The 144,179-nt window shown below is 44.7% G+C and overlaps 1 protein-coding gene across 2 annotated transcripts; it reads right to left on the reverse strand.

Annotated features, from left to right (window-relative positions):
* Positions 1-56,048: 56,048 nt before the first annotated feature.
* ptgs1 (prostaglandin-endoperoxide synthase 1) lies at positions 56,049-114,431 on the reverse strand. 2 transcript variants are annotated; one of them, XM_084307274.1, is made up of 11 exons: positions 114,299-114,431; positions 114,097-114,173; positions 99,239-99,355; positions 86,081-86,221; positions 71,487-71,630; positions 71,188-71,369; positions 69,797-69,880; positions 69,204-69,450; positions 66,967-67,253; positions 60,729-60,876; positions 56,049-57,358 (listed from the first exon to the last, which is right to left on the reverse strand). In XM_084307274.1, exons 2-11 carry the CDS (start codon positions 114,167-114,169, stop codon positions 57,009-57,011), a joined length of 1,773 nt encoding a protein of 590 aa, XP_084163400.1. In that variant the 5' UTR covers positions 114,170-114,173; positions 114,299-114,431; the 3' UTR covers positions 56,049-57,008. The 2 variants fall into 2 exon arrangements, with proteins under 2 accessions (XP_084163400.1, XP_084163401.1); XM_084307275.1 differs by lacking the exon at positions 99,239-99,355.
* Between the last annotated feature and the right edge of the window lie 29,748 nt (positions 114,432-144,179).

Raw genomic sequence — 144,179 nt, forward strand, 5'->3', positions numbered from 1 at the left:
GCTACAGAAACTACTGACTGAAGACATAATGCATCACAACAGAGGAGGCTGCAGAAACTACTGACTGAAGACATAATGCATCACAACAGAGGAGGCTGCAAAAACTACTGACTGAAGACATAATGCATCACAACAGAGGAGGCTACAGAAACTACTGACTGAAGACATAATGCATCACAACAGAGGAGGCTACAGAAACTACTGACTGAAGACATAATGCATCACAACAGAGGAGGCTACAGAAACTACTGACTGAAGACATAATGCATCACAACAGAGGAGGCTACATAAACTACTGACTGAAGACATAATGCATCACAACAGAGGAGGCTGCAGAAACTACTGACTGAAGACATAATGCATCACAACAGAGGAGGCTGCAGAAACTACTGACTGAAGACATAATGCATCACAACAGAGGAGGCTACAGAAACTACTGACTGAAGACATAATGCATAACAACAGAGGAGGCTACAGAAACTACTGACTGAAGACATAATGCATCACAACAGAGGAGGCTGCAGAAACTACTGACTGAAGACATAATGCATCACAACAGAGGAGGCTGCGGAAACTACTGACTGAAGACATAATGCATCACAACAGAGGACGCTACAGAAACTACTGACTGAAGACATAATGCATCACAACAGAGGAGGCTACAGAAACTACTGACTGAAGACATAATGCATCACAACAGAGGAGGCTGCAAAAACTACTGACTGAAGACATAATGCATCACAACAGAGGAGGCTGCAGAAACTACTGACTGAAGACATAATGCATCACAACAGAGGAGGCTGCGGAAACTACTGACTGAAGACATAATGCATCACAACAGAGGAGGCTGCAGAAACTACTGACTGAAGACATAATGCATCACAACAGAGGAGGCTACATAAACTACTGACTGAAGACATAATGCATCACAACAGAGGAGGCTGCAGAAACTACTGACTGAAGACATAATGCATCACAACAGAGGAGGCTGCAGAAACTACTGACTGAAGACATAATGCATCACAACAGAGGAGGCTACAGAAACTACTGACTGAAGACATAATGCATAACAACAGAGGAGGCTACAGAAACTACTGACTGAAGACATAATGCATCACAACAGAGGAGGCTGCAGAAACTACTGACTGAAGACATAATGCATCACAACAGAGGAGGCTGCGGAAACTACTGACTGAAGACATAATGCATCACAACAGAGGACGCTACAGAAACTACTGACTGAAGACATAATGCATCACAACAGAGGAGGCTACAGAAACTACTGACTGAAGACATAATGCATCACAACAGAGGAGGCTGCAAAAACTACTGACTGAAGACATAATGCATCACAACAGAGGAGGCTACAGAAACTACTGACTGAAGACATAATGCATCACAACAGAGGAGGCTACAGAAACTACTGACTGAAGACATAATGCATCACAACAGAGGAGGCTACAGAAACTACTGACTGAAGACATAATGCATCACAACAGAGGAGGCTACATAAACTACTGACTGAAGACATAATGCATAACAACAGAGGAGGCTGCAGAAACTACTGACTGAAGACATAATGCATCACAACAGAGGAGGCTGCAGAAACTACTGACTGAAGACATAATGCATCACAACAGAGGAGGCTGCAGAAACTACTGACTGAAGACATAATGCATCACAACAGAGGAGGCTGCAGAAACTACTGACTGAAGACATAATGCATCACAACAGAGGAGGCTGCGGAAACTACTGACTGAAGACATAATGCATAACAACAGAGGAGGCTACAGAAACTACTGACTGAAGACATAATGCATCACAACAGAGGAGGCTGCGGTCAGGTGGCGTAGCGGAGATTGCTTCGTCACCAACCCCGGAGACGCTAGGATTCGCCTGTTCGAATCCAGCTCACAGCTCCGGGGTTGTCACCAGCTTGGCTGGCCGTTCACACTAATACAATTGGCAGTATTAGAGGGTGGGAGAAGCTGGCGGGGTGGGTCCGGGTCGTTGTTAACAGCGACTCCTACAGTTCGGTCGGGGCACCTGCTAAGCGCGGATAGGATCTTAGTGGGATAGTGTGATCCTTCCACACACTACGCCCTCTCAGTGAGAATCCGCGCTGCCAGGTGAAAAGAAGCGGTTGATTGACTAGATGTGTGTCGGAGGAAGCACGTGATAGCCTCCACTCTCCCAGACCGACTGTGGGGGATAAGTGCGCAGCGACCAGGAAGGGGATTGGGAATTAGCATAACGACTAACATTGGGATGGGAGAAAATCGTAGGAAAAAGGAGGGAGAAAAAGATTAAAAAAAAAAAAAAACAGAGGAGGCTACAGAAACTACTGACTGAAGACATAATGCATCACAACAGAGGAGGCTGCAGAAACTACTGACTGAAGACATAATGCATCACAACAGAGGAGGCTGCAAAAACTACTGACTGAAGACATAATGCATCACAACAGAGGAGGCTACAGAAACTACTGACTGAAGACATAATGCATCACAACAGAGGAGGCTACAGAAACTACTGACTGAAGACATAATGCATCACAACAGAGGAGGCTACAGAAACTACTGACTGAAGACATAATGCATCACAACAGAGGAGGCTACATAAACTGACTGAAGACATAATGCATCACAACAGAGGAGGCTGGAGAAACTACTGACTGAAGACATAATGCATCACAACAGAGGAGGCTGCAGAAACTACTGACTGAAGACATAATGCATCACAACAGAGGAGGCTACAGAAACTACTGACTGAAGACATAATGCATAACAACAGAGGAGGTTACAGAAACTACTGACTGAAGACATAATGCATCACAACAGAGGAGGCTGCAGAAACTACTGACTGAAGACATAATGCATCACAACAGAGGAGGCTGCGGAAACTACTGACTGAAGACATAATGCATCACAACAGAGGAGGCTGCGGAAACTACTGACTGAAGACATAATGCATCACAACAGAGGACGCTACAGAAACTACTGACTGAAGACATAATGCATCACAACAGAGGAGGCTACAGAAACTACTGACTGAAGACATAATGCATCACAACAGAGGAGGCTGCAAAAACTACTGACTGAAGACATAATGCATCACAACAGAGGAGGCTACAGAAACTACTGACTGAAGACATAATGCATCACAACAGAGGAGGCTACAGAAACTACTGACTGAAGACATAATGCATCACAACAGAGGAGGCTACTGAAACTACTGACTGAAGACATAATGCATCACAACAAAGGAGGCTACATAAACTACTGACTGAAGACATAATGCATCACAACAGAGGAGGCTGCAGAAACTACTGACTGAAGACATAATGCGTCACAACAGAGGAGGCTGCAGAAACTACTGACTGAAGACATAATGCATCACAACAGAGGAGGCTACAGAAACTACTGACTGAAGACATAATGCATCACAACAGAGGAGGCTGCAGAAACTACTGACTGAAGACATAATGCATCACAACAGAGGAGGCTACAGAAACTACTGACTGAAGACATAATGCATCACAACAGAGGAGGCTGCAGAAACTACTGACTGAAGACATAATGCATCACAACAGAAGAGGCTACAGAAACTACTGACTGAAGACATAATGCATCACAACAGAGGAGGCTGCAGAAACTACTGACTGAAGACATAATGCATCACAACAGAGGAGGCTACAGAAACTACTGACTGAAGACATAATGCATCACAACAGAGGAGGCTGCAGAAACTACTGACTGAAGACATAATGCATCACAACAGAGGAGGCTGCGGAAACTACTGACTGAAGACATAATGCATCACAACAGAGGACGCTACAGAAACTACTGACTGAAGACATAATGCATCACAACAGAGGAGGCTACAGAAACTACTGACTGAAGACATAATGCATCACAACAGAGGAGGCTGCAAAAACTACTGACTGAAGACATAATGCATCACAACAGAGGAGGCTACAGAAACTACTGACTGAAGACATAATGCATCACAACAGAGGAGGCTACAGAAACTACTGACTGAAGACATAATGCATCACAACAGAGGAGGCTACTGAAACTACTGACTGAAGACATAATGCATCACAACAAAGGAGGCTACATAAACTACTGACTGAAGACATAATGCATCACAACAGAGGAGGCTGCAGAAACTACTGACTGAAGACATAATGCGTCACAACAGAGGAGGCTGCAGAAACTACTGACTGAAGACATAATGCATCACAACAGAGGAGGCTACAGAAACTACTGACTGAAGACATAATGCATCACAACAGAGGAGGCTGCAGAAACTACTGACTGAAGACATAATGCATCACAACAGAGGAGGCTACAGAAACTACTGACTGAAGACATAATGCATCACAACAGAGGAGGCTGCAGAAACTACTGACTGAAGACATAATGCATCACAACAGAAGAGGCTACAGAAACTACTGACTGAAGACATAATGCATCACAACAGAGGAGGCTGCAGAAACTACTGACTGAAGACATAATGCATCACAACAGAGGAGGCTACAGAAACTACTGACTGAAGACATAATGCATCACAACAGAGGAGGCTGCAGAAACTACTGACTGAAGACATAATGCATCACAACAGAGGAGGCTGCGGAAACTACTGACTGAAGACATAATGCATCACAACAGAGGAGGCTGCAGAAACTACTGACTGAAGACATAATGCATAACAACAGATGAGGCCACAGAAACTACTGACTGAAGACATAATGCATCACAACAGAGGAGGCTGCAGAAACTACTGACTGAAGACATAATGCATCACAACAGAGGAGACTACAGAAACTACTGACTGAAGACATAATGCATCACAACAGAGGAGGCTGCAGAAACTACTGACTGAAGACATAATGCATCACAACAGAGGAGGCTGCGGAAACTACTGACTGAAGACATAATGCATCACAACAGAGGACGCTACAGAAACTACTGACTGAAGACATAATGCATCACAACAGAGGAGGCTGCAGAAACTACTGACTGAAGACATAATGCATCACAACAGAGGAGGCTGCAGAAACTACTGACTGAAGACATAATGCATCACAACAGAGGAGGCTGCAGAAACTACTGACTGAAGACATAATGCATCACAACAGAGGAGGCTGCAGAAACTACTGACTGAAGACATAATGCATCACAACAGAGGAGGCTGCAGAAACTACTGACTGAAGACATAATGCATCACAACAGAGGAGGCTACAGAAACTACTGACTGAAGACATAATGCATCACAACAGAGGAGGCTGCGGAAACTACTGACTGAAGACATAATGCATCACAACAGAAGAGGCTGCAGAAACTACTGACTGAAGACATAATGCATCACAACAGAGGAGGCTGCAGAAACTACTGACTGAAGACATAATGCATCACAACAGAGGAGGCTACAGAAACTACTGACTGAAGACATAATGCATCACAACAGAGGAGGCTACAGAAACTACTGACTGAAGACATAATGCATCACAACAGAGGAGGCTGCAGAAACTACTGACTGAAGACATAATGCATCACAACAGAGGAGGCTTCAGAAACTACTGACTGAAGACATAATGCATCACAACAGAGGAGGCTGCATAAACTACTGACTGAAGACATAATGCATCACAACAGAAGAGGCTGCAGAAACTACTGACTGAAGACATAATGCATCACAACAGAGGAGGCTGCAGAAACTACTGACTGAAGACATAATGCATCACAACAGAGGAGGCTGCGGAAACTACTGACTGAAGACATAATGCATCACAACAGAGGAGGCTGCAGAAACTACTGACTGAAGACATAATGCATCACAACAGAGGAGGCTACAGAAACTACTGACTGAAGACATAATGCATCACAACAGAGGAGGCTGCAGAAACTACTGACTGAAGACATAATGCATCACAACAGAGGAGGCTACAGAAACTACTGACTGAAGACATAATGCATCACAACAGAAGAGGCTGCAGAAACTACTGACTGAAGACATAATGCATCACAACAGAGGAGGCTGCAGAAACTACTGACTGAAGACATAATGCATCACAACAGAGGAGGCTTCAGAAACTACTGACTGAAGACATAATGCATCACAACAGAGGAGGCTGCAGAAACTACTGACTGAAGACATAATGCATCACAACAGAAGAGGCTGCAGAAACTACTGACTGAAGACATAATGCATCACAACAGAGGAGGCTGCAGAAACTACTGACTGAAGACATAATGCATCACAACAGAGGAGGCTGCGGAAACTACTGACTGAAGACATAATGCATCACAACAGAGGAGGCTGCGGAAACTACTGACTGAAGACATAATGCATCACAACAGAGGAGGCTACAGAAACTACTGACTGAAGACATAATGCATCACAACAGAGGAGGCTACAGAAACTACTGACTGAAGACATAATGCATCACAACAGAGGAGGCTACAGAAACTACTGACTGAAGACATAATGCATCACAACAGAGGAGGCTACAGAAACTACTGACTGAAGACATAATGCATCACAACAGAGGAGGCTGCAGAAACTACTGACTGAAGACATAATGCATCACAACAGAGGAGGCTACAGAAACTACTGACTGAAGACATAATGCATCACAACAGAGGAGGCTACAGAAACTACTGACTGAAGACATAATGCATCACAACAGAGGAGGCTGCAGAAACTACTGACTGAAGACATAATGCATCACAACAGAGGAGGCTTCAGAAACTACTGACTGAAGACATAATGCATCACAACAGAGGAGGCTGCAGAAACTACTGACTGAAGACATAATGCATCACAACAGAAGAGGCTGCAGAAACTACTGACTGAAGACATAATGCATCACAACAGAGGAGGCTGCGGAAACTACTGACTGAAGACATAATGCATCACAACAGAGGAGGCTGCAGAAACTACTGACTGAAGACATAATGCATCACAACAGAGGAGGCTGCGGAAACTACTGACTGAAGACATAATGCATCACAACAGAGGAGGCTGCAGAAACTACTGACTGAAGACATAATGCATCACAACAGAAGAGGCTGCAGAAACTACTGACTGAAGACATAATGCATCACAACAGAGGAGGCTGCATAAACTACTGACTGAAGACATAATGCATCACAACAGAGGAGGCTGCGGAAACTACTGACTGAAGACATAATGCATCACAACAGAGGAGGCTGCAGAAACTACTGACTGAAGACATAATGCATCACAACAGAGGAGGCTGCGGAAATTACTGACTGAAGACATAATGCATCACAACAGAAGAGGCTGCAGAAACTACTGACTGAAGACATAATGCATCACAACAGAGGAGGCTGCGGTCAGGTGGCGTAGCGGAGATTGCGTTCGTCACCAACCCCGGTGACGCTAGGATTCGCCTGTTCGAATCCAGCTCACAGCTCCGGGGTTGTCACCAGCTTGGCTGGCCGTTCACACTAATACAATTGGCAGTATTAGAGGGTGGGAGAAGCTGGCGGGGTGGGTCCGGGTCGTTGTAAACAGCGACTCCTACAGTTCGGTCGGGGCGCCTGCTAAGCGCGGATAGGATCTAAGTGGGATAGTGTGATCCTGCCAGGTGAAAAGAAGCGGTTGATTGACTAGACGTGTGTCGGAGGAAGCATGTGATAGCCTCCACTCTCCCAGACCGACTGTGGGGGATAAGTGCGCAGCGACCAGGAAGGGGATTGGGAATTGGCATAACGACTAACATTGGGATGGGAGAAAATCGGAGGAAAAGGGAGGGAGAAAAAGATAAAAAAAAAAAAAAAAAACAGAGGAGGCTACAGAAACTACTGACTGAAGACATAATGCATCACAACAGAGGAGGCTGCAGAAACTACTGACTGAAGACATAATGCATCACAACAGAGGAGGCTGCAGAAACTACTGACTGAAGACATAATGCATCACAACAGAGGAGGCTGCAGAAACTACTGACTGAAGACATAATGCATCACAACAGAAGAGGCTGCAGAAACTACTGACTGAAGACATAATGCATCACAACAGAGGAGGCTGCGAAAACTACTGACTGAAGACATAATGCATAACAACAGAGGAGGCTACAGAAACTACTGACTGAAGACATAATGCATCACAACAGAGGAGGCTGCAGAAACTACTGACTGAAGACATAATGCATCACAACAGAGGAGGCTGCAGAAACTACTGACTGAAGACATAATGCATCACAACAGAGGAGGCTGCAGAAACTACTGACTGAAGACATAATGCATCACAACAGAGGAGGCTGCAGAAACTACTGACTGAAGACATAATGCATCACAACAGAGGAGGCTGCAGAAACTACTGACTGAAGACATAATGCATCACAACAGAGGAGGCTGCAGAAACTACTGACTGAAGACATAATGCATCGCAACAACTTGGGGAAATCCAGGCATCATAGCAGCATGGGGGAAGGGAGGTACAGGTACATGGTAATAGTAAAACACCAATATTGTTAGTACTTCAACTACTGATAGTACTACTACTGCTACAACTACTAGCACTGTTAGTACTTCAACTGATAGTACTACTACTGCTACAACTACTGTTAGTAACTACACCTTCTACCTGCTAGTCCTTCAACTACACCTTCTACTGGCACCACTGCTACCAGTCCTGTTGCTATAACACATATCAGTTGACAGAACAGATAGTCATTCTCTCCATACTAAATCTCTCCGTAGCACTCTGTGGTCTCACTCTCTCTCTCTGCACAACAAAAACACACATGAATTATTTCCCATCAATTAGATTGAATCCCATCAGCATTATTGTTCTTCGCTTTGCGAGCTTCTTGAGATCGAAACAAACAAACAATCGGACACAGACAGATTCCCCTCAGAATGAGCTGAGCAGCATGTCACCTTCAGACAGCGTGATCTGAGTCTTTACAGCCACGCTCAGGCTCATGAAAGCTCTGTGGTCAGACAGCCTTTTCTTTCAGAGGCTGCTAACTGATCTTCACAGTACAAAGCTCTGTGCTCTTTTCATGTCATTGAGTGGAGCCACGGCCTCAGCCTATAGAGTGGCCCCATTCAGGGCACTGAAGAGGACAAAGCTGAGCTGCGATAGGAATGATACGAGGAGGCGGGGAGGGATGGGTGGAGTGCAAGAGAGAGAGAGAGGGGGGGGGAGAGAGATAGAGGGGTGGGGGGAGGGGGAGAGAGAGAGGGGAGAGATAGAGAGAGGGGGAGAGGGAGAGAGACAGAGACAGAGACAGAGAGAGAGAGAGAGAGAGAGACAGAGACAGAGAGAGAGAGAGAGAGAGAGAGAGAGAGAGAGAGAGAGAGAGAGAGAGAGAGAGAGAGAGAGAGAGAGAGAGAGAGAGAAAGAGGGATGGCAGTGTTCAATTCAACCACTGGAAGCCGCTCCAGAATGAACCTGTGCTGCAGCTCACTTCCAGAAGCTGACAGCGTTGGAGTCTAGTGGGTAACAGATAGAGAAAACCCTGCTGGACTTGATGTCTTTGCCCATGTGTTTCTGTCTGGTACCATGGACCAGGCTGTGTGGCCCACCTCCCCGGGAGCTCTGCTGTAGGATGCAGGGCTCCATCTCCACCCGGGCTCTCCCTCACATGGCCTCCCGCCTGCTGGTGCTGACCCTCTCCTGCCTGCTGAGTGCCCAGCCGGCCCTGTCTCAGCTGGGTGAGTAGACCCGGCTGAAGCCCTGTGTGCCTAGATATCTCCTTCTGCCAAAGAACATTCTCCTTGGGCTGACTGGTATAGATGGAGGCTTGTGTTTGAACTTTGTCGGTTGATGTTACCAGGATGTGTGTTGTTGCAGTTTCAGTGCACAGCATGCTCTCGTGATAGTGTGTGCATTCTGCATTGTATTGAAATAGGTATCGGTATAGGTATATAATCTATGCATAGAAGCGAAGCAAAAAAAAAAGAAAGTGATGCAACTACTGCAAATTATAGTATTCCACTTCCAAAATCGTTTGTGCACATAATGTGATACCATATTTACATAACATTCTAACCAATACATAACATGACATCCCAGTGGTGTGTACAAGCCTTGATGACAGATGGTTTTTGTGTCCGTTGATTATCCATATTACTATTGATGCTGTGCATGCAAATTTCTACACCTCGTGTGTGATGTGACAAAAGGCTTTGGTGGTGGGGAGGGGAGGGGAGGGTAAGGGAGGGGTAGGGAGGGGTAGGGGTGGGGAGGGATCCCAGGGCAGCCTCAGCAGTAACCTAGCAACATGAAGCTTCACGCAGCACTGAGGGAAAACAGGGTGTGATCTGATTGAAGTTGGTGCTACTGAGACGGATGATCACACGTGGTTTAGAACAATCATGCATTTACTCATCAGCATAATAAGATCATTCTCCCATACGGAGAGAACTGGGTATTCTCTGGACCAGTCCAGATCCATTTGGTGACCACAATTGTTGCTGAAACTGAAAGACTCTCACTTACTCAGCTTGGGCCCTAGCTGACGGAGTTAAGGGGAGGGACAACCACTGAATAGGAAAACAAGAATTCCTTTTATCTTATCCGAATGAAATTGTACACGTTGAATTTGGATACAAAATACGAAATAGACAATATTTTGTATTGTGCCTTTTATATATTTTGTTATTAACCCTACCCAAATGAGCAAATGTTTAATAAAAAATTCACTCAGTGCATTAAGTCAGAGTTAATTTTTCTCTTTCAATGTGATGGATAACTAAATAATTAGTCATTTACAGAGGTTTTTTATTTTTATTTTGTTTCTATCACAAGATATTCAAAATATACTATGTACAGGGTGAACATTTTCACTTCCACATAAAATACACCATAAAATGGGAATGACAGAAGATATATAAATATATAAAAAAAGCCTATGTAAATAACCAGCTATTTATGTTAGGAATCACCATATCAGATTTGATAGCAGTGCCTACCTTGTAAGGGCAAACATTTCATTTTGAGAAAATGTTTGTTCAGGAACGTTAGCTTGGTTTACATTATGCAGCTCGTAAAAAAAGGAAAATTGAAAACATAATATTTGTTGCTTTTGAGGATTGTTTGATATGTTTTATGAAACTACAGTAGGCCTACTGTACATTTACTGTAATCATTATAATATATAATTATTCTATTGTTATCATAAATTAGGCACTGTGAACCAAATGTAAGCCTAGAATTAGTTTGTTAACACAATTGAGGGCCCTGCCTTTGTAAACGACAGCAATGAAATAGTAACTTTTCAGCTAGCTTTCTAGCTTCAAACAGTGTTCCAGGGATTGGTCTTCCTGTGGTCCAGACATACAAATATAACATTAAAAACATTATCCAGCACACAAATATCTAAAAAAAACATTACATAAAACTGTATTTAAAAATCACAATATCCTTAACATCCACAGTATTATAAGAATATTAGCTGCTTGCTTCACCCCGTGTTCCAGGGATGTGTTCTGGTCAACTGGATATCGGTCCAAACCCAGTTGTTCAGGTTAATGCTTCTCTGATGCAGTGCACGCGTGGGCCGTTCCCACAGTGGGATCCTGGAATTCCCCACCAAAACCTGTAGTGTAAAATTAAATTGTATTATGAATGAATGAATGAATGAATGAATGAATGAATGAATGAATGAATGAATGAATGAATGAATGAATGAATGAATGAACGAACGAACGAACGAATGAATGAATGAATGAATTAACACTTTATTTAACAGATTGCAGAATGGGTACAATACAGTACGGCTCAATACACACAATTGTTAAGGGGATGCAGATCAGAGAAAGACGTTTGTTTGTCTTGTTTACATCAGGGTCCCCCATTTTCAATTCATAGTGAGTTGAAGCGAGATACAATTTTATCAATCAAATAAATTATATCAATCAGCTCCTTGCTCTGAGTTTGTTTGAATCTGATAGACACACAAGACTGCATCATGTAACTGCTTGTTGTGCAGTGAATAGTGTGTACTCCCAACAACATGGCTTGTTTCTCGTCTCTCCTTTTCCGCCATGCAGTGTTCTCCACTCGGCCAGAAGATGGGGCTGGCGTGCTGGGAACGCCCCTCACTCTGCACTGTGCAGTGTCTGACTCCCGGCAGCAGAGGGTGCTGTCTGTTAGATGGGAGAGAGCCAGGGGAGACTCAGCAGCAGCGCTCGGCAGCACCCTGCACTATATCTATGCCCTGCACCCCGTGGACATCCACCAGCTGGCCAACGGGTCCCTCTTCTTCCCCCGGCTGAGAGAGAGACATCTGGGGAGATATGTCTGCAGTGCCGGTGCCGGAGCTGACCGCATCAGCGCTGCTGTACAAGTAGAACAAGCTGGTTTGTAGTTTGTTTAACCCTTTCACTACCACACACTACCAAAGGGTTAACCCTTTCACTGCGACAAGACAGAAGGTTAACCCTTTCCACTGCCACACGACAAAGGGTTAACTTAACCCCAGAGGTGCGTTCCTCATATCAACACTGGTTGCACGCACGCTAATGACGCCACGTGCACGTGCGCTCATGCGCATAAATGTTACCTCGCGCACATGTATAATAATTTAATAATAAACTTTATTTGTATAGCCTTTCATACAGAAACTGCAGCTCAAAGTGCTTCACAACAGAAAAAAGACAGGCATAAAATGAGCACATAAAGTGCAGACATATAAAATCAGTTTTTTTACATTAGGATCTCATCTAACATCCCAACAGGCCACCTTGTTTATGGTTTGATTCAGTTTTAAATAGACAATAATCAAAAGAAAAAGAGTAAGATAAAATAGACAGAGTAAAATAGTGCAATAGTGCAGTGCAATACAATTGTTGAATAGAATTAAAAATATATATATATTTTACAGTGCAATAAAATATGTAGCCTTCAATATATAAAGAAATTATATTGTCAACAGATATGGTGGAAAAAACAAACAATGTTTTAAATGTAATTGTAGTTACATTGTTAATTTAGTTGGTATTTAATTTTCTAGTTTAAGTTAATTCAATTAAAGAAATAGTTTTACACACACAAACTTAAAATAATCAGACAACTTGTGTGTACGTGAACTTATTTTGAGAAGGGGGGGGGGGGATTACACAACATCACTTAGATTTTTTCAAGTTTCTTTAAAGGTGACATGTACTATAAATGTCATTTTTCAGTCTCTAGCATTGTATTATAGTAATAGGAGTTCGTATCAATGTGTTTTAGTGTCTAAATACCATATTGGCGGATTGCTCTGATTCAGCTCAGCCCCTTTCCTCCTCCAGTAAATCAGGCCATTTTGATTTGAACGTCTGAGTCACGTCATTCGGACGCTGGGTAGCGCACAGTGATGCGATTGGCTCTGTGGTTGGAGCTAATGCCCGCTCACTTCCTCATACTGCGGGGCAGATTGAAACCCGACACCTCTGCATACTCTGGAGGGAGAGAGAGAGAGGGAGAGAGAGAGGGAGAGAGAGGGAGAGACAGAGAGAGAGGGAAACAGAGAGAGAGAGGGAGGGAGCACTTGGGGGGGGGGGGGGGGTGGACCTGCCGCGCCACATGGGAAAGGGGAGGAAGGGAGCCCCCCCCCCCCCCGTTTTCGAGAGGGTCCCACCTCTCTCTGTCTCCCTCTCTTTCTCTCTCTGTCTCTCCCTCTCTCTCCCTCTCTATCTCTCTCTCTCTCCCTCCAGAGTATGCAGAGGTGTCGGGTTTCAATCTGCCCCGCAGGGAGAGAAAAAACGAAAGGAAGAGACGGCCTGTCTTTTTTCTCTCTCTCTCTCTCTCTCTCTCTCTCTCTCTCTCTCTCTCTCTCTCTCTCTCTCTCTCTCTCTCTCTCTCTCTCTCTCTCTCTCGCACCCCCCCTCTCTCTCTCTCTCTCTCTCTCTATCTCTCTCTGCCTACCAGTCGCAGACTGTGTGGACTGACTGTCACTCAAAGTGCTTATGGGCGGAGCCAGGTCATAACAGCCTGAAATCTTGGAGCTGAAAAATTATGGTTTTGAGTACTTGATTAGAAATATAAAACAATGAATTTTTTTGAAAAAAAACGTACAGATGTCTTCAATAGACTAACAGGAATTGTGTAAAGTTAAATAGTGCTAGGAATAGCAGTACATAGCCCCTTTAATAGTTGTCATAGTAAAATACAGAATACTTTTCCATGAAATGCTTTTTTTCTGTATGAGCTCCTGCGAGTGTGGTAGATAAAAAGTATAAAATAAAATAAAGTCAAGAGTACATAAACAAAAAGTTTTCAGTCAATCAATATACATATATACAATACAGAGTACAAAAAAATAGTAACAGCGAGGTACAATGCAGCAATGGGATCAGGTACAATTTAGGGTAAGGTGCAATGAGGTATGAATTGCATCAAGCATACCCCCACCAATTGGTACAGGGCCTGTATTTTGGTTTTGCTGTCTTCGTTCTCTTGTTCTCTGCTGAGTGATGGGCTCTCAGCCAAGTTGTCACGTATGTTGTTGGATCCCTAAGAGACAGCAGCATAGCAGCTCTTACTGTTCCATTGTGTGTGATCTCGTAGGTAGTCCATTCTGGTATCAATCGTATACCATGGCCTTTGAAGACAGAGAGATTCGTAATGGCTGAGCACACTTTGCAGCCCAACTTCCCATCTTTACAAGCAAGCCACGGGTAGTTGACCTGTCTCTCTCTCTTTCCACATCTTGTCTGACCATAGGTGAGGAAACAGTGAAAATGTAGTGGAATCAGGTGCAACAATTCCATCTCCCTGCTGAAAAAACAAACAAAGAGAGAAAAACACATAAACACATTCCCAGCATATGAAAGACTGAATGAATGAATGAAATGAATGAAAATCCGTTTAAAATCCGTATCACGTTATAACATAAAAGTTTCACGTTATAATGTGATAACTTCTTGTTTTAACATAAAACGTTTCACGTTATAACGTGATAACTTCTTGTTATAACATAAAGGTTTTACGTTATAACGTGATCACTTCTTGTTTTAACATAAAACGTTTCACGTTATAACGTGATAACTTCTTATCACGTTATAACATAAAGGTTTCACGTTATAACGTGATAACTTCTTGTTTTAACATAAAACGTTTCACGTTATAACATAAAGGTTTCACGTTATAACGTGATAACTTCTTGTTTTAAGTTATCACGTTATAACGTGAAACGTTTTATGTTAAAACAAGAAGTTATCACGTTATAACGTGAAACCTTTATGTTATAACGTGATACGGATATTTTTATTCTGGTGTGGCAGCAATACGCTTCCGTAGTACGGACATACAAATATAACATTAAAAACATTATCCCGCACACAAATATCTAAAAAGCATCACATAAAACTGTATAAAAAAATCATAATATCCTTAACATCCACAGTATTATACGATACAATATTACACATATTGCAAAATACACCATTACAAAATGCATATTATAAAATACAAAATGACATATCCCAAAATTCAAATCAGTATACAAAAAATCAGTATACAAAAAATCTGTATTAAAATCAGTATAGAATCAGTTTATTATTGTCCTTGCTTGATGTACTTCTTAAATCTGTATTTACTTGATGTGAGATTTTGTGGAAGCCTGTTCCAGTATGTTAGAGCTCTATACATTACTGTTGATTGGTAGGCCTTTCTCAGTGCAATCCATGCTGTTCCTCATGCTAACATCTGTCTGTACAAAGCTGACTGAGGCTCACTGAACTCTACTTTGTGTTGCACTGTGAGTCTCAGCCAGCTTGTACAGACAGGAGATTGACCCCATTGACTTTGCATTGGTTTGTGGTTAATTATCCGGAGCTATTATGAGGAACAGCATGGATTGAGCTGAGAAAGGACTCTACAACATCACTGGAGTGGTAAGTAAGAAATAGAGGAAAAAGTACAATACCTTTTATTTCACTATAAAGTTTGCCTTGTCCCATATGAATCAATCAATATTAACAAATAAACTGCAGTTTCCATTTACAGTGAATTGAGCCAAACCATATTCAGAGAGCAACCGTAGCAGCCTCCCAGCGTGCCATGTGCCAGCAAGCCTGGATGCTGTTGTGGCTAATTGATAGTGTTTTAAATAACAAATGCTTATGTGTCAAAACTGTTTGGGATGTGCAGATTTGTGACGCGTTTACCACAAATATTTGAATGTTTTCTAGGCTTGGAGGCGGTTTTTTTCAGTCCCCAGGCCCAGACAGCCTGGGAGGGAGAGGGCGTGTTCCTGCAGTGTGTGTCGGGGGACAGCTCCCCTCCAGCGCGCATCACCTGGCTCAAAGATGGAGCCCTGCTCACAACAGGCAGGCAGATTCAGGTGTGTGTGTTTCTTTTTTCTTTCTTCTTTTTTTTGGAAGGGGGGGGGTTATGGATTCTGAATTCAAGGGCCCCCGGGCACCAAGGCCCCCCCCCCCCCCCATCACTATGACTCAAACCTCACCTTTGGGCCCTTGGGGGCCAAGTCTGATAGGCCTGTGCGGCAATTCAGCCATGGGGCGGTTAACTGTGAATGTGGACTTTCCTATACTTCATATACTTTTGTAGATCACTTATACACTTGTTTACAAGAAAGACTGGAGGATATTACACACATCAACACTCGCACCTAGGAGCTGTAGCCATGACCCTGTGCTGTTTGCTCACAGCTCCACTGGAGCAGTCGGCTGGTTAACTGCCTTCCTCAAAGACCACCCTGTGGAAGAGGACATACTGTACCTATACAGATGGCACGGTGGTGTAGTGGTTAACACTGTCGCCTCACAGCTAGAAGGTCCTGGGTTTGATTCCCGCTTGGGGACCAGGTTGCCGTGTTGCCAGGTACCCAGGTGGGGTATCTCCCGGGCCTTTCTGTGTGGAGTTTGCATGTTCTCCCCGTGCTCGCAAGGGTTTCCCCTCCCGATAACATAAACTCAATGGAAAAACATGCACAACAGATCGCTAACGCTGTCGCGTCCCTGACGAAGACGGACAGGAGCACTTGGATTGGTCCCCCCTCTTTTTTGTCTACTCCCGGCTGCCCTTGGGGAGAAAGACGATGGCGACTCAGTGCATGTGTGTGTGTGTTCCTGTGGGTTGCCCATCTCGCATGTGTGTATTAATCTGCATGACAAATAAAGACTTCTTTCTTTCTTTCTATCTATACGCAATATTATGAGGCAAATAAATTGTGTGTGTTTGTGTCATGTGTGCATGAACGGGTGAAAGAGCAAAATACCAGCACTCTCATACATAAGTGCAATATGATATCATCAAGCATATCGTCCGAGAGTCCAAAATAGTGTCTGGTGTGTCCATCCAGGGTCAGTACGGGGGCGGTGACCAGAGGAAGACCTCAGGCAGCCTCCATCTGTCCAACCTGACGCTGGAGGACGAGGGGACGTACGTTTGTCTCACACACAACGATCTACTGAGCCAGGAGAGCAAAGCAGCTCGGCTCACAGTGCTGGGTGAGTAGTCCCTCTCTCACAGTGCTGGGTGAGTAGTCTCTCTCGCAGTGCTGGGTAGTCTCTCTCACAGTGCTGGGTGGGTAGTCTCTCTCTCACAGTGCTGGGTGAGTAGTCCCTCTCTCACAGTGCTGGGTGAGTAGTCTCTCTCACAGTGCTGGGTAGTCTCTCTCACAGTGCTGGGTGGGTAGTCTCTCTCTCACAGTGCTGGGTGAGTAGTCTCTCTCTCACAGTGCTGGGTGAGTAGTAGGGATGGGTACCTTTCACATTTGAACCGATACCGGTACCGGTACCTGTGAATCGATACCGGTACCCAACGGTACCTTTTTTCGGTACTTTAGTCTCAAGAAATTTAATTTACCTACCTCAGTCGTGAAAAAAAAATCCAAACTTCAAATAACTACAATTTCGACGGTTTTCGGCTTGCCATTGCTCCGACTGCTTTGTTGTTGAATCAAGTCAAATCCTAGGTAAGCATATATTGTGCGTGTGAACGTTGACATGAAAAGAAAAAAGTTAAAAAAAAAAAGTTAAAAAAAAATTCCCCCGGTATCTCACTTGATTCGATACTCAGTAGTACCGACGTGTTTCGGTTCGGTACCTCAAAAGTACCGAATTCGGTACCAATCCCTAGTGAGTAGTCTCTCTCTCTCACAGTGCTGGGTGAGTAGTCCCTCTCTCACAGTGCTGGGTGAGTAGTCTCTCTCTCTCACAGTGCTGGGTGAGTAGTCCCTCTCACAGTGCTGGGTGAGTAGTCCCTCTCACAGTGCTGGGTGAGTAGTCCCTCTCACAGTGCTGGGTGAGTAGTCCCTCTCACAGTGCTGGGTGAGTAGTCCCTCTCACAGTGCTGGGTGAGTAGTCCCTCTCACAGTGCTGGGTGAGTAGTCCCTCTCACAGTGCTGGGTGAGTAGTCCCTCTCACAGTGCTGGGTGAGTAGTCTCTCTCTCACAGTGCTGGGTGAGTAGTCCCTCTCACAGTGCTGGGTGAGTAGTCCCTCTCTCACAGTGCTGGGTGAGTAGTCCCTCTCTCACAGTGCTGGGTGAGTAGTCTCTCTCTCACAGTGCTGGGTGAGTAGTCTCTCTCTCACAGTGCTGGGTGAGTAGTCTCTCTCTCACAGTGCTGGGTGAGTAGTCCCTCTCACAGTGCTGGGTGAGTAGTCCCTCTCTCACAGCTCTGGGTGAGTAGTCTCTCTCTCACAGTGCTGGGTGAGTAGTCTCTCTCTCTCACAGTGCTGGGTGAGTAGTCTCTCTCTCACAGTGCTGGGTGAGTAGTCCCTCTCTCTCACAGTGCTCGGTGAGTAGTCTCTCTCTCACAGTGCTGGGTGAGTAGTCTCTCTCTCTCACAGTGCTGGGTGAGTAGTCTCTCTCTCACAGTGCTGGGTGAGTAGTCTCTCTCTCTCACAGTGCTGGATGAGTAGTCCCTCTCTCACAGTGCTGGATGAGTAGTCTCTCTCTCACAGTGCTGGGTGAGTAGTCTCTCTCTCACAGTGCTGGGTGAGTAGTCTCTCTCTCACAGTGCTGGGTGAGTAGTCTCTCTCTCTCACAGTGCTGGGTGAGTAGTCTCTCTCTCACAGTGCTGGGTGAGTAGTCTCTCTCTCTCACAGTGTTGGGTGAGTAGTCTCTCTCTCACAGTGCTGGGTGAGTAGTCTCTCTCTCTCTCTCACAGTGCTGGGTGAGTAGTCTCTCTCTCTCACAGTGCTGGATGAGTAGTCTCTCTCTCACAGTGCTGGATGAGTAGTCTCTCTGTCACAGTGCTGGGTGAGTAGTCCCTCTCACAGTGCTGGGTGAGTAGTCTCTCTCTCTCTCTCTCTCTCTCTCACAGTGCTGGATGAGTAGTCTCTCTCTCACAGTGCTGGGTGAGTAGTCTCTCTCTCACAGTGCTGGGTGAGTAGTCCCTCTCTCACAGTGCTGGATGAGTAGTCCCTCTCTCACAGTGCTGGGTGAGTAGTCTCTCTCTCACAGTGCCTTGTAGTCTCTCTCTCACAGTGCCTTGTAGTCCCTCTCTCACAGTGCATTGTAGTCTCTCTCTCTCTCTCTCTCTCTCTCTCACAGTGCCTTGTAGTCTCTCTCTCACAGTGTTGGGTGAGCAGTCTCTTTCACAGTGCATTGTAGTCTCTTGCCCTTGTCTATTTAGCGATACACACATTTTCAGATTCGAAAGGAATTACAATTTTGAGGTCACGTTTTAATTCCATTTTTTATTCTGTGTGTAGGCTATGTATTCATACGATAGGGCTCTAATTATATATTTGAATATTTTATGTTTATTGTTATTCGCAGTTAAAATGTGCAGGAAAGGTAAAAAAAACCCAAGGGCTTATAAGCGACCTCCCCTCTTAAACCTATATAGGGTAACTACACAAAAAAAATGAATCCCCCCCCCCCCCCCACATTATGCACAAACACATGCGCATATCCCTCTCACATACACACAGATACATACAATACAGCATTATACAACTATTATAATGTTGAGAAAAAAATATTTAAAAGACTTTACACAAATACACATGTATAGACTACAGGATCTGTAGTTCTTTTTTAAGCTTACTTTTAAATATATTTAAAGTGGAACATGTTTCTATTAGATTTTGTATATCATTCCACATCACTGCACCTTGATAAACAAATGAGAATTTGGCAACAGAGGTCCTACAGAAAGGAATGTAGAGGAAGTAAGTCTTTATTTCTTCTTGTGAGATGTGCATATTTATGTGAATATGTGAATATTTTATGTATACAGTATATCAGAAAAATACACATTTTATTTCAAAGTCATAAACAATTAACCAACATTATGGGAAATGTTCTTACCGTCTTCTCCAGCGTCAGACAAGAAGATGGATACCAATTTCTGGGAGAGGTGTTTTTGGTCAACAGCTAGGCTAGTGGTCCATGTTGAGGAGAGTGAGCAAATAAGGGCCAACACATCCCGGGCATGCCATTTCTTTAATAGGTTAATATGTTAACATGGTATAGCTGTATAGGCTTCCTATGGTCTGGCTGGTGGACCTTATAGTTAACCGGACCCACCTTCTCAACTATTTTGTACGGGCCCTGCCATTTCGCTAGGAATTTGCACTCCGTGGTCGGAACAAGTACAAGGACCCGGTCTCCCAAAAGAAACTCCCGGCCCGATCATAAATGTGCTTCTAGGCCTCTTGTAGGGCTGGGCGATATAACGATAACGATAAATATCGCGATATATTTTAATAATCGATATCGAATATCGAAATAAAAGAAAAATCGTTTATATATATTTTTTTTTTTTTTTTTTTTGTGTGACCTGCAACAGGGCAGTTTTAAAACCAGAGACAGTGGACAGACTTGTCTTTCTTGCCTGCAACTTAAAGTAATGGCTTTGCTTGTCCAAATGACAATACTGACCAAATTGAGATTTATTTCTCTCATTTATTTTGTTTGCTTTCTAATTTAAAATACAGTTTGAAACCGTCTGTACACAGTAGGCTATGTGTGCTAGCAGAACTAGACTCCAGTCACGAGTCACGGTGCACATGTGCGGTGGTTTGTCCACCAAAAAAGCGCCAAAAGATCGAAAATAAACTAGCAGAGCCAGAACTGTTCAACTCCCCTGGAGCCACAGCCAGCAGAGAAGCCGGTTTACTTTCGCTTTCAAACCAGCTGCAGCCTGAGAACTGGAGTGTGAGGGGATGTAACACTAAAGATGGCGGCAATGACAAAGAATTGCTGCAAAATAAACATACATCTGTTGTTTAAAAAAAATAAAAAATAAAAATGTATACTTATAACAATTTCGATAATTATCGATATAGAGAAATATGATAACATTATCATATCGTTATGGCGATATGATTTTTTTCCATATCGCCCAGCCCTAGCCTCTTGGGCCTGTTGCATATGCTCTCTTACCACCGGCCAGAGCGCTTTCATTCTGTCCCTCATCACCTGCACATGCTCTATGAGAGACCGGTGGGGCGACGGCTGTTCCTCCCAAATTTATTTTGCAATGTCCAGGAGACCCCGCGGCTTGCATGCGTAGAGCAGCTGAAACGGAGAGAAGCCAGTGGAAGCCTGTGGGACCTCACACACAGAGAACATCAGAAAGGGCAACAACTGATCCCAATTATTCCCATCCTTTTCCATCACTTTTCTCAGCATGCTTTTCAGCGTTGAGTTAAAACGTTCGCATAACCCGTCAGTCTGTGGATGGTAGACGGAGGTTCGCAGCTGTTTCACTTTCATCAGCTTGCACATTTCCTTTATGACTCGAGACATAAAGCACGATCAGTGAGAATGGGATCGGCAATCCCCACTCGACTAAACAAATGAAACGGTTCCCGTGCGATGATTTTGGCTTTTACAGTGCATAACGGGATGGCTTCGGGGTAACGTGCTGCGTAGTCTATGATCACCAGTATATATACTGGTGGCCTCGGGATGATTTGACTAGTGGGCCAACAACATCAAGGGCGATTCTAGAAAACGGTGTCTCAATGATGGGTAACGGAATGAGAGGATTTTTATAGTGTACCTTTGGCGCTGCGCGTTGACACTCAGGGCAGCTCCTACAGTAGTCCTCCACCACTCTCTTCATGCCTGGCCAATGGAAGCGCTCCTTTATGCGTTCCATGGTCTTGTCGACACCCAGGTGTGCTCCAAGGAGATGAGAATGCGCCAGCTGGAGTACAGTGGGGATGAAGTATTTTGGCACCAGCAAGAGCTCTTTAACCTCATAATTTTCTTTTACGACTTGGTATAGCAGTTGTCTCTTTATCGCAAAGTGTGGATATTATGACGGGTTACTCACCCCCTCCACTGGGTTTTCATCTACGGCCTTGAGGTGTGCACAGGCTCGCATTAAGTTTGGGTCCTCCAGCTGGGACGTTCCGAACTGACACGCCAGGTCTCTCCCCACCCCCTCTGCATGGGGGAACTCCGCAAAGGCGTCCTCTTCGCCGCTATCCGTTCCGGGGTCTGCTTGGGGCTCTGGCTCTGGTGCATCTTCACCCACATCCGACACAGTATCACTCCCCGTTGTTACATTCAGGGCACACACCTTCGATTGACGTAGTCCTTTCTTTTTCCTCGTTTTACCCGTAGAGGGTGGGGTTCGTGTGGAGATGACCGCTGACCACAGCTGACTATACAGCGGGCAGTCTCTGCCAATCAGCAGTGCGACAGGCAGGTTAGGAATCACGCTGGCCGTCATCGAGAAAATATCCTTGGTGGTTGTCAGAGTCCCAGGAGCGCTATTGTGTCCTTGTCATTGACCCGCACGTTTCCTTGTGGGCCCAACAGGACGTGCCATAATTACACACTTTACCACGGGGGTCTGAAGCTGAAGCCGATGTCATTATGGCTAGACACTGAAAATATGAGCCATCACTTTTTTTTATTAATTTTTTTATTATCTTTTTCCCCCTCCTTTTTCCGTTTTTCTCGCATCCCAATGTTAGTCGTTATGCCAATTCCCAATCCCCTTCCTGGTCGTTGCGCACTCTACCCCCCTACCGTCGGTCTGGGAGGGCGGAGACTATCACATGCTTCCTCCAACACATGTGTAGCCAGCCCACCGCTTCTTTTCACCTGGCAGCGCGGACTCTCACTGGGGGAGTGTAACGTGTGGAAGGGTCACACTACCTCCCCCAGATCCTTCCCTCGCTGTGCAGGCGCCCAGACCAAACTGTAGGAGTCTCTGTTTACAACGACCAGGACCCACCCCACCGGCTTTCCCACTCGCTGATACTGCCAATTGTGTCAGTATGGACGGCCGACCAAGCCGGAGGTACCGCAGCTGGATTCGATTCCCCCTGTCTCTGCGGTGGTAGACAGGCGCTTAGTCCGCTGCGCTACCCGGCCGCCCATGAGCCATCACTTTTAAAGAAATACAGGATGAACTCATTGCCAAGAAGAGGCTCTGGTGGTGTGTTTTCTGATACAGAGATAAGGTTAACCTGATTTTACTGAGATGTGCAAACCACAAGCAAACACTTCATATCTCGTTCTCACCTTTTCCCTTGTGCCAGTGATAAGCTGGAGCCTTGCTCACTCTGTACTAACTCTGAAACACCCAACTGTGTAACTGTGCTAGGTAGGCCATGACAACAGATCCTACTGTGTCACTGTGCTAGGTAGGCCATGACAACAGATCCTACTGTGTCACTGTGCTAGGTAGGCCATGACAACAGATCCTACTGTGTCACTGTGTTAGGTAGGCCATGACAACAGATCCTACTGTGTAACTGTGTTAGGTAGGCCATGACAACAGATCCTACTGTGTCACTGTGCTAGGTAGGCCATGACAACAGATCCTACTGTGTAACTGTGTTAGGTAGGCCATGACAACAGATCCTACTGTGTCACTGTGTTAGGTAGGCCATGACAACAGATCCTACTGTGTAACTGTGTTAGGTAGGCCATGACAACAGATCCTACTGTGTAACTGTGTTAGGTAGGCCATGACAACAGATCCTACTGTGTCACTGTGCTAGGTAGGCCATGACAACAGATCCTACTGTGTAACTGTGTTAGGTAGGCCATGACAACAGATCCTACTGTGTCACTGTGCTAGGTAGGCCATGACAACAGATCCTACTGTGTCACTGTGTTAGGTAGGCCATGACAACAGATCCTACTGTGTAACTGTGCTAGGTAGGCCATGACAACAGATCCTACTGTGTCACTGTGCTAGGTAGGCCATGACAACAGATCCTACTGTGTAACTGTGCTAGGTAGGCCATGACAACAGATCCTACTGTGTCACTGTGCTAGGTAGGCCATGACAACAGATCCTACTGTGTAACTGTGTTAGGTAGGCCATGACAACAGATCCTACTGTGTAACTGTGTTAGGTAGGCCATGACAACAGATCCTACTGTGTCACTGTGTTAGGTAGGCCATGACAACAGATCCTACTGTGTAACTGTGTTAGGTAGGCCATGACAACAGATCCTACTGTGTCACTGTGCTAGGTAGGCCATGACAACAGATCCTACTGTGTCACTGTGCTAGGTAGGCCATGACAACATATCCTACTGTGTAACTGTGTTAGGTAGGCCATGACAACAGATCCTACTGTGTCACTGTGTTAGGTAGGCCATGACAACAGATCCTACTGTGTCACTGTGCTAGGTAGGCCATGACAACATATCCTACTGTGTCACTGTGTTAGGTAGGCCATGACAACAGATCCTACTGTGTCACTGTGCTAGGTAGGCCATGACAACAGATCCTACTGTGTAACTGTGCTAGGTAGGCCATGACAACAGATCCTACTGTGTCACTGTGCTAGGTAGGCCATGACAACAGATCCTACTGTGTAACTGTGTTAGGTAGGCCATGACAACAGATCCTACTGTGTCACTGTGCTAGGTAGGCCATGACAACAGATCCTACTGTGTCACTGTGCTAGGTAGGCCATGACAACAGACACACCCTACTGTGTAACTGTGTTAGGTAGGCCATGACAACAGACACACCCTACTGTGTAACTGTGTTAGGTAGGCCATGACAACAGACACACCCTACTGTGTCACTTTGCTAGGTAGGCCATGACAACAGACACACCCTACTGTGTAACCAGTGGTGCAGTGGTGGTCCCACGCGGTACCACGCCGTCCCAGCAGTTTTCTGAGCAGAAGTACGCGCACGGATGTGCACACACATGCACGCACGCACACAAAAATGCGTTCACAACTTTCACTGGACTCGTCGCGCCGTGCGCCAAGTACCGGCACTTATCTGTCCTAGACTTTGCATAATAATAGGATACCAATAACATAACAAAGAACGAGAAGTGCAAAACCAAAATACAAGCCCTGTGGGGGTTTGCTTGATCTGTGGAGCTCTCACTATGTGACAAAATGGTCTTGACTGGAAGGATGAGGCATTAAGTTGTGCTTCAGAAGGAAACTGTCCTTCTGTAAACTAAGTTACATTGTTAATTTAGTTTGTATTTACTTTTCTAGTTTAAGTTAATTCAATTAAAGAAATTGTAACTACAATTACATTTAAAACATTGTTTGTTTTTCAACCATATCTGTTGACAATATAATTTCTTTATATATTGAGGGCTACATCCTGCTACCTTTTTCAGCTTCTCTATTTCAAGGCAATATTTACAAAAACTAAACTAAAACTAGTAATTTCCTATACTACATGTTTCCTATTTATGCATAATAATCATCTGTTCTGTGCGCACGCGAGGGAACATGTATGCGCGTGCACGTGGCGTCCAGGCAGTTCTGATATTACGACTGCACCCCTGTGTGTAACTGTGTTAGGTAGGCCATGACAACAGACACACCCTACTGTGTCACTGTGCTAGGTAGGCCATGACAACAGACACACCCTACTGTGTAACTGTGTTAGGTAGGCCATGACAACAGACACACCCTACTGTGTAACTGTGTTAGGTAGGCCATGACAACAGACACACCCTACTGTGTAACTGTGTTAGGTAGGCCATGACAACAGATCCTACTGTGTAACTGTGTTAGGTAGGCCATGCCAACAGACACACCCTACTGTGTCACTGTGCTAGGTAGGCCATGACAACAGACACACCCTACTGTGTAACTGTGTTAGGTAGGCCATGACAACAGACACACCCTACTGTGTCACTGTGCTAGGTAGGCCATGACAACAGACACACCCTACTGTGTAACTGTGTTAGGTAGGCCATGACAACAGACACACCCTACTGTGTAACTGTGTTAGGTAGGCCATGACAACAGACACACCCTACTGTGTAACAGTGTTAGGTAGGCCATGACAACAGACCCTACTGTGTAACTGTGTTAGGTAGGCCATGACCACAGAGAGACTTCAGCTAATCCAAAACTCTGCAGCCCGACTGCTAACTAGAACCAAAAGGAGAGAGCACATTAGTCCAGTCTTAGCTGCTTTACACTGGCTTCCTGTAACATTTAGAATTTACTTTAAGGTCCTTCTCCTTACATACAAAGCTCTAAATGGACAGGGACCTAGCTACATTGCCAACACTCTAATAAATTACACACCAGCAAGAACACTGCGATCATCAGCTGCTGGACTACTAGAGGCTCCCAGAAGCAGTCAAAAGAGGATCGGTAATGCAGCCTTTATCAACTATGCCCCAAAACTATGGAACAAACTACCCCAAAACATCAGGGAAGCCAACTCGCTAGACATCTTTAAAAGACAGCTTAAAACAGCTTAATCTCTTTGCTCAGGCATTTCACTGATAGATATCTGCTACCACCTAGTGGCAAGAGGAAACATCAGGGATATCCTGACACAACTTGTATTTACCTGCACTATTCTTACCCTGCCTACTCTTGTACACTGCCTATCAAATTCATGTGTCGGTTATTGCACTTTTTACTTCTTACTGATGACTATTTTTAAACTGAATCATTTTAAACTATTTTTATTATTTGCTAGATCCAAATGTGAAACACTGATTATTTGTATTACTGAATAGAGAGCCTATTAGGATGCTAGATCCTAATGTGAAACACTGTGATTTGCCATACCTTGCTATGCTCGCTCATGCCTGTATTTTTTATGTCCGTTCTATTTTATAATTTTTTGACTATTTTTAAACTGAATCATTTTAAACTATTTTTACTATTTGTGTTACTGAAAACTGTAAGCGGAGAGCCTATTGGGATGCTAGATCCTAATGTGAAACACTGTGATTTGCCATACCTTGCTACCTGTCTATCTTTTTATGCTCGCTTATGCCTGTATTTTTTACTGTTGTGAAGCACTTTGAACTGCAACCCCTGTATGAAAAGTGCTATACAAATACAGTTATTATTATGACAACAGACAGACCCTACTGTGTAACTGCCTCTCATCCCTCATCCCATTATCTCATCCCCGTCAGCCCCGCCGTCCGTGCAGCTGTGGCCCCGGGCGGTGACGGTGCCTGCGGGTGCTCCGGTGGCGCTGCAGTGCCAGGCGTGGGGACACCCTCCGCCCTCCATCAGCTGGTTCAAGCGGGGACACTCCACGCGGACCGGGGGCAAGGTCTCTCTCGGGTGCGTTCACGTAAACTGCACTTCTGCTTCTGTCGCCGTGCGTCACAAAGTGGCCGCACGGCCACGACGAGTAGGGAGACACAGATGATCAAAGGCAATTAATGATTTATTTAATCATCAATATAGACATAAAAGGAATCACTAACGAGTGGCGTGTGAAGTCAGTGACATCAGTAGTGTAAGTGAGTGCATGCATGGTAAAGTGTATAGGTGTAATGTTGTAGGATGCAAACAGAAATCAAAGGCATCAAATCAAACTAACGGCGTCCCAGGAGCCCAGCAACTGAGCTCATGAGTGTTTTAAAGGGAGCAGGGGAACACAGGGCCCAGGTGTTTCACTGAGTAGCGCTCCAGCTACGCCCACCTCCAGGACAACAATGGACACTGGACAGACAGAGTGGAAGGGGTCGTAACTAGGGATGCACCGATCCGATATTGATATCGGCCCCGTTATGACTAAAATAGCTGGATCGGGTATTTTCTTTAATAATAATATAATAATAAATAAAATAATAAATAACAATTCAGTACATTTATATCTGTGTTAATTTGTTACATTTTGTTTCACTAAGTTAGGAAAGTAATGTTTTAAGTCAAACCTGATGTTGCCTTGCACAAAAGAATGATCCCAGTCTCTTTCCACACAGTGAAGCATACAGTTTATTAATTGAACAATGGGTATCGGATTGGTACTCGGTATCAGCCGATACCCAAAGCCCAGGTATCGGTATCGGTATCGGGACTGAAAAAGTCGGATCGGTGTATCCCTAGTCGTAACAGTGTGTTTCATATTTTTCCTAGGTGAATGGAGGTACTGTATGTTGCATTCATGGAAACAAAATAATGTTTTAATGCCGGAAGGTGTGCGACCGATAAAATCCAACATGCAGTCCATTGAAGTAACATTCTGTCAATGATACACTCTGGAGCTTAGGAAAAGTCACAATAATGCCATCTGTCTCTTAACCTCTTGTCACGCTAACAAAACCATAGGAAGTGCTGTAAAAACACCATGTGACCACCAGCAGCATGTCTCTGTCACGCAGGGTGAGAAACGCCACCCTCCACTTCCTGTCGGTTAGGAGTTACGATGAGGGAAGCTACACGTGTGAGGCGTCCAACACCGCAGGCCGAGACCACAGCACCGCCACACTAAGAGTTGCTGGTAATGCTCACCCCTGTGTCTTCCTATAGAATACTGCCGTGGCAAGCGGTGTACCGTTATTTACCACACAGACATGTGGTAATAACAGTGCTGACAGAAGCTACCAGGCAACTCTGATGGGCAACATTGCTTGATCTTGTTGATGGGAAATATTAGATAATTTTTAAATTTTTTGTTCATCTTGTTTTGTTTCTGCATGATCTTCCCTCTTACACCACCTCCTCCAACCCCCACCCCTCTCTCCCTCCAACCCCCCTCCCCTCTCTCCCTCCAACCCCCCGCCCCTCTCTCCCTCCCCCCAAAAAGCCTTGTGTATCACTGCCCTCATACCGCTGAGCAAGTCAAACTATGTGTGAGAAGATGTCTTTTAGCTTTGCCTCAAACTCCTGATGTATAAATGATGATGAACATGTGATAATAATGTCTTTTGTGTCCCTCAGTGAGCCCCATCGTAGTGTCCTTCGCAGGACAGGTGAGCAGCCGCGTCGGGGCCTCGGTGGTTCTGCCGTGCAGGGCGGTGGGGGTCCTCCCCATAACATACACCTGGACCCAACGCAGGGGAGACACACACGCCTCCAACACCACCATCACCTCCGTCACCTCCGTCACCTCCAACAAGGAGATGCGCGTCGACGGTGAGCGCCGGTCCCCTCAGAACCTTACGGGATCTATTTATATCACAGATTGGTAGGATTGGTTGGCTAAAGCATCTGATAATCTGATGGTTCCCGGTTCGATTCCCGCTCCTCCCGGCAGCGTGTCGAAGTGTCCTTGAGCAAAACTCTTAACCGCTAACTGCACCCAATGAGCAGGTTGGCACCTTGCATGGTTGCCTCCGCCGTCGGTGTGTGAATGAATGGGTGTGTGAATGTGAGGCATAAGATGTAAAGCTCTTTAGGTAAAAAACGCTATAGAAATGTAGTCTGTTTACCATTTATACTGCAGTGGCTCTATTATACTGCAGCGGCTCTATTATACTGCAGTGGCTCTAGCTCAGGGGTTCCCAAACTTTTCAGGCCGCGACCCAAAAATAATGGGGTCAGAGAGCCGCGACCCCCACTATTATAGGAGGTAAACAAAATAAAAATAAATATTAAAAAAAAAATTATTTAATTTAAATTCTTTTTATGAATGGAAATGTATGGTTGAAACATGCACACGTTGAAACGCACACACACTAATAAGCATTGGAGGCTTTTAACCAGGGCCGGACTGGGGAAATCATTCAGGCCAGGAAATATAGTGCAAAATATAGCCCCAGTCAGTCCACTTTTTAAGCAGGGGGTCTTGGGGGTCCCCCACCAGGACATTTCTTGTTACAAAGACTTCATTTCCTGCATTCTGGTGCAGGACTTTTTTTATTTGTACCCTTTAAATGCCAGTGTTTGTGATGGCATCACAAATTATTGTTAAAAAACAGGCTAGCATAATGTATGATTATCAACAACACTGATTTTGATGGACTTTCAGTTTTTTTGTAATGTCAGATTGAAAATAATACAATCTTTTATTCCAGTGTGTGTGATAGCATATATTTGCAATATATCAAATGCAAAATAGATTTTTCTGGGGGGGATTATTACAGGCTAGCATGTGTCAATGATTAGCAACAACAGTTTTTTGTAAGGGTCCCGCCTCCACCAATCACATGCGGCTCCTTTTGTGTGTGTGTGAGAGCAAGAGAGAGAGAGAGAGAGAGAGAGAGAGAGAGAGAGATAGTTCTCCAACTTGTGTGAGTTGCAGTGATCTCCTGGTTGTTCCCCACCTAGGTTATCTAACTATTGCGCTGCTGCAACTAGAAACACTGTCCTGGCCTGCTTCTAAGTTCAGTGGCCTGACTAAAAAAAAATATATTTTTTTGGATTTGTATTTTACATTTTTTGGCAATCATCTGGCGACCACCCCCCCCCCCCCACCCCCCCCCACCCCCCGCGGCGGCGCGCGACCCTCCTTTGTGTCGCGACCCAGACTTTGGGAACCCCTGCTCTATTATACTGCAGCAGCTCTATTATACTGCAGCAGCAGGTTAGAGGAGCCGGCCGGTTTCATCTCCAGAGGGGAGGTTCATGAGTAACGCTCTCCCGTCCCCTCCCACAACAACTACCACTGAAGTGCCCTTAAGCAAGGCACTGTATCCCAAACTGGTCCAGTGGAGCTGCGCAATGGCCAAGAGTAGTACAGTGTGGTTGTATTGGGCAGTTCTCAGGTGTGTGTGTGTGTGTGTGTGTGTGTGTGTGTGTGTGTGTGTGTGTGTGTGTCTACATGTGTGTGTGTGTGTGTGTGTGTGTAACTCTACAAGTGTGTGCAATGTACTGCTACCTTGATAAATGGAGGTTGAAAAACAATAGTAAATAGACCTTTCAGCTATCATAACTTATGCACTGTATCTCCAGAGTGACATGGAGAATAGAGTCAGTCGTGTTCCTGTCTGGGATGTTTCGTGTTGATCTTTCTGCCTGTGTGCAGACGATGGCTCTCTGCATATCTCCAGTGTGCGCTGGTCTGATGGAGGGAAATACCTCTGCACTGCTGAGAACCAAGCTGGGAGGCACCAGAGAAGCACAGTGCTCATTATCACTGGTAACTACAAGCACTGTCTATCAACCATGCTCACTATCACTAACTACAAGCACTGTCTATCAACCATGCTCACTATCACTAACTACAAGCACTGTCTATCAACCATGCTCACTATCACTAACTACAAGCACTGTCTATCAACCATGCTCACTATCACTAACTACAAGCACTGTCTATCAACCATGCTCATTATCACTAACTACAAGCACTGTCTATCAACCATGCTCACTATCACTATAACTACAAGCACTGTCTATCAACCGTGCTCACTATCACTATAACTACAAGCACTGTCTATCAACCGTGCTCACTATCACTAACTACAAGCACTGTCTATCAACCATGCATACAGTATTCTTAAGAGTCTTAAGGCGAGCACAGAAAGACTCAGAAGAAGCTTCTATCCCCAGGCCATCAGGCTGCTCAACGAACAATAAACACTATGCAACAACCATCAAATGCACACAGCACACACATCCACATGCACACACTCACTTTAAACAAACAACTCACTGCAGCACCCACTTTACACACTTTAGAACACCTAAACACACTTTACACTTTATATTTATTGGTAAAGGATTTGCACTACAACTCGTACACCTTACTGTAAATTGTACCTAAATTGTACCTCATCCCATTTCTGCTCTGCACTATATAGTATTGTATATTAGTACATTGCATAGTATATTGTATATTGTATGGTAACTCAGTTACTTCTATTCTGCATCGAACATTGTACATATGTCTATACTGAACACTGTGACCTCTATTTTTACTTCTATTTTACATGCTATACTATTTTATTTCATACTTATCTTGTCTAACACAGTCTCTGGAGCGTAACAGTAAGAAGCATTTTGTATAAAAGTATTCTGTACTTCTGTATGACAACTATTAAAGAAACTTGAAGTATTATAACTATACAGTATATATTAACCATGCATACAGTATTATAACTATACAGTAGGGATGCTCGATATTGGCTTTTTTACCTATACCGATATTGTCCAACTCTTAATTTCCGATACCGATATCAACCGATATCACATTTTAATGCCGATATCGGCCGATAATATCGGTAGGCCGATAATATCGGACATCATTTCTATAGAAATGTAAAAAGAAAGAAAAAAATTGAAAACCGATACCGATATTTTCCGATATCACATTTTAATGCCGATATCGGCCGATAATATCGGTAGGCCGATAATATCGGACATCCCTACTATACAGTATATATTAACCATGCATTCAGTATTATAACTATACAGTATATATTAACCATGCATACAGTATTATAACTATACAGTATATATTAACCATGCATACAGTATTATAACTATACAGTATATATTAACCATGCATACAGTATTATAACTATACAGTATATATTAACCACGCATACAGTATTATAACCATACAGTATTATAACTATACAGTATCTATTAACCATGCATACAGTATTATAACTATACAGTATATATTAACCATGCATACAGTATTATAACTATACAGTATATATTAACCATGCATACAGTATTATAACTATACAGTATATATTAACCATGCATACAGTATTATAACATACAGTATATATATATTAACCATGCACACAGTATTATAAAATACAGTATCTATTAACCATGCACACAGTATTATAAAATACAGTATCTATTAACCATGCATACAGTATTATAACCATACTGTATTATAACTATACAGTATATATTAACCACGCATACAGTATTATAAGTAACCATACTGTATTATAACTATACAGTATCTATTAACCATGCATACAGTATTATAACCATACTGTATTATAACTATACAGTATATATTAACCATGCATACAGTATTATAACCAAACTTTATTATAACTATACAGTATCTATTAACCATGCATACAGTATTATAACCATACTGTATTATAACTATACAGTATATATTAACCATGCATACAGTATTATAACCAAACTGTATTATAACCATACAGTATCTATTAACCATTCCACTAACCATAGAGCTAATGAGGACAAAATAACACGACATAACACATGCACACACACACACACACACACACACACACACACACACACACACACACACACACACACACACACACACACGCACACACCACACACACAGGTAAAATACCTTATAATCACCTTGTATGTGCATTTTATTCACGATAGGTGTGAGGAATGTTGGCATACCACTGCTCCCCATACACACACACACACACACACACACACACACACACACACACACACACACACACACACACACACACACACACACACACACACACACACACACACACACACACACACACACACACACACACAAACCTACTTATCAGTTATTTATCACTCATCAGCACATTCACATGGCAGCAGAAGCACTTCCTTCATGCTGATTGCTATCTTCTCTATCCTAAGCTGAAGATGACCCAGATGATATTGGCAGGCAGACAAGACTGAATTTGTCTGCAGTGAGTAATAATGATGTTGTGAAAGTCTTCTGTGGTAATGTGCCGTTGTTAACAGTAGAACAGCTGTCGTCATAGTTACTCATAAACAGTCCAGGGATGTGTGGCTCATGTCCTGTGTTGTGAGTCCTTGCTTGGTGTGTCATTCTTACTTGAGTGGCTATTATGTGTTCCTTCTTCTGAATCTGAAAACCATGTTCCCACTTGGCAGAGTAACCACGTTGAGAAAGACCAGCTAAATGTCAAGTCCAACGAACAACATTCCTTGACGGCCAATCATCCACCTACGCGCAAACGTACGTGTTGTAATCACAAAACACATGTGTTCACACAGATAAGCGGATGATGCATCGACTGACTTCACGCTTCTTTGAATAAATGTCTTCTCTTTTCCAGGCCCTGCATCACACAAAGATCCTACCACCCATAGATCTGTTCCATTACCTACATCTTCAAGGGAAACCACGTTTGGACTGAAATGGTCACCAGTGTCACCTGACTATCATTCACAACCCCGCATGAATCAGCCAACGACCAATCCAACCCAGCCGATAGTAACACAGATGCAGCCTCCTCTTCTCTATCTGAACATCCATCCACTAGAGCACCTACCCCAGCCGCCACTGGCTACTGCTCCCTCTCTACTCTCACATATTCAGCCACTACCTACATATAGTCATCCGCCACTGATCAAAAGTCAGCTTTTTGTTACTTCCCCTCACTATCTACTCACTCAAAATCAGACCAAACAAACATTATCAGGAATTCAAGTTCACCATCAAGTCACTGACCCGCCAACACAACCTGATTTGTATTACTACCTCATGACGATGGAACCACTGACCCTGTCTCCTCCCGGTCAAACTGTAGCTCCTCCCACTCAGCTGACAACTTCTTATTTACAAACAGAGCTTTCATTGGCTATGCCCTCTGCCATGCAGGCCTCGGTCACCTGGTCTTCACCTTCACAAACCAGGCCTCAACTATCCCAAGCTCAGCCTGCATATAAAAAGACCCACTCGCAACCATCCCAAACTTATCCTCAACAACCCTTTACCCAAACTCCTGTTCCCCAATTCAAACTTCAGCCATCCCCAACCCAACACTATCCATATTCTGTACAACCTCAACCTTCTCCAAACCGAGGCCAACCTTCCAAAACTCAACAATTCCAATATGAGGAGGAACCTTCTCCAGCGCAGTCTCAACCAACTCAAACACCCACACTTTCTCAAACATCTACGCTTTCTCAACCATCCATGCTTTCTCAAACACCCACACTTTCTCAAACACCCACGCTTTCTCAATCATCCACACTTTCTCAATCATCCACACTTTCTCAAACACCCATGCTTTCTCAAACCTCCACGCTTTCTCAAACATCTACGCGTTCTCAAACACCCACACTTTCTCAAACATCTACGCGTTCTCAAACACCCACACTTTCTCAAACACCCACGCTTTCTCAAACACCCACGCTTTCTCAAACACCCACGCTTTCTCAAACATCTACGCTTTCTCAAACACCCACACTTTCTCAAACATCCACGCTTTCTCAAACATCCACGCTTTCTCAAACACCCACACTTTCTCAAACATCCACGCTTTCTCAAACACCCACGCTTTCTCAACCATCTACGCTTTCTCAAACACCCACGCTTTCTCAAACACCCACACTTTCTCAACCATCTACGCTTTCTCAAACACCCACACTTTCTCAAACACCCACGCTTTCTCAAACATCCACGGTTTCTCAAACACCCACGCTTTCTCAAACACCCACGCTTTCTCAAACACCCACGCTTTCTCAAACACCCACGCTTTCTCAAACATCCACGCTTTCTCAAACATCTACGCTTTCTCAAACACCCACGCTTTCTCAAACACCCACACTTTCTCAAACATCCATGCTTTCTCAAACACCCACGCTTTCTCAATCCACACTTTCTCAAACATCCACGCTTTCTCAAACATCTACGCTTTCTCAATCATCCACGCTTTCTCAAACACCCACGCTTTCTCAAACACCCACACTTTCTCAAACATCCACGCTTTCTCAATCATCCACTCTTTCTCAATCATCCACGCTTTCTCAAACATCCACGCTTTCTCAAACACCCACGCTTTCTCAAACCTCCACGCTTTCTCAAACATCCACGCTTTCTCAAACACCCATGCTTTCTCAAACACCCACGCTTTCTCAAACCTCCACGCTTTCTCAAACATCTACGCTTTCTCAAACACCCATGCTTTCTCAAACACCCACGCTTTCTCAAACCTCCACGCTTTCTCAAACATCTACGCTTTCTCAAACACCCATGCTTTCTCAAACCTCCACGCTTTCTCAAACATCTACGCTTTCTCAAACACCCATGCTTTCTCAAACACCCACGCTTTCTCAAACCTCCACGCTTTCTCAAACATCCACGCTTTCTCAAACACCCACACTTTCTCAACCATCTACGCGTTCTCAAACACCCACGCTTTCTCAAACACCCACGCTTTCTCAAACATCCACGCTTTCTCAAACACCCATGCTTTCTCAAACACCCACGCTTTCTCAAACCTCCACGCTTTCTCAAACATCTACGCTTTCTCAAACACCCATGCTTTCTCAAACACCCACGCTTTCTCAAACCTCCACGCTTTCTCAAACATCTACGCTTTCTCAAACACCCATGCTTTCTCAAACCTCCACGCTTTCTCAAACATCTACGCTTTCTCAAACACCCATGCTTTCTCAAACACCCACGCTTTCTCAAACCTCCACGCTTTCTCAAACATCCACGCTTTCTCAAACACCCACACTTTCTCAACCATCTACGCGTTCTCAAACACCCACGCTTTCTCAAACACCCACGCTTTCTCAAACACCCACACTTTCTCAAACATCCACGCTTTCTCAACCTCGTTCACCTTCAGAACAGCACCGCCCGCTTCACACACAACCTACGCCGCTACAAACGGAACCTCAGCCGACCCAAACCCAGTCTAGTATCCTCCCACCTTTGATCTTAACCATCCACCCTCCAGATCGGAGCTCCAGCCCCTCCGTCTCCACCTCAACCTCAGACCCCAAGATCCCTGGTGGCCGTGAGGTCACCACAGCCAATCGAACACATCAGAATGCTAGCCAGCAGCCCAACCCGGCCGAGCCGGCCAAATCACCCGACAACACCGAACCAACCGAGTGGCTTACGTGGAACACGTCTCAATCCCCTATGACCAGTGACGACTCCAGGTACTACTGTTACTGTAGTGGATGATGGAGAATGAAGCGTGTTTTATTTTCAACAACTATTATGTAGTTTTCAAGTATGTTTATGTACATGTTGGTAGACATACGAGAGCATTTCAGATGATCACTGTGATGGATCACGGTTTATGTGGGTTGGGTTTTAGTTTATTCCTGTGTGCTTTGGATGTACTTTAGGCTTTCTCTTGTGAGCTGTCAATCACCAGACACCAGTTATTTTTGGGTTTCTCTTGTGAGCTGTCAATCAACACCAGTTAATTGCCATGTGGCATGGCAGGTGTGTGGGCTTGATTGCCACCTGATGGTGTCAGGTGTGCAGTGCCTTTAAGTAGGCTTGGTTTTCTGTGTTCAGATGCTTGTTCATTTCATGATTTCCCTCAATAGTAGAGGAGTGTCTCAAGTTCATGTTCTAGTGTTTTCTCTGTATGTAGTGCTTTTGGTTTCTTGCTTGTTTTCAACTGTTAGGCAGTGGTGGTTACTTTTGGGTTTTGGGTTATTTTATACTGGTGGTTCTGCGATTCTAGTGGTTACCCCTCTGGGGTAACTTTAAGATTCCCCTTTTTTGTGTGTGTCTGCGTGTGTCCCACCCCCCCCCCCCCCCCCCCCCAATCCTGACAGATTACATAACTTTTCCCATAATTTTCACGAGCGTCTTCTCTGTGGATGATGTGTTGGTCTCTCTTGCACCAGAGTGACTCAGCAGTCTGTGGATGGTGTGTTGGTCTCTCTCAGAGTGACACAGCAGTATGTGGATGATGTGTTGGTCTCTCTCAGAGTGACTCAGCAGTCTGTGGATGATGTGTTGGTCTCTCTCAGAGTGACTCAGCAGTCTGTGGATGATGTGTTGGTCTCTCTCAGAGTGACTCAGCAGTCTGTGGATGATGTGTTGGTCTATCTCAGAGTGACTCAGCAGTCTGTGGATGATGTGTTGGTCTCTCTCAGAGTGACTCAGCAGTCTCCGGCATGGCTGCCGGTCCTGGAAAAGCACGACGTTCCCATCGTGGTGGGAGTGGCCGTGTCGCTGGCCTTCATCTTCATCACCATGGGCTTCTACTCGCTGGTCCAGAAGAACGAGGCTTTGCCCCGAGCAGGTCAGTCACCTTCATCGTCTCCTCCACTGGACACCATCATGGTGACAAATGAATCTCTCCATTAGTGACATCTGAAGTAGCGTATATTCGGAAACCATTGAAGTAGAATATAATAATAATAATAATTAATTTATTTTGTATATCGCTTTTCAATGACCCAAAGTCGCTGATGCAAAGAAACAAAGAAACAGAATCACAGGGAACAATATGAATACATAAAACCACGAGTAACAGACAACAAATACAGGAGCCAGTAGGGGAGACAGTCGGGAAGTAAGTAAAGGAAACCGAGGGGGGGGGGCAGAAGAGGAGAGAAGGTAGGGCAGGGGAAAAGGGGGTGGTGGGTTGGAGGAGGGTGGTTATGGGTGGGGAAGGTTTAATGCTAGGGAGAACAGGTAGGTTTTGAGTCAGGATTTGAAGGTGGAGAGTGAGGGAGAGTCTCTGATGGTCTGAGGGAGGGTGTTCCAGAGTCGGGGTGCAGCTTGTGAGAAAGCCCGATCACCAAAACCTTTTAATTTGGATGACGGTGAGGGAAGCAGTGGAAGAGGACCGGAGGGATCTGGTGGGGCGGTAAGGGAGAAGGAGGTCAGTCAGCAGGGGGGGGGGGGGGGGGGCTATGGAGGGTAATGGTGAGGAGTAATAATTTTAACTGTATGCGTTCCTTAATCGGGAGCCAGTGGAGAGAGTGGAGGACAGGAGTGATGTGGTCACGGGACCGGGTGTTCGTGAACAGGCGAGCAGCAGAGTTCTGGACCATCTGGAGTCTATGGAGGGAGCGGGAGGTGATGCCGGTGAGGAGGGAGTTGCAGTAGTCTAGGCGGGAGGAAATGAAGGCTTTCTGCTAATTGATTCTTACAAATTGCTTCTCCACAGCTCAGAGGAATGTCGGGGTCCCAGCACGACACTCTGACCGCCGAGCAGCTGGAAGAACATATGATAACAGGTGAATGTAGTAACTACATGAACTGTGAGCTTGTGTGCACACTGGGATGTTCATGTTTGGTCATTGTATTTGGTGAATGGTCCAGGTATATTCGGGCTGTTTCTGTTTTCCTTCGGTCGTGACGTGCTCTATCAGGGGCAGTGTTCATTTTGTCAACTAAATTGGTGACGAAAGATGTTCGTCAACGAAGGTTTTTTTCATGACGACAACGAGACGTGATGGCACGTTATTGAAGACCATGTAACTCTAACGAGACTAAATAGTTTATTAAATATCGTTGACCACAACTGAGGACACACAAATTTAATTTACAAAAACCAGGACGAAATTTCTCTTCATATATGTTGACTAAAACAAGACGAGACAAAATAATTATAACTTTTCTTAATGCCATCGTCCCGACAGAACAGTGTGACGGCTGACGGGAGCTCTGTGTTATTAGCATTAGCTGAAGAGCTATTTGAAAAGCTAGTTTTAGCTTAACGTTACCTTGGCTAAAGTTGGGACTATTAATAAACCAGCTGCAGACCTGCAAGCAAAGTACAGCAAGTTGGCAAAGGAGTATTCCAAGGTCAATCACTTTTTCACCAGTAACGTTACATTCTTTCCATCTAGCTCACGCTAACTGGCTAACCTAGCTCACGCTAATGTGGCTAACTGATCGACCTCTCCCACACAATTAATGACATGTTGCGGACAGCCATACCGGTGACAATGTTTAGCTTTTAGTGCCAAAAGATAAGAGTCTGAGGCGGAGTCTCAAAAGAGAATGTTGAATATTTATTGTGCATTAAAAATCACAACAGAGCCTCTGCTACTACAGTAGCTAACCTAAACGGAGCCTTCTGGATAGGAGGAAGTGCGCAACAACGTATAATGTCCGTGTGGAACCAATGTGCCAACAACCTTTCCGTGGGTGAAGCATATTTCTTTATTTCTTTATTTCAGATCCCCATTAGTCACTGCCTCAGCAGCGACTATTCTTCCTGGGGTCTGGATCCAAACATATAAAATTAAACAAGAATAATCAATAAAACAACCTAAAAACAAACCAAATATCAATAAAACACCAATAAAATATACAAACAATTATAGAACATTAAACCAATCAAAATCAGACATACAAACAAATATGTATGCCACATTTTCTAATATAGAACAATAACAAATAAATCAATCAATAAAACAACAAATATCAATAAAACAACAAACGAAGACATCTCAGAGAAAACTAAAACGTGCTCAAAAACAGCACAACATTCCATACACTCATACTCTAATACTCCTCATAACCACTAGATAAAGACTTTCCAAATCAACACATAACCCAACACAAGAACCCATTCATTAGACACAGATTAGACCCAACCAAAATCAAGCATAGAACTTTTAATGATACTAATACTAATCTATACAATCACCTGTTGTTGAATAAATACCATTACGTTCTAGTTATTACTAAAAAACAGTATATATAAAACAGTAGCTGTAAAAAAGAAAAGAAAAAAAATTGTATCATTTATATAATAATTAAAAAAAATTGTACATTCACTAAAAATAGACAAAAATGTCATCCGTTTTCGTCGACAAAATCTAGACTAAAACAAAAGACAAAATTGAGACAAAAACTGACTAAGACTAAAATGCTCAGACATTTAGTTGACTAAAACTGACTAAACGAAAAATAAATGAAGATGACTAAATATGATAAACGAAAAAGGAGCACTTGACACATGACTAAGACTAAAACTAAAATGAAAATAGCTGCCAAAATTAACACTGATCAGGGTGTGTGTCTTGGATGGGGATGTGGTGGGGATTGATGTGTGGGGTGTTTGGGGGACTGGCTGTTCCAGGAGGGGGGTTCACATGCCTTCAAGCAACACTGTACTTATTGTACTTATTTTATGCCTATTCTTATGTCTGCACGTTCTACGTTGTACTACTTTTATTGTCTTTTATACATATTCTTATGTCTGAACTTCATGTGTTGCTTTCATTCTGTCAACTGTATGCTAATCTTATGCCTATGTTCATTTTATTCTATTTGCTGTGGGGGACCCTGATGTAAACAAGACGAAAGTCTTTCTCTGGTCTGCATCCCCTTAACAATTGTGTGTATTGAGCTGTACTGTATTGTACCCATTCTGCAATCTGTTAATAAAGTTTTCAATCAATCAATCAATCAATCAATCAATCAATCAATCAAGCTGCAATCCATGTATGAAAGGTGCTATATAAATAAAGTTAAATAAAAACAAAAAACAACACTGCAGACATACCCCAGCGAAGGTAAGGAAAAACTCACAAAAAACCTAGCAATAGGAAAAAAGCAACACAGGCAGTGTGGAGGAGAGAAACCTTAGAAGGGCCGTTCAAGGGGGGGTCCCCCTTCTTGGATGTCGGTGATAGTAGTGTTGCTATGGATAATTGATGGGTGGAGAATAAAACAGGCAACCTAGTTGGTATGTATGAACATATACGTGTAATAAAACATGACTTCCATGCTGCCGAAGTTCCACAATATGACAGAAACACACGACAACGGGATCCGACATGTACTGCAGATGTACAGAGCCTTGTGTTTCTTGCCCAGGGCATTCGAAGATGACGAGCTGGTGGTGGTGGTTGAGCAGAGCCCGAACACGTCGGACACTCACGCCAGACCGCCGGGCCCCGGCCTGGTCACGGTCCAGATGGAAGCCACCTCTGGGGAGCTCCGGCGAAACCTGCAACCCGACCCGGAGGACCAAGCGATCAGGGTGGAGATGTGTCCCGAGCCGATCCTCGACACACAGGTCAGACGATACATACACACACACACATATACGCACGCACGCACGCACGCACGCACGCACGCACGCACGCACGCACGCACGCACGCACGCACACACACACACACACACACACACACACACACACACACACACACACACACACACACACACACACACACACACACACACACACACACACACACACACACACACACACACACACACACTAAGGCTGAGCCTGAACGTTCGAACGTTCGTTCGTTACCCTGGCATTCGGACTTTAATTAATGCGTTTGAACATTTGCAAAAAAAAATTTAAATCGTTTTTGGCTGGAACGTTTGGTGCACATGCAACGCGACCCGGGAGGTGGGGACGGTATAGCAGGTTACACACAACATAGCAGTGCTCAGAGCCGTGCGGCTCTGGCCAAAATAGCCACCGTTTGCAACAACCTAACTCTGAAGTACGATTTCAAACGAGTGGGAACTACTGGGATATGTCTTGGAAACAAAAGAACTGGAGATAAAACATTGTGGAGTAAACATTGTGCAACGCCTGGGTGAAGTGGCTGGAGCGGCTGGTTTGACCACGCAAAAGTGAAAGACGGCTCACTTGACCGCAGTGTATTGGCATACTCAACTAAAAGTGAGTGCGTTATATGATATTACCGGTATGTTTGACTGCTGTCTTTTCCCTTTATTTTCTTCTGAGTGCTTTGTTTACATGTTTACATGAACAGCCACCACTGTAAACAAATTTTCTTTCACCGATAGACTATGCAATGCCGCCCCTAGCCCCTTACGTGACTGCGATCTGCAAGCCAGGAACGTTCGAACGTTCGAACCCTAAAAACAGGGTTCGGGGACAGCCTTAACACACACACACACGCACACGCACATGCACACGCACACGCACACACACACACACAATAATAGTAACATCAAATAAAATACATAAAATGAGGTAAGATAAAAAAAATAAGTCAATTATTTACAGAAAGTGTCTTGTGTGTAGTGTATGTGCATGTGTGTTCAATAACAATAAGTAGTAGTAGTATGATACATTTAATTAAATATCAAAATGAGGTGAGGTAAAATAAAATAGTACATTTCTACAGAAAGCGTCTTGCGTAAAAGTGTATGCATCTTAAGGTGCAGGGTGCGTGTGTCTTATAATGTGTGTGTGTGTGTGTTCCATTTCAGATTGACTCAGTCCTAGAAGAGCACAGGGGACACCGTAGCGTGTCCCAGCCCAGCATCCAGCTGCAGTGTGTGGAGGAGTGGGCCAGTGCCGGAGGAGACGTCCCACTCCAGGACGCCCTTCCTCCTCCTCCGTCACCCTTGCTCTCTCGCTCGCCGTCCCCCTCCCCTCCACCCGCGCTGCGCTCCTCTCTGACCCTGCACACCACGGAGCCCCGCGTCGCTCCGCTCCACCACAGCCTCAGCATCTCCCGCAGCAGCTCCCCGCTCCTCCTCTCTCACCGCATCTCCCTGGGGCCCACCAGCGTCGCCGTGGACGTCCATTTTTACCCGGCGGCCTCCGCCGCGGTGGCGGTCGCTGCCAGCACTCGTATCAACTCCGTCTCCGGTGCCTCTTCTTCGGTGACGGGACCTCCGTTTAGTTCCCCGTCGGCTCGCAGTCATCTCGGTGGGGAGAACGACCTGTCGGCTCCCGGGATGCATCTGAATAAGTAGGTCTGCTCTTGGCTTGTATAGGTGTGGAGCCCCACTCCGGTTCTGGAAGTACTTTCTCTATAGACCTGTTCGCTGTTTACAAACATACCGTGTTCGAGCCAATCGGCAACACCAACTGAGTCACGTGACTAAGTTGCCCCCTACCTGCGCGAGCTGCTGTGCTAAAAGAAGTACAACAGGGATCTATGTAGCCCCTTACGTGACTGCGGTGTGCAAGCCTGGGGCTCTAGTGATCACGTGAGTCACTAGAGCCCCAGGCTTGCACACCGCAGTCACGTAAGGGGCTAGGATCTATGGAGAAACCATGGTACTCCCCTGACCAAAAGTATAATGGAGCTCTATGGAGAAACCATGACACTCCCCTGACCAAAAGTATAATGGAGCTCTATGGAGAAACCATGACACTCCCCTGACCAAAAGTATAATGGAGCTCTATGGAGAAACCATGACACTCCCCTGACCAAAAGTATAATGGAGCTCTATGGAGAAACCATGACACTCCCCTGACCAAAAGTATAATGGAGCTCTATGGAGAAACCATGGCACTCCCCCTGACCAAAAGTATAATGGAGCTCTATGGAGAAACCATGGCACTCCCCCTGACCAAAAGTATAATGGAGCTCTATGGAGAAACCATGGCACTCCCCCTGACCAAAAGTATAATGGAGCTCTATGGAGAAACCATGACACTCCCCTGACCAAAAGTATAATGGAGCTCTATGGAGAAACCATGGCACTCCCCTGACGTTTGTTTCAAACAAAAATGGCTGGATGTCATTTTTCCAAATCAGCATGGCTGTGAGTGTGAGTCTGTCACCTTTTACATATCTAGCTTTGGCATGGATTGATTGTTTAGATCGCTAGCATGGCTAACAAATGCAAATATATTGTAGTCCCCGTTGTTCTGATCAGGATTACGTTCCTTTTGGACCCTTGATGCGAGCGTACACCGAGTCTGACGTATACAGCGAACAGGTCTATGGCCATAACCTCTTGTGAAAATCAAGATTAGCCACAAGGATTTTAGCAACATGGAAACCCAAGGTTCTCTCGACTTTGCAAAGCATTAGCACATGTTTAATGTAATTTAATATAACACAGTAGTGACCTAGGGATTCAACCACGTTTAGGATCGCCGTTTCAACAATCACAGGAAACATGGACACAACTGCTTAACAATCTGAGAAAACGAAAGGTTATCCTATAACCTAGTTATATGAATACTGGCAGAGCGGCTCGCTCTTGCCATTATGAGATAACTCTTATCTCCTAGCACCTACTGTGCTCATGAACAAACTATTTGCACCCATGCACGTGACCAGGCCACGCCCCAGCGTCCTCCTATAAGACGCCGGACATGGTCACACTCTACCTTCCTCGGAAAAAAAAGTTTCCAACATTGAAAACCCAACCAAGGGACCTCAGGGCGCTGAGAGCGAGACGCTCTGCCAGTATTCATATAACTAGGTTATAGGATAACCTTTCATTATATTATCATACTGTCATCGCGTCTCGCTCTTGCCATTATGAGATATGGGGCAGAGTAGACACGTGACCCGACAAGTGTACCCCCTGAGGGCCCGTAAGCACCACTACCAGGGAGGAGGGGAGTCCCGTCCACCCGCCCGTCCTAACGAAGGGGGGGAGGCAGTCAACTCCACCAAAGTGTGAAAAAAGGGGAACCAGAAACCCTTAAAAGCGCACAGTACAGGTGGGACCACGTGTGACACAGCACCCCGTGACACACACCCCTGCTAGCCCACCGACTGGCGGGACGCAGGGGAGGTCCCAGACCTCAGAACCGCCTGGGAGACAGAACCCCCAGTCATGTCCATGAGGTCAAACTTAACGAAGGGACCCGGGGAGGACCAGGAGGCCGCAGCACAGATGTCCTCCACCGAGGCCCCCCCTAACAAGGCGGCAGAGGCCGCCACTCCACGAGTGGAGTGCGCCCTGACACCCCCAGGGGGGACCTGTCCAGCCAACGTGTAGCAAAGGACAATGCCCTCGCACAACCAATGTGACAGGCACTGCTTGGACAGTGCCTTACCTGCGCGAGGGCCACCATAACAAACAAATAGGGATGTCCGATATTATCGGCCGACCGATATTATCGGCCGATATCGGCAGTAAAATGTGATATCGGAAAATATCGGTATAAAAAAAAAAAAAAAAAAAAACAATAACAATATTGCATCCAGTGAAATTATTAGTTACCTGAAATTATTCAGTTTTTTTGGGGGGGAAACCCTGCATATATCGGTATCGGTTGATATCGGTATCGGAAATTAAGAGTTGGACAATATCGGAATATCGGTATCGGTAAAAAAGCCAATATCGAGCATCCCTACAAACAACAGTTGATCGGCAGCCCTGAGATCCTGCGTCCGACTGATGTAAACCCCCAAAGCACGGACAGGACACGACAGATGAAGGCTCGCCTCTAACCCACTAGTGTGAGGAGGCGGATGAAACGCCTGAATCACAATATCCCTGGAGCGAAAAGAGCTCCGGATATTCTTCGGCACGAAGACCTGATTAGGCCTCAGAGTCGCACCGCTATTGGCCCGAATAGACAGGCACTCAGGCCGCACCGAGAGAGCACACAGCCCACCCACGCGTTTAGTGGAGGTGATGGCCAAAAAGAATGCGGTCTTCAAGACAGCAGATCCAATGGTGCCTGCTCAAGAGGCTCAAACGGGGCCTCCGACAACCGGCCCAGGACCAGTTGGAGGTCCCACTCGGAGACAGAGAACGTTCCACAGGCTTGAGACGTGGAGCGCCAAGCAGGAACGTCCCACGAGAGGGTGGCTGAACAACGTTCCGCCCCCACACTCGACCATACGCCACTCCCCAGCGTAAGCCGCGGTAGAGGACGCGGTAGAGGGCGCGCGTACCGGATAGCGTTAACCACAGAATAGTCAAGACGCATCCCCACCAGATTCACACTCAGCAGCCAAGCCTAGAGGCTGCCCCAGAACAGGAAGGCAGAACAGAGTTCCGCGTGCCTGAGAGAGGGCCCGCGGTGACCACGGAACAGGCCACGGCGGGGCCACCAAGAGCTGAATCAGGGCCGGGGACCACACAGCTGAGCCCCGGCACGACCAGGACCAAGTCCCACGCTCCCGACGTACCCGCCCCAACAGCTGAGCTATCAGGTGTAAGGGGGAGAAAGCGTACAGAATCCCGGACGGCCACGGAATCGGTCCCAGACCTGCCCGACTATATCTGGACATAGTCCCCACTCGTCAGGGTGAGGACCGCCCTGCGACATCACACCTGCACCCACATTCACCCTGCCGGAGCCCGACCGCCGCCCGGTGCAGACGGGGGGAGCGCACTCCTCCCTGTCCGACAATATACGACGCTGACGTCGTGTTGTCCGTCCTGACCAAAAACCGCTTGCCCACCACAAGGTGGTCGAGCCGTTTGAGGACCAGAAGGACTGCCTTCAATCCCAACACATTGAATGTAGTGCAGACCGGGCAGCATGGCAGCTGCCCCCTACTGCGTTGGTCCGACACGTCCCCCCTCCATCCCATGAGGGAGGCGTCGGTGAAGACCGTGACGTGTGACAGCCTGCTGCCAAAGGGGACCCCGCAGGTGAGGGCACCAGACCCTCCCCAGAAGACAAGGTCCCCCAGTACTGACATGGGAACCTTCAGCCGCTTCCATATGTTTCACACCGGGTCCATTTCCATACTGGAAAAAACCACCTCTGCATCCTCCCCATGAAGAGGAGGCCAAGAGGGACCCCAGCAGCAGGCGCATCACGGACCACGCCGTAACCGTCCTAGGACGGAACCTCCTGAGCGCGCCGAGAACCCAACCACTTGCCCACACCACCTGCCTGGTATGCGACCTGGCGATCTACCCTGACCGGCCAAGGACCAGAACGTCGTCCAGGGCAGAATACAATTTGTAACCCCCGACGACGCAGAGGCCCCAGCGCGGTCTCCACGCACTTGGTGAAGATGCGGGGAGCCAGAGAGTAGCCGAACGGCAGCCTCTGGTACTCGTACGCCAAGCCCTGCAAAGGAAGCGTAGGTAAGCCCTAGGATGGAAGATCGGGATGCGAATACGCGTCCTACAGGTCTATGGAGGAGAACCAGGCCCCCACCTGACAGCGTCTAACAGGTGGGAGACGGTCAGCATTTTGAACCTTCCATGGGACAGGTCCAGTATGGGTCTGACACCCCCCCCCCCCGATTTCTCGGGCACCAGAGAATACCGGGGGGAAACGCCACGCATCGCGTCCTCCTTTGGGACCACGACGATGGCTTGCTTCGCCCACAGAGATTGGATCTTGTCGGCCAGAGCTGTCACTGCTGTTGACCCCGACAATAGGGTCTGTACCAAACCTGAAAACGGGTGGGGTTGTGTAAACACAAGTCCCCGCCTCAGCGTTCTCTCCATCCACCTCGACATATGGCACTGCTGTAGCCATATGTGATGATAATCCCAAGCGCACCCGCCGCCACTTGACGCTGGTCCGCCAGGAACCGTAGATAGGCGGCCCAGTCCCACCCGCTGTGCGTTGCCAACCCTGGACCCACCAACCGCGCGAGCAGGGTGTCTCACGGAGACGGGATATCGGACCCTGACACTACCAACGAGGCAATCGCACCCAAGGGGGGACCCTGACAGAAAGGGCCGGTTTGATACGGGGGAAGCTGACATCACACTGGGTGACAAAAGCTCCCCCACTGAACACCTCCCCGGCATGGATTGCTGAGGAACTGTTCTACAGCTGGACATGCAAGGCGTGAGGTCCCCACACTGCCCGATAGGGTGGGTTCCTACACACTGTAGCCCTGCAGTGATATTACTACCACCCAAATCACGTGCGCCTGCCTGACCACCGCCGGTCTTCCGGCCGTGGGAGGCACTAATGTGATACCCGGCCTGGCGGGGCTGGGGGAACTCGCACTGCGACCCCAAGGGCCTCAAGCTCCCACGCTGACAACCTTTGTTGTTGACAGACACAACACCAGGCTCCCACGCTGACAACGTGTGGCGTGGGAGCCGCTTGACAGCACAACATTCTCATGGACAGACCCAGGCCTAGCCAGCAACTGAGTGTCAGCCCCTGTCCCCATGAGAAGCAAAAACGTGGGGCAGCTTGCGCTTCATTGAAGGCACGCGGCCCGCAGCCAAAGGAAACAAATCAGAGCCCTTATCCCGCTGGTGTTGGGGGGGGGGGGGGGAGTGACCGGAGAGCGAGCTAGACACAGCTAGACGGCGACGTTTTTTTAGGGCGTGCTCATCTAATGTAGCCGATCCCTCGGCCGCCAAGGCTGTCGGCCTTGTGATCACCTGTTTTCTTTGTGTCCAGGGTACCTCAGGCGGGGGAAACACGGGCGCTGGTTGAGGGCCTCGCCACAGCCACTGGCGAGGCCGTGCCCTCACCTCTGGCTGCGCGGTGTGAGGCGGTGTGGGGCCTAGGTCAAATACCCCCCGCGCTCCTGCGGAAAGACCAAAGTCCCTCTGCGGAGAGGGGAGCCCTGAGGAGGGAAAAAACGTCCCTCCTCCTCAAGGGGAGACTGATCCAACCAAGATGTCTGTAAACAACCGTTGACAGCATCCTAGCCCTCCCTGCGGTTATAGCTTGCGGCTAGGTCAAAAGTTAATAACCTCAAAACCTTGCGCGATGTTTTGACGTCGGCTGGCCCTAAGGCCCCACCACCCGACACCATTTTTGACAGAAAAAACAACAATGTTGCTAGTCGCTGCTAATTCTATACCGCGGCGGTATAGGCTTTAACAGCCCACCAGCCACCTGCCGGGCCGACTCGTCTCATGGCGTCGGCTGGGCGGGACACCGTTCCACCATGTCAGAGGCAAAGGACTGATGCCACCTGCTTCATAAGCACGGAGCACCAGTGGTGGCTGCAGACAAAAGACTACTACTAGTGAAGCACTGCCTCACTAGTAGGCATGCAGCAACCTCCACTGTGGTGTGCACCCATGAAGGGGTAAATGAATAAATGAACGAAAACTCCACTAACACACTGCAGAATGGGCTAGCCCATACACACAAATGTTTTTTTTTTTTATCCACTTTCTCTCCCATTTTTTATATTTTCTCCCATCCCAATTTCGTATCATCCAATTCAACCCTCCCCTGTCACGAACGCTGTTTCTTGCCTCCCACAAGCCGGCTGCAATGTGGACTAAGTCATACATAGCACAAGTCCCCTCCGGTACTTGAGGTAACAGCAGTCGCATCTTTTCACCTGCGCAGCTCGATCTCTCAGTGGCGAGGAGTAACGCGTGGGAGGCTCACGCTGCCCCCGTCACTTCCTGATTCTACTGCGCAGGCGCACCAACCGACCTGTAGGAGTCGCTGTCCACAGCGCCCGATCCCCACCCATCAGTTTCCCACCCCCTAATACGGCCAATGTGTATTAGTACGGACGACCAGCTAAACTGAAAGCAAATGTGGAGCGTAGCCGCCCCCATACACACAAATGTTAAGGGGATGCAGACCAGAGAAAAACACCAGTCCCGCACACGATTCATAGATTCACAAAAAGCACACCAGCCCTAGGCCTCAGCCCATCCACCCATGAAAATGGTAAACAAGCCCCCGTCAAAACTCCCAACATTAGACACTGATTGACCGTCAGCATGAATGGTTAAGAGGAGGGAATACCTTTTAGTAAAGACAGCCCTTGGCGGGGAACAAGAACGGAGACCCAGCATTGTAGCATTAGCATTAGCATTAGCCGTGCGCATTAGGATAGCTGGGAAAACACCCAAAACAGAGTCATGATGACCATGTTTTCCCAAATATCCTGCCCCTCGCGCCAATACACGACTCGGCTGTCTCACGGGACAACAAGCAGTATCACAAATGCTAGCATTAATGCCTGGCAGCGCAGGCCCTACCTGTGCGTGACCTAGCCCGACAGCTAACCGCCGCGCGATGTCCCTCGATCCGCTGTCACGAGACGAGGAAACCCCAGGACAGGCCCGATGTGCCGAGAAGATTCCAGGGGCTGGTGAATCTCCGGCAAAAACCCAACATTGTGTAATTTCTCTCTGCATTTCATAACAACTAGTTCATGGAGTGCACTGTTCATTCACGCCTTCATCTCCTCCCGCCTGGACTACTGCAACTCCCTCCTCACTGGTATCACCTCCCGCTCCCTCCATAAACTGCAAATGGTCCAAAATTTTGCCGCCCGCCTCCTCACTAACACCCGGTCCCGCAAACACATCACTCCTGTCCTCCACTCCCTCCACTGGCTCCCGATCAAACACAGCATAAACTTTAAAACACTACTCCTCACCTTCAAAGCCCTCCACAGCCTGGCCCCCCCCTACCTGACTGATCTCCTTCTTTCCTACCGCCCCACCCGTTCCCTCCGGTCCTCCTCCACTGCCTCCCTCACTGTCCCGACATCCAAGCTTAAAAACTTCGGAGATCGGGCCTTCTCTCGTACTGCACCCCGACTCTGGAACTCCCTCCCCCAGTCAATCAGAGACTCCCCTACACTCTCCACCTTCAAAGCTCGCCACAAAACCCACCTGTTCTCCCTTGCCTTCAACCCCCCCCACCCTTAAACCCCCCCTCCCCTCCAACCTGATTGATGTCTGTCTCCAGTCTTTTTTGTGCTTTCATGCTGTCTCCCCTGTTCCCCCCATGGTCTCATGTTCCTTTTGTTTTTGTTTCTTTCTTTGTTGTTTCTTTGTTTTTGTTTCTTTGCTTTCGTTTCTTTGTTTGTACTCTTGCTCCCGACTACTGTCAGCGACTTCGGGTTACTGAGAAGCGCTATATAAATTAAATGAATAATTATTATTATTATTATTCACTGCACCGTCCATGTTGGAAACAAAAAAAGAGGAAGGTAGAGTGTGACCATGTCCGGCATCTTATAGGAGGACGCTGGGGCGTGGCCTGGTCACGTGCATGGGTGCAAATTGTTTGTTCATGAGCACAGTAGGTGCTAGGAGATAAGAGTTATCTCATAATGGCAAGAGCAAGACGCGATGACAGTATGATAATATAACCATGGGTTTCAATGTTGCCCAGTGAAATGATTGTGGCTAATGTCCATTTTCACCAAAGACTACAGTCGGCCATAGAGAAAATACTGTACATGTGGAACCAGAGAGGTGGTGGACACTTCTCAGCTCCATTAGGAGTTCAGTTCCTAAACTTACTGGCATGACTGATCATCTGCACATGGCTGTGTGCTTTCATGTTTACCTTTTCCCTGTTTTGTTGTGGCTGTGATGGGGAGAGCTTTGTGCATCGTGAAAGTGATCTGAGAAAGCAGCTCTAGCTAAAAGAAAAACTGTTTAATGAGACTAACTCACCACAAGAACTCTATTGTGTGTGTCTTTATAATAATGTACATGTGCACTTGCTATACCATGTACTGAACATTCTGTATTACACTTACTGTACTCGTTACATTGTTTAGTGTGAAACGTTACATGTGACTATGACATAAATATCTTTAAGTTTGCCTTTGTTATTGTACTTTCTGCGATTTTGCTTTTTATAGATTTTTTTTTAATGGAATAATTAATGTGAGATTTAGGCTAATCTGCTGCTGTGTACAGATGGGTTTACATCCAACCTACTGCATTATTTTTAATTTTTAACATATTGTTTGATATCTTTTACTGTACAGTACGTCATCAATCACTTGGTTCATGTAAATTCAAATTGTGAAGGATAGCGGCTAATAATGTGTTTAGAATAGCATGGTAGAATAGATCATACAATAGACATCAGAAAATATTGCAATTTTACGTTACTGTAACTGTACACAACCCATTGTGATGGACCCAGTATCAGCCCATGCACAACACTAGTGACTGAAACCAAAGGAAGTTACAGATGGACTATGAAAGTTATGTTACATTCACTCAGTAATAATGACTTTTCAGCTCAAAGTGTATGAAATGTTCATGCATCTGTAATCGTATGGACCTGTCTGGGCACACAAGTGTGGTTTCTCCCAGACTCTGCTTTATGCAGTGGTGGAAAGTATTTAATTTTTTACTCAAGTACTGTACTTAAGTACAATTTCGAGCTACTTGTACTTTATGAGAATATTTCCATTTTAGGGAAATTGAAGTAAAGGAACTGTGTACTTCTTCCACCACTGGCTTTATGCGTGCGATACTCACTCATACAGTACATTCACTCTTGACCTACTATCTCCTCTAGTTTGAGTTACGGCTGAAGACGCAACGTCGAGCACAAGCGAAACGTCCTCAAGTAGCTTGTTATGATATGTAGTGGCATTTCAAATGTTTTACAATGATTTGTACTGATAATCATACCTTGTGTTTGCTTTAATAAATAAAAATGTTACTCCTTGAACTTAGTTGCAAAAATAGCAGGGTTCTTTGTTCATATTTCCACGTCGGTGATGTCAGATTTCAGGAGTGGGAGAAACTGGCGTACAAGTAGTATTTATGACCTGAAAGCTGACACGAAGGGTTTTTCCAAGTACTAGGATTGTAGCTACCATCTCTACCATATGGTGTGAATGCAGCATTAGCAACTGACCTATCTCAAGCCTGACCCTCTTTTCCATCCCGAGAGCAACAGGTGTGATTGGAGGATCAAGAAAAGAGGGCAGGGCTTGAGATAGGTCAATGCAATGAATATCCTCACTGTCTGTGTAATTCAGCATCACCAAGACATGATCAACCATATGATGATCCTCTTCATTTTCAAGTTGTTTTTGTTATCTCATTCATATATATATATATATACACAGTATATTACTGTATATGTACGTACTGTAATGGCAAACAAAACTTCAAAAGATACCAAGTTAAATGTTTAATTACAAGAATGACCATAGATAAGGTGGGGGGGAATAGGCTACGTTATTAGTAGCAATGATAGGCTAACTTCTGCAACTTCCGATGACACAATGCTTCTTTCACAGATGTGAATAAGTCAAAGAAGGAAATCAATAAACAGCCTTTATTAACAATTCTGACTAGTTGTTGTTCCATTCACAAATGAATGGAAGCGGATACGGACCAGTTAGCTTATCTGTTGGCCAAAAACACCTCTCCCGGAGTTTTAAGCTAGGCTAGTGATCCTTATCTGCTTCCATTCATTTGTGCTAAGCTAGGCTAACTTGCAGCCAGATAGCTTTCTACTGAACAACAGAGAGGAAATTGGTATCCATCTTCTTGTTTGACTCTGGAGAAGACGGAGCATATTTCTCATAATGTTGCTGTGTTCCATTATGAAGAAGTACAACTGTCACACCAGTGATTCCTGGGGCTTTATAATAAAATACAGGTGAATCATAAAAAAAGGTTTCAGAAACGTTGATAAAAAAATACTTTGTTAATCGTATTGAACAACAGTAAGAAATAGCTTTTAATGTATAATATTTACTGATCGTATGGAAGAACAGTAAGAAACGATCGTTCAGAGACTACACGTGGATTGCTTAGAATAAAAAGTTAAATAAAGCTGAATAAATTAAAACCCAGTTTCTTCATAAAACAGACAAATACAGTAAATTACTCATTCTGCATTTAGGCCTAGTATCACTATATCATGATATCAGGCCTATATCACCCTCTTTGTGGTCATTAGGTCTATATCACTCTTTGTGACCATTTGGCCTATATCATCTATATATCACTGTGTGACCATCAGGCCTATATCACTCTTTGTGATCATTTGGCCTATATCACTCTATATATCACTCTTTGTGGTAATTAGGCCTATATAACTATATATCACTCTCTTTGTGGTAATTAGGCCTATATCACTCTATCTCCTTGCTAAGCTCCAGGCCATCAGGGAAAACCCCTCCCACCCACTATACACAGACTTGGCTGACAGGAGGAGCATGTTCAGTGCCAGGCTCACACTACCTAAATGCAGCACTGAACGGCTAAGGAAGCCCTTCATTCCAACAGCCATCAGACTATACAATGCATCACTGTGCCTCACTGCATCACTGAGCACAGTGACCATCTTCCTGGACTCTTAGTTTTGAAACAGCACTGTGCAATATTACACCTACTGTAGACCCCAGTATATTTTTACTGTATTTATTTACTGTATATTTTATTCCATTTTATTCTACTCTTATCTTAGGCAATTTGATTTGATTTGTTTTGTTATTCTTATTCGTGACCTGTTCTGTCTAAATGTTGAACGATGTGCAGTGTCAAATTTCCCTCGGGATAATAAAAGTATTTCTATTCTATTCTATTCTATATCACTCTTTGTGGTCATTATGCCTATATCACTCTATATATCACTCTTTGTGGTAATTAGGCCTATATCACTCTCTATATCACTCTGTGTGACCATTAGGCCTATATCACTCTCTATATCACTCTGTGTGACCATTAGGCCTATATCACTCTATCACTCTGTGTGACCATTAGGCCTATATCACTATATCACTCTTTGTGGTCATTAGGCCTATATCACTCTTTATACAACGGCATGCAAATTTCTCGATTCTGATTGGCCATTCACACGTCTTTATTGGTAACAATCCACGGTCCTGGGCTCAGGACCCGCCCACAACCAAATCACATAACCCTCCCCGGCTCACTCCGGGAGAAAACAGGATCGCGGAGATCAAATGGTTATGTTGAAAGCACCATAACGACTAAATATGAAGCGATTCTGTCAAGGGGAATGTGTTAGTATTTTAAACAATGTTGGATGATGTAATTGATGGGTCTTGGCTCAATCTAGAACAAAAGAAAAATCGCGGATTGATTGATAGATTAATTGATTGATTTAAATTTCTTCCTTCCTACTTTCTTGCAGCGTTCTCTCTCACACTGTCCGACGCTGGCGTACCCACAAACACACACACACACATACACACACACACACACACACACACACACACACACACACACACATACACACACGCACACACACACTGTGACACACACACACACACACACACACACACGCACACACACACACACACACTCCTGTCTGCAACAGCGGGGGAGTCAGACTGAGAGAGAAGCAGCGCTGTTTTAAGTGAGCATGGTCTATTGAATTGATTGATTGGTTGATTGCTAATTTTATTACTGTACCCCTGGTTTCCAACTGGTTAAGTTTAGGCTAAAAGAAATAAATAAAAAAATAGGGCGAAGAAAACGTTTTTTTCCTATAGGGCAAAGAAAACGTTTTAATAAATTTTCAATCAATCATTCCAATAATACACAGTTGGATGTGTTAGTTGGTTGGATGCACTTCAAGCTGCTTCCACATGAGGCAACTTCTCTCAATCATTCCAATAATACACAGTTGGATGTGTTAGTTTGGTTGGATGCACTTCAAGCTGCTTCCACATGGAGTTGTGGGAACTACTTTTTCTGGCGGATGGTTTTTTCAATAAATCTTCGATTAATGTGTGTTTATTGTATAGAAATAAGGTTGGATGAATCTGGCAGTTGTATAAAAGCTTTACACCACGTGCAGTCGTGATTTGTGACCAATAAACCATGCCTAGGGGGGTCTAACGACCCTCGGCTGCGCCTCGGGCCTAACAACCACCCCTAGGCATGGTTTATTGGTCACAAACCACTCCTGCGTGTGATGTAATGCTTAAATATTACTCTCTGTGTGACCATTAACTATTCCAGAGTGTTATGTGGGCGCAGGTACAATATTACGTCACAGCTAGATGACTTGACTGTCTTCAACTTGGAATACATTTACATTTAGTCATTTAGCTGACGCTTTTATCCAAAGCGACTTACAAGTTCTGTACGACAAGTCATCAGGAAGGGTACAACTCTATCAGCTGAGTAACAACGTTCATCAACGTGTTGAGTGCTACAGTGTAGGTTAGTTTGTTAGGACAAGTGCATGACAGTAAGGTTAGTTAGGGTTAGACTTTTCGTATTATTATTTTTTATTTCAGATAATGGAATAACGGCACAGGTCCCGTTTCTTATAGAAAGATGTGCACCACTCGTAACTCTTTGGCTTTTGGCATTTTAAAATACCTTTAGTTCAATAAATCTCTCTTACTTGGACAATTAATTTATTACGAAAGTAAACAAAGAGAAATAAACAAATATAACACATCAATGAATGAATGCTTCATTAAAGGGTCACTTCACCACAAAAAATGCTGATTTATTTTGCACATAATCTCACACACATTAATTTAGTTTAATTAAGACAGTTATTGAGAGTAAATTAGTTTGAATATGGACACCAGTGATGTCATCACCATGAAATGATGTAGATGAAAACATAGCAGTGCCTTGTCGTATAGGGACTGCTACCTTGTAATTTCATTGATTCAAGGATTCAATGCCCCTGATGACATCACTGGTGGCCACATTCAAACAAATTTACTCAATAACTGTCAAATGAAATCGAAATGTGTGCAAAACCGTTTGAGTTGTTGGACGTGTGTGAGATTACGCGTAAAATAAAGAAAAAAATTGGCAAAGTGCCCCTTTAACAATAAAAGAACAATAATAATTTAGCACCTCATAAAAAACACTCAACAAAGGTCTAAAAAAAGAAAAACAAGACAAACGCCAACAACGCAATCCTGAGAGCAACAGTCTTCAAAGTTCCGTAGATGGTTTCATCTTTGTCTGCGCCTCTCCGTGACGTGGGACGCGGAAGGCCACGTACGGGCACCATTTGGTGTTGAGGCACACCAGTCTCTCCAGCGAGGCGGAGTTGACTATATCGAAGCCCGTCTGTCCTCCGAAGGTGCTGGGCTTCCAGTACTGGGGCGAGCAGATGGGGTTTCCCAGCAGGCCTTTCAGGGAGAAGGGAGCGCCCATTTCCACCATGCTCTCTCCGAATATGGCGTCCGAGCGGGTCCTCTCCAGCATGAGGCCGGGGTAGAACTCCAGAGCGTCTATGTCCCCGTAGAGTTCCTCCAGCTCCCCGGCGACCTCGTCCTCACCTGGGAAGGGGGGGGGGGGGGGGGAGACGACAACTCACTTCAAGGAATAAAACAAGCACAGATCCTGTACTGGCCTGTGTTCAATGCCGTCCATTTCACTACAAGGGGTTCTGACATGTGTAATCAGCACTACAAGGGGTTCTGACATGTGTAATCAGCACTAGAAGGGGTTCTGACATGTGTAATCAGCACTAGAAGGGGTTCTGACATGTGTAATCAGCACTAGAAGGGGTTTTGACATGTGTAATCATCAGCACTAGAAGGGGTTCTGACATGTGTAATCAGCACTAGAAGGGGTTCCGACATGTGTAATCAGCACTACAAGGGGTTCTGACATGTGTAATCAGCACTAGAAGGGGTTCCGACATGTGTAATCAGCACTACAAGGGGTTCTGACATGTGTAATCAGCACTACAAGGGGTTCCGACATGTGTAATCAGCACTACAAGGGGTTCTGACATGTGTAATCAGCACTACAAGGGGTTCTGACATGTGTAATCAGCACTAGAAGGGGTTCTGACATGTGTAATCAGCACTACAAGGGGTTCTGACATGTGTAATCAGCACTACAAGGGGTTCTGACATGTGTAATCAGCACTACAAGGGGTTCTGACATGTGTAATCAGCACTACAAGGGGTTCTGACATGTGTAATCAGCACTACAAGGGGTTCTGACATGTGTAATCAGCACTACAAGGGGTTCTGACATGTGTAATCAGCACTAGAAGGGGTTCCGACATGTGTAATCAGCACTACAAGGGGTTCCGACATGTGTAATCAGCACTACAAGGGGTTCTGACATGTGTAATCAGCACTACAAGGGGTTCCGACATGTGTAATCAGCACTACAAGGGGTTCTGACATGTGTAATCAGCACTAGAAGGGGTTCCGACATGTGTAATCAGCACTACAAGGGGTTCTGACATGTGTAATCAGCACTAGAAGGGGTTCCGACATGTGTAATCAGCACTACAAGGGGTTCTGACATGTGTAATCAGCACTACAAGGGGTTCCGACATGTGTAATCAGCACTACAAGGGGTTCTGACATGTGTAATCAGCACTACAAGGGGTTCTGACATGTGTAATCAGCACTAGAAGGGGTTCTGACATGTGTAATCAGCACTAGAAGGGGTTCTGACATGTGTAATCAGCACTAGAAGGGGTTTTGACATGTGTAATCATCAGCACTAGAAGGGGTTCTGACATGTGTAATCAGCACTACAAGGGGTTCTGACATGTGTAATCAGCACTACAAGGGGTTCTGACATGTGTAATCAGCACTAGAAGGGGTTCTTCTGACACTTCCCTTTTGCAATAGACCTGTTCGCTGTCAGACTCAGTGTGCGTGCGCATCACAGGGGCAGAAAGGAACGGCATCCTGGTCAGAACAACGGAGCAGACTACAATATATTTGCATTTGTTAGCCATGCTAGCGATCTAAACAATCGGTCCATGCCAAAGCTAGATATGTAAAAGGTGAAAGACTCACTCACAGCCACAGCCATGCTGATTTGGCTAAATGACATCCAGCCGTTTTTGTTTGAAACAACTTTTAGTGAGGGGAGTGCCATGGTTTCTCCATAGAGCCCTGTCGTATTCTTTTAGCGCAGCAGCTCGCGCATGTCCGGGGCAACTTAGTCACGTGACTCAGTTGGTATTGCTGATTGGCTCGAACACGGTATGTTTGTATACAGCGACCAGGTCTATAGACCTACAGTAAACCTGTAAATGAGCTTTTAGTTCACTTTGCCAGTACCCTTCAGGCTGTACGTGTGCTGCTGCATCTTCTATATGGTCGGGCACAGGTAGCCATTTGGCTGCTGACCCGCAGGTTCAGGGTGTTGGTCCGACAGATTCAGTGGTAATGTTTCTCTGTGTGCCTTGGAGTACATGTCTGTCTGAGACATGATGTTGATGCATTTACGAATGTCTGGGAATTGGGGAATGCAATATGTACTGTGAGGGAGGAGGGGCTATCTGTATGTATTTGATTGTTAATTGTGCTTATGCACGCTGATGATATATTGTATATTGGGATATATTAGGATGTATTGTAGTTGGGTGTGTGTGTCTTGGCACGCATGTGTGTGAAGGTTGGTTTTATGAAGATGCCTGGAGGGGTTTTGTCTCTACTGGGCATTTTTTTGTTGAGATGTTTTAATAAAGAACATCAAAAGCTAGTACCCTTCAAACAGAGTGATTTATCAAGCATGCATTGAGTTGTTTGGGATAAGTCATACAGGCATGTGGGCTACGTCTGTTATGGAAAATATTTTTTTTATCCTATTACAATTATTTGTATTAGCACTCTAGTAGACAGCATGTTATAGAAAATATCATGTGTTCTCTGTTAAATACATATTCTCTGTACAGCCTTGACTAGTTAATAGGGCTGTCCCCGACTAAGGATTTGGATAGTCGACTATGATTGGCTAAAATTTGCCGTTAGTCTACTATTAGTCGACTAAAAAAAATATATATATATAATATTTTTAATTTAATTTTATAATTTTTTTTATCATTCCATTTTGGGCTGTGGGGGGTGCTTAATGTCTGAAGGAGTCGACTGAAGGCTTCTTGTCCTCTGCAAAAGCATGCGATTGGTCCACTGATGGATACATCTTGATATTTGTCTAGTCTAGTGTGTTCATTAGATGGGTGAAATCCTCTTTCAGTGCCTCTGTGCCTGTTTTCTTAGGCAGTTAGCCTCTGGTATGCGTGCCATTAGCGTTAGCCATGCTTCTAGGCCTATTTTCTTTTGGAAAGAATGATACAAAAATAAAAATGTTTCTCTTTTTTCTTTTTTGTATTCGACTAAGAGGTTTGGCAGTCGACTACGGCTCCTTTCGACCGATTAGTTGACTAATCGACTAATAGGGGTCAGCCCTACTAGTTAATATAGTTAACTAGTATACAGCTACTCAGACACTAGGGTGACAGTCTAACAGTGTTCTTAAAACAACAATGACATATTTCCAGAAAATCACATCTTGTCCTTTTCAATCTTGTGTCGGATACGACAAAACCCCTAAACCCCTCTTTGTTTTCCATTTTGTCATCTTTGTTTTCCATTTTGTGATCTTTGTTTTCATTTGTCATCTTTGTTTTCATTTGTCATTCCAAACTGGTGTATTTAATTGTAAGTCTGACCAGACCTCTTTCTCACTTTCTGGTCAGATGCTAAAAAACCGAGGACACTTTCTGTGACCACAGAAAATGAACTACTTTCTTTTGAAATAGCTTGACTCTATCTGAATTTCTACAGTTCACTGTCTTGGCTCATTTAAAATATTCCATAACACGTCTCAATGCCATGGTGAAAGTTATATACTGTATGCGTTTACAAGATGCCTTTGGTCTTTGCTCACCAGTGAATTCTGAAAACGAAGTGTACGGCTTCAGGTGGAACTTCTTCCGGTATTCATTGAAGGACTGCAGACGCAGAACCCTGGACTCTTTGATGACCCCCTCAGCCACCTTGGTCACAAATGGGTGGATGTTTTGACCGCCCCCTATCTGAAAGACAGAGAAAGCCAGTTACTAATATGAGAAATCCCCTATCAAAAAACATGACATTTTGACCGTGTAGCAAATTGTATAGCCAAAAAAAACAGGGAAATATTCACTGGAGTACACGGACAAAGTGTTTTTAGAAATATCCGTGTCCGTGTTGGAACGGCCTCAGTCCTGCACAGTGCGTTGCCTGCTGTTGTTGGGGGTAAACACGTTACTGTAATCACATTACATTTGTATGTAACGAGGTCATTGTTCAAAATTCAGTAATCCCATTACAGTCAGTTATTGATCTAACAAGGTCGTGACCTGCGTTACCATACTTTAAATGGTAAATGGTGCATTTACATAACGGCTTTTAGTGTGCTTTACAATTTGTTCCTCACATTCACTCACAACACACCGACGGCGGAAACAACCATGCAAGGTGCCAACCTGCTCATCGGGAGCAGTTGGGGGTAAGTGTCTTGCTCAAGGACACTTCGACACGTTGCCCGGGAGGAGTAGGAATCGAACCGGGAACCTCCTGAATTACCAGACGAGTGGACTGCTCTACCTCCCGAGCCACTTTAGCCTACCCTACCCACCCTTCCCCCTTTATTTGTTGTGGATTTGAATAAATATCGCTAGAATCCCTCCTATAGTTTACTGCTTGTTCCAATTGCACGTCTTGAGTGAGAGTATACGAGCGAAAGAGAGAGCGAGACTACCGCTTGTTTCAAGTCTGCACACTGAAAGCTGGCCTACATTATAGTGAAAGATATGTTACCCCTTCTATTCACGATACCTCATTAATCTGTCATCGAGTTCCTATTAAAATACACTACCTCTAAAAAGGCAATTAAGATATTCAGTATGAAACACACTGACCTGATAACAGAGCCAGTGTCAAGAGCAGCACAAACATAAACCATAAGCATCCTCAACCCTGCCCTTGCCAACAACCTTTCAGAAATGCTTGTTGCAACAACTGCCATGTATAAATAGCTAGGGCCGGGTATCCGGAATTACCCTATTCCAGGGGTGGCCAACCAGGCAGAGACTAAGAGCCACAACAATTACTGTGGTACCACAAGGAGCCACACCATATATACCAGCGTTTCTCAACCTTTTTTTCAGTCACGGCACACTTCATGTGTTTATAGGTCCCACCCTCTGGCCTCTGAAGTTGCTAATGTCTTTTTTATTTGGGCCTCACAGGGTTAACCTCTTAAGCCCGAGCGGTCCGGTACTGGACCTCAAATGACATCACGCCATAAATCCATCTCTACAGAATGTATGAATTAATGTTGCATTGCGTTTTCTTTTCAAATGTAGCCAAGAGTAAAGACCCTAACTGTGTCAAAACAGCAGTCAAAGTGTATATTTTCAGCATTACGTTTGTTTACCAATGATTTTAACAAGGGATGTTCGATATTGGCTTTTTTACCGATATCCGATATACCGATATTGTCCAACTCTTAATTTCCGATACCGATATCAACCGATACCGATATATGCGGGGTTTCCCCCTCCAAAAACACAACATTATGCATACTTTTCACAATAAATAAAATAAGAATTTGTTCTTACTTGCTTGCCTGGGTAAATAAAGGTTAAATAAATGTAAACAAATATATAAAGATGTTTTAATTTTTTTTAAACAGATACCGATAATTTCCGATATTACATTTTAATGCAAAAAACGGCGTTGCAATCTGATGAAAAATGGTGGAGAAATTTACATTATAAAAAAGTAACTGTACTTACAGTACGGTTTGTGAATCACGCCTGGTGATATAAATCCAGATTGAACTTAGCCCGATCCATAGATGTGCGACTTAATAAGGTAATTTATAGGCCTGATATCAAATTGCATGCGTCCGGATGGCAGAATTCAGTACTGTATCTACAAAACCTTCTGTTTAATCATCTTCCCTTGATTAATTTGCTTAGATTTTTCAGGTCTGGTATATTTTAGCATGGTGTTATTCACAGTCAAAGATACAAAAAAAATTATATATAGAATTGATATTCTCCTTTGGTTCATTACAATTTACTCAAGCCTAGTAACAGACACAATATTTCTGTGAATACATTCCCTGAGATCCATAGATGTCCCTAGAATCAGATAACAAGAACATGAAAATGGACCATTAAAAAAAAATCTATAAATGTTTATTCTACGTTCTTATGGAAAAAAGAAAATTATATAATTCTTTTTTATTTATTTATAAATTTTGTATCAATGGATTAAAGAGCCACACATTGACGGGCAAAGAGCCGCATGCGGCTCGCGAGCCACGGGTTGGCCACCCCTGCGGCCTATTCCATTTGATTTTCATCCACAAGGTCCCAATTAGTTTTGATTCAATATCATTTCAATTGCACAGAATGTTTGTGTAGTTCTCTTTCTTCCCAGTATGGTGCCTGTAACCATGGTAACCACTTTCAAAAGAAAATGCCCATCTTTGTGCAGTGGCAGAGTAGGTAAAATACTGGAAGAGGATGATATTCTTGTTATACTGTGACTTGCTTACAACATCCAATAATAAGATACCAAATGATTGTGTTTTTGTTGATATATTTCTCATACATCAACACATTGTTTTGCACATAGCAACTGTCTCTTCCATTGCCATTGTTACAAAACAATGGTTGCTAAGTTACAGGCAGCCATATTGGAAGACAGAACTACACAAACATTCCATGCAAGGCCTCTATTAGGCTTGATTGTGCTGGTTTCAGAGGACCAGCTGAATGAATGAATGAATGACTTTATTTGACAATAAAAATGTGACAGAAAGCACAGTCAGGAGATACTGCCAAGGATGAACACAAAAAAGCTCAGAGCTTATTTCCATTTTGGTCCTTGTAGAGGGGTAGGGGAGTGTGATGCTTAGACATGCATCATACGGGGCGCCCCAGTGGCGAACCACATAGCGCGCTCAGCCGCGACATGGGCGACCCGGGTTCGATTCCCGAACCCGTCGTTATTTCCCGAATGTCTTCCCCCCACTCTGTCTCCCATTTCTCCTCTGTCTCTCCCTACTGGACTGCCCAGTAGTAATAAAGCGATAAAAACGCCAAAAAATAAACCGTAAAAAAAAAAAAAGACATGCATCATACAAATATGACATCACAACACATCACATATACCATTTAACATTTATATACATAACAGACTCATACAACATGCAAGGGTGCCTTAACACAATTGTGGCCAACAACGTATTTATCCGTGTTTCGATTCCACCCGTTGTGGACAGAAGCACGGATATATCCGTGGGAAGTTGTTATTGCTTTTATTCCATTTTAATAACCTATTCAAGGTCGCCGAGCGGCACTGCAGATTTACCCTCTTCTTTGAATTCGAGAAGGTGCAATACCGGCCAGATCCTCTTAGGGGCGCTATCGCGATAATGCAGTGTTCCCTGTGGCTGAAGGGAGCAATCTTTTTTTAAACTTTTTTTTGGAGTTTCCAGTAGCTGGATTCTGGATCTGCAGCCTGTACCTTGGATTACGTTTTGCATCGCAGATTTCACCAAGCAATAAGGGGATTTATCATCAGCCAATGGACATATCGATCTACCAGATGGCGATAACGGGGAAATGCTCGGGGGGATCAGCCCGGACCACGGTAAGATCTTTTTCACGTAAAGTACAGCCCAATCGGGCATTATTATGATACTCAACCAGGCGTTCGGCCTATGAGGCTAATGAGGCTAACGCGGTTATTGGTAATCAATAATCAGAAACGACGTCCCCCGCCCCCCCCCCTTTCATGCATACATGCTTTGGGATCGTGCCGATCATATGCAGTTTGAGTTATTTCTGTAGCATCTGTAAAACGGAAATGCCATTGGATATAACGTTAGCAGCTATTTGCCCTATATCTAGCCTTCCAGAAAATATACTAGACCAAATCCCGTATAACGCTTATATTCACGGCGCTATAAAATGAGAACCTATTGATAAAATGTTGTTTTCTTTAAGCCATTTTGAAGGGACTGTTTATGGACTCAATTGACAATGAGAATGGACAGATAGCAATACTATAAAGTATAGATTTAGCTCTACAAACAGCCCCACGTCTGTTTACATTTGCTGGCCCTCTACCATTATATTAGACGGGCCCCAATGGCCATCAATGTGTTAAGCTGAGTGTCTAGGTTAAGTATAGTCCCTTTTGAGCCATGTCTTCAGGCTGGACTTGAATCTAACAGCATTGTCTACGATTTTCAGGTCACTGGGCAGACTGTTCCAAAAGACAGCTGCTGAATACAAAAATGACTCCTTCCCCATACAGCTCCTGAATCTGACTGGCACAAAGTCAGTTGAGCTGCGCCTAGTTGGGTATGCATGGGTGTCCCTGATTCGGTTGAAGTAGTTGTTGAAGTACACTGGCACTACCCCGTACACGATTCTGTGAACTAGGCACATCCCTATCTGGTTTACTCTGTCTTCCACCTTTAGCCATCTCATGTTCTCAAAGTGTGATGGGTCAAGTTGGGTTCGGGCAGGTAGCCTTAGTATTACCCTGATTAGCTTGTTTTGTGATGTCTGTAGTTTTATTTTCTGACTTTTGGGGGCACTGTTGTACCAGGAGCCACACGCATAGTCATAGTGACACTGTATAAGTGCTCCAGCAAGAATCCTTTCATTCAAGCTCCTTTCATTGTTGTCGAAAGATGTCATTTAGGGCGCGTTCACACCTACTCTGTTTGGTCCACTTTAAGTGGACCATGGTCCCTTTAAGTGGACCATGGTCCCTTTAGATCGATAGTCCGTTTGGTTTGTACAGGTATGAACGCAAACCGAACTATAATGAGGACCAAACAACCGAACCATGGTCCTCTTGAAAAGTTGGGACTCGGTTCGTTTCAATCGAACTATAGTACCTAATCCAGGAAGCAAAGTAGCCTACTCCTCTCTAGACTGGCGCCGCACGCGGACAGTCTCTCTCTTCCTCCCTCTCTCTCTCTCCTCTCTAGACGCAGTCTCTCTCTTCCTCTCTCTCTCTCTACTCTAGACTCGCGCCGCGCGCGGACCCCCAAACTTTATCCTGCGTGAGGAGGACATTCGCGGACATTCTCTCAGATAAAGAAAAAAAAAAGCTTACGCAGGAAGGAAAGGTCTCTCTCTCTCTCTCTCTCTCTCCTCTCCTCTCCTCTCCTCTCCTCTTCTCTTCTCTTCTCTTCTCTTCTCTTCTCTTCTCTTCTCTTCTCTCCTCTTCTCTTCTCTAGTCGACTAGCGCCGGCCCGTGCTCATAATAGTATCTCTCTCATTACGCTGCCGGCAACTGATTACGTTTGTGAGTGCTATAGACTAGTCCAATAGATGTGACAGCATGTCCTTTGTTTACAAATTAGATCCGCACCAAACAGGGTAGTGTGAACGCAGACCAAAATTAAACAATGTATCATTTTCACATTTGGTGCGGATCTAATTTGTAAACAAATTAGAAAGTCCGGACTATCCCTGGACTTTCAGATGTGAACACACCCTTAGTCAACAGATTTTCCGTAGCAGTTCAGCTCAGTGCAAGGCAAACTAGAGACTGATCTGTAGGATGGGAGACGCACTAGAAATAACGCTTACGATTTTATTCGATTGAAATGAAACAATTTAGTTATGACCCCTTCCAATCTGTCTCCATTGTCATGTCCGCCTATTATCTTGTTGTGTTGACAGGTACTGGAGGTGGGCGTGGCTGGAGCTCTAATCAGCACAACGGGAAACACCTGGGCCCGGTGTTCCCATGCTCCCTGTTAAAACACTCGCAGAGCTTAGTTGCTGGGCCCTCTCCGTATGGGACGCCGTTAGTTTAGTTTGGTGCTTGTGATTTCTGTTTGCATTATACAACATTACACCTATAAACTTTACAATGCATGCACTCACTTACACTACTGATATCACTGACTTCATACGCCACTGTTAGCTTAGTTAGTTATTCCTTTTATGTCTTTATTAATTAAATAAATAATTTGTTAATCGACTTTGGTTGTCTGCGTCTCCCTCTTTGTCATGGCCGTGCTTTGTGACAATTTCGATAACAATATTTTCCTATACTTTTCCCCCAACCCCAATAATTAGCATCTAGAAATAGCGTACCTGTCCTGCAGGCTGCCGGGAGAAGGCGTCCACCAGCTTCTCCACCCCGTAGTGCGTGAGGACGGAGGTGTTGAAGATGAACTGGGGGTACGTGATGTCCTCTCCATCCACACGGAAGCTGTCGGGCATCAGCGGGTGCCAGTGGTAGAGGTGGCTGAACTCCACGGCGATGCGGTTCCGATACTGGAACTGGGTGCCGAACAGCAGAACGGGATCGAACTTCAGATCCAGCAGGTAGCCGCTCAGGTGCTGCACGTACTCCTCGATCACGATGCGGATGGTCTCCCCTTTGGGAAGAGAAAGAAGGCTGGTTCATTCCCGCTGGACGGTCGGTCCAGAGGTGGAAAAGTTTCAAACAAATTCAGTCATCGTCATACCGTATGATGTTCTCAAGTCGATGAGTAATCGTGTTTTAACCCTTTCATTACCACACTACAGAAGGTTAACCTTTCACTACCACATTACAGACGGTTAGTACTGTCTGTAGCGTGGTAGTGAAAGGGTTAACCATTTGTCGCGTGCCAGTGAAAGGGTTAACCTTCTGTATTGTCGCAGTGAAAGGGTTAACCCTTTGGTAGTGAAAGGGTTAATCATTGTGATTTCAATATCAATCAAAATAATTGATAATGATTATGGTTTTTTGTCATAATTGACCAGCCCTAATGTAATGTACATCTTCCAGGGGTGTGTAGGGAATGGTGTGTATGTAGATCTACTGTAAGAGGGATAATGTGAAAAGACCATTATTTGAAATAAAACACAAGTTCTAAAGATGTAAATCTGAATGTCTTATTGATACATTTTGAATATATTTGGTAACCAGTGTTGTACTACTATATTTGGAAGTGTGGGAGCGCTTCTACTGTGTGTGTAGACAGCTATTTCTAATATGTATATAACTGGCCGTAACCGTTATTCTGTACTAAATCAACCTTTCTACAAAAGACCCGGGGGCTAGATCCACAAAGAATGGATTGCACGGTGCTAATTGCACCCTTACTTACAATTCATTATGAATTGAAAATGGGGGACGCTGATGTAAACAAGACGAAAGTCTTTCTCTGGTCTGCATCCCCTTAACACTTTGGTTGCCTTGGGTTAAATTAATGATATACCATAGATTGCCAGCGCTATTTGTCTATGGAGAAAGTCCCCTTCTTTGCAGGGCTATAACTTTTTAAATTCTATTGCTACATTGCCATTATTAGGGCCCATTCAAAGTCCTATATGTATTGTTCATTGTGTAGCAACGTTAAACTTTTTCATTCACATATTCATAGTAAAGTATGGTCTAATGTATAAGTATGTTTTCATCTCTTTCTGCAGCTTTCTCCAGAACGTGATATATAGCCCCAAATGCATTATATTGATGATGAAATACAGTTTGATGGCAATCAGCGCGATATAAAAAATTCCAACTAGACGTACTTCTAGAAGTTACTACACGTCATCTGATGTTGACCGGATGGGCGAGGGGGCGTTTATAATTCCGTGGGCAGCGTTATACCAATCATCTAATGTGGGTCAAATATTGATAATAGCAGTTAGTATCTAAGACGGTAACGTTACACGCTAAAACTCACCCCAGTCTCCGCGCGCCGTTGGGCGATCATCGTCGAGTAGAAATTTTATCATTATGGGATATATTTTTACCCGGTCCATCTCCAGCTTGTATAATGGTATATACGTCCAAATCATGTTGTTTATCGAGTTATTGCCAATCGATCACCGTGTAGCGTGACGAGCCAGAGTCCCATGAACCATAGCGAGCGCCCGGAAGTACTACGGTCGTCATGACAACCTCTATTCAACATCCTGTGTGGCGATTGCGCCGATCGGCCACCAGATGGCGCTCCTGAACCGCCAGAGAGCTCAGTGGGTCCTGCTGGTGGATCTCAGGCCAGCGGAGGGGGAATATGAATCCGATCGCAGATTTTTGAAATATTGATATAAGGACGCTGTACAGCGTCCCCCGGCAACTTTAGCATGGCCAGCAAAGACGTGAAAAGACGTGTCCCGGCAGTCAAAGTGTTAACAATTGTGTGTATTGAGCCGTACTGTACAATACAATTATACAATTCAATCAATCACAGCGCAGGGGCAATCCATTCTTTGTGGATCTAGCCCCCACAGTGGAATTCCCCTTAGCCGCCGTCAGGTGTGAACCGTTGCTTCTCCGACGTTCACTATTTGACACCATTTAAAAAAATAAAACTACATCTCCCAGCTCTCCTCACCAATGGTGATTAGTCTGGTGGTCTGGAAGAGCTGCTCATCTCCCCAGGTCGGATGCTCTGCTCTCAGGATGTCACAGATGCGGTTGTGCTCCCTCAGCCACAGCGTGGCGAACATGGTGAGGCCTGGCAACAGGCCAAACACCTCCTGGCCGATGGCCATGCGCTGGGCGGCAGGGACCCCCGGTGGATAACTCATGTTCACAGGGGCCTGGGACGTTGTGGGGGGATACACCTCACCGTTTATTACCTGAGGGCAAAGAAAGGTTGTTTTTAACCCTTTCATTGCCACACGACAGAAGGTTAACCCTTTACTATCACACAACCGACGGTCGGCTGTTGTGTGGCAGTGAAAGGGTTAACCTTCTGTGTATTGTCGCAGTGAAAGGGTTAACTGTTTTGGTAGTGCAGCAGTGAAAGGGTTAAGTACTGTACATAATTTGGAAGGTTTTGTTTAAGACTTCCGTTTCATTGAACATGTTAGCTTTGCACAGTATTTTCTTTTGCCGTTTATAAGAGTTTCCTTGTGTAAGAAATGTGACATACAAATACGACATGAGCCCAAGACCGGTCTAAAAACCACTTTCAAAGCCCACCTGATATTTCATCTTTCCATCCTTGTGAAGCCTGAGGGTCAGCTGTCGCACAAGGTTATCTCCATAGATATGGCCGCCATCCACCTGTGGGAGTAAAAAAGAACAAAATAAAAATAATAATAACCTTCTTACCATCTTATACCATCATGCACTTTACCTACTATACTAATGCCTTTATTACTCTGCACTCAACACTGCAGCACCCAAGTTTCAGCAACCTTTGATGAACATCGTTACTCAGCTGTAAGAGTTGTCGTACAGAACTTATACAGTAAGTCGCTTTGGATAAAAGCGTTCGGCTAAATGACTAAATGTAAAATGTAAATGTAAGAGAAACAAGGTTATATGGCCACCATCAAGAGAAACATTCCCTTAATTCCCTCTTCGTGAACACGGTCCATTTCATTGCGTCTATAATGATAAACGTAGTCAAAGTAAACATCTACAATGATACAATAAACAAAGTACAACTCAGAGTTGACATATTTACATAACATGAGATAAAGTATGCAAGACACTGATGTGAAAAGGAGGATTCCTCATCTGGTCCTTATCTCTAACCTCTTCTCCCTGGCCTTTGACCAGAGCTGAGCCTGCCTCCTAGGTAGCTACTTTTAGTCCTTTATGCCTTATTTTGTAATCTGCTGCCCTTTTCTTTCTTTTATCTTTCTTTTTTATTTCTATCTGAACCCTTGCACTTATTTGTATTTGCACTTTTTGCATTATGTTTAGTATATGTACTGTATATGTATTTTTTGCTCTATGCTTTTATCCGTGAAGCACTTTGTTACAGTCACAAGTGCTATATAAATAAAGTTGATTATGATTATGATCTAATCCCTGATGTGGTACCCTGGCTGTGGTCTCTACTACCCAGGACTGTGTCCTCCATCTCACCCCGTGGTACCCTGGCTGTGGTCTCTACGACCCAGGACTGTGTCCTCCATCTCACCCCGTGGTACCCTGGCTGTGGTCTCTACTACCCAGGACTGTGTCCTCCATCTCACCCCGTGGTACCCTGGCTGTGGTCGCTACTACCCAGGACTGTGTCCTCCATCTCACCCCGTGGTACCCTGGCTGTGGTCTCTACTACCCAGGACTGTGTCCTCCATCTCACCCTGTGGTACCCTGGCTGTGGTCTCTACTACCCAGGACTGTGTCCTCCATCTCACCCTGTGGTACCCTGGCTGTGGTCTCTACTACCCAGGACTGTGTCCTCCATCTCACCCTGTGGTACCCTGGCTGTGGTCTCTACTACCCAGGACTGTGTCCTCCATCTCACCCTGTGGTACCCTGGCTGTGGTCTCTACTACCCAGGACTGTGTCCTCCATCTCACCCTGTGTTACCCTGGCTGTGGTCTCTACTACCCAGGACTGTGTCCTCCTCTCACCCCGTGGCCCAGAGCCCTGGTGAAGCCCAGTCCCATGCGGTTGTGGGTCTTGAAGAACTGGTGAGTGAAGTGCTGGGCGAAGAAGGCAAACATCAGGTTGGTCCCCTGTGGGTCTGGCCTGAACGTCCTCCTCAGCAGGAAGCGCTCCACCAACAGCTTGGCATCTGGGAGGACGGCTTTTCCTAAAAAAGAAAAAGTGGACATTTTTTATTTGTATATTTCTTTTCTTTAGAAACTTCATTTCAGTCCCTGGTTTTCTACACTCAGCTGCATTGTGGGTCAGCGAGGCGGAACCTCACCTGTGGTGCCCATGGGCGTGGGGCAGTCCTCGGGTACGGGAGGTAGGAGCCGAGTGTAGTAGGAGACGTTGGCGTAGGCCTCCCAGCTGAGGTATCCATACTTGGAGTTGTAGGTCGGAGGACTTGGGATGAGGTTGGCTCTGACTTTGGGAGAAAGAACATTACAGTTGGATAAAGTGATATTGTGTTAATCATGACCGTATCTATGTTGCTGATTGCGTGACAGACATCATCTTCACATGGTAAGATTAACTGTGAATACTTGTGATCTGCTCATAAAAACAAGCTTGTGATATACCACAAGATAAAGTTATGCGTTCCATATGAAATATATTGCTGCAAAATAATACTTCAATTTACTACCCATACTTATTAGCAGTGGTGGAAGAAGTACACAGTTCCAACTTCCTTTACTTAAAGGAACACGGCAACATTTGGGGAAATTAGCTTATCGTCTTCTCCAGAGAGAGACAAGAAGATAGATACCAGTTTCCTCTCTGTGCGTTCAGTAAAAAGCTATCTGGCTGCACGTTAGCCTAGCTTAGCACAATGAATGTAAGCGGACATGTACGGGTAGCCTGTGTATTGTCCAACTAACACCTCTCCCGAAGGCTACCCGCACATGTCCGCTTCCATTCATTGTGCTAAGCTATGTGGGGTGTTTGGGGGACTGGCTGTTTCCGGGGGGGGGGGGGGGGGGGGGGGGGGTTCACATGCTTTCGAGCAACACTGTACTTATTTTATGCCTATTCTTTTTCTTTTTTTTTTTTACTTTGACCAGTCAGCTGGTTCTTTTAGCGTTTATCGCTTTTTCTGGTCAAGCATGACCGACAGAGACAGGTTGAATGGGGTATAGATCGGGGGAAAGACACTCTGAGAAAATACGGCGAGTCCGGGAGTCAAACTCGTGTACCCCAGATCCGTGACGTGCACGGTTGTCCCCGACGCCGAAATAGCGTCCGAGGTACGCGGTGAGCTACTGGAGCTCCCCTTTATGCCTATTCTTATGTCTGCACTTTCTACATTGCATTACTTGTATTGTCTTTTATGCCTATTATTATGTCTGCACCTTATGCATTGCTTTTATTCTGTCAACATATGCTCTTGACTTTTTGTTTATAATTTATTTTTCATTCTGATTATTCTGTTTGACAAAGCTTGATATTATGATTTATTTAGAGGAATGTAAAGAATACATGTTCAAAAATAAACTTTTCATTCATTCATTCAACTGTATGCTAATCTTATGCCTATGTTAATTTAATTAATTTGTTACTTTTATTTGCTGTGAAGCACTTTGAGCTGCAATCCATGTATGAAAGGTGCTATATAAATAAAGTTGTTATTATTATTATCTGGACCCTAGCATGGTATTTCCAAAAGAAGTATACAAAATAACATCTGTACCATGGTAAAGTATAATTTAAGTACAAAAGTGCTACCATGGTGATACATGATTTTTACCATAGTAAAGTATTTATACAATGGCTGGTACCATAGTAAAGTATTTATACAATGGCTGGTACCATAGTAAAGTATTTATACAATGGCTGGTACCATAGTAACGTATTTATACAATAGCTGGTACCATAGTAACGTATTTATACAATAGCTGGTACCATAGTAACGTATTTATACAATAGCTGGTACCATAGTAAAGTATTTATACAATGGCTGGTACCATAGTAAAGTATTTATACAATGGCTGGTACCATAGTAAAGTATTTATACAATGGCTGGTACCATAGTAACGTGTTTATACAATAGCTGGTACCATAGTAAAGTATTTATACAATGGCTGGTACCATAGTAACATATTTATACAATAGCTGGTACCATAGTAACGTATTTATACAATAGCTGGTACCATAGTAAAGTATTTATACAATGGCTGGTACCATAGTAACGTATTTATACAATAGCTGGTACCATAGTAAAGTATTTATACAATGGCTGGTACCATAGTAACGTATTTACAATGGCTGGTACCATAGTAAAGTATTATTTATACAATGGCTGGTACCATAGTAAAGTATTCATACAATGGCTAGTACCATAGTAAAGTATTATTTATACAATGGCTGGTACAATAGTAAAGTATTTATACAATGGCTGGTATTATAGTAAAACTGAAATTACCATCAAACTACCTTTTTGGAAAGGGAATAGCTGTGTGGAAAATCTCTCAAGCAATGAAGGAGGGAATGTGATCTTCTCAGGAATGCAGACCGCTCTGCTGCCAGAGAGGTGAACTGAGGACACACAGCTAACTGAAGTATGTTTGTGATATTTCTCAAGTAATGTGGACAATTAGATGGGAGGAATATTGTGAAATACTGGGGCTATAGAGCTTGATGGTGGATGACTGGCTTCGAGATAAACATACACAGGTGAGCTTGAGAGGTATACATGCACACAACCTGAAAGTCAGCTTGAGAGGTTTACATGCACACAACCTGAAAATCAGCTTGAGAGGTTTACATGCACACAACCTGAAGGTGACACTTTATATTTTCAATATACAAAAATAAAAAAAAAAGATTAAAAAAAACGAACCATCTTATCAAACACAAACAGTCTTATACTACCAAGCACTCTTCCTACAATATTAATATGTCTTTACTACTATGCACTCAACACTGCAACACCCAAGTTTCAGCACTGTTTGATGATCATTGTTACTCGGCTGTAAGAGTTGTATTCTTCCTGCTGACTTGTTGTACAGAACTTGTAAGTCGCTTTGGATAAAAGTGTTCAGCTAAATTAATAATGTAAATGTAATAGGTAGGAGTCAAAACTCTGCAGTTTTCCATTGGGGACATAATTGAAAATGTGAGATATTATTGTATCGTAACTCTAGTATTGTGATAATATCATATTGTGGGGCCTCTGGTGATTAGGGTGGGGGACTTCCTCCTCTTCAAGCACTGGCCTGGCGACTGTCCACCAGCTACTGAGGTCAGGGAGAGGGGTCGAACCCTCCATCAACTGAGCCCTGGGAGGAAGCCATATACTGGACTGAGCTGGTGAGTCAGTAGCAGGGGGCATCCAGCACTGGGCTGAGGGAGAGACTGAGTAAATACTAGCGGGATGTGTGGATAGAGGAGGCTGCTCCACCCTCCTAGCAGTTAGCACGCACACACAGAGGCATGCGGAGGAGGATTATGCAAGCACCAAAGCTCTGATGGATGGATGGAGCCCAAGATAAGATGTTTCACAATATGTTGCATAGTACAGAGTGCAAAACAAGGTAACTGTAAAGTGGCAATTTTTTTACTTGATTTTGAGGACTGCATACTTTTTTTGCAAAGCTTATCTTTATACGTTATGCGTATAGCACATGCATAAGCCTAGTCTCTTTTGAAAGGGCTGAACTTGAGTTGAACTTGACCTTCTGTACTCAAATCTTTCTGTAGTGGTTGCAATATTAAAAAGAAATAGGTATAAGCTGGAACACAGCGAATCCATAGCCTGAAGTCTTATGTAGTGCAGGTCCAAATTGTATAAAAATCCATTCAGAAATGTGTCTTCTAGAGAGATCCGGGTAAACCGTGTGCCAAGAAAAAAGCTCTCCGGTATGCCTTCTACAACGCTGTTCGGTTTCCGGGTTCCTCTGATTGGCCGCTGACCTATGCTAGCACGCCCCCCTTTACACTCTCGCGCTGTGAAGCGCCAGCGGGGCGATGCAGTGGTTTCTCCCCGGCTCCGTACGCCCGCGCTGCCGCCGGTCCAGCTCCAGCAGCAGCGGCCATCTTCCGCCTGCGGTATCCTCCCTCCGAGGCGGCTCGTTCTTATTATTATCCCCCATTGTTCAGGTCGACATGGTCGCACAAACACCCGTTGGAGGAGTAGTGGGGGAGAAGAAGAGGAATATTTTTAAATAGCAAGAATTATCGACTGGCAACTCTGTGCTCATGAATGAATGAATGAATGAATGAATGAATGAATGAATGAATGAATGAATGAATGAATGAATGAATGACAACTTTATTTAACAGATTGCAGAATGGGTACAATACAGTACGGCTCAATACACACAATTGTTAAGGGGATGCAGACCAGAGAAAGACGTTTGTCTTGTTTACATCAGGGTGACGGTCCCCCTGTTTACATCAGGGTGCAGCTGCAGCTGCTGGTACTGTATGGAGAGAGAGGCACACAACAACAGACAGACAGCCGGTTTCAATCACTGAGCTGTCTGTCTGTTGTTGTGTGCCTCTCTCTCCATACAGTACCAGCAGCTGCAGGTATGACGAGCACAGAGTTGCCAGTCGATAATTCTTGCTATTTAAAAATATTCCTCTTCTTCTCCCCCACTACTCCTCCAACGGGTGTTTGTGCGACCATGTCGACCTGAACAATGGGGGATAATAATAAGAACGAGCCGCCTCGGAGGGAGGATACCGCAGGCGGAAGACGGCCGCTGCTGCTGGAGCTGGACCGAGTCAGCGGCGCACGGAGCCGGGGAGAAACCACCGCATCGCCCCGCTGGCGCTTCACAGCGCGAGAGTGTAAAGGGGGGCGTGCTAGCATAGGTCAGCGGCCAATTAGAGGAACCCGGAAACCGAACAGCGTTGTAGAAGGCATAGACGCCTCCGGTATTCCATTTCCTCATCCACGGCCATTCATTTGGAATTTCTTTCACTTCTGGTTTTTGCTCATCACCTTTCACCTAGATTCCTTATTCGCACACCCCCGTGGGGTATCATTGGAAAGCTACTCATTGGCTACAACCCTGACCAATCCTTTCCGCAATCGGCGGATGATTGGCAGAGTTAGAGCGTCGGGAGTCCAGGGTGGTAATCTGACACTTGCGTGTAAAAAGTTGCACGTCTGACATATTCGAGAACCGAGGCACAGATTTTGTCGAGTGAGGTGGCGTTCGAACGGCAACAAATAGATGTTTAATTCAGTTATTTATATGTCCGGCGAAAAATTCAGCCCTGAGCCGCTAGACACTAGTGCTGTGACTTTCGTCTGTTCCACCAGCGGGCCTCCGTGCCTGCATGTTAAGAGGAAATTAGAAAAATTGCTTTTATATTGATGAGCATGACCTCGTTGAGTGAATGATACCGGTTACATTTAATTTAGTCATTTAGCTGAATGCCTTTGTCCAAAGCAACTTATAAATTGTGTATAATAAGTCAGCACGAGTGGTCCACATGCAATGTCAAACTTGAGTGCTACACTCTGTGATGAGTGCATAGTAGTATAGACATATTAGCATAGTACATAATAGTACGTTGTTTTTTTTATTAACCTTCATTTACCCAGGGTAGGTTCGCTGAGCACGGATGCTCTTTTTCATCTACGCCCTGCTTCACATTCACACCGTTCCATTCACACCTGGGAGCTGCCCAGTACAACCACAGTCTGACACCGTTGGCCACTGAGCAACTCCACTGGAGCAGTTGGGGGTTAAGTGCCTTGCTCAAGGGCACTTCAGCGGTTTGTGTTAAGGGTATGGGAGAGAGTTATTAATTCACATCACCAGCCCAGATTTTTTCCTGCCGGTCCGGGAGATCGAACCAGCGACCTTCCGGTCACAAACCCGCTTCTCTAACCATTAGGCTACCGCTGCCCCTGTGTTGTGACAACAGCATGGATCTTTCATCAGTGCAGCGCATAGTTTGATTCTGAGTCTGACACAGTTGGCCACTGAGCAACTCAACTAGAGGAGTTGGGGGTTAAGTCTCAAAGGCACTTCAGTGGTTGGTATTGAGGGACGGGAGAAAGTTATTAATTCCCGCCCAGATCTTTCCTGCCAGTCCGGGGATCGAACCGGGGACCTTCCAGTCACAAAACCCGCTTTTCTCTAACCTTTAGGCCCCCGGGAAGTCAATGACCCCCCAGAAGCCAAAAGAGGTATGGGACTCAGGTGGCCAGAAGATGCAGAGTGTAGGGGTCTTGAGGGTGTGTAGTTAGAGACCATTGACAGAGGTAGGGGAAGTTACATGATGCTACAATATGCTGCAGTTATCAAGCTGAGTTGTGCTCACTGCAGAATGTCCCACTTAGAGGGCAGACTTCTGAGGAAGTGACAATTACAGCACATTAAGCAACAAACTGTTGATGACACTTTACAACTGTCCGTGGGCCTGGTCCTAATGGTACAAAGCAAATTAACTGAACTTAAAGACTGCAGGCATGTGTCTGTACACACACACACACGCGCACACACACACACACGCACACACACACACACACGCACACGCACACACACTACTGCAGCTGCCATTAGACTGACAGCGAGAGAGAGAGAGAGAGAGAGAGAGAGAGAGAGAGAGAGAGAGAGAGAGAGAGAGAGAGAGAGAGAGAGAGAGGGGGGGTGCTCTCTGACCTCCACCTTCCTCTTCTCTGATGAGAACAACCCTTTGTCTTTCACATATAACACTAACATTACCTCACCAGCTCTCTCTGTCTCATACTGGACCTCCGCTCTCTGTCTCATACTGGACCAGCTCTCTCTCTGTCTCATGCTGGACCTCAGCTCTCTCTCTGTCTCATGCTGGACCAGCTCTCTCTCCGTCTCATGCTGGACCTCAGCTCTCTCTCTGTCTCATGCTGGACCTCAGCTCTCTCTCTGTCTCATGCTGGACCTCCGCTCTCTGTCTCATACTGGACCTCAGCTCTCTCTCTGTCTCATGCTGGACCTCAGCTCTCTCTCTGTCTCATACTGGACCATCTCTCTGTCTCATACTGGACCAGCTCTCTCCGTCTCATGCTGGACCAGCTCTCTCTGTCTCATGCTGGACCAGCTCTCTCTGTCTCATGCTGGACCAGCTCTCTCTCCGTCTCATACTGGACCATCTCTCTCTCTGTCTCATGCTGGACCAGCTCTCTCTGTCTCATGCTGGACCAGCTCTCTCTGTCTCATGCTGGACCAGCTCTCTCTGTCTCATGCTGGACCAGCTCTCTCTGTCTCATGCTGGACCAGCTCTCTCTGTCTCATACTGGACCATCTCTCTCTCTGTCTCATACTGGACCAGCTCTCTCTGTCTCATGCTGGACCATCTCTCTCTGTCTCATACTGGACCATCTCTCTCTCTGTCTCATACTGGACCAGCTCTCTCTGTCTCATGCTGGACCAGCTCTCTCTCTGTCTCATACTGGACCAGCTCTCTCTGTCTCATACTGGACCAGCTCTCTCTCTGTCTCATACTGGACCAGCTCTCTCTGTCTCATACGGGACCAGCTCTCTCTGTCTCATGCTGGACCAGCTCTCTCTGTCTCATACGGGACCAGCTCTCTCTGTCTCATACTGGACCAGCTCTCTCTGTCTCATACGGGACCAGCTCTCTCTGTCTCATACGGGACCAGCTCTCTCTGTCTCATACTGGACCAGCTCTCTCTCTGTCTCATACTGGACCAGCTCTCTCTGTCTCATGCTGGACCTCAGCTCTCTTTGTCTCCTACTGGACCAGCTCTCAATGTCTCATACTGGACCAGCTCTCTCTCTGTCTCATGCTGGACCAGCTCTCTCTCTGTCTCATGCTGGACCAGCTCTCTCTGTCTCATACTGGACCAGCTCTCTCTGTCTCATACTGGACCTCAGCTCTCTCTGTCTCATACTGGACCTCAGCTCTCTCTGTCTCATACTGGACCAGCTCTCTCTCCGTCTCATACTGGACCTCAGCTCTCTCTGTCTCATACTGGACCAGCTCTCTCTCTGTCTCATACTGGACCTCAGCTCTCTCTGTCTCATACTGGACCAGCTCTCTCTCTGTCTCATACTGGACCAGCTCTCTCTCTGTATCATACTGGACCAGCTCTCTCTCTGTCTCATACTGGACATCAGCTCTCTCTCTGTCTCATACTGGACCAGCTCTCTCTGTCTCATACTGGACCAGGGGGCGAAACTAGAGCCCGCCAAGCGACATTGGTGCCCAGTTTTTACGTTTGGCGCCTCCCACTGAGAGGTCTGCCCGCGTGTAATCAATCAATCAAGTTCATAACGATACTCTTATTTTGAAAATCTGTGCGGGTCTCATTTCCGCCGCAAGCGCATCTCCAGTCATAATATCGATGGCTCCGGCAGTTAGCAACATTCGGTTCGTATGATACTCTTATTTTGAAAAAAAACGTGGCAACGAGTCATATCCGCCCAGCCCTGCAGCGGGATACTATTGGCTAAGGGCTTCTGCTCGTATCAACACAGAGGCAGTCTGCTCTAGTCTAGAAGAGCGGACCTCCATGAGCTACCGTTACTGTTTAAACAATGACCCAGTCAACTATTCACTTTTAGTTTAATACATGACGAGGCATTGTCTAACGGTATCTAGCTGGCTAGCTACCGATAGCTGCTGATATCAACAAATGCTCCAGCAATAGTCGACTCGAGTGCATAATACCTCCGTTCCCTCGTTAGCTAGCTCACGTTAGCTAGCTCACGTTAGCTCTATATGTCCCAGTAAACTAAATTGTCTTAACGTTATCTAGCGGGCTAGCAGTAGCTACAGATAGCTCCTGATATCAATGTCTTATAACATTGATTCAATGCGTATTCTAGCTGAGGGCATGTTGAATGTGATTTGACCAAAGAACCGTAACATTATACCAATAGGGTCCAGCTGCAGCGCCGGAGAATCCTTGCATGCTGAATGTAGGGTCTAGCTGTAGCGCCGGAGAATCCTTGCTGGAGCTGGAGGCTACTCAAGTATACACACAGACAGTGGAGCTGTTTGCAGATAGCGAGCATTTTGACTTATTGCGTGGTGGCGATGTCTCGCAGATAATACAACTACAAGTATGATTATATAATATATATTTTATTAAAAATCATACTGGACCAGCTCTCTCTCTGTCTCATGCTGGACCAGCTCTCTCTGTCTCATACTGGACCTCAGCTCTCTCTCTGTCTCATGCTGGACCAGCTCTCTCTCTGTCTCATACTGGACCAGCTCTCTCTCTGTCTCATACTGGACTAGCTCTCTCTCTGTCTCATACTGGACCAGCTCTCTCTCTGTCTCATACTGGACCAGCTCTCTCTGTCTCATACTGGACCAGCTCTCTCTGTCTCATGCTGGACCAGCTCTCTCTCTGTCTCATACTGGACCATCTCTCTCTCTCTGTCTCATACTGGACCAGCTCTCTCTCTGTCTCATACTGGACCAGCTCTCTCTCTGTCTCATACTGGACCAGCTCTCTGTCTCATTCTGGACCAGCTCTCTCTCTGTCTCATTCTGGACCAGCTCTCTCTCTGTCTCATGCTGGACCAGCTCTCTCTGTCTCATGCTGGACCAGCTCTCTCTGTCTCATGCTGGGCCAGATCTCTCTGTCTCATGCTGGACCAGCTCTCTCTCTGTCTCATACTGGACCAGCTCTCTCTCTGTCTCATACTGGACCAGCTCTCTCTCCGTCTCATGCTGGACCAGCTCTCTCTGTCTCATACTGGACCTCAGCTCTCTCTCTGTCTCATACTGGACCAGCTCTCTCTGTCTCATGCTGGACCAGCTCTCTCTCTGTCTCATTCTGGACCAGCTCTCTCTGTCTCATTCTGGACCAGCTCTCTCTGTATCATGCTGGACCAGCTCTCTCTGTCTCATTCTGGACCAGCTCTCTCTCTGTCTCATTCTGGACCAGCTCTCTCTGTCTCATGCTGGACCAGTTCTCTCTAATAATAATAATAATAATAATTCATTTAATTTATATAGCGCTTCTCAATAACCCGAAGTCGCTGACAGTAGTCGGGAGCAGGAGTACAAACAAAGAAACGAAAGCAAAGAAACAAAAACAAAAAAGAAACAAAAACAAAAGGAACATGAGACCATGGGGGGAACAGGGGAGACAGCCTGATAGCACAAAAAAGACTGAAGACAGACATCAATCAGGTTGGAGGGGAGGGGGGGGTTTAAGGGTGGGGGGGGTTGAAGGCAAGGGAGAACAGGTGGGTTTTGAGGCGAGCTTTGAAGGTGGAGAGTGTAGGGGAGTCTCTGATGGACTGGGGGAGGGAGTTCCAGAGTCGGGGTGCAGTACGAGAGAAGGCCCGATCTCCGAAGTTTTTAAGCTTGGATGTCGGGACAGTGAGGGAGGCAGTGGAGGAGGACCGGAGGGAACGGGTGGGGCGGTAGGGAAGAAGGAGATCAGTCAGGTAGGGGGGGGCCAGGCTGTGGAGGGCTTTGAAGGTGAGGAGTAGTGTTTTAAAGTTGATGCAGTGTTTGATCGGGAGCCAGTGGAGGGAGTGGAGGACAGGAGTGATGTGTTCGCGGGACCGGGTGTTAGTGAGGAGGCGGGCGGCTGAATTTTGGACCATTTGCAGTTTATGGAGGGAGCGGGAGGTGATACCAGTGAGGAGGGAGTTGCAGTAGTCCAGGCGGGAGGAGATGAAGGTGTGAATGAGGGATTCAGCAGCGGGGGGGGGAGAGGCAGTGACAGATTTTTGCGATGTTGCGGAGGTGAAAGTAGGATATTTTTACGATGGAGCGGACGTGGGGGGTCAAATGAGAGGGTGGGGTCAAGGAGGACACCAAGGTTGCGGACTAGGGGGGAGGATGGTGGAGTCGTTGATGGTGAGTGTGATGGGTCCGGATCTGGTGAGGGTGGTTTTGGTGCCAATGATGAGAAGTTCAGTCTTGTCACTGTTCAGTTTGAGGAAGTTGTGAGTCATCCAAGTTTGGAGTTCGGTGATGCAGGATTCGATGTGACTGAGGGGTGGGCTGTGGGAGGATTGTGTACTGATGTAGATTTGGGTGTCGTCAGCGTAACAGTGGAAATTGAGGTGGTATTTACGGATGATGTGACCAAGGGGGAGAATGTAGCAGATGAAGAGCAGGGGGCCAAGGACTGAGCCTTGGGGGACCCCCTGTGTGACTGGGGAGGGGGAGGAGGTGTGGCCGGAGAGGGAGATGAATTGGTGTCTGTCTGTGAGGTAGGAGGAGAACCAGCCAAGTGCTGTGCCCTCAACACCCAGTTGGTGCAGCCTTTGGAGGAGGATGGAGTGACACACTGTGTCAAAGGCTGCACTGAGATCGAGTAGGATCAGGATGTTGAGGGCACCGGAGTCAGCGGAGATGAGGAGGTCGTTGATGACCTTAACCAGTGCAGTTTCGGTGCTGTGAGCGGGACGGAAGCCAGACTGAAGGGGTTCATAGAGGGTGTTGGACTGGAGATGGGAGTGGAGTTGGGAGGCAGCAATACGTTCCAGTGTTTTAGAGAAAAAAGGAAGATTGGATATGGGGCGGTAGTTGGAGAGGCTGGATGGGTCAAGAGTGGGTTTTTTGAGGACAGGGGTGACAGCGGCGAGTTTATAGGGGGAGGGGACGTGGCCTAGGGATAGTGACTGGTTGAAAAGGGCGGTGAGGTGGGGGATGAGAGCAGGGAGGCAGGCTTTGGTGAGAGTAGTGGGTAGGGGGTCAAGGGAGCAGGTAGTGGTCTTGGAGGTGGTCATGAGGTCCATGATGAAGGAGGAGTCAACTGGGGCGAAGGCAGTAAAAGGGGTGGGAGGGATGGAGTCAGGTGGGGGAAACATTTTGGTGGGGGGGGCGAGGGTGGGGGAATTGGCGATGCGGGCAGTCAGTGAGCTGTTGATTAGAGATACTTTATTATTGAAGAAGAGGAGAAACGAGTTGCAGAGGTCAGGGGAGGAGAGTGAGTTATTGTCCGGGGGTTGTAGGAGTTTCTTGACAGTGGAGAAGAGGGTCCGGGGGTTGCGGTTGCTGCTGTTGATGATGGTGGAGTAGTGGGCAGATTTGGCAGCTTGGAGTGCATCACGGTAGGAGGAGACGTGCTGTTTGTGGAGGTCGGCGTGGATGGTGAGGTGGGTTTTTTTATAGAGGCGTTCTAATTGACGGCCGGTCTGCTTCATGGAGCGGAGTTCCGGAGTGTACCAGGGGGAGGAGGTGGTGAATGAGACAGTGATGGTTTTCAGGGGTGCCAGTGAGTCGAGGGAGTCAGAGAGAGTAGAGTTGAGGAGGAGGGCATAGTCGTCGGGGTTAGAGGGGGCGGAGTCAGAGGGAAAGGCAGAGGATATGGACTGAGACAGTGTGAGAGGGTCAATGGATTTTATGTTACGGAAAGAGATGGTGCGTTTGTTGGAGTGGTGGGGTGGGGGAAGGGGAGCAGCGAAAAGGATGCAGTAGTGGTCAGAGAGTGGGAATGGGATGGGGTGAGGATTGGATATGGGTAGGGAGGCAGAGCAGACAAGGTCAAGTGTGTGGCCTTTGTTGTGGGTGAGAAAGTTGATTTGCTGGGTGAGGCTAAAACAGTCAAGGAGGGAGAGGAAGTCAGGAGTGAGGTTTGAGTTTGGTTGGTCAACATGGATGTTGAGGTCACCGGTAAGTAGGAGGCGGGTGGAGAGAGTGGAGGCTATGGTCAGGAGATCAGCTCTCTCTGTCTCTCTCTGTCTCATACTGGACCAGCTCTCTCTGTCTCATACTGGACCAGCTCTCTCTGTGTCTCATACTGGACCAGCTCTCTCTGTGTCTCATACTGGACCAGCTCTCTCTGTCTCATACTGGACCAGCTCTCTCTGTCTCATGCTGGACCAGCTTTCTCTGTCTCATGCTGGACCAGCTCTCTCTGTCTCATACTGGACCAGCTCTCTCTCTGTCTCATACTGGACCAGCTCTCTCTCTGTCTCATTCTGGACCAGCTCTCTCTCTCTGTCTCATACTGGACCAGCTCTCTCTGTCTCATGCTGGACCAGCTCTCTCTGTCTCATACTGGACCAGCTCTCTCTCTGTCTCATGCTGGACCAGCTCTCTCTCTGTCTCATACTGGACCAGCTCTCTCTGTCTCATGCTGGACCAGCTCTCTCTGTCTCATACTGGACCAGCTCTCTCTGTCTCATACTGGACCAGCTCTCTCTGTGTCTCATACTGGACCAGCTCTCTCTGTCTCATACTGGACCAGCTCTCTCTCTGTCTCATGCTGGACCAGCTCTCTCTCTGTCTCATACTGGACCAGCTCTCTCTGTCTCATGCTGGACCAGCTCTCTCTGTCTCATACTGGACCAGCTCTCTCTGTCTCATACTGGACCAGCTCTCTCTCTGTCTCATGCTGGACCAGCTCTCTCTCTGTCTCATACTGGACCAGCTCTCTCTGTCTCATGCTGGACCAGCTCTCTCTGTCTCATACTGGACCAGCTCTCTCTGTCTCATACTGGACCAGCTCTCTCTGTGTCTCATACTGGACCAGCTCTCTCTGTCTCATTCTGGACCAGCTCTCTCTCTGTCTCATGCTGGACCAGCTCTCTCTGTCTCATACTGGACCAGCTCTCTCTCTGTCTCATTCTGGACCAGCTCTCTCTCTGTCTCATACTGGACCAGCTCTCTCTGTCTCATGCTGGACCAGCTCTCTCTGTCTCATGCTGGACCAGCTCTCTCTCTCTGTCTCATACTGGACCAGCTCTCTCTGTGTCTCATACTGGACCAGCTCTCTCTCTGTCTCATACTGGACCAGCTCTCTCTGTCTCATGCTGGACCAGCTCTCTCTGTCTCATGCTGGACCGACTCTCTCTGTCTCATACTGGACCAGCTCTCTCTGTCTCATACTGGACCAGCTCTCTCTGTCTCATGCTGGACCAGCTCTCTCTGTCTCATGCTGGACCAGCTCTCTCTCTGTCTCATTCTGGACCAGCTCTCTCTCTGTCTCATACTGGACCAGCTCTCTCTCTGTCTCATGCTGGACCAGCTCTCTCTCTGTCTCATACTGGACCAGCTCTCTCTGTCTCATGCTGGACCAGCTCTCTCTGTCTCATACTGGACCAGCTCTCTCTGTCTCATGCTGGACCAGCTCTCTCTCTGTCTCATACTGGACCAGCTCTCTCTGTCTCATGCTGGACCAGCTCTCTCTGTCTCATACTGGACCAGCTCTCTCTGTGTCTCATACTGGACCAGCTCTCTCTCTGTCTCATACTGGACCAGCTCTCTCTCTGTCTCATACTGGACCAGCTCTCTCTGTGTCTCATACTGGACCAGCTCTCTCTGTCTCATGCTGGACCAGCTCTCTCTGTGTCATACTGGACCAGCTCTCTCTCTGTCTCATACTGGACCAGCTCTCTCTCTGTCTCATACTGGACCAGCTCTCTCTCTGTCTCATGCTGGACCAGCTCTCTGTCTCATACTGGACCTCAGCACTATCTGTGTCAGAACCGGGCGGACGAGCTGGCTAAACAGGAGAGCAGCTGGCTGAACAGGAGAACTGGCTGAACCGGAACTTCAGGCTCAGTAAAGCCTGTCCAAATATTTAGAAGTTGTGGCCATAACAGAGGGAGAACGGAGGCCAATGATGAATGGTCATTAGAAGTAAGCAAGTAGTTTACCTGAGTTGTTTAGCTCAGTAGACTATTCTGATTTACACTGCAGTCTTGAGTGCACCAGTGAAGAAAAACAACGTTATCCTTTTCAAGTCATCACGCATTCACATAGTAGTATAACTAGGGCTGGGCATCATCTGAACATTTTTGATACCGGTGCCAATACAGATATCTGGGATTCGATAACGATACTTTCCCCCCGATACCTTACTTTGCAGAGTTATACATGTCACATGTTGAGTGTGAGCCAATCAGAGGCTTTGTTACATTTTGGATGATTTTGGTTTGAGGTTGAACAGAAGAAATGTTTTTCTTGATAATGCTCCAGAGCCCTACTAACCTGTGAGGACCACTCTCATGAGTTTGTCTCGAAGGAAGCTGTTATTGATGACACTCCAGAGCCAGTGGAAGTGGGTGAGGATGTAGTGGAGCGTGTCTGGGCTGGGTTTCAGCAGAAGGTAAATCCTGGTCCAGAACTCCGCTACAGACACAGGACAAAAAAATAAATAACTTGTTTGCAATGGATGGCTGTTCATTTTTTTTTTTTGTTTTTTTTGTTACGATTTCTCAAAACTCAACTGAGTTTGTATTGTATGTATTGAGCTGTACTGTACTGTACCCATTCTGCAATCTGTTAATAAAGTTTTCAATCAATCAATCAATCAGTGACTGAAACACTGGCTGGTTATGACATACATATGACACACAGAATTGAATTAAAAACCTTATTTTTGTAATATCTACAGCACCTTGAAGTTGTCTCATTGGCAGCATTTGAAGCCATTGTTGTTGTTGTTGCCCCCTTGCGGTAAAAAGGTGTACAATAAATTCTCCATGGAAGGACTTGTGTTATGTTGTGTTTAATTAAAGCTCAATGAAATGACGTTGATTCAAAATAGCATCACCTAAATTCTATATACATTACACAGCCAGATACATGCTATGTGCCGGTATGTGAATCCCTGGCTTGATGATGAATGAAGATAGTGTATGAAAGAAAGAGATGCTCATAAAGAGGCTGCGATTGCATCTAGTTGCCCTGTTGACTGGCAACAAGCGCATCACGTTCTTAGGAACACAATAACTACAATGAACAGACAGTAAAAACAGTACTACCAAGTAAGATTTGATGAATCTCAAAATTACAGTAAGAAACTCTGGAGAGTGATCAATGAAGCTGTAGGTAGAGATAAAATGGGCAAGACGCCTTTATAGTATAGGGTAGGTTTATCACAAAACCAGCTGACATAGCAAACTATTTTAATATTTCTTTAATCGACAAGGCAAGCACAATTAGAAATCAGATGATCCCGGTTGTTGTGGATGTACCAGAGGAATAATTCGCTGGTTCATAGTTGGTTGTTGGTTGTTTATTAGGATAAAACACAGAGATTGGCTTCAGAAGACCTGACTGGAGGTCCTGGCCTGGAGACCCCGGAAATGGCTCGCAGAATGTTTTACGTCGATATTTATACCTGACCAAAGGGGTGTGGTCAGGTGACCAGGTGGGGAGTGGGATAGGAGGATGAGACATGGGGGGCGGGGTCAACGGGAGGGGCTGGAGAAAGGTGAAGCCATTGTTGCAAGTTCATTGTTCTCCGTCTCGAGAGTGGATCAGAGGCTGGCATGCAGCCTTGTAACATTTTTGTTTAATATTTGTAAAGTTGGTAAACCTGAGTCTTTGGTGTGAGAACTACAACCCGCCAATACTAGACATGGGCCTTGGGTCTTCATTTTACTCTACCTCTACCAAGAACAAATGCACTTAAGAGAACCATAACGTATAGAGCTGCTGCATACTGGAATTGTATACCTGTGAATATAACCATTAATCAGCAACAAATTTACTTTCAAGAAAAGGTTAAAAAAAATAAACGCTGTTATGAATTAAGAAATACAGTTGGGTTATTGATTTATTTAGTTAGTATTGTATTTGAGGTTGGAGCCCATTTGTGTTGTGATTTTGCAGATATCGAGAAGCTAAAGTGTGTTTTATCTATTGTTGTGTTATTATTCCAATGTTTTCAGTTGTGTGTTTGGACCCCAGGAAGCAGTGGTGTGCACAGATAGGGCCGAAGGGGGGCTTGAGCCCCGCCCTTTTGCCCCAAGTGCCCTTCCCAATACATTTTCAAATGTGAAGACGGAAATGTATACATTTACATTTACATTACATTTAGTAATTTAGCCGACTCTTTTATCCGAAGCGATTTACAAGTCAGCTGAGTACCAATATTCATCAGTGTTCAAACTTGAGTGCTGCAGTGTCGAGTTAGTATATATGTTAGTATATAGAGTGCATGACACTAGAGGACAGTAAGAAGGTTAGTTGTTAGTTGTATACTACTATCCACGGAAAAAATAGGCCTCATCAATTTAGAAAGTACCCCCCGCTTGGGCCCCTGACCCCCAAATTGTCTGTGCACGCCCCTGCCAGGAAGAGTACTCTTTCCCCCGTGGGTGTGGACTAATGGGGATCCATATAATAAACAATAAATAAACAATGTGAAGTGTTTTTTTTCTATGAATTAAACAAAATATGTAGTGAACAAAAAATCATAGCAATCATTTATCTTGGAAAATTTACTAAATTGATGACTGACAATGGCACACATGAACGTTCAGATGTATTGTAGGTGAATTACCCATTTTAAAAACTAAATGCATTATAAAAAGCTGTATGTGACAACCCTGGGATCCTAAAGTAACAAAGGAACATGGCAGCAATGGATGCAGGGCAACAGTCTGCCTTATCTGCCAGCTGGCGACTGTTTCCTTTTGTTCCTTTCTTAGGCCCAACATCTTATCTAGTGCTGCCAAAGTTAACACCAGTTCAATTTCAACTCAATGGTTTGAAGAAAACATATCCTGGTAGTACTGGTGTATCCCTCTACTCACTTCTGAATTGGACGTCTCTACACTTGCGTAGGACTCTCCACTGGTACTGCTTCATTTATAAATCTCTCCTTGGTCTGTTCCCCTCTTACCCATCATCCATCATGGTGCAGAAACAGAGTAGTTTTGGCCTGCGGTCACAAGATCTTTTAACCCTCAGCATAAATAGAACATGATTGATGTTTGTATGTGCTTGATAGCTACAGTAGCTAGCAGATTTAGCAAGGTAAAATAAGTTGAACAAGTAAGTTGGCCAGCCAACGTGAATTAGGTCCTGTGGACTTATACTGTAGCTTACTTGCGCTGTTGCCAGCTCCTTCCTCCTCCTCGATAGTCGAGGATCGTGTATAGGCTTAGATCTCTTTTTTCTGGCTTCCATGTTCCAGATTTGCACACAACAACCACTAAGATCAGAGTCTCTAACGGCTCTATATAAGAAGTGCGTGTCTATGATCGCAATAGACCCGTCAAACAGGGGTGCGTTCAAATTCAGCGAACAATGCTAACATTCACAAACATTTGCAAACTATTCCTGAAGAGGAAATAGAGTAAAGGAGTGAGTGGGTGAAAATTATATATGCAAGGGTGGGGAATGTTACAAAGCTTTTAGTTTGATAATCTACACAAGAGAGTACCTGTCGGTGTGAGGAAAAAGACTTTTCTTTTTATATTTTGTTTTATATTTGGTATTTTTTAAAAGAGACTTTCTTTTGATTATAAACAATGTTTATTGGTTGTTGCTTTTTTTGTGTTAATAAAATTGCATTTATCTATAGTCCTAATTCTGTCACTGTTTGATGTCACAAAGAAGGGTGGATCCGAAAGCTGTCTACAACATGTATAACAGGTGATGAAAAAGACAACAAATAATTAACAAACTGTATTAGACATTTGTTAATGATGAATAGTCTTCATTTTAGATTAGGGCACGCAATAGCATCTGCAAATTATTTATAGATGTTTTATGAATGTCTAACAAATCATTTGTTAAACATGAAAAGATGAGTCTGGTAATTGCTTCGTGTCTGTATTCATAAAAGCCAGATCGTTCATAACAGGTGAGTCAAAAGTCCACAAATAATTAACAAACTGTATTAGACATTTGTTAATGATGAATAGTCTTCACTTTAGATTAGGGCAGGCAATAGCATCTGCAAATGATGTATAGATGTTTTATGAATGTCTAACAAATCATTTATATATATAATATATGTATATAAGTAATTTTTTCATATCCATTTTTCAAAGCATCTACAAATGTGTTCCTACACATTAAATAACATTATTTAATGATGAACAAATCAAGTACAAACAATGTTGATAATGAGTTATAAACAATGTATAAATGGTTTGTAAATGTTATACAAATGTAGTTATAAATAATTTAATACCGGTAATCATTTACGAATGTATACATGTTCATGATTAGTTCATTATCCAGTAATAAGACACCAAGTTATTATGTTTTTGTTGATATATTTCTCATATCATCAACACATAGCAACCGTTGTTCTGCACATAGCAACTGTTGTCTCTTCCAACATGGAGGAGAAGTGGGCTTTCTGAACATTCAGTGAAAGACCTCCATTAGAGCCTCTTCAGGGGAGCTCATATGTTTGTACCATTTGGTAGTTTTGACGAGGGTTGGGCAATAATTAAATATGAGCTGTTGTTGAAATGTTATTGAAATGTGTCTGGATCATATTGGGGTGAAGTAAAGATATCAGAATATCGTTGTACACAAATCTGTCATCAAAAAGAATGATAGCAACCACATATTAACTCAAATACCTTGCAAAAGGAGATCTTCGCTGTTGTCTCTTCCAACATGGAGGAGAAGTGGGCTTTCTGAACATTCAGTGAAAGACCTCCATTAGAGCCTCTTCAGGGGAGCTCATATGTTTGTACCATTTGGTAGTTTTGACGAGGGTTGGGAAATAATTAAATATGAGCCGTTATTGAAATGTTATTGAAATGTGTCTGGATCATATTGGGGTGAAGTAATGATATCAGAATACCGTTGTACACAAATCTGTCATCTAAAAGAATGATAGCAACCACATATTAACTCAAATACCTTGCAAAAGGAGATCTTCGCTGTCACATTATACATTATCATGCAGTTAAATGCACAATGACCTTATGACAAACAGATATCATGATATATATCAATATAGAAGAAAGATAATCCAGATTATTACCATGATATGAATTTCTTTCATTAACGCCCAGCCCTATAGTCTTGACCTACTGTCTACCAGGACAGTTTCAACAGTTGATACATTCTCTGACCCAAGAACTGCACTGTGTTACCGTTATGTTTCAGAGGGACCTCGGGGGAAGTGTGTACTTTTCCTTTGAGTACGTTTAATTTTCACTACGTTACACTTGAGTAATCCAGGGACAACAGGGCTACCAGAGATGACATGTTTAGCCATGAATGAAATAGGCCCTCATCCAGCTCTGACTTTATGGTGAGTAGGTGTCTCGTCACTGAGGTTTTTAAAAGGCAATGCGCTACACTGACGTCCCCTTCTGATAACATGGTGAGTAGGTGTCTCGTCACTGAGGTTTTTAAAAGGTCATGCGCTACACTTAAGTGGGTGGCTGGAGGGAACAAGGTTTCCCAGAGGTTGGTATTAAGCAACTTCAGGTGGAGAAGATAAACATGTGTCTGATGTCCTTGCTGTCCCTGGTCCTAAATACCATTGAGAGACTGAATGGGAAGATGACTCATTCAGAGATGTGCCGATGGGATGAGAATGGAACAGTTCCTGAATCCTGAGTGGGCGGGGCCTTTATACTGTGGGCGGGACCTTTCTACAGTGGACGGGACCTTTCTACAGGCGCCACCGTTTTTCATTTCAAACCTTTATTTATACAGGTAAAAATCTCATTGAGACAAAGCAGTACCGGCTCTTCCATTAGCTGGATCAACAAGCACATTGGATCATGACGCCATCTTGCTCTACCCGGCCTACAGGCAGAGTGCACGTGACGCTGTCGTGTCACGTGAGGTAAAGAAGTGGTCCGACCAATCAGAGGCCACGCTACAGGACGCACTTGATGACGTCAACTGGGGGATGCTTCAGGCGAGCTCCAGTGACGTCAGTGAGTTTGCTGATGTTGTTGTCAGTTTCATAACAACTCTAGCCGATAGCATTGTACCCACGAAGACGGTCCGAGTCTTCCCGAACCAGAAACCGTGGGTTGACAATACTATCCGAGTGGCCCTGAATGCTCGCACCGCTGCTTATTTTTTTTTTTTTATTGGTCTTTTTCCCCCTCCATTTTCCTCCGATTTTCTCCCATCCCAATGTTAGTCGTATGCCAATTCCCAGTCCCTTCCTGGTCGCTGCGCACTTACCCCCCCACAGTCAGATCATCTGGGAGAGTGGAGGCTACCACGTGCTTCCTCCGACACACGTCCAGCCAATCACCGCTTCTTTTCACCTGGCAGCGCGGATTCTCATTGAGAGGGCGTAGCGTGTGGGAGGACCACACTATCCCCCTCAAGTCCAATCCGCGCTTAGCAGGCGCCCCGACCGAACTGTAGGAGTCGCTGTTTACAACGACCCGGACCCACCCCGCCAGCTTCTCCCACCCTCTAATACAGCCAATTGTATTAGTGCAGACGGCCAGCCAAGCTGGTGACAACCCCGGAGCTGTGAGCTGGATTCGAACAGGCGAATCCAGCTCACAGCTCCGGGGCTGGTGACGAACGCAATCTCCGCTCGGCCACCTAACCGCCCGCACCGCTGCTTATAACCTGGGCAGAGCGTCAGGAAACATGGAGGAGTATAGGGCTACAGTCTATACTCTGCACAAGGCAGTAAAGCTTGCTAAGAGGACATACGCTGGCAAGATGGAGGCACAAATGGCCCAGAACGACACAAGAGGTTTATGGCGAGGACTACGGACGATAACTGATCTCGCAGATCAACTCAACTCCTTCTACGCACGGTTCAGTGCAAACAGCGGCGACGCTAGCTCACCGGCTAACGACGTCACTGACGCGCCGGCCGTCGTGTAAGGGGGGGGGGGCATCCGCGGGGGGGGGGGGGGGGGGGGGGGACTCTCTCATTGATGAGTCCTGTGCTAACCAGCTAGCCCCAGTGGTCACCACCATATTCAATCTATCCCTGGCTGAGTCCGTGGTCCCTGCCTGCTTCAAGGTGTCCACCATAATCCCGGTACCAAAAAAATCCTCTCCAGCAGGTCTGAATGACTACAGACCGGTGGCACTCACCTCTGTGGTCATGAAATGTTTTGAGAGGATGGTTAAAGATTACATTCGTGCCTCCCTCCCCAGTGATATGGACCCTTTGCAATTTGCATACAGGTCAAACAGGTCCACTGACGATGCGGTCTCTCAGGTACTTCACAACACCCTCTCTCACCTAGACAGCCAGAAGGGGGGCTATGTGAGACTGTTGTTCATTGACTATAGCTCAGCGTTCAACACCATAGTCCCCACCAGACTGGTGGACAAGCTGATTGAGCTGGGTCTGAGCTCCGCTCTGAGCGCCTGGATACTGGACTTTCTGAGTGAAAGGCCTCAGGCAGTCAGGGTGGGGGGTCAGACCTCCAACACCATCACCCTGAGTATCGGGTCCCCCCAGGGCTGTGTCCTGAGCCCCCTGCTGTATTCACTCTACACACATGATTGTGTGGCCCGGTTCAGTTTGCGGACGACACAGTGGTGGTGGGGCTGATCTCTGACAAAGGGAGGAGGTTGACGTACTGGCACGCTGGTGTCAGGACAACAGCCTGCTCCTGAACATTGGTAAAACCAAGGAGCTGATCGTGGATTTTAGGAGAACACAGCAGGGGACACACACACCACTGTGGATAAACGGGGCTACCGTGGACAGGGTGAGCAGCTTTAAGTACCTGGGGGTCCACATCTCAGAGGATCTGACATGGACAACACACATAGACTCAGTCGTAAAAAAGGCGAAGCAGCGCCTCTACCACCTGACACAGTTAAGGAAGTTCAGAGTATCGGGGAAGATACTCCAGTCCTTCTACTCCGGAGCTGTAGAGAGCATCTTGACTGGAAACATCACTGCCTGGTATAGAAACAGCAAGGCACAGGACAAGAAGGCCCTACAGAGAGTGGTGCGCTCAGCTGAGCGTACTACAGGTATTGCACTACCACCCCTGCAGGACTTATATATACAGAGGTGCAAATCCAGAGCCTGCAGAATAATGAAAGACCCTCACCACCCCAACAACAGCCTGTTCAAGCTGCTGCGGTCAGGCAAACGCCTGCGCACACCAGCAACTAGGACAGAGAGACTTCAGCTCAGCTTCTTCCCCCAGGCCATCAGAGTCTTGAACACTGAACTCTCCACACACAAGCACACATGAGCACACACACAACACACATACTGTATACGCTCACACACTAACAGTCACTTTAGCACGAACACACACACACACACACACACACACACACACACACACACACACACACACACACACACACACACACACATGCTGCACACGCTCACACCAAACGGTCACTTTACAAAATGGAAAGGTCACTTTACTTTATAAAAAACAAAAATAAAAATAAAGAACAGGAGTGGTTCTTGTATAGCAAGATAGCATAAGGATATATAGTATATAGTAAAACTGTATATTGTATAGTATAGTATTGTATAGTAGTGTATATAAGACCCAGTGCCTCATCTGTAGCTTAACACTGTATCGCAGGAACTTAGCATGTCTTTTTACCATGCATTTTAAAATTATACCTGGTATGTCTTATTCTTATTACTTGTATTATTGCACAATCACTGCGGGCATGACCACCCGCATTTCATTGTATGCCGTGACAAATAAAACTCTTGACTTGACTTGGTTCGGGAGCCTCAGTTCCTTTTGCAATAAGTTCCACGTAGATGGGGCAGAATAGGAAAAGGCTGTTTTTCCGAGTTCTGTGCGGACAAATGGTACAAAGAGAGTTAAAAGATCCTGTGACCGCAAGCCAAAATGACTCTGTTTCTGCACCATGAGGGATGACAGGTAAGAGGGGAACAGACTGAGGAGAGATTTATAGCTGAAGCAGTACCAGTGGTGAGTCCTACGCAAGTGTGGAGACATCCAATTCAGAAGTGAGAAGAGGGTACAATGATGTGTAAGTGATCAACGCCCCATGGTAGACAGTGTCTAGCAAGTGAAGGGAGTGTGCAGATGCATCAAATGTGCATCAAAACACATTTCGGATTTCATGATGGGTTTTTTGTTCTTGATTTATTGTGATGTTTCTTCTTGACTTGTTTAAATAAGACTTATCCAGCCCATGGGGACATTAACTTGTGATTGCGGGCTTTACAAATACATTTGATTTGAACACTCAGATAGCTGGACACGTCTCAAACAAACTTGTTTTGCACTGGATCTACAGGTCTGGAAAAAAATCCAATATATTGTCCAAATGTTCAGAGCACCTTCAGAGACTGTCGAGTTCTATGGTAAAGAAAAAAGTAACCTCATTCCATGCCAATGCCATGCCGTAAGCCAGTGGTTCCCAAAGTGTGGGGTGTGACCCACATTCAGAAGCCTAAATCCGTTTAGCCACAAAAGGTGGCTAATTATTAGGCTAATTATTATTATTTGAATGAAAATAAATCTCCTATCCTACTGTATGCCCACAACTACATTTTTAATTAGGCCTAATTATTTCAGTGGCACAGTATCATTTGCCAAGGTTTTGTTAATTTTCAAATAAAATATAAAACTATAATTGTGTCTTGTATGTTAATCTTGTCTTGTCAGTAGTAGAGGAAATGGCATGTTTGTAGGCTGAGATTTATTCTACCCTACATCTAGTTGGGGACCAGGTTACAGTAGGTGGGGCTCGAAAATATTTCCCAGCTACCCAAGTGGGGCCTGAATGAAAAGGTTTGGGAACCACTGCCGTAAACTCTGTGACGCATGGCAAGAAGTGAGGAAGAGTTGGGTCATTTTGAAAGGTGTTCTGCTTTGAGGTAGCCAACTACTATGAGTCAGTGATGAGGACGCTTAGTAAGTTGAGAAATCACCTTGCTTTGTTTATAGTTATGCCGCTCTTCCTTATGAGTGGACTGGACACTAACTGCCACTGTTGGTACTTTGGTATTTTAATTATTTATTTATCATAAAGGTCAAGACTTGAGGTGGAAAGACCTTTTGGATTCATAAGGTAAAGCTTTTTTACTCACACGTTAAGACAGTTAGACAGGACGGTTAGACAGTGCAGTTAGACAGGACAGTTAGACAGGACAGTTAGACAGAACAGTTAGACAGGACAGTTAGACAGGACAGTTAGACAGGACGGTTAGACAGTACAGTTAGACAGTACAGTTAGACAGGACAGTTAGACAGGACAGTTAGACAGGACAGTTAGACAGGACAGTTAGACAGGACAGTTAGACGGGACAGTTAGACAGGACAGTTAGACAGGACAGTTAGACAGGACAGTTAGACAGGACTGTTAGACAGGACAGTTAGACAGGACAGTTAGACAGGACAGTTAGACTGGACAGTTAGACAGGACAGTTAGACAGGACGGTTAGACAGGACAGTTAGACAGGACAGTTAGACAGGACAGTTAGACAGGACAGTTAACGGGACAGTTAGACAGGATGGTTAGACGGGACAGTTAGACAGGACAGTTAGACAGGACAGTTAACGGGACAGTTAGACAGGATGGTTAGACAGGACAGTTAGACAGGACAGTTAACGGGACAGTTAGACAGGATGGTTAGATGGGACAGTTAGACAGGACGGTTAGATGGGACAGTTAGACAGGACAGTTAACGGGACAGTTAGACAGGACAGTTAGACAGGACAGTTAGACAGGACAGTTAGATGGGACAGTTAGACAGGACAGTTAGATGGGACAGTTAGACAGGACAGTTAAACGGGACAGTTAGACAGGACAGTTAGACAGGACAGTTAGACAGGACAGTTAGACAGGACGGTTAGACAGGACAGTTAAACAGGACAGTTAGACAGGACAGTTAACGGGACAGTTAAACAGGACAGTTAGACAGGACAGTTAGACAGGACAGTTAGATAGGACAGTTAAACGGGACAGTTAGACAGGACAGTTAGACAGGACAGTTAGACAGGACGGTTAGATGGGACAGTTAGACAGGACAGTTAACGGGACAGTTAGACAGGACAGTTAGACAGGACAGTTAGACAGGACAGTTAGACGGGACAGTTAGACAGGACAGTTAGACAGGACAGTTAAACGGGACAGTTAGACAGGACAGTTAGACAGGACAGTTAGACAGGACAGTTAGACAGGACAGTTAGACAGGACAGTTAGACAGGACAGTTAGACAGGACGGTTAGACAGGACAGTTAGACAGGACAGTTAGACGGGACAGTTAGACGGGACAGTTAGACAGGACAGTTAGACAGGACAGTTAACGGGACAGTTAAACAGGACAGTTAGACAGGACAGTTAGACAGGACAGTTAGACAGGACGGTTAGACAGGATGGTTAGACAGGACAGTTAGACGGGACAGTTAGATGGGACAGTTAGACAGGACAGTTAGACAGGACGGTTAGACAGGACAGTTAGACAGGACAGTTAGACAGGACAGTTAGACAGGACAGTTAGACAGGACAGTTAGACAGGACAGTTAACGGGACAGTTAAACAGGACAGTTAGACAGGACAGTTAGACAGGACAGTTAGACAGGACAGTTAGACAGGACAGTTAGACAGGACAGTTAACGGGACAGTTAGACAGGACAGTTAGACAGTACAGTTAGACAGGACAGTTAGACAGGACAGTTAGACAGGATGGTTAGACAGGACAGTTAGACAGGACAGTTAGACAGGACGGTTAGACAGGACAGTTAGACAGGACAGTTAGACAGGACAGTTAGACAGGACAGTTAGACAGGACAGTTAGACAGGACAGTTAGACAGGACGGTTAGACAGGACAGTTAGACAGGACAGTTAGACAGGACAGTTAGACAGGACAGTTAGACAGGACAGTTAGACAGGACAGTTAGACAGGATGGTTAGACAGGACAGTTAGACAGGACAGTTAGACAGGACAGTTAGACAGGACAGTTAGACAGGACAGTTAGACAGGACAGTTAGACAGGACAGTTAGACAGGACAGTTAGATGGGACAGTTAGACAGGACAGTTAGACAGGACAGTTAGACGGGACAGTTAGACAGGACAGTTAGACAGGACAGTTAACGGGACAGTTAGACAGGACAGTTAGACAGGACAGTTAGATGGGACAGTTAGACAGGACAGTTAGACAGGACAGTTAGACGGGACAGTTAGACAGGACAGTTAGACAGGACAGTTAAACGGGACAGTTAAACGGGACAGTTAACGGGACAGTTAGACAGGACAGTTAGACAGGACAGTTAGACAGGACAGTTAGACAGGACAGTTAACGGGACAGTTAGACAGGACAGTTAGACAGGACAGTTAGATGGGACAGTTAAACAGGACAGTTAGACAGGACAGTTAGACAGGACAGTTAGATGGGACAGTTAAACAGGACAGTTAGACAGGACAGTTAGACAGGACAGTTAGATGGGACAGTTAAACAGGACAGTTAGACAGGACAGTTAGACAGGACAGTTAGACAGGACAGTTAGACAGGACAGTTAGATGGGACAGTTAGATGGGACAGTTAGACAGGACAGTTAGACAGGACAGTTAGACAGGACAGTTAGACAGGACAGTTAGACAGGACAGTTAGACAGGATGGTTAGACAGGACAGTTAGATGGGACAGTTAGATGGGACAGTTAGACAGGACAGTTAGACAGGACAGTTAGACAGGACAGTTAGACAGGACAGTTAGACAGGACAGTTAGACAGGACAGTTAGATGGGACAGTTAGATGGGACAGTTAGACAGGACAGTTAGACAGGATGGTTAGACAGGACAGTTAGACAGGACAGTTAGACAGGACAGTTAGATAGGACAGTTAGACAGGACAGTTAGACAGGACAGTTAGACAGGACAGTTAGACAGGACGGTTAGACAGGACAGTTAGACAGGACAGTTAGACAGGACAGTTAGACAGGACAGTTAGACAGGACAGTTAGACAGGACAGTTAGACAGGACAGTTAGACGGGACAGTTAGACAGTCAAGGAGTTTGTTGACTTATCAATTAATTGATATAATCAACAAATCTGTGACATTTTAGTTTCCCACGTACAATAATGCAAAAGCACCCCTTTAAATCTCACACTTAACCCTTTCACTACCACACTACAGAAGGTTAACCTTTCACTACCACACTACAGACGGTTAACCGTCTGTAGTGTGGTAGTGAAAGGGTTAACCTTCTGTATTGTCGCAGTGAAAGGGTTAACCCGTTGGTAGAGTGGTAGTGCAAGGGTTAACATACAGTGACATGTGTATAATGTTCAGGCAATAACTCATTCATTAGGGGAAAAAGAAACATTAAAATCGACTAATCAACAAATGCTTGGTCGACTAAGACCAACCCAACCAGTTTTAATGGACTATGAGAAGGCGGCCCAAGCAACCATCTTTTCTTTTTGAGGGGAAAGGGGGGGCACCATTATATGAACAGAATGAAGTAAAACAACACTTACCAACAGTGCAGTTTTCCCCAGAGAAGCCGGTGCGTGTGCAGTCACATTCATAGCGGTCAGTGTCAAATCTCACACACACTCCAGAGTTCTCACAAGGGTAGTAGCAACAGGGATTCACTGTTACAAGGGAGAAGGGGATCATTTGGTTATGAGTGTTATTAATATTACAGTCAATTTATTTTTACGAGTAAAGAATATTTGACAGCTGATATTGATATTGAATGCCAGCCTGTGTGTGTGTGTGTGTGTGTGTGTGTGTGTGTGTGTGTGTGTGTGTGTGTGTGTGTGTGTGTGTGTGTGTGTGTGTGTGTGTGTGTGTGTGTGTGTGTGTGTGTGTGTGTGTGTGTGTGTGTGTGTGTGTGTGTGTGTGTGTGTGTGTGTGTGTGTGTGACAAAAGACACAGTATTTTAAACTATTCAAATCATTTTAAACACTGGCTTATCCTGAGTAGAGATCCTACTTTGAAAGAGTATATTTTAAAGAGAGACCAACGGTTACTTATAAGAAACACACAAACTCTACATATTATGGGATGGAGTTGTGAAGGCGTGGCCTCCAATTCAGTGAAAGCAAACCAGTTCAACTTCCCATTTGGAAATCTAAATGTGGGAATTGTGGGAATTGTAAATAAATACACAAGGAGCACAAAAACAATGTCTGGTGAGACTCCAGAGACAAGGGTTTTACTACCATAACTTTACTTGATGCCCTGTGGTGTTTATGTAGGAGAGACAGGTCTGTGGTGTTTATGTAGGAGAGACGGGCTGTGGTGTTTATGTAGGAGACAGGTCTGTGGTGTTTATGTAGAAGACAGGTCTGTGGTGTTTATGTAGGAGACAGGTCTGTGGTGTTTATGTAGGAGACAGGTCTGTGGTGTTTATGTAGAAGACAGGTCTGTGGTGTTTATGTAGGAGACAGGTCTGTGGTGTTTATGTAGGAGAGAGAGACAGGGCTGTGGTGTTTATGTAGGAGACAGGTCTGTGGTGTTTATGTAGGAGAGAGAGACAGGGCTGTGGTGTTTATGTAGGAGACAGGTCTGTGGTGTTTATGTAGGAGACAGGTCTGTGGTGTTTATGTAGGAGAGAGAGACAGGCATGTGGTGTTTATGTAGGAGAGACAGGGCTGTGGTGTTTATGTACGAGACAGGTCTGTGGTGTTTATGTAGGAGACAGGTCTGTGGTGTTTATGTAGGAGAGACAGGGCTGTGGTGTTTATGTAGGAGAGACAGGGCTGTGGTGTTTATGTAGGAGAGACAGGGCTGTGGTGTTTATGTAGGAGAGACAGGGGTGTGGTGTTTATGTAGGAGAGAGAGACAGGCATGTGGTGTTTATGTAGGAGAGACAGGGCTGTGGTATTTATGTAGGAGAGACAGGGCTGTGGTGTTTATGTAGGAGAGAGAGACAGGGCTGTGGTGTTTATGTAGGAGAGACAGGGCTGTGGTGTTTATGTAGGAGAGACAGGGCTGTGGTGTTTATGTTTACGCCTCTACCACTTGAGACAGTTAAGAAAGTTCAGAGTATCGGGAAAGATATTCTAGTCCTTCTACTCCGGAGCTGTAGAGAGCACCTTGACTGGAAACATCACCGCCTGGTATGGAAACAGCACGGCACAGGACAAGAAGGCCCTACAGAGAGTGGTGCGCTCAGCCGAGCGTACTACAGGTATTGCACTACCACCCCTGCAGGACTTATATAACAAGAAGTGCAAATCCAGAGCCTGCAGAATAATGAAAGACCCCCACCACCCCAATAACAGCCTGTTTCAGCTGCTGAGGTCAGGCAGACGCCTGCGAACCCCAGCTACTAGGACAGAGAGACTTTGGCTCAGCTTCTTCCCCCAGGCCATCAGAGTCTTGAACACTGAACTCTCCACACACAAGCACACATGAGCACACACACAACACACACACTGTATACACTCACACACTAAGCAGTCACTTTAGCATGAACACACACACACACAATGCTGCACACGCCCACACTCAACGGTCACTTTACACAATGAAACGGTCACTTTAAAAAATAAGAACGGGAGTATAGTAAACAGAAGGATATAGCAAGCTAGCATAAGGACACATAGTATAACTGTAGATTGTATAGCATTGTATAGTAGTGTACATAAGACCCAGTGCCTCATCCATAGCTAACTGTGTATTGCACTATCGCAGGACATTAGCATGTCTTACCATGCTCTTGTAAACTTTATGTACATATACCTGTTATTATTATTACTTGTATTATTGCATTGTATTATTGCACATTGTATTATTGCACAAATGTCCTATTCTCATTCCTGTCTTATTACTTGTGTTGCACATTGCTGCGGGCATGACCGCCCGCATTTCACTGTATGCTTGTATGCCGTGACAAATAAAACTCTTGACTTGACTTGACTAGGAGAGAGAGAGACAGCGCTGTGGTGTTTATGTAGGAGAGACAGGGCTGTGGTGTTTATGTTCTTTTACTCTTTTACTAGTTTTAGCCCTTCTTATTTCATGTTCTTTTACTCTCTTATCTAGTTTTAGCCCTTCTTATTTCATGTTCTTTTACTAGTTTTAGCCGTTCTTATTTTATGTTCTTTTACTCTTTTACTAGTTTAAGCCTATTTTACGTTCTTTTACTAGTTTTAGCCCTTCTTATCTCATGTTATTTTACTCTTTTACTAGTTTTAGCCCTTCTTATTTCATGTTATTTTGACTCTTTTACTAGTTTTAGCGCTTCTTATTTTATGTTATTTTTTTATTCTCTTACTAGTTTTATGTTCTTCTACACTGTAGCGCCTTGAGATTTGTTCCACAAATATAAAGCGTCCCTACAAATCGAATATATTATTAAAGACCCTGTCCTGTGTATTGTTCTGTTGCTGAGTTTCCTCCTCAACGGGGGCTAAGCAGACGTTTGCCATGATATCCTCCGGCTCACATCCTGCACCCTGCCTATCAGCCCTGGGCAACGCCAGTGTCATAATGGCTTCCTGTTCTGCCTTCATAAATGCACAAGTTCATCGAGATAGTCGTTCAAAAGCACATTTTCCCCTGCATAATCCGAGAATGAGATGGTGGATATTAAGCACATTAGCTCAGTTCTTTCAGGAATCCTTCACGTCTATTAATTCAATTCAAACTTTAATACAGACTCATGGTCCAAATAAATTTTTTTAAACATAAACCTATATAAAATTACACACAACAGGCAAAAATAACATCACTTAAAATACACATCAACGTCCCACAAATAGACAGCGGTGCCAATGTCTCCACATAGATGAGTGGTAACTAGGGCTGTCTTAAATACTTCGAAGCTTCGTTCGATGGCACGAGCTTCGAACATTAAAAAAAAAGCGAAGTAAAAACAATAAAAATAAAATAAAAAAAGATTTCCCCCCTCCAAAATCTTGCGCCTCCATTCCAATGAAACGAAAGTAAGCGGCGCCTTCCAGCCTCCATTCCAATTAAACGAAAGTAAGCGGCGCCTTCCCTCCTCCATTCCAATGAAACGAAAGTAAGCGGCGCCTCGACTCCACCTCTCTACAACAAGCACGTGGAGATTATCTGTGTTGAAAACAACAAGGACATGTGCAGCAGACATGTCGACGAAGAAGCGAAGCAATGCCGTTTGTTATTTAAGACTATGTCGGACAGATTTGTGTTCATTGTGCTGATTTTTTAAAGTGTCCCGACCCATATAAAAATATGTCTTAATAAAACGTGCTTAATTAAGTCGAATTCTGCCTTTGTCTCTATCAACTACATATAAATATTTATATAATTGTTTGCTTGATAGACGAAGGTTGCAACATAATTACGTAATGTCATGTCGTTGGCTGTGAGAGCAGCCCCACTGCACCCAGGCAGCGCAGCTGAGTGAAACCTTGTCACGAAAGGGGCTACTTAATTCATTAATCCAATCCACTTTATTTATAGAGCACATTTAAAAACAACAACGTTTACCAAAGTGCTGTACAAGTCCCACAACATAAGATAAAATATATATATATATTATTATTTTTTTTTTTTTTTAAGCTTCGAATTAAAATCGAAGCTCGGCCCCGAAGCTTCGATTGCCAAAAAAAGCTTCGAAGGTCAGCCCTAGTGGTAACGTGTGGCACTGAACCTAATGTCCGTTAAGATCTAATTTCCAGAGTCATTTAGCCGACAGATGAATTTATACATGAGATTATAAAACAAATCAAACTTAAAACAGCTTGGAAGGTATTGACCAGGGGAGGAAACTAACTTTTTGGCTTACCAGCCAACTGGCGAGTATCTGATTTTTTTTACCAGACAAACTGATTTTTTACCAGCCAAAAAAAATCGCTAATTGTGATAATTACTTCTTTGTATGTCTTCGTCTAAATTGATTTTCAATCATAGTAAAAATCACACCGTGTCTCTACTCTTTAAAATATTTATTAGCATAAAACATTAATAACAGTCTCTACTCTTCACAATATTAGCATACAACATGTATTAATCACACTGTCTCTACTCTTCAAAATATTAGGATATCACATATTAACATGAAAGAGGGAACTATTCTGGACTGGGTTGGGCTGAACTAGGCAGTGAAAGATGCTGGGCTGGACTAGGTTGGACTGGGTTGGGCTGGTCTAGGTTGGACTGAGTTGGGCAGTGAAAGAAACAAGCATTTCACTGTAATGTAATAGCTAAATAAAACAACTTGACTTGTTACATTTGCACTCTGGTTGTATGCCAAATGTATTCTGGTTGTACTGTACTTGTGCTGTAAGATGACAATACATTGGAACCGAATCGACAACGCTAGGGGTTCAGCAGGTGTATTCTGAATGCCAAGTATGACAACATCACCGTTGTGAAGGGCATATGGGCGAGTGGTGATATGGGGGGAAACCCGGTAATAATAAAATGTCACTCGGCTGCATTTAAGCAAAGCCGCTCAGTATAGTCCACTATGTTGAACGCGCGTTATGGTAGCTTGTTACATGCTAGGTAGCTAGCCGGCTAATGCTGGTTGACTTGTCATTCTCATCCGACTCGAAGGAGACGTGTCGTGTGCTGTTGTTCGCCCCCATGTCAGACCGCACTGATATCCGAAAGCGACGACTCTACATGCAATTATTTTCATCCACTGATGTGTTTTTGTCTAAGTTTGTCTACGTTGTCAAGCCGGTGGCAGGAGTCTGTAGGTTAGCGCGCAGTGATCTGTCCACTTCCCCTAGATGGACGGCATCTTCTAGAAAATGAGTGTTCATTGGAGGAGCTTAGAGCGCATCTGTACAACGATGATGTTCATTGGTTATGGTTGGATTATTATGAGGCGCAAATGGGAGGAATCAAGGGGGGAGTCAGAGTTCGGCTTGTGCCAGTGAGCGAATCAGCAGATTGCAGAATGATTTTTTTGTTTTGTTTTGTAATTACTAGTACTCGCCAGACTGGCGAGTGCTCTTCATGAATTACTCGCCAAACGTAAAAAATACTCGCATTTGGCGAGTAAAGTGGCCTAATTTCCTCCCCTGGTATTGACACGTGCACACATTTCACTTGCAGTACACCATCTAGGCCTTTTGAGTAATAATCTCATGGCATCATTATAAGATACTTGAAGTTTCGGCAAACTTGCTTTTTTGTAGCTTGACCACAAGTGTGCAGTATAAAGTGGTGTACAATATGCTCTAAACAGAGACACTTTCACTCCGTCTGTACACATACTAAACTTGCGTGAGAGACTGTTCACTTGTGCATACATCCTGCGGCATTGCCTGTATATATCATCATCTATCATTTGTTCTATAATAAAATGTCCAGGATATTTTACCTTTTCACAGACCCAAGATTATTTTCAGACATTTTGAAGTCAGGAAACATTTGTCCTCTTTGGATCTACATATTAAAACAGTACTCTTACTGGCATTGTATTTGATATCATATTCAACCCCATACACAGTAGATATAGCAAGACGCTGCTGGAGACAGTGCTACTCGGACTAAATACCACAAGATCATCTGCATACATATGGTTAACTAAAATATCACCAATCATGCACCCAGTATTACAGGCACTCAGTTGCTCGGACAGACCATGACATATAGATTAAAAAGAACCGGGGACAGAATTCCCCCTTGTCTGACCCCATTGCTAACCCCAAACGGGGCTGAGACACTATTGCCCCATTTTGCATGCATAGTCTGGTGGGAATACCAATAAACCAGAATTCTTACAATGTATCCAGGCACCCCTCTTTGACTCAATTTGACAAACAGCTTTCTGTGGTTAACACGATCAAAAGCTTTAAAAGGATCAATAAAACACATAAGAACTGATTAATTTTGACTTCTGTATTTGTTTACAATTTCCTTTAAGGCATATATACACAGGTCAGTGCCATGCTTAGCTTACTGGTTATCTCTGGAGTTAATAAACTAATTCATTCTATCCAGCAGAATAATTCTTTCCAGTACTTTTGACAGTATGCTGGCTAAAGCTATGGGCCTATAGTTGTCTAGGCTACTAACTTACTCGTTCCAACCAGGTCTGATGTTAAACGTCTTATTTTTATTGTTATGCTTGTAGTAGGGCTTACTGCTTTCATACAAAGTGCCCACTATATCATCATACATGGAGCAGAGAGCTCTCCTATGCTTCACATCCTTACAATCAACATCCCTGCACATAATTGCATCTCTAGGTAGATGAATATTACTCAAGTACTTGTCTGTATGAACATAATAAGTTAGGATTTCCTCCTTTGTGAGGGTTGACCAGTCCAGTTTTTCTGTGTTGACACTATTATCATTTCTAGATAATGCAGTTAAATCTTCCACATTAATTGACATAGCAAAAGGTAAATGATCAGTCGTTGCTGCCCCATACAAAATGTGCATACACCCCAGTGAAGCGTGTGCATCAGCTGTACTAATACAATGGTCAAGCCATGACGTAGTGTGCTGCAGGCCTCACTAATGTATGTATAGCTATCTGTGGGCAAAAGCACTTTACTTGACAATATCAAATTATTATCTTCACAGAACTGATTGGCAAACAATGAGTTCCTATCTGAGATATCCGCTTTCATATCCCCAATCACATACACACTGGAAGAATGTTAGATTAACCATTAACTGTAATAACAGCAATGGCAACAGTTTAGACAGAAAGAATAAACATAACAGCATACTAACACTGAGGCCATGGTTACACTGGGCTAAAACACGAACGTTTTGTTGCTGAATGATTACGTTTGCATGTCCAAGTTAAAAAGAAATGCAGTTTTGGCAGGAAAACCCGTTGAAAAGGTGTTTTCGTTTTGGAAACTTGCCGACAATGGTGCCATGTAATCTGCGCAAGCCGGATACGGAGCCGCTCTGCCCAATGCCCATGCGCAGTAGAGACCTGCACAGTTATTTCCAGTGTTTACAGCAGAGCTGTCCCGGGCTTTTTCTTCCGGTTAAAGAAATGTTTCCCGTCTGAAGCCAGGAAGAGAATTGTGCAGAGTTCCTTTCTGCCTGTATTAGACTATGGCGATGTAATCTATATGCATGCTCCTTCCTCCCTGCTTAAAAAGCTGGATTCTGCGTACCATACTGCCATATGTTTTGTAACGGGTGCAGGCTCTCGCACCCACCACTGCACTTTGTATCAGTCATTAGGATGGTCCTCTCTGTACCAAAGAAGACAATCACACATGTTGATTTTTATTAGGGATGTCCGATATTATCGGCCGACCGATATTATCGGCCGATATCGGCAGTAAAATGTGATATCGAAAAATATCGGTATCGGTTTAAAAAAAATAAAAAACAATAACAATATTTGTTATATATATATCCAGTGAAATTATTAGTTACCTGAAATTATTCCGTTTTTTGGACGGGAAAACCCTGCATATATCGGTATCGGTTGATATCGGTATCGGAAATTAAGAGTTGGACAATATCGGAATATCGGTATCGGTAAAAAAGCCAATATCGAGCATCCCTACATTTTTTATCCTTAAGTCATTGCTAGGTAAGCTGCCCTTATATATCTCCAGACTTCTGTCCTTTTATACTTGCTTTTTTAATACCAGACGAGCAGCAAATGGGATGCTTTTAAATGTTCCTTTGATGCAGTCAGAGCTTGGTAAAGCTGCATTCTCCCACTATGCTCCCTTTTTATGGAATACGATACGTTGCAAGTAAAACTTTGTCTACAGGCACTTCCTACTGTGAATGATTTTAAAGGTATGCTACGATTGGCCCTTTATGAAACATGTAACTGTTTTACCTGATGCTATTGTTGATGTGATTATGCTCCTTGCCACTGCACAAATGACCTTCTGTATTTATATTTGAATTGTATGTTTTTTGTTTAATGCCCTGTTTTATGTTGAAACTTGTTGTGTGCCGTGTTGGTCAGGACTCCCTGGAAGAAGAGATCTTGTATCTCAATGGGACATTCCTGGATAAATAAAGAATAAATAAATAAAATAAAAAAAGTAGCTGCGGCTACCATGTGTTGTCAAGTTATTGTTATAAGGAGCCCAGTCCAAGCTACAATAGTCTGCATTCCCTTAACAATTGTTTGTATTGAGCCGTATTGTATTGTACCCATTCTGCAATCTGTTAAATAAAGTTTACATCCATTCATTCTGCTAGCATTAACGTTACCAAGCTGCTAGCCACAATGCTATACTGTTATAATGGCATATCCCAATCACGTTAGCACGTAAGCTAACAAAATCGGCAATATTTTTGTGAGACTAAACTCCGCTCTTGGTGGTCAATTGTGTTGTCAAGTTATTGTTATAAGGAGCCCAGTCCAAGCTATAACAGTCTGCATTCCCATAACAATTGTTTGTATTGAGCCGTATTGTATTGTACCCATTCTGCAATCTGTTAAATAAAGTTTACATCCATTCATTCTGCTAGCATTAACGTTACCAAGCTGCTAGCCACAATGCTATACTGTTATAATGGCATATCCCAATCACGTTAGCATGTAAGCTAACAAAATCGGCGATATTTTTGTGAGACTAAACTCCACTCTTGGTGGTCAATTGTGTTGATGTTAGTTTTGTTTCATCAACAAATCATCAACAAATGAGGCAGAACACACAGTGAATGTATCCGTTTTTGTTTATTGCACTTTATTTCTTGCTGAAAAATAAATGCTATGTAGCTAAATGGCTCATGCGAGGTATAAAGATGGTGGCTTTTGAGATTTTGAGCAGGATGTGGAGTGTCTCGTTCAACCTTTCTGATTGGTTGAAAATGGCCTTGTATATAGTAGACAAGACTAAACGACTTCTAACTTAACTCTTACTTGCCTGCCAATACGCAGCGTTCGGAAAAGCGAAATGAAACGAAAATGAAATGGCCCTAGTGTAACCGCAGCCTGAGTGAGCAGGGATCAAACAAACCCACTATATAAAACATGTAGGGCTGTCCTGACCCCATAGAAAACATGTAGGGCTGTCCGGCTTACCCCATATAAAACATGTAGAGCTGTCCTTACCCCATAAAAAACATGTAGAGCTGTCCTGACCCCATAGAAAACACGTAGGGCTGTCCTGACCCCGTAGAAAACATGTAGGGCTGTCCTGACCCCATAGAGAACCTTGGTGTTGTCCTCGACGACCAGTTGAACTTCTCTGCTCACATCGCAGCGACAACCAGAACCTGCAGATTCCTCCTGAGCAACGTCAGAAGGATACGCCCCTTCCTGACAAAAGAAGCCACCCAACTCCTCGTCCAATCAACAGTCATCTCCCGCCTCGACTACTGCAACGCACTGCTAGCTGGCCTCCCGGCCACTGCCACCAAGCCTCTTCAACTCATTCAAAATGCAGCGGCCCGCCTGATCTCAAACCTACCGAAGTCAGCCCATGTCACCCCACTTCTTAGGGACCTGCACTGGCTCCCCATTGCTGCACGTATCCGCTTCAAGGCCCTCGACCTAGCATACCGTGCGGCAAAGGGAACCGCTCCCGCCTACCTCCGGTCAATGGTCTCTAACTACACACCCTCAAGACCCCTACGCTCTGCGTCTTCTGGCCGCCTCAGATCTACTCCTATCCAAGCTCCCGGAGGGTCATCAAAGAGAAGCCGCCTAATCTCTGTCCCACAATGGTGGAATGAACTACCCATCCCAGTTAGGACAGCCGAATCCCGTCCAATCTTTCGCCGTCGACTAAAGACTCACTTCTTCAACCATTATCTGAAATGATAAAAAAAAAAAAAAAAAAAAAAAAAAAAAAAAAATCTAACCCCGACTAACCTTAATGTCATGCACTTGTCCTAATAAACTAACCTACACTGTAACACGCAACACTTTGATGAACATTGTTACTCAGCTGATAGAGTTATACCCTTCTTGCTGTCTTGTCGCACAGAACTTGTAAGTCGCTTTGGATAAAAGCGTCAGCTAAATGACTAAATGTAGAGAACATTTAGGGCTGTCCTGACCCCATAGAAAACATGTAGAGCTGTCCTGACCCCATAGAGAACATGGATGGCTGTCCTGACCCCATATAGAACATGTGGGGCTGTCCTGACCCCATAGAAAACATGTAGGGCTGTTCTGACCCCATAGAGAACATTTATGTCGACACTTTATGCATTGCTTTTATTCTGTCAACTGTATGCTAATTTTATGTTAATTTTATGCCATTTGCTGTGAAGCACTTTGGGCTGCGATCCATGTGTGAAAGGTGCTATTAGGCCGTATGGTGAAGGCTGAGAAGTGGCTAGAAAATGATTCTCATTCCCACCTCTGCGAATTACACAATTTTCACTCTGGGTGAAAGATATATTGGTGTAGATTTAGGAACAAAAAGTTCTCCATTGACAAAATAGCCCATTTTGCGCAATCATAATTTTAAAGTCGGGACTAGATCTTTCCTCGCGAACGGATATTTTGGCACTGCAGAGTTTAATTTGACGCAATTGGTGCGAGTTCGGTCACATATCTTGCGCTCGACCAATAGCAGCTCTCTTTGTTGCGAGGTCCTCGCAACAAAGAGAGCTGCTATTGGGCGATCCGGTGTCAACAAAGAAATTTCATCCACACTCTAACGTTACGGACTAAAATGGACAGAAAATACCTTCTAAAGTTCGCAAAAAGGTTTCTAAACAATGTTATATGCATCTCACGTCCGTTCAGAAAGAATGTGTACAAGATTTTACACAGACACGGTGGGATAGATATAGAAACTGCGTAGAACGGTAGCTTAACCTACCAGGCCAGAATCAGTATGACTGCTGCTAACCATGTGAATAAAGAGATGTCACGCCAGTTCAGGCTCAAGATAGAAACCATGCCTCTTGACCACATTATTGTCACCCTATAGTTGAGTTCTGTTAACAATGCTTGTTTCTGTATGAGCCCCTGAGAGTGTGCTTCATACAGTAAAAGAAAGTAAGTAAGTAAAGAGGAATATTCAATATACAATACAGAGTAAAATGAGTCAACAGTGAGGTGTGTGGAGAGATCAGTGTCAAACTGATCTCAACAAATACAAACAAATCACACTACTACTGTATAATCATAATCCCCTCGCCCTATACATCCCGGACAGGCTGCTTTTGTATATACGAATTTGTTCTTAAGCGGCTGGGTCATTGCGCTCGTCACCAACGCAAGAGACACCGGGTTCGAATCTGGCTGTCTGCGTTGCCTCCGGCTTGGGCCGGCCGTCATACTAACTCAATTGGCAGAGTTAGCGGGTGGGAAGTTGAAGGGTGGTAGTCTGGTCGTTGGGGCGCCTGCACAGCAAAGTCAGGAAAATGGCGGGGGTAGTGTGAGCCTTCTACACGTTACTCCTCGCCAAATGAGAGTCTGCGCTGGCAGGTGAAAAGATGTGACAGGCTGCCTCCACATGTATCGGAGGGGACATGTGATGCAAGGCTTCTATCCTCCCTACAACCGGCCAGTGGGGGGCATATGCGAGCAACGATCAGGACAGGGGAGGGAGAATTGGCACGAGAGGTAAATTGGGATGGGGAGAAACAAAATCACAGAAAAAAGGAGGAGAAAAAGTAGATAACAAAAATAGGAATTTGTTCTTAATTGCTTGCCTGGATAAATAAAGGTTAAATAAAATTAAAAAAAAAAAAAAAACATCCCAACCCAGTCCACACCCTCACCCACCACCACACTTCCCAGGCAAGACTGATGTTAATCATCCTCACCACTATCATCTGAGTCATCATCCCATGTAGCCCTATCTTCGATTTCCTTAGAAACATTTGCACAGTTTTGGCATTGACAAAGATCTGTACATGGCAGTTTTGCAGACAAACATGAACATCTTCCTGTCTCAAATTGTCCTTGTTTGCAACCTTAGTGGACTACCTGCAACACACTATCAGAGGCCGGATTTGTAGTCATCCGTCATAGTCACTGTTAACTCCCCATCCTCGACATGCCACCCATTGCCAACAGGTAAAGGGGCACACATAGATATAGATTTCAATTAATGTCTCATTATAGCTGCTTGGTAATTTGCCCTTTTGCAGCGTTGGTACAATGCGGCACTTGTCGGGGGCATACAGGTGGCCATGCAGAATGCTTTATATCTGGCATCATTCACATTCTTAGCTGGTGGCTGGCCATACAGGTGGCACACATATTTGCTAAGACCATCAAAGGTAGACTGGTCTGTGATCTAGGGTAATTCACCTTTCCCCCTCCTCCCACACTGTGCAACATCCTGATGTGCAATATCCACAGTGCAATACCCACCCACTACCGTCTGACACTGTGATTGTTATTTGTGTATTGCTATTCTGTATATTGTTGTTATTTTGTATATTGTACATGACTAACATTGTCTTATTGTATAGCATTTAATGTTTCTGTATAGGATTTTATGTTTCTCTTTTATTACTTGTGATTTTATTACTGCACCTTAGGTTTGAGTCCCAAATCTCGTTGCATGCAAATATAATGACAATAAAGTACAATCTAATCTAATCAGGGTCCCCCATTTTCAATTCATCATGACATACACGACATACAGATATACAAATATATATCATGACATTTATGACACAAATCGATCTCTAAACAATGTTTGTATGTCTCCACAATGGTATGATTCTGGCCTGGTAGGTTAAGCCACCGTTCAATGCAGTTTCTATATCTATCCCACCGTGTCTGTGTAAAATCTTGTACGTTCTTTCTGAACGGACGTGAGATGCATATAACGTTGTTTAGAAACCTTTTTGCGAACTTTAGAAGGTATTTTCTGTCCATTTTAGTCCGTAACGTTAGAGTGTGGATGAAATTTCTTTGTTGACACCGGATCGACCATAGCAGCTCTCTTTGTTGCAAGGACCTCGCAACAAAGAGAGCTGCTATTGGTCGAGTGCAAGATACGTGACCGAACTCTCACCAATTGCGTCAAATTAAACTCTGCAGTGACAAAATATCCGTTCGCGAGGAAAGATCTAGTCCCGACTTTAAAATTATGATTGCGCAAAATGGGCTATTTTGTCAATGGAGAACTTTTTGTTCCTAAATCTACACCAATATATCTTTCACCCAGAGTGAAAATTGTGTAATTCGCAGAGGTGGGAACGAGAATCATTTTCTAGCCACTTCTCAGCCTTCACCATACGGCCTAATAGCACCTTTCACACATGGACCGCAGCCCATTGTCAATGGAGAACTTTTTCTTCCTAAATCTACACCTCACCCAGAGTGAAAATTGTGTAATTCGCCGAGGTGGGAACGGGATGAAACGATACAGCCTTCACCATAGTTATTATTGTTAATAGTTAATAATGTGTTGGGGCAGGTGGTGTTGGAGCAGAGCATGTGGTGTTGGGGCAGAGCAGGTGGTAGCTGGGTCAGAGCAGGTGGTAGCTGGGGCAGAGCAGGTGGTAGCTGGGGCAGAGCAGGTGGTGTTGGAGCAGAGCAGGTGGTGTTGGAGCAAAGCAGGTGGTAGCTGGGGCAGAGAGGGTGGTAGCTGGGTGGCTTACTTTCAGGGAGCAGCAGAGTACACTTTATTTTTTCTCTTTATTGCAAGTCTTTATTTTACAGTTGTACAGCCATGGCCTATTTCATAAAATTCTATTGTCTTAGTTTTGGTTAATATTTTATTTCCTTTCTGATTGATATTTTGAGTTTGTGTGAATGGGGAGGTCTTCAGTAATCTTTACCCATTTGCTTGCATACTTAAAGAGTTCATGCAGTGACTCGTAGAACGAGACGTTAGTCAAATCTTACAAACAAACGCCTCCACCTAACATGCTGCTTGTCTAATTTAAAATACTCTACAATATCTATGTGTTAATCAGATGCCTATTACTTGTGCTGTTCTTGACATTGCACTATTCTCTCATATATGTTCTCATAATAATAATAACTTTATTTATATAGTGCCTTTCATACATGGATTGCAGCTCAAAGTGCTTCAAAGCAAATAGCATAAAATTAACATAGGCATAACATTTGCATACAGTTGACTTGACAGAATAAAAGCAATGCATACTGCATAATGCATGTTGTTGCCAATGCCTTCATGATCCTGAATATGAAAAGTGGATCAACTTACCCCAGTCTCCCCTATATCAACAAGGCATAGCAACTATTTTCGAAGTTCCCGTTTAATCTCAACAATACTGTTGCACAGGTCTCGTCTTGCAAGCTCTTGTACAGATTCATATAAATATATACCTACATCTTTTTGAGGAGTGATGTAATTGCTGGCTGTAAGATTCAGTGTGCTATAGGAGTCTCTTATGACACTATAAAATCATGGCAATTGGTCTCCAAAAGGACTGGTCTAACTAACGCTCTATCCCTCTTAAACCATGGCTGTTTTTTCCAAGGGAGTGTTTGCACATCACATACTGTAATAGAGGCCTAACCTAACCTAACGTTATCTTATCTTACCGTCACTCGAGCCGGGTTCACCGACACACGCCTCTAGCAGAAGCAGTAGTTGGATACAAAGCCAAATTAACATGATGCTATACTCCGACAAAAAAAAAGACAGTGTTTACATTAAAATCATGTTATTTGTTTGTTAACTACAAAACGACAGCACATTCAAAAAGAGCTTTACAAAACCTGATTATTAGAATAATTGACTTACCTTTTTGTGATTCGCGCGAGAACACCTGTGCTCTCAAAACGCACACGTGAAGCAGCTGGTGAGTTGACCGACTACCAGTGTGGCCTACGTCTAAATAAATAGTGATGTTCACTAGGCATTCTGTTTTTATGAGGACTCTAGTCTTCAAGAGCACTGCCTACATGACGGCGGCCTAACCGACAGAGAGTGAACATGAAGAACTTCATTATCAGCAATGGGCGGTAACACAGCAGCATCTGTCTTCCTTCCCGTGGAGGCTACTTGAGGTCCAGTCCAGAGCATCGCACGGTTAATGGGTTCACATTCGTGGCTCCTCGCGGCTATTACCGTTAATTAATGACCAAGGCAAGGAACCCAATTTGTTATTATTTTTATCCCATATCTGAGAAGATATTAGTTGTTACATTCTGTATGATTTAATCCAGAATTCCAAAACTGTCTGTATTGTCGGTAGAAAGATAGCAGAGGAGAATAATATTAATACTTTATTTATGTAGCAGCACCTTTCATACATGGATCTGCAGCTCAAAGTGCTTCACAGCAAATAGCATAAAATGAACATAGGCATAACATTTGCATACAGTTGACAGAATAAAAGCAATGCATAAAGTGCAGACATAAGAATAGGTATAAAAGACAATAAAAGTAGTGCAATGTAGAAAGTGCAGACATAAGAATAGGTATAACCAGGCATGCGTTGTTCATGGCACGGGGTACCACTCAGTGGTACCTCACTGAGTATTAAAGATTTGAGCAGAAGCGCGTGCACGCACATGCACGCGCTCGCGAGAACGCGCTGCGCTCGGCTCGGATCGTTGTGTTTACCTGCGGCGCTACCTCGCATTATCATAACAATAGCCGCTATAGGCTGGTGTCTTCAACCAGTCTGGGACTCTTTGTTCAACCCCCCACCCACCACCACTCACCCCCGGACAACAACACACTCTGCAAACAGCAGCAACCCGGGACATTCCATATCTACATCACAAACTTCGGGACTGAGTAGATAATTAATTAATCTTCTCTTTATTTTTATTATTTATATTAAAACTGAATCAAACCATAAACAAGGTTGCCTGTTGGGATGTTAGATCCTAATGTGAAAAACTGATTTTATATGTCTGCACTTTATGTGCTCATTTTATGCCTGTCTTAATTCTGTTGTGAAGCACTTTGAGCTGCAGTTTCTGTATGAAAGGCTATACAAACAAAGTGTATTATTGTGCGCGAGGGAACATATGCGCATGCGCGCGGGGCCGCGCGTGCGTGTGCGCGTGCGCGCGGCGTCATTATCCTGCGTGGCGGCTCAGCCCATAATAACAACGCAACGCTGGGTATAACATAAGTACAGTGTTGCTCGAAAGCATGTGAGCAGCCATGTACTTGTAAAATAAGTACAATAAGTGTTGTGTAATAGGGTGGATTATCCCTACTTAATGAGGGTGAATTTATACTGTCACCAGGTAGTGGGAACCCGGCAGAGCTGAGTCCGGCTGGTAGTGTAAGGGTACTAGATTCGAGGTTAACAAGTGGGGCGGATGGGGCCTAGGATTTACTAACCTAGTTGGTGTATACTGGTCCTTCAAACCCTCCAGGGCGATGCACAGCAACCCCTAAACACCCACACTTCCCCTAGTACGTCCCACACCCGGTGGCAGTAGTGGTGGATGGTATGATTCTTCCCCAAAGCAGTACCGTACCTTGCTGACTGTTGGAGACCTGTAATGAGCACCTTCCCCAATTACACATACGCAGTGGATCAAAAGAGGTTAGAGGAAAATGATAATAATAATAATGATAAAAGGGGTTAGACGGTAATGCACATTAATTCACACACACACACAGTGAATCCCATTATCAGTCTTGTTTACTGTAACTTGCAGGGTGGACGCAGAAACAGAACAATGCATCACAATGCTACTTTCTTAACACTTTCAGTGCCCAGCAGGGGGCGCACATTTAGTGCTTGAATGCCCACCATCCACTTCAATGTTAACGTTCATATCGCCTAATCTATGTTTTAAATTATGGCTAAGTGTCTAATCTGCCCGTCGCTTATCAATGACTCATTTTCCAGTCAACATTGTCGAAGCGGATTGTTTGTTTTATCGGTTCATTTCCATTTATAGCATTTTGAAAAGCCCTCGTTTTCAAGGGGGAAAAAAGATTCTGTGATAAACACCCTGGAACTGGAATATTCTAGAACGTTGTAATTTTTCGGCCTATTTATGAATCGTTTTCAAATAAACACTAGATTATCGATAGTATTATGTGTACGTATGCACGCTGGTGCCGCGAGCTGAAAATCGTTTCTCTTAGTTCCTGATCGCTCGCACAGTCAAACAGCCATATCACACATAAGGGAAAAGCTTATATCTCCGTGAAAACAGGTCTGATTATCCTAAGACTGGTCAAATAGATTCCTTATCTGAGATCAGATGGTATCCAAAAAGATTATTCCAATTCCTGATCGCCATTCCAAAAATCGATCCTTTTATTGATCCAATGCTACGTACTGTAAAGACATATTACACACTGTTCTGAGGGTCCACAATGAATCTGATCGGCTCCGGTTACATGCGTGAGAAGTAAAATGTGGATTCCGGATTTTTTTTTTCTCATCCATTTTCATTGAGTCCAATCCAAAAGGGTGCATTACCATCTGGGAGACGATAGGGGCGCTTTTTTCACATCTGAGTGCCTGGTGGGGCTGGTTTACCAACGGTAGACTCGGTTGATGAAATATGAATTCAGATCGCTAATAAAAAAATTAAACGATATTTCTCGTCGTGGGCACTCAATGGGGGGGCTGATAACACGAGTTATGTCGTGATGGGCATTCAAAGTGTTAATAGACTTTCCCTTTAAGGGCGATACGACAGTAACACAATTCTTGACCAGGTGACCTTACTGGTACACACTAGTAGCAAATACGCTGCACATACGCTTCACAATCTCTTTACTAATGTACAAGGAAATAACACACGTCACCAAAATACCTGTACGGTGGACGTTCCCTCTAAAGGCGTCCCTTTAAAGGCGTCCCGGCCATAGCACTGTATATTATAGACAGACCTTTGCCCTGTGGCAGCACTGTAATCTTCCAATGCACAGCCGTGCTACAGTACAAATAAACACCCGCTGCACACACTCCCCAGTCGGGAAACACTGGTCACATAACACAAACGAAATTAATAGAACTTAAGTGGGGCCCACACTTTATAAAGAAAAGTCCCTAAATCTAAGCCGGCATTACCCCAAAATAACAAAAGACGTAGCGCCCGGTCGATAGCCTCTTCACTCGAAGCGAGCATGTAATCCAAACAAAGCAGGTGCGTGTTCGGCCGAGAAAGTCCTGATCTACTGTCACCTGTGAGACACGAAGGCAGGGTGGTCTGGCGGGGAATAGGCAGGGGTGGTCTGGCGGGGAGAAGATGGAGAAGGTGATGCTCTCGACGTCCGATGCACTGCAGCAGAGAAGGGGAGTCGACGCGAGGCGACGAGAGGAGCTAACAGGGCTAGTCTTAACTGAAGCTAAGCTAACTAGCCGGTGTGGCTAGACTTAAACGTTCCGACTACACACATAGACGCAACGCTGGTCAACGTCTCCGCCCGTCTGCTTGCCGTCCTCTGTGTCTTTCGCCCCTACTCACTGTACTGAAGCTAAACTTGCGGCGCACAACGTCACTTCTTCACGCTGGGTTCATGCACATGGAAGTCTGTGTGTTATCCAGGTGTATGGCTCTTCGCTAACACATCTGCTCCCATCCGTGGATATCAGCGAAGAGGAGGATTCTGCCCGCAGACTCCTCCTTGATCTCCACTTCTTCGCTCCTTCCACCTGTTGCCAACCACCTCCCACCAGCTCCCCTGGTGGTAGTCCTCTGCCAGGTCTCTGAGTCCATAGCAAAACGAATCATAACAGCTCAAAATTACACAACAATATTTATACAACAGTTAGGATGACGTCAGACACATCCATGTGTCTACATTTGCCTGAAAACAGCCATTCTTATTCATTCTCTTTGTACTAACTTATAGTGACTTCACTTAAAATACGAGTGAAATTAAACAATTCCCCATTTATCTGGGGAGCCCCTCAAGGACCCCTGGTAGAACCAAGCACCCATTTGAGAACCACTGCTCTAGAAATCCTATTTTGGCACAATAGAAATATAGGGCTCTGGTGTTAGAATTCATAGTAATCCATTACATCACCACTTCCGATGCTTTCGATGGTAACCATTAATTAAATCACAACCATGGCCAATGAGCTGTGTTTATGGCCTCATGCCATATTGGTAGGAAATACATGCAATTAAGATACTATGGATTTTGGAAGATCAGGAACACAGAAGTCAGCAAATACTCAGACCCTTAGTTGCGTTTCCTAGTCAAGTCAAGAGTTTTAATTGTCACGGCATACAAGTATACAATGAAATACTATCTGACCTAACAGTGATCTATAGCTCCATCTGACTTAACAGTGATCAATAGCTCCATCTGACCTAACAGTGATATATAGCTCCTTCTGACCTAACAGTTACAGTATCTATATCTGACCTAACAGTGATCTATATCTGACTGAACAGTGATCTATATCTGACCTAACAGTGATCTATATCTGACTGAACAGTGATCTATATCTGACTGAACAGTGATCTATATCTGACCTAACAGTGATCTATATCTGACTGAACAGTGATCTATATCTGACTGAACAGTGATCTATATCTGACCTAACAGTGATCTATATCTGACCTAACAGTGATCTATATCTGACTGAACAGTGATCTATATCTGACCTAACAGTGATCTATATCTGACCTAACGGTGATCTATATTTGACTGAACAGTGATCTATATCTGACCTAACAGTGATCTATATCTGACTGAACAGTGATCTATATCTGACATAACAGTGATCTATATCTGACTGAACAGTGATCTATATCTGACCTAACAGTGATCTATATCTGACTGAACAGTGATCTATATCTGACCTAACAATATCTGACCTAACAGTGATCTATATCTGACCTAACAGTGATCTATATCTGACTGAACAGTGATCTATATCTGACTGAACAGTGATCTATATCTGACCTAACAGTGATCTATATCTGACCTAACAGTGATCTATATCTGACTGAACAGTGATCTATATCTGACCTAACAGTGATCTACATCTGACCTAACAGTGATCTATATCTGACCTAACAGTGATCTATATCCAGAGGTGCGTTGCTCATGGGACGGGGTTGCACGATGTGCAACCAAGCTTTTGTGAGCAGAAGCGTGTGCACTCACATGCACGGATGTGCGCACGTGTGCACACAGGAATGCGCTGCACTCGACTGATGCGCCAACTCGCTAAGTACCCACCTGGCTACTTTGCATATCAATAGCGCCGGTCGTCAGGTGTGTTCAAATACGTTCTCAGATACATTCACACAAAACTTGTGAATGAAATGTGTTACATTCCATTCGTAGAGGCAATTAGGCACTGTCTTTAGTCTGTGCTTATGCGAGGGAACATTTATGCGCATGTGCGGGAGCGTGCGCACGTGCCCGGGAGCGCGTGCACGTGGCGTCATTAGCGTGCGTGCAACCAGTTTTGACATCAGCAACGCAACACTGTCTATATATGACCTATATCTGGGCAAATACTGCGGCATGGTCATGCTGGACCTACAAAAGACCTTCGACACTGTCAATCACTCCATTCTGATTGACAAGCTAAAAGCAATTGGTTTTGATAGTCTATCAGTGAGCTGGATGCAATCCTACCTTGAGGGGAGAGAACAGATGGTGGAGGTAAACGGTACTCTACCCCCCCCCCCCCCTCACAGTGAGCTGTGGTGTTCCACAAGGAAGCATACTAGGACCGCTACTGTTCCTAATTTATGCAAATGACATGTCGTCAGCTTGTGACTGAAACTTGTTCTTGTTCGCGGACGACTCAGCCCTGCTGGTCTCTGACAAGAACAAGTTACAGGTTGAAAAAACTCTCAGCTCAGAACTCGGCAGAATCTGCACCTGGCTCGCTGATAACAAACTACCATTACACCTGGGTAAAACAGAGTCCATTCTCTTCGGATCAAATAACAAACTCAGCAAGACCGATGGCTTCTCAGTTACAGTGGGTGACAATATTGTCACAAGGAAAGATGAAATTACATACCTAGGTTCCATCCTAGAGGCAAATCTTTCCTGTGACAAAATGGCATCCAATGTAATAAAAAAAAGTCAACCAACGAACTAGATTCTTGTACCGGATCTCCTCTCTGGTAAACAAGAATACCCTGAAGACTCTGGCAGGAGCACTCATTCAAGGGTACTACGACTATGCTTGCACCTCATGGTACCAAAGCACCTCAAAGGCGCTAAAAACAAGATTACAAACATCACAAAACAAACTGGTCAGACTACTACTTGACCTTACTCCTAGAACCCACCTCACCCCTTCCCACTTTGACAACCTAGGGTGGCTTAGAGTAGACGACAGAGTACAGCAACTTGCAATGGGCCTGGTCTACAAGATACACTACACGACTAAGGTACCCATGTACATGTCGAAATACTTCCCAATCCCAAAGGTCAGTGAATACCACGACCACAACACCAGAGGGAGCTCCACAAATCATGTTAAACCCAGATTCGGCTCAAACAAGGGACTAAACACGTTTCGCAATTATGCCACATCAATGTGGAACGCCCTACCCAAAGCTGTAAAGGAATGTGAATCACTACCCACTTTAAAAACCACTCTCAAAGAGCACCTACGGGAGACTGCAATTCGAAACTGGCCCCTGTAAATGTCCTAACCCAACCCCCTCCAATAACCCAATAATACACAAGACCCTCTTCTTGGGACCAAGTAAGGTTTCGTCGATATTCCAATGTACAGTTTCCCCCACCCGCCTACCCAAATCCCCCCCCCCACCGCACCCACCCAACCACCTCCAATGTACAGTCCGCCACCCCACCCCACCTACCCACCCCCCCCCCCACCCCACCTACCCAACCTCCTCCAATGTACAGTTTCTACGTCAAATGTACTCTTTTTTAGACGCTTTTTGTATCACAAACAGTTCTGTATTTGTAAATCTGGTATGTCATAAATTTATAGATGTAGCAGTAATGTCTATCTGTATGTCATGTATGTCATATATGTTATGATGAATTGAAAATGGGGGACCCTGATGTAAACAAGACGAAAGTCTTTCTCTGGTCTGCATCCCCTTAACAATTGTGTGTATTGAGCTGTACTGTACTGTACCCATTCTGCAATCTGTTAATAAAATGTTCAATCAATCAATCAAACCTAACAGTGATATATATCTGAACTAACAGTGATCTATATCTGATCTAACTAACAGTGATCTATATCTGATCTAACTAACAGTGATCTATATCTCACCGAACAGTGATCTATATCTGATCTAACTAACAGTGATCTATATCTGATCTAACTAACAGTGATCTATATCTCACCGAACAGTGATCTATATCTGATCTAACTAACAGTGATCTATATCTGATCTAACTAACAGTGATCTATATCTGATCTAACTAACAGTGATCTATATCTGATCTAACTAACAGTGATCTATATCTGACCGAACAGTGATCTATATCTGATCTAACTAACAGTGATCTATATCTGAACTAACAGTGATCTATATCTGACAGAACAGTGATTTATATTTGACAGAACAGTGATCTATATCTGACCTAACAGTGATCTATATCTGACAGAACAGTGATCTATATCTGACCTAACAGTGATCTATATCTGACAGAACAGTGATCTATATCTGACCTAACAGTGATCTATATGATCTGACCTAACAGTGATATATATCTGACCTAACAGTGATCTATATCTGACCTAACAGTGATAAATATCTGACCTAACAGTGATATATATCTGACCTAACAGTGATCTATATCTGACCTAACAGTGATCTATATCTGACCTAACAGTGATATATATCTGACCTAACAGTGATATATATCTGACCTAACAGTGATCTATATCTGAACTAACAGTGATCTATAGCTCCATCTGACCTAACAGTGATCTATAGCTCCATCTGGTGGTTGGACGTGGTAGGAACACAGGGCCTAAAAACAGACAAGCTAGAACCAGAACCTTATTTTTTAAATCGGTTTACAAGGCTCTGATGCCTCCTGCAGGCCTATACTAGACATCTCTCTAGTCTGCTCCGATGCACCCTGCAGGCCTATACTAGACATCTTTCTGGTCTGCTCTGATGCACCCTGCAGGCCTATACTAGACATCTCTTTAGTCTGCTCTGATGCCTCCTGTAGGCCTATACTAGACATCTCTCTCTAGTCTGCTCTGATGCACTATGTAGGCCTATACTAGACATCTCTTTAGTCTGCTCTGATGCCTCCTGTAGGCCTATAATAGACATCTCTCTCTAGTCAAGTGCAATACATGGCAGTGTCAGTGGCACACGGGCTGTTTGTGTTTTTAGGGGGTGTGTGTTGGATGGGGATGTGGTGGGGATTGATGTTTGGGGGACTGGCTGTTGCGGTGGGGGGGGGGGGGGGGGGGGGGGGGGGGTTGGGGGTTCACATGCCTTCGAGCAACACTGTACTTTTTGTACTTATCTTATGCCTATTCTTATATCTGCACTTTCTATGTTGCACTACTTTTATTGTCTTTTATACCTATTCTTATGTCGGCACTTTATGCATTGCTTTTATTCTGTCAACTGTATGCTAATTTTCTACCTATGTTGCTATGCTATGCTTTGGGCTGCGGTCCATGCGTGAAAGGTGCTATATAGATAGTTATTATTATTGTAAACATTTTATAAAAAGCATTTATTTATAATAATATAATTTATGCATTGAAATGTCTGTAAGTCCACACAACATTGAAAATGAGGGTGACCTCAATCGCCTTTTTCGAGAATAAATAAAGGTTTAAAGTAAAGTAAATAAATGAGACCCTGTGGGATGTTGCCCATTCCTGAACAAACTGTATTCTGGTCTCAGAAAATCCTAAAGCAGGCTTTTTCCCAGCATGAAATACATATAAACTGGAAACATGATGAACATGTTGTCTGGGGAGTTTCATATCCATGTAGCTATCATAGCCAAAATGTCAAAATGTGTTATTCTATATTGATTAATCTCTCTCTCTCTCTCTCTCTCTCTCTCTCTCTCTCTCTCTCTCTCTCTCTCTCTCTCTCTCTCTCTCTCTCTCTCTCTCTCTCTCTCTCTCTCTCTCTCCCCCTCTCTCTCGCGTCTATACTTTCCGTAGCCGCATTTCTGCAGACCCCTCTCTGATTGGTTGAGCCCATTTCTGCAGACGCCTCTCTGATTGGTTGAGCGACCTCTCTGATTGGTTTAGCTTGTCACGCGGCAAAAGGCGAGCGTAATGTTATCATATCAAGAAGATAAAAAGAAATTTACTACCAGATTCGCGTATAACGTTATTTCGCGTGACAACACAGCCAGCTGTCAGAAACTGTACATTGTAACGTTATATAACATAACGTTATATGTTATTTCGCGTTTTATTCATAACGTTATGCACATTATAACATTATATAACATAACGTTATGTTATTTCGCGTTCATCTCATGCACCTTGTTGTGTATCCTGTTTCTTTTTCCTCATTATTATATTCAGAGTTAATTATATTGTTTACACTGTCTTTCTTCTATTATAACCCTGCCCATTTGATGTTCCCAAACATTTTGGGAACATCATATTCAGAAAGTATCACAGAGACTTCTATTGACCAAGGAATTAGTTATTATTAGTAAGACACAACATTTCAATCAAACATATAATAACATGTGTTTCATCATACCAACTGATCCTGGTGTGACAATACCTAACATTTAGATTAACCCAGTTAATGCCTTAACTAGACAGTTACAATGTAACATTTAGATTAACACAGTTAATGCCTAACTAGACAGTTAGAAGAAAGCAGGAAGCCGGACCAGCACTCTCAGATTCAAAGTTTTAATTGCAGCCTGGAACATACATGTTTCGGAACCAATGTGTAACTAGACAGTTACAATATAACATTTATATAACGTATTCCACATCGTTGCAGGCAAGACCACCCGCATTTCATTGTATACTTGTATGCCGTGACAAATAAAACTCTTGACTTGACTTGACTTGATATTAATTAACCCAGTTAATGCCTTAAGAGAAAGAGTCTGGTGGTCAATGTCACTTCGGATTGCTACAGACTTTACTCCTGTTGGGAAACTATAGCGATGGTCTGTGCTCACCACACGAGCCGGCGTCTACCCCCGAGATTCATTTTACCAATCAGAGAGGCGCTTCGCTCAACCAATCAGAGAGGGGTCTGCAGAAATGGGCTCAACCAATCAGAGAGGGGTCTGCAGAAATGCGGCTACGGAAAGTATAGACGCCTCTCTCTCCTTCAGATGAGACTCCCTGTTCTCTGCATCATTTGTGCACAACTACAACAAATCAACCAAAACCACAATTATTTGCCCAACAGTCGGCAAATAAGAGGTAACGTAATGACTAGGTAAGAGACAAGACTGAGAGACTGACTGGGTAAGAGACAAGACTGAGAGACTGACTGGGTAAGAGACAAGACAGAGAGACTGACTGGGTAAGAGACAAGAGAGAGAGACTGACTGGGTAAGAGACAAGACTGAGAGACTGACTGGGTAAGAGACAAGACTGAGAGACTGACTGGGTAAGAGACAAGACTGAGAGACTGACTGGGTAAGAGACAAGAGAGAGACTGACTGGGTAAGAGACAAGACAGAGAGACTGACTGGGTAAGAGACGAGACTGAGACTGACTGGGTAAGAGACAAGAGAGAGAGACTGACTGGGTAAGAGACAAGACTGAGAGACTGACTGGGTAAGAGACAAGACTGAGAGACTGACTGGGTAAGAGACAAGACTGAGAGACTGACTGGGTAAGAGACAAGAGAGAGACTGACTGGGTAAGAGACAAGACAGAGAGACTGACTGGGTAAGAGACGAGACTGAGACTGACTGGGTAAGAGACAAGAGAGAGAGACTGACTGGGTAAGAGACAAGAGAGAGAGACTGACTGGGTAAGAGACAAGACTGAGAGACTGACTGGGTAAGAGACAAGAGAGAGAGACTGACTGGGTAAGAGACAAGACTGAGAGACTGACTGGGTAAGAGACAAGAGAGAGAGACTGACTGGGTAAGAGACAAGACTGAGAGACTGACTGGGTAAGAGACAAGAGAGAGACTGACTGGGTAAGAGACAAGAGAGAGAGACTGACTGGGTAAGAGACAAGAGAGAGACTGACTGGGTAAGAGACAAGAGAGAGAGACTGACTGGGTAAGAGACAAGACTGAGAGACTGACTGGGTAAGAGACAAGAGAGAGAGACTGACTGGGTAAGAGACAAGACTGAGAGACTGACTGGGTAAGAGACAAGACTGAGAGACTGACTGGGTAAGAGACAAGAGAGAGAGACTGACTGGGTAAGAGACAAGACTGAGAGACTGACTGGGTAAGAGACAAGAGAGAGAGACTGACTGGGTAAGAGACAAGAGAGAGAGACTGACTGGGTAAGAGACAAGCGAGAGACTGACTGGGTAAGAGACAAGACTGAGAGACTGACTGGGTAAGAGACAAGACTGAGAGACTGACTGGGTAAGAGACAAGAGAGAGAGACTGACTGGGTAAGAGACAAGAGAGAGAGACTGACTGGGTAAGAGACAAGAGAGAGAGACTGACTGGGTAAGAGACAAGACTGAGAGACTGACTGGGTAAGAGACAAGACTGAGAGACTGACTGGGTAAGAGACAAGAGAGAGACTGACTGGGTAAGAGACAAGACTGAGAGACTGACTGGGTAAGAGACAAGAGAGAGAGACTGACTGGGTAAGAGACAAGACAGAGAGACTGACTGGGTAAGAGACAAGACTGAGAGACTGACTGGGTAAGAGACAAGACTGAGAGACTGACTGGGTAAGAGACAAGACTGAGAGACTGACTGGGTAAGAGACAAGAGAGAGACTGACTGGGTAAGAGACAAGACAGAGAGACTGACTGGGTAAGAGACAAGACAGAGAGACTGACTGGGTAAGAGACAAGACTGAGAGACTGACTGGGTAAGAGACAAGACTGAGAGACTGACTGGGTAAGAGACAAGACTGAGAGACTGACTGGGTAAGAGACAAGAGAGAGACTGACTGGGTAAGAGACGAGACTGAGACTGACTGGGTAAGAGACAAGCGAGAGACTGACTGGGTAAGAGACAAGAGAGAGACTGACTGGGTAAGAGACAAGAGAGAGAGACTGACTGGGTAAGAGACAAGAGAGAGAGACTGACTGGGTAAGAGACAAGAGAGAGAGACTGACTGGGTAAGAGACAAGAGAGAGAGACTGACTGGGTAAGAGACAAGAGAGAGAGACTGACTGGGTAAGAGACAAGACTGAGAGACTGACTGGGTAAGAGACAAGACTGAGAGACTGACTGGGTAAGAGACAAGAGAGAGAGACTGACTGGGTAAGAGACAAGACTGAGAGACTGACTGGGTAAGAGACAAGAGAGAGAGACTGACTGGGTAAGAGACAAGACAGAGAGACTGACTGGGTAAGAGACAAGAGAGAGACTGACTGGGTAAGAGACAAGAGAGAGACTGACTGGGTAAGAGACAAGAGAGAGAGACTGACTGGGTAAGAGACAAGAGAGAGAGACTGACTGGGTAAGAGACAAGAGAGAGAGACTGACTGGGTAAGAGACAAGAGAGAGAGACTGACTGGGTAAGAGACAAGACTGAGAGACTGACTGGGTAAGAGACAAGACTGAGAGACTGACTGGGTAAGAGATGAGACTGAGACTGACTGGGTAAGAGACAAGAGAGAGAGACTGACTGGGTAAGAGACAAGACTGAGAGACTGACTGGGTAAGAGACAAGAGAGAGAGACTGACTGGGTAAGAGACAAGAGAGAGACTGACTGGGTAAGAGACAAGACAGAGAGACTGACTGGGTAAGAGACAAGAGAGAGAGACTGACTGGGTAAGAGACAAGACAGAGAGACTGACTGGGTAAGAGACAAGACTGAGAGACTGACTGGGTAAGAGACAAGAGAGAGAGACTGACTGGGTAAGAGACAAGACTGAGAGACTGACTGGGTAAGAGACAAGAGAGAGACTGACTGGGTAAGAGACAAGAGAGAGAGACTGACTGGGTAAGAGACAAGAGAGAGAGACTGACTGGGTAAGAGACAAGAGAGAGACTGACTGGGTAAGAGACAAGACTGAGAGACTGACTGGGTAAGAGACAAGAGAGAGAGACTGACTGGGTAAGAGACAAGAGAGAGAGACTGACTGGGTAAGAGACAAGACAGAGAGACTGACTGGGTAAGAGACAAGACTGAGAGACTGACTGGGTAAGAGACAAGAGAGAGAGACTGACTGGGTAAGAGACAAGACTGAGAGACTGACTGGGTAAGAGACAAGAGAGAGAGACTGACTGGGTAAGAGACAAGAGAGAGACTGACTGGGTAAGAGACAAGACAGAGAGACTGACTGGGTAAGAGACAAGACTGAGAGACTGACTGGGTAAGAGACAAGACTGAGACTGACTGGGTAAGAGACAAGACTGAGAGACTGACTGGGTAAGAGACAAGACTGAGAGACTGACTGGGTAAGAGACAAGAGAGAGAGACTGACTGGGTAAGAGACAAGACTGAGAGACTGACTGGGTAAGAGACAAGACTGAGAGACTGACTGGGTAAGAGATGAGACTGAGACTGACTGGGTAAGAGACAAGAGAGAGAGACTGACTGGGTAAGAGACAAGACTGAGAGACTGACTGGGTAAGAGACAAGACTGAGAGACTGACTGGGTAAGAGACAAGACTGAGAGACTGACTGGGTAAGAGACAAGACTGAGAGACTGACTGGGTAAGAGACAAGACTGAGAGACTGACTGGGTAAGAGATGAGACTGAGAGACTGACTGGGTAAGAGACAAGACAGAGAGACTGACTGGGTAAGAGACAAGACAGAGAGACTGACTGGGTAAGAGACAAGACTGAGACCAAAACGATGCTAGTCCAGATCAAAGGCTAATTAACACTTTCAGTGCCCACGACGTGATATGACGTTTTATCAGCCCCCCCCCCCGTGAATGCCCACAACGCTAATTATCGTTTTAATTTTTTATTAGCGATCTGAATTCATATTTCATCAACCGAGTCTCCCGTTGGTACACCAGCCCCATCAGCAGCTCAGAATGGAAAAAAGCGCCCCCTAACGTCTATCCCTGAAAACTGCACGTCAGTCGCTTAGACTGACCTGGGATCAGTGATATGTAGAGGCGGGGCCAGCTGGCTCCCTGAGCTGGCAAGCCGTCTGCTCAACATGGAAGTGATCGCGGGACGGGAATCAGCCTGGAATATATATTCACAGTAGCCAATCGATAGTAGACAGTAGTGATCGATTTTTGGAATGGCGATCAGGAATTGGAATGATCTTTTTGGAGAACATCTGATCTGAGGTAAGGAATCTATTTTACCAGTCTTGGGATAATCAGAGTTGTATTAGCTGAGATATCAACGTGTCCCCTATGTGTGTGTGTGTGTGTGTGATGTTGAGGAAATGAGGTAATCGATTTTCAGCTCGCGGCCCCAGCGTGCATACGTACACATAATATTATACTATCGATAATCTAGCGTTTATTTAAAATCGATTCATAAATAGGCCAAAAAATTACAACGTTTTTGTGTATTATTTTTTTTTTTTTTTTTTTTTTTTTCCCCTCCATTTTCCTCCGATTTTCTCCCATCCCAATGTTAGTCGTATGCCAATTCCCAGTCCCTTCCTGGTCGCTGCGCACTTACCCCCCACAGTCAGATCATCTGGGAGAGTGGAGGCTACCACGTGCTTCCTCCGACACACGTCCAGCCAATCACCGCTTCTTTTCACCTGGCAGCGCGGATTCTCATTGAGAGGGCGTAGCGTGTGGGAGGACCACACTATCCCCCTCAAGTCCAATCCGCGCTAACTAATACAGCCAATTGTATTAGTGCAGACGGCCAGCCAAGCTGGTGACAACCCCGGAGCTGTGAGCTGGATTCGAACAGGCGAATCCAGCTCACAGCTCCGGGGCTGGTGACGAACGCAATCTCCGCTCGGCCACCTAACCGCCTCGTTTTTGTGTATTCTAGAATATTCCAGTACAGGGCGTTTATCATGGAATCTTTTTATTTTCCTTGAAAACGAGGGCTTTTCAAAATGCTATAAAACGAAAATTAACCGATAAAAAAACATTCCGCTTCGACAATGTTGACTGGAAAACGAGTCATTGATAAGCGACGGGCAGATTAGATACATAGCCATAATTTAAAACATAGATTAGGCGTTATTAACGCTAACATTGAAGTGGATGGTGGGCATTCAAGCACTAAATCGTGCGCCCCCTGCTGGCACTGAAAGTGTTAATAAAAAAAAAAATGTATTCAAATTATTTCAAATTATTGCAGGTTTTGCAGTAATGGTGTGAGGATTCGCCTGTTTCCCTGGACCTTTTTTCCCTGTCCTCTCCTCACCAGCCCCCACCTTTGGACATTCCCTGTCTACTCTCCTTCACCAGCCCCCACCCTTGCGAGAATTTCCCTGTCTACTCTCCTTCACCAGCCCCCACCCTTGGACGTTCTTGCGTTCTTGTTCCTCTACCTTCACGCACCTGTTGGGAGTTTGCAATCTGCTCGGGAGAGTACTTAGGTTGCAGGCTCCCCTCCAGTCCTTGTCGGGTCGTTCTGTGTTCATGGAGTTCTGTGTGCTGGTCTGTATTCTGTACGTTACCATCACCTGCCGCGTCTCCGGCGTGAGACGACGTGCCAGCCATCACCCCCTATTTCCACGGGAGGATGGCGTCTCTTCGTGATCCTCGTTCCTGGGGTGAGGCTCGCCGTCGCTCCCTATTATTCCACGGGAGGATGGCGGGTGCTCATCCCGTTCCCCTCGGACCCCGGCTCGTCATCGCTCCCTATTTCCATGGGAGGATGGCGTGTTCTCGCCCCGGTCCCCTGGGACCCCCTGTGTTCTGCGCTGCCCGTCTGCAGCATCCGAGGAGGAGGAGGAGGAGGATTCCGTTAAGAGCAGCAGAGCCCTACTCTGTGTAGGGACGAAGAGGATCTCCGTGCCAGGCCTCCGCCGTCGAGCCCCTGTCCCCATGCCAGGCCTCCGCCATCGGGCCCCTGTCCCCGTGCCAGGCCTCCGCCGTCGGGCCCCTGTCCCCGTGCCAGGCCTCCGCCGTCGGGCCCCTGTCCCCGTGCCCGGCCTCCGCCGTCGGAACCCTGTCCTCATCCCTGTAAGCAGCTCTGGCCCTCGCCCTGTCCAAGGCCTTAACCCTGTTCTCTGTCCCTGTCTCCAGCCCGCCTCTCCGGGCCTCTGTCCCTGTCCCCCTCTCCAGTGCCCCTGGTCCTGGCCCTGACACTTAGCCCTGGCCCTTAGCCCTGGCCCTTAGCCTTAGTCCCTTAGCCTGTTCGCCTCTTAAAGGCACAGTGCCGCATTTTCCATATTTCCTTGACTCTAGTGTTTTTGTGTTCTCCCTTAAAGGGACTGTGCCGCTTTTTGTTCTATAATAAATATTTGCCCTGTTTGGCTTACTGTTGGCTTACCTGTTTTGACACACACACACACACACAAACTAATGTTAAAGGGGAACTATTTTACTATTTCTTTCACTATTTGGGCACTTTTACACAATTCCTGTGAGTCTATGGAACACCTCTGTAATATATATATTTTTTTTATTCATTGTTTTGTATTTCTAATCAAGTCCTCAAAAACAGCATTTTTCTACCTCAAGATCTCGAGCTGTTTTGAGCCTGGGCTCCTAAACCACTGTGTGTGGCAGCGCCGCCTCTTGAACATTATCATGCAGCAGTGACTATATGACATCACATATAGGCACATTTTCAAACGACTCAGTTCAGTGAGGGTGAATATTGTGAGAGGAGAATTGGAAGAATGCGCCAATATGAGAATTTTGAGACATAGATCATATTAATATAAGTTCACATAGCTAGGAAACAATGCTAAACACTCAAAAAGGCCATTTATAAGATAGTTCCCCTTTAAATAATATATTTCTTTCTTTTTTAAGAAAAAAGTATTACTTTTTTTTAATTTATTTAATTTATTTACACATGCAAAAAAATCAATAATTGACACCACTTATCGATTTCACGCAGTTATTGATAATTATCGATAAATCGATAAGTGGTCTCAGCCTTAGATTCAACCATGAGGAGAGGGTAATTATGATGACATTATGTTTGTGTACTCGGCTGGTCTTGGAGTCTGAGACGGAGTCAAGATCCTGCTGATTCCGAGACGAGGAAGATACTTTCAAAATGTGGTCTTGAGATCCGGTCTCAAGTCCAAGACTAGTCTCAAGTACTACAACACTAGTGTGAGTGTGTATGTACATGCGCATGTCTGCATCACATATACACACATAACCCACATCCTAGTAGAATGTTCAGTCTAAATAGCAGCTGTAGTAGCAGCTGTCGTTAATCAAAATATTTGTGTGTGTATCAAAGTTTGCCAAACTGTATTTTAATATTGTCCAGTGTGTGTGTGTGTGTGTGTGTGTGTGTGTGTGTGTGTGTGTGTGTGTGTGTGTGTGTGTGTGTGTGTGTGTGTGTGTGTGTGTGTGTGCGCGTGCATGTGTGTGTGTGTGTGTGTGTGTGTGTGTCCTGCTAGTGGTGGAGGTGGGTGGTGCTGTGGAGCAGTTACCTTTGACCTGCTTAGAATCAGGAGGAGAGACTGAAAGTGTGGCTGCCCACTGTCCTAATGATCTGACTAAAATGATACACAGTCCCAACATTGTCACGGAAGAGGTTCAGCTTTGGGGGGACACAACAACTATGTGTGATTTGTAGCCCAGTGGTCATTTGAGGAAGCTGTTCAAACCATTTATGATGACACTCACTGACCAATCCTGGTCTTATCATAGATGATACATTAGGTAAGGACCTTTGTTTAATTGTTTATTTGTTTATTATATGGATCCCCACTAGTCCACACCCATGGGTGAAAGACTACTCTTCCTGGGGTCCGAACACATAACTTAAAACATTGGAGTAATAACAAAACAATAGAAACATAAGAAAACACACATTCTCAATATCTGCAAAATCACAACACAAAAAGGCTCCGACCACAAATACAATACTAACTAAATAAACCAATAACCCAACAGTATTTCATTATTCATGACAGCGTTTTTCAACTTTTTCTTGAAAGAATGTGTTGCTGATAATAATTGTATTCACAGTTATACAATTCCAGTATGCAGCAGCTATATACATTACGGTTCTCTTAAGTGCATTTTGTTCTTGGTAGAGGTAGAGTAAAAGGAAGACCCAAGGCGTGTATCAACCCATGTGGATGAACCCCTCCTCCACCACACCGTGACACTGATCCAGGACCAGGAGGAAGAAGAGAGAGGCTATAGGGTGAGACCCGCTGATGGTATGAACAGAGTTATGCGCTCAGCTATTCTCTCCATAATAGCATAACTAGCCACCCATCCTTTACATGTTGTACACTTCACTTCCACTAGGGGGAGTCACAGTCTTGTATTTACCAGGTAATGAATCTGCCTCCTCTCACATCAACCCCAATAGACCTGTTCGCTGTATACGTCAGACTCAGTGTGTGCGCGCAACAAGGAGGCAACAGGAACGTAATCCTGGTCAGAAGAACAATGGGGCAGACTACAATATACTAGCATTTATTAGCCATGCTAACGATCTAAACAATCAATCAATCAAAAGCTAGATAAAAGGTGAAAGACTCACACTCACAGCCGTGCTGATTTGGAAAAATGACATCCAGCCGTTTTTGTTTGAAACTACTTTTAGTCAGGGGAGTGTCATGGTTTCTCCATAGAGCTCCATTATACTTTTAGTCAGGGGAGTGTCATGGTTTCTCCATACTTACTTACTTAGGCCTTTTATTCCTTTCGGAACATAGGCCACTGTCTTGAGCCATCCTCTCCAGCTGTTTCCACGTCAGTCCCCTCGTCTTGAGTTCCTGCTCAGTGTCTCTTCTCCAGGTGTTTTGGGGTCTTCCTCTGCCTCGCTTGCCTTGTGGGTTCCAGGTTAATGCCTGTTTGGTTATTGCGGTTTTGTGTCTTCGAAGTGTGTGCCCAATCCAGCTCCATTTTCTCCTGGTCAGCTGGACCTCCACTGATTCTTGCTTGGTGCATTCCCACAGCTTGATGTTGGTGATTGTGTTTGGTTTTCCAGGTTTCAGAGCCATATAGCAGTACGGATTTGACGTTGGAGTTGAAGATTTTGAGCTTGGTGTTGCGTTTGAAGTTTCGGGTTTTCCATATCTTGTTTAACATGTTGAATGTTGCTCTTGCTTTTCCTATTCTTGCCCTTACGTCTTCCTCAGTCCCGCCATCCACAGCTATAACACTACCCAAGTATGTGAATTTGTCAACCTCTTCCAGTGTCACTCTGGCCCCCGATGGTTATGGGGTTTGTGCTTTTATTATTAACTCTGATTACTTGAGTTTTTGGTCCATTTATTTTGAGCCCAAGTCCAGCTGCAGTTGTTTCTAGCAGCTGGGTTTTGTCTTGCATCTGTTGATGGTTGTGTGAGAGTAGTGCGATGTCATCCGCAAAGTCCAGGTCTTCGAGGTGCTCCGTTAGACTCCACTGGATGCCAGTCTTTTTATTGGTTGTGGTTTGCCTCATGATCCAGTCGATGCATAGGAGGAAGAGGAAGGGGGAAAGTAGGCAGCCCTGTTTCACACCGGTGAGCACTTTAAAGTGTTCTTGTGCACATCCGTTATGTAACACTTGGCATTTCATGTCCTGATACTGTTAGGGCAGCAGTGGCGGAGCCCAATAGCAGAACACAGGAGGAGAGAGAATGGAGCGTTTTAGGTTGGTTTTAATGTTCACCCCCAAGCAGACAGGTATACAGGTATAGGAATGTGCAACAGGTACAGGAATGTGCAAGTAGACACAAGCAGGTGCACTCCTTGTGCTGCGCAGGAGCGTTCAGGTGGGTGGTGTCTCGGAAGCGGTGGTCCTGAGCACAGGGAGAGCAAAGATTAGGACATGGTATATAACAAGGACAGAGTACCAAGGCTAGGGTGCGACGTCGTACCTAGGTAGTTAGGTTAACACTGCGACGAGGACTTCCGGTTTGAGATGTTCGGGTAGATGGCCATTGTAAAGAGCTCCCGGTCAAAGAACAATGAAAAAGGGAGTTAAAATATCTAAAACAAAATAAAAAGTGACAATTCAATGATATAAGAGAAAAGGAAGGATGAACATGAGAAAAAGCAAAAGAAAAGCAACCCCAGAAGAGATACAAGCACCGGAGGAAAGTTATCGACAGGAGGAGGTGACGCAGGAAAATCAAGCTAGCATGGCGCAAGGCGACAGAGCAGAGGTGCCCACTTGGGTAGAGGAGCTACAAGCTAGCATACAGACTAGCATCCAAGCTAACACGCAGAACATCCAGAACAATATCGACAGACTCAGGGAAGAATTAAAGAAGGGTCAGGACGAGCTCAGAGAATAAATAAATAAGAGACTCGAGACAATTGATGGAAAACTACAGGAACAAGAGAAAGACATAAGGATGTTAGAAGAAAGGACAGCTGAAACGGAGGAATGGAATACAGAAATACAAGGAATTCTAATGGCGACGCAAGAACAACAAAACATGTTGAGAGAAAAGCTAACAGACTTGGAGGGGAGGTCAAGGAGAAATAATATACGAATATGGGGACTGAGAGAAGGGATAGAAGGAGACTCGATGACAAAATATGTAGACAACCCAATTTGAAAATAATTAGAAATGTCAGACCTCGACAAGATAGAGATTCAAAGGGCGCACAGGGCCTCAGCGCCGAAGCCACAGATAAACAGACCACTGAGAGCAGTTATAGTTAATTTCTTGAAATTCGAAGTCAAAGAAACCATTCTCAGAGCAGCCTGGCAGACGAAGATGGAGGAGGGGCAGAGGATAACCTTCGACCATGACTATTCAACAGAGGTGGCTGTAAAACGTCGGAGCTATGTTGAGATAAAAAATACTTTGAAAGAGAAAGGAATCAGATTTCAATCACCAATGACCACGCTGAAGGTCCATTGGAAAGAAGGCATCAAGGTGTACAACGACGTGCGGGAAGCGACGAGGGACATGAACCGGAGAGGATGGAGGGTGCCGGGAGGAGAAGGAGAGAGACCGACGCTGATGCAGAGGTTGGAGAAGACGCGCAGATGGACCAGGGTCGAGGGACGGGGAGAGGAGGATGGGAAGGTGAAGGAGATCTGAACCGATTCAAAGCGGATCAACTGAGAAGACACGGGGAAGGGGAGCAGAGAGGAGACGAGAGGGGACACGGTGATCCAAGGAATGATAAGTACAATACACATTAGACTGGTATACATGTGACACACACAATACAAGTAAATGTAAACATGAAAATGACTTATGCAATGAGAAGATGGTAAAGTACATACGAGATAATTATACCAAAAGTTATAAAAAAGGACATGGAGATTCAAGAGATATATTGAGACGGACATGAAAGAACCACAGGATTACACGTGACACATAATACAAATAGACGGGCACATGAAAGTGACTAATGCAGAGCTTTTGACCGGGAGCTCGGAGGTCACACACAGAACAAGTTGGACATGTATAGTGCGCATCTTTTAGCCACTAGGGGGAGCCCTCTCACTAGGAGAGCCACTACTCCCTACCCGCCAGCGGGGGAAAGAGGGATACGACTGAGATCCTCTACTATCATGGAAGTACCAAATGTTAATGTTGATGTTAATGTTTATTATGGTTATATGTATGTAAATCAGACAGGGCTACAACCACAAATATTATTTTATGTGACATGGGTAGAACGGGACAACATTTGGAAAAGAAATATGACACAAGTTAAGGGTATCAAAATTATGTCGTTGAATGTTAATGGTATGAATAGTCCGATCAAAAGTAGTAAGGTGATGACGAAACTTAAGAAAGAAGAGGCGCAGGTTATCTTCTTACAAGAAACACATCTAATATCACAAGAACATGAAAAGCTGAAGAGATTCGGGTATGAGAATTTGTTTTATAGTTCTTTAGCAGAACCTTAGAAGAGGAGTAGCTATACTAATTAAGAACACAGTGAAGTTTGAAATGATCAGGGAAATAAGGGATAAAGAGGGGAGGTATGTAATGGTCAAGGGGGAAATGGAAGGTCAAATGGTAACACTAGTGAATGTGTATGCTCCACCAGAAAGTGAGAAATATCTATTTGAAACAATCTTTGATATCATAGCGATGGAAGGGGTCCTAATCTGTACAGTTGATTTTAATGTAGTACTGAACTATGACATAGACACGACAAGCACAAAGAAATGGAGGACAAACATTAGCAAATATATGAATATACAAATGGCAGAATTAGGAATCATGGATATATGGAGAGAAATGCACACACTAGACAGAGAATACACACATTATTCACATCCACACACAACATATTCAATGATAGACTATTTTCTCATGACAACAGGGGACAGATACAGGGTAGAAGACTGCAGGATAGGGGTAACGGACATATCAGACCATAGCGCAATATATCTGACAGTGAATCTTAAAAGTAGGCGGAGAAATACAGTTTGGAGACTGAACGTAGGACTATTAAATAACAAAGGTTTTGTTAACGAAGTAAAAGGAGACATAATTAGATACAGAGAAGAAAATGATAATGGAGAGGTAGACCCAAACATTTTATGGGATGCACTAAAGGTAGTAATACGTGGAAAATTGATAGCAAAGACGGCATTACTCAAGAAGGCCAGAATAGAGACATACCAGAACTTGATAAAGAAACTGAAAAAATTAGAGAAGAACACCAAAGCTCAAAGAACCAAAATACACTTAGAGAGGTAAAGGAAGTTAGAGGAAAGATAAACAAAGAACTGCTGACAGAAATAGAGAAGAAAGCTAGGTACATGAAACAGACATACTATGAAGGAGGACCGAGAGCGACCAGACTTTTAGCTAGACGAATCAGGACACAACAAAAACTGAACACAATACACACAATAAGGGACACGAACACAAACAAAATACTAAGAGAACCAGCTGAAATAGAGAAGAGATTTGAAGAATACTATAAGAAAGGAGAAGAGGAGATAGAGATTTTTTTTTTAAATTTGATCTACCATCGATAGGGAAGGAACAGAACGAAATATTAAACGCAGAGATTACAGAACAGGAAGTGGGGAATGCGATCAGTAAAGCAAAGAGCAGTAAGTCACCGGGTAGCGAGGGATTCCCCTCTGAATTCTACAAAACATTTAGACAGGAACTGAGCCCCATATTAGAAGCAGCATTCAGACACACGATGAAAGAAGGCACAATGCCACCTTCATGGAAAGAAGCCATAATTACTACAATTCCAAAAGAAGGGAAATATAGAGAACTATGTAGCAGTTTCAGACCAGTGTCCATACTTACTGTAGATTACAAGATGTATACATCAATAATATCCAAAAGATTTGAGACATTTATGACAGATATTATAGACGAAGACCAGACCGGATTCATTAAAGGAAGACAGACACAGGATAACATAAGGAAGACAGTGGAGATAGTAGAGGAGATACAAAAGGAAGGAGGAAGTGCAGTATTAGTTAGCCTAGATGCAGAAAAAGCATTCAACAGTGTAAGATGGATATTTCTATATAAAGTATTGGAGAAATTTGGATTAGACAAAAACGCTATGAAAACAATTAGGGCATTTTATCAAGAACCGACGGCAAGGATTAAGTTAAATGGTAGTCTGACGGACCGGATTAAACTAGAGAGAGCTACCAGACAGGGTTGTTGTCTTTCGCCGACGCTCTTCGATGTATTCATCGAACCACTGGCTCAACTAATTAGACAGACCAAAGACATCAAAGGGGTGGATATAAGGGGAACAGAACATAAATTGGGACTGTTCGCAGATGACGTGATAGTATATATGAGACAACCAGACACAAGCTTTCTGATACTGATGGATTTACTGACAGAATATGGATATTACTCAGGGTATAGACTCAACGTGACGAAGACACAGACTTTAACACTGAATTACACTCCAACGATAGATATCAAAGAAAAATACTAAATTAAATGGGACATGGACAGGATCAAGTACCTAGGGGTGAACATTACAAGAGGGGTGGAGGGGTTATACGATGCAAACTATACACAGATTAATCAGAAAATCAAGAGAGACCTAGACAGATGGACAGTAATGCGCCTAGATTTCAGCTCAAGGATCGAAATCATTAAGATGAACATATTACCAAGGTTATTATACCTATTTCAGTCTTTACCTATATTAATACCACAAAAACAATTCAGAGAATGGCATAGACAGATATCAAGATTCATTTGGGGGGGGGGGAAGGCCAATGATCAGATATGTGACTCTACAACTACCAAGGGAGAAAGGAGGAGTGGCAGTACCCAGTTTAGAAGACTATTACTATGCAGCACAGCTTAGAACGGTAGCATGCTGGTGCAATGTGAATTATGAAGCCAAATGGAAAGACATAGAAACCAAAAGAGAGGGATTCAAAGTGCAGGCACTAATAGGAGGTAGGGAGCTGTTCAGAAGACAGGAACAACTACTAGACCCAATTACCAAATTCACTATAAACGTATGGAACACACTAGTAAAGAAATACAAGCTAGAAAAAGAATCCAAGATACTGAGATGGATAACACACGACAACAAATTCAAACCAGGGATAGACGACCATGGGTTCAAAAGATGGGAACGAGGGGGTATAACAGCAATATGTACAATGATAGAAGGAGGGGAGATGTAGACTCTACAAAAATTGAAAGAAAGATTCGGACTAGAGAATAGACACCACTTTAGATATTTACAGATTAGAGATTAATATAACAAAGAAATAAAACAAGACAGAGACAAAGAACAGAATGGGATAATTAGGTTAATGGTAAAATCATATGAAGGAAGGAAGGGGAGGGTTATATCAGCACTATATCAGGCAATAATGGACAGTAAGGAAATTACAACCTTGTATATAAAAGAAAAGTGGGAGAAAGAATTAGAAATAGAGATAACAGAGGAGGAATGGTATAACACATGTAAGATACAACAATCAACCACAGGATCAAGGATATGGAGGGAGTTTGGGTGGAAAAACATAATTAGATTCTTTATAACACCAGAAATACAGGGCAATTACATGCCAACACAAAAGCCATGTTGGAGAAAATGTGGGCAAGAAGTAGCGAACCACACACACATATTCTGGGAATGTCAGAAAATAAGAAACTACTGGGAGGAGATAGGAGGGATAATAAATGAAATAGTAGGATATGAAATACCCCAGACATGTCAAGTACTATACCTAGGGAACTTAACACAGAAAGAAATTCAGGGAGAAGACAAATATCTGATTAAGATACTATTAGTAGCAGCCAAGAAAGCTTTGACTAAACTGTGGTACAGGGTAGAAGCACCGACGAAGGAACAATGGATAGAGATAATAGAGGGGATACAGGAAATGGAGAGAATCACACATATGCTGAGGCTACAAGAGGAGAAATTTGAGTCAAAATTGGAAAAGTGGGAGGAATATAGGAAGACAAGAAACGACATCACAGAAGAATGAAAAGGAAACAAGAAAATAAATTGAAATGTAAATAAACAATGTAAAAATAGAATGGACCGAAGAACCCATGTCACCCTTTTTTCTTATCTAATTTTTGTCAATATATATATATTTTTTTTTAATTTTTAATATTATGTCTTTATAATTTTGTATGTCGAAATGTACTGTTTATGTTGTTTATCAAAAAACTGCAAATAAAAATGTAAGTTTAACACTGCGACGAGGGTAGAGCAGGATCCGTGGGCTGAAGTAGGAGTTCGTTGACGAGTGAATCCTTCACAGCCGCGTTAATTGATGTCCCTCTGGCAGCGTGGGAATCCTGGGGTCGGATGCTGCCCATGTAAGGGTGTGGAAGGATGAGGGGTGAGGAAGGCTTCCGCCGTGATGGTGTGGAAGGAGGAGGGGTGAGGAAGGCTCTCGCCGTGATTATGACAGATACATGTTCTTGATTATGCTGATGTATTTTTTAGGGATTCCATAGTGTGCCATGAGTTTCCAAAGCAACTTGCGGTCTACACTATCGAATGCCTTTTCAGAATCTATGAAATTGACATAAACAGGTGCGTGCCATTCTATGGATTGCTCGATGATGATCCTGAGGGTGGCAATTTGGTCACTGCACGATCTACCGTTCCTGAAACCGGCTTGGTTTTCTCTCAGTTCATCATCGACCCCTTTTCGCAGTCTGTCCAAGATAATGCGGTTGAACACTTTGCATGGTGTTGAGAGCAACATAATCCCACGATAGTTGTTGCAGTTCTTAAGGTCTCCTTACATTTCCTTCTTTCTCCCAGATCCTTTTGATCAGCTGGTGTAGCATGGTGGCTGAGGTTTCAACGTCTGCCTTTAAAGCTTCTGCTGGAATGTCATCTGGCCCTGCTGCCTTGCCACGTCGCAATGCATTGATGGCCTTTTTCACCTCATATCTTGTTGGGGGGGCACAGTTGATCTCCAGCATGTGTGCAGCTGTTGGGATCTCCACCTCTTGGACAGGGGGCTCTCTGTTGAGGAGCTCCCTAAAGTGCTAAGTCCACCTTTGGTGTTGTTCTTCCTTGGTGGTGAGGAGTCGTCCTTGTTTGTCACGGATTTGTGTGTTTGTCTGTCTAAACCTCCCGGTTAGTTTCTTGGTGGTCAGGTAGAGTACCTTGAGGTTATTCTTTCCGGCTGCTTCCTCTGCTTCTTGCGCCAAGTCTTCTATGTATTTCTGTTTGTCACGTTTGATGCTTTTTTTCACCTCCTTGTTTGCTACTTTGTAGTCTCTGTGAGCTCCTCCCTTTTTTGCTCGAGTTTTACATTTGTTTATCGTGTCTTTTTTTGCCCTCCTCTCCTCTATTCTTTTCAGTGTTTCAGTGGATATCCAGGGTTTGTGGCTTGTTTTCTTTCTCCCTACCACTTCTAGGCATGTCTCCTTCCATACGGTTTTCAGGTTGTTCCAGTGCTCTTCCACTGGTTTTTGAGCTTGTTCTTGCAGGGCTTGGAACCTGTTCTGTAGGGTGATTTGGTATAGTTCCGTTGTTCCTATGTCCTGGAAAAGCTGGATGTTGTACTTTGCTCTGTTGTCAGTGGGGCTGTTACAGCGCTTCAGCTTGAGTTGGAGTTTTGCGGCCAGTAGGTGATGATCTGACCCCGCATCTGCCCCCCTCTTCACTCGTACATCCAGGAGGGAACGTCTGAACTTCCTGTTTATACATATATGATATATTTGGTTTTATGTGGTGTGGTCAGGTGATATCCATGTGGCTTTGTGAACGGGTTTGTGGGGGTAAACTGTCCAGGTTGTAGTCCGCACAGGCGTTTGCAAATCTTTCACCATTTTCATTCATGCTGCTGATTCCATGCTTTCCCATAATCAGCTCGTATCCATTGTTGTTGTTCCCAACCTTTGCATACATGTCGCCCATGAGGAGAAAGATGTCTTTTTCTCTCCTGGCCTGGAGTAGCTGTTGTAGCTGGTTGTAGAAGTTGTCCTTTATTTCCTCATCTGTGGTGTTGGTGGGTGCATAACATTGTATGACATGTAGGTTAATTCTTTTATGGGTGGTTTTAAATCTTGCTGTGATGATTCTGGAGTTGATGGGCTCCCAACTGATGAGGGCTCTCTGCGCTTCTTTGGAGAGCATAAGTGCCACTCCCTCCGTGTGTGGTGCTTTCTCATCCGGGTGTCCGGAGAAGATTATGGATTCACCACTGGTCAGTTTGACTTCTCCTGTCTGGAGCCATCTGGTTTCACACAAGCCGAGGATAGAGAGCTTGTATCTTTTCATCTCTTCTGTGATGACTGACGTCTTCCCCGCTGTGTACATGGTCCTGATGTTCCAGGTTGCAATGTTGGTAGACCGCCTAGGCCCTAGGGGATAGAAGGTTCTGATGCACCCTCTCCATGTGGTTTTCAGCATGCGTCTTCATAGTCTCTTCAGCTCGTATGCTTGAAGAGCTTCCATCTCCTAGGGTGCAGGGTTTCTTACTTTTCTGTAATCCAATTATCCACTTCACGGGGGATTGGCCCATGAGTTTTACCATTGCCCTATTGGTCAGCTTCACCTGCTTTAGCCTCCCACGACGAGGACGTTAGGGTTGGATTTTGGGAGGGTCATGGTTTCTCCATAGAGCTCCATTATACTTTTAGTCAGGGGAGTGTCATGGTTTCTCCATAGAGCTCCATTATACTTTTGGTCAGGGGAGTGTCATGGTTTCTCCATAGAGCTCCATTATACTTTTAGTCATGGGAGTGTCATGGTTTCTCCATAGAGCTCCATTATACTTTTAGTCAGGGGAGTGTCATGGTTTCTCCATAGAGCTCCATTATACTTTTAGTCAGGGGAGTGTCATGGTTTCTCCATAGAGCTCCATTATACTTTTAGTCAGGGGAGTGTCATGGTTTCTCCATAGAGCTCCATTATACTTTTAGTCAGGGGAGTGTCATGGTTTCTCCATAGAGCTCCATTATACTTTTAGTCAGGGGAGTGTCATGGTTTCTCCATAGAGCTCCATTATACTTTTAGTCAGGGGAGTGTCATGGTTTCTCCATAGAGCTCCATTATACTTTTTTAGTGCATCAGCTGACGCAGGTAGAGGGCAACTTAGTCATGTGACTCAGTTGGTGTTGCTGATTGGCTCAAACACGGTATGTTTGTAAACAGCGAACAGGCTCGTCTATGGACTCGTCAGCAACTGTTCCTCAACTTGATGCATAGTGTGAGCAACCTGCTGCCCAACACAGTGTCACTGATGTCACAACCTGCTGCCCAACACAGTGTCACTGATGTCACAACCTGCTGCCCAACACAGTGTCACTGATGTCACAACCTGCTGCCCAACACAGTGTCACTGATGTCACAACCTGCTGTCTAACACAGTGTCACTGATGTCACAACCTGCTGCCCAACACAGTGTCACTGATGTCACAACCTGCTGTCTAACACAGTGTCACTGATGTCACAAGCTGCTGCCCAACACAGTGTCACTGATGTCACAATCTGCTGTCTAACACAGTGTCACTGATGTCACAAGCTGCTGCCCAACACAGTGTCACTGATGTCACAACCTGCTGCCCAACACAGTGTCACTGATGTCACAACCTGCTGCCCAACACAGTGTCACTGATGTCACAACCTGCTGTCTAACACAGTGTCACTGATGTCACAACCTGCTGTCTAACACAGTGTCACTGATGTCACAACCTGCTGCCCAACACAGTGTCACTGATGTCACAATCTGCTGTCTAACACAGTGTCACTGATGTCACAAGCTGCTGCCCAACTCAGTGTCACTGATGTCACAATCTGCTGTCTAACACAGTGTCACTGATGTCCAGGCCACGTGAGCAGATCGGCGCGGGAGCGTGAAATCCGCTCTTCGCTCTAGACGGCTTGTTCCGCTCCGCTAATCGCTCATGTTGACCCCGCCCCCAAGTCGCTCACCGCTCACCTTGAATCGAGCGCTCCCCGCTCCCCGCTCCACATCGCTCGGCAGATTCTTTATTTTTTTTTTGGAGCATGGTGTAAATTTGCTCAAACCACAACAGTCTACACCCCCTGGGCCCCTTAACAATTGTTTGTATTGAGCCGTATTGTAATTGTACCCATTCTGCAATGTTAAATAACATTGTTTATCCATTCACTAGCTCTACTAAGCGATGATAGCGAGCCTAGCCACA

This window comes from Notolepis coatsorum (assembly GCF_963971535.1).
Source record: "Notolepis coatsorum genome assembly, chromosome: 2".
NCBI classification, from domain to species: domain Eukaryota; kingdom Metazoa; phylum Chordata; class Actinopteri; order Aulopiformes; family Paralepididae; genus Notolepis; species Notolepis coatsorum.

What these genes read in the sequence shown, in the direction of transcription:
- ptgs1 (XM_084307274.1), bottom strand. Translation starts at nt 114,169, where the DNA reads ATGTTAATTTGGCTTTGTATCCAACTACTGCTTCTGCTAGAGGCGTGT. An exon ending in CACGCCCATGGGCACCACAG is followed by an intron (nt 71,370 to 71,486) that starts GTGAGGTTCCGC and finishes TTTCTTTTTTAG; the next exon opens with GAAAAGCCGTCCTCCCAGAT. An exon ending in CCCGGCAGCCTGCAGGACAG is followed by an intron (nt 60,877 to 66,966) that starts GTACGCTATTTC and finishes TCTGTCTTTCAG; the next exon opens with ATAGGGGGCGGTCAAAACAT.